Below are 121,896 nucleotides of genomic sequence, written 5' to 3'. Positions count from 1 at the left end.
GCAAGGGACAGCTACTCCACTACACTACTTGCTGCCTTGAGGTGCCAAATTATTTAAGTTAAGCTATTTATAGTGCATTTTGGGATTTTAAAAGCATGGTTTTTACTCTTGATGGAGGACGCCTATTGGATTTTGATGCTTTGACATTGTTTATGAAGTTAATGACAACATTTTTTGGAATGTCTTTCCTTATTTTTAACTCTGAGATTTACAGTTAAAGATATTGGGTTTTGGTGTAAGTCCCATAGAAAGGATCATCATTCCTGTGATTTTATGGGGTTTGTTTACGATGAGTGACATAGAGATTCATACCTCCTTTTGTCCCAGATATTCTGAGTAAGGGGAAAAATAAGTCAGAAATATCGAAAGTTTTAAATAAAAATGTCTTTATTTTTAAAATAAATGCATTTTTTACAGACAGAAAACAGAGCAGCAGGACATGCACTGCTGCTCCTGACACCGAAGGCAAACAAAAACAGAGAAAATAAAAAAAGACTCGGCTTGTTTTTTTCTCATCTTAGTTCACTTTTGTGGTTCGTCTCAAACTCCAGGGTCTAAAAATGGTGGCCCCCCTTATATAGACAACATCAAATGGCACACTTTGATTATGACAAAACCAGACAAATAAGTGAAGTATTTCGCCAGGCAAGGAGCAAATTAAATTTGCTCTTGAGTAGCGCACTGAGTATCGCTGTCAGTCTAAAGATTGAGTTAAAAGCACAAAGCAGTGGCACAAATGGACAATTGTAATCTTCAAGCGGTAGAACAGAGAGAAGAAAAACAATAAAATGAAGTAGAAATGCCAGAAAGACGAGCACATTGAAAATACATGTCTGTACTTAAAAAAAAATAGATGTTCTCCACAAATATCTTAATCTATATCAAACCTGGAGTTTGAGACTAGTGTTATCTTCATATATATTCATATATATCTTCATCTGAAAACTCAGTAAGACCACAACATAAGCAAGCACAAATCTGAATACTACACATGTTGACAGATGGCTCCCCCCCCCCCTTTCATCTGTAAGGAAAACTTCCAACCCTCCCTTGTCCGCCCACCTACCCCCCCACGTAAAGCAGAGACAAAAACTGTACAATTCTATAAAACGTTTGTGTTTTTACATTAGTTACAAAAAATAATACTTCATTTACTGATCCTTCATACTGAGGACAGACAAAAAAAACTTGCATATTCATTCTTCAAACTTGGTGACCTTTTTTGCTGGTGTGTAATGATAAAAGTGATAATAATTATAATACTATACGGTGTGAGGAACAGAATGGAAAGTTAGGTGAAGACGGAAAAAGGGAGTAACAATCCCTCCTGTAGTGTTCGTGTACATGCAATGAGATGTCAGGGGTGTCAAATCTCTGGATGGAGTTTCAAACATGCTGTGGAGATTTTCTAAGACGTTAGCAGCCATTAACAGACATGTTGGGGTAAATGTGAACGCACTGTGGCACTTCTGAATGCCCACTTCCAGGTCAGAAGCTTCAGACGCCTTTTCTTCAGCTTTAAGATACGGAAAAGAAAATGTCATGTGGCTTCGTGTGAAGTATTCAAACGTTATTTAAAAAATGGTTCATTTCAAATACACATAATCTTGTATATTTACTGACATTTGAATCCACCCCAGTAGAGATCTTTATAAGATGAGAAAGATGACCGTATTTTTTGCTGTGAGGATATTTTTATCAGTTGGATCAAGTTTTCAAACCCACAGGTCTCTCATCCCCGTGCACTGAGCTGTAGAGTGTTTCCATGAAGTGTTTGCGGTATGCAGTCTGTTACAAAGAAAAAAACTCAGGCTCTCATGTCGCACCTGTTAGCTAATACATTTAAATACAGAGAGCTCCAAAACAAAGACAACAGACATCAGAAGCAGAAGAAAAACAACAACAACAGCTTATTCAAAGAGAGGACTATATCGTGTAGAAGTGCTTACATGTGACTTCAAAGAGATTTAACCCTTCATGGAGCGGATAGAATGGACATGTAGAGCTGTAATCAGTGGACACTGCTGTTTACACCCTTTCAATTCAACTCTTAGATGAAACGCTTTCTAGGATAAATAATAAGATTAGAGTCAGTTTTTAAGTTTTAGAAGAAGGGAAAATGACAAAGAGAGGAAGAAAAGAGAATCTTTGGGATTAAACGAGGTGTTCGATTGGTTTTAAAAGGTTGTCGGGGATGTTACGTTGATGGCTGTCAGTCCAGGATGATAGGACGCAGGTGGGCGTAGGAAAACAGAAAAAAAAAACGTCCCCCCTGTTCAGGCTTTTTGTAACGCTTCTGTTCACCCACAAGAGTTTAAGATCCAATCTTCATCTGGACTGTCATCGCCACAATTTTAGTGTTGTAACAAATGATTTGTCAGCATCAATGAAAATAAAAACACTATGATGATTAAAACTGTGTCAGCCATGGCAATAGTAGTGCTGTTCTGGGCTCACAGCTCCAAACAATAAAAACACTGAGAGATAATAGAATAACATAAACCCCCATAAACCCGTCCCACCCAGACGCTATTCCCGGGCCTCGACGGATCAGCGTTAGCCCTGGTTGTTGCTTTAGTGCAGCTCAGACCCAGCCGCTAGTCAGCTTATAGAACATCTCCTCGTCTAGAGACTCGTTCTGGTCCTTGGCACGTGTGGACAGGAAGATGTATCCGCCGATGAACTCGTGGACCACCTTACAGTCCACCTCGGCACAGACGAAAGACAGAGTGGGCTCGTCTGCGAATTCCACCGTCACCTGAGCGCATGGAGAGAAGCATGTCAGTCATGCCTCAATTAAAAACATTGAATCATAGAATCAAAATCAGTTTACAAACTTTGACTACAGACTAAGTGGACCTGATGACAACCTATCCCATTCAAAGGCGGTTTTCAAAACCGCCTGCTAGATACTACCTACGAATGCAGCACGTACTGCATACTGCATACTGCATACTGCATACTGCATACTGCATACTGCATACTGCATACTGCGTCTGAATTTAGTATGTAGTATGACTGTTCTGTTGGATCTGTTCTGCGGTATGCTGGGTTAGGCGTTGACAGATTTCTGGTTTTGGAAAGCGGAAGTAAATAACAGGAAAGGTGATAGCAAAACCGCCTATTTAGCATCAACTCATGAGTGAAAATGTTAGGAAGCGGTTTACATAGAATTTGATGATTTTCATACCATCTAAAAACGGAGGGCCTGCCGTCTTATACGTAAAAAAGAAGAAGTGTAAAGTTAGTGCTGTGCATTATGGGAAAAAGTATGCGAGGGAGACTGGACCGCTGCATACTGAGAAATTTTCCTGAATCAGTACAACATCTGGGTCCTTTTGGCATACTGCAGATTTGGCTCTTGTTCACATGCTGCCTACTGCATACTGAATTTTGGCCAAATCAGTACGTACTGCTAGTATAGTAGGTGGTTTTGAAAACAGCCCATGTTTCATGCTTAGAGGGTTCCTCACCATCTTGATCTCCCAGTTGACGTTCCACTGTTTCATGTTGCTGAAGCGCCAGGTCTTGATGGCATCTCCAGTGCCAGCGTCCATCCTGATCAAACGGTTGTAAGTGATGCCCATCAACTCTTCCCGCTTTACACCCTGAAACCTGTGAAGGAAGGACAACATCCAGTTTGATCGAACAACATGGGTCACTGCTAGCAAAGAAAACTGAAACGGTCGCTATTTTGGACAATCAGAGAATTTTTCAGCTGTTCAGAGATAATTATGTTTGAACCTACTTGGCAAGGAAATGAGTGATTCCAAACTCAGGCAGGGACTGCCACGCCTGGATGAAGCGCATCTTTGCCTCGATGAGACTCATCTGGGCCACATTCTGGTGGGCTTCAAGGATCCGGGCTGAAATCTGACAAATAGACAATCACACATTTAAAACATGACTTTTTTGTACGCCCCCACTATTTAAGTTGTGACAAACACTAATACACTTCTCACTGATAACACAAAACATCCCATAACCACACTAAAACTATCCGATGCACCAAAAACCAAACAGTCAGGATGCAGTCTACAGTAAATGATCTCCGGGAAGCTTTAAACCTGAGTGAACTTGAATGTGTACCCTTTGGAAGACTGGCATTTTCTGAAGTAAATAATAAATCTGAACCTGACATTCTTAATCTTTCAAGTCAGCTACTGACTCATTCTTGAGAGTTTTATAATCTCCTTTGAAAGACAAACAAAACAATAAACTGTTTGTGCTTCAGTGATTAAAATAAATGAGGTCGATGATTTCATAGCTGTTTTGGAGGTTGGCACTCTCTAGAGAGCTTTAAGGCATGTCTCCGCTTCTCTTTAGCTCTAGGGAACAACAATGAAAAGTGATTGATCAGTCTCTGTTTAATTTCATCTACCATTATATAACTCAAAATTCCCTCAGCGGGTTTGTTGTGTCTGTATTTGTTGTTTTATACAGAAAGAAAAGTAAAAAATATTATTCTAAAACATCTAAAAAGATATAAAACCTTGTTTTTCTTGTTTCGAAGTAGATGGAACTACTTGTTAAATGTTTTTTACCCGGCTGTTAAATACTTGATTCTGATTGATTAAAACGCCACAATCACTGTGATTAATTCTCCTAGCCAAACCAAATCAATCCATTTAAAGAGTCCAGCACATTTCACCTCTGCTTGTTGACACGGAGGTAGAAAAGTATGTTTCTGTAAGTATTCTAAATATGTTAGTTTCCACCTTAGGCTGGTCTTAGGAGTCGGGGAATAATGATAGAGGGCAGAGATGATAGAGCAACCCAAGGAGCTGGGCCCTAAACATCCTTGATAGGCAAAAAGGGGAACAAGATCCTGTCTTACAATCCACGCAACAGAGCTGGTGAGTGCATCCCTAAGTTGCTGATCCCTATAAAGCAACTTAAACCATAAGCAGTAGTGATAGAAGCAACAGTATTAGAAGAAGTGACACTGGCTTCATTTATGTTTAAAGGTGTGTCAACTACAAAGCTGTGAGGGAGAGCTGCACATGTCAACATACATGTTCCTGCAGAAGTCTTGTTCGCCTTGTCTTATGTTAGCTTCAATGAAAATGTTCAGTATAATCTTAATTATTATAACAAATAAACAAGCTAATGTTTTAACTTCACCATGGATTGAATTATTCAGATTAATGTTGATTTGCACCACATGAAGAAAGATAAGAATCTGTTGCCTTTTGGAGCGTAACGGACCATAAAATATGACTTTTTTTTTCAGCTGTCTAGATAAAGTATTTTTAAATCAATATAAGTGTCTTAATATGTATATTTTGTGTGAATGTGTTTATGTCTTCAGTTAGTAGCACAGTAATAAGCAGGACGATGTAAACTGAACAGGTGGTCATGCAAATTAGAACCATTGCGTTAGGGTCTTGCTCACCCTGTCAGAACTTACTTTTATATTAACACCTGATCACTTTTCATTATATCTTACTTATTACCCAGCTGTCTAACTGATCTTCCAGTTGTGTAGGATGCTTGATTCCGATTGGTCCAAACCCCTTGACAACAGTTAATAACTTTCACAAACACGTCATGTCAAATCAATCCGCGGGAAAGAGTTCCGGCACATTTTGCTTCTGCTTGTTGACAAAATAGACCGTAAGGTGAGGTGAGGTAAAACCGTTAGCTTCCGCTAGCATCGTATTGGTAAACAATGTCGCTAAAACGTTAGCTTCATTAGCATGCTAAATCGACAGGCCACGGATGTTTACATATTGGATCCTGTCCAGCAATATCAGCAACGGCAGTGGAGCAGGTGAGAGCCACTTTACGTTACAGGTCTCCAGAAAGAAACTTAAACCATGAGCGGTGGTGATGATAGCAGCAGGGTTCACAGTTGTGACAATTGTTAAAGGTGTGTGATCCACAGAGCTCAGAGAAGGAGAGCTAGATGAGGACAGTTTTATGTTAAATCGACCGCAACAGGCAGATAAGAGTCCAACGCAATGGAACACTAATGGCAGTGGAATCACTGGGACTATTTTTTTTTAAAACTGCAAACATAAATCACTTTAAAATAATAAAATAATGTTTTCATCAATGTTTTTTGACAACGTGTTTGTGTTCTAAGTTAGTAGATGGGTAATAATAAAAAGAACCCTTTCAGGGTGGTAAAGACCCCTCCACTTCGCGTCTCACCCTGTCAGGATTATTTTTCCCATAACAATCTGCTAACCATACATTATCCCTTACTAGGGATGTAACGATACAATCAACCCACGATTCGATTGGAATCCCGATTTTTGGTTCACGATACGATTCACTCACGATTCTCTAACCATTTTCAAGAAAACTGGATTGAACTCAAAATTTAACTATTGTTTTATTTCAATTCTCAGATATGGACAGTGGCAATATATATTTTTTCTCTTATATTTATTTGTAAACAAAGTCATCCTTTTTCATTTTTAAGGTGTGTTGTAACTCAAATAAAACAACTGCCCTCTTTTTTTCAGCACCTTGCAAAAAAAACTAAAATGAACTTACAAAAATACCTTGCTGGAAAATTTCAGAACAATTGTAGAGAAATGGAAAGTGAGCGATTCCCAAATAAAAGTATTTAATATTAAAACAAATAAGGTAAATCTCTTTAAATTAGGGATGTAAATTCTTAGTATTCTCCTTGATCGATCTTTGGAAATGTTAACGATCAATTATCGTTCAATCATTACAAAAAACTTGGACGTATTCCATGTCAAAAATAATGCCAAATACGTACCTAAATTAAATTTTCCTTCACGACACAATGTATATTACTGACGGTATTAAACAGCTACGGATCATATTGAGGTGTTCAATGTTAACATGCTGAATATCAACATGTGGAGCAGGCTTATAAATCATCTCTGTGGACGCATGGTGATAGAGTGAAAACTGTGGAATTACTGTAACAGGACAACTGAACAGGATCATATTTTGGACTCACAGTGTCCAGTTTTCTGTCTGCTCGTTCTTACTGCGAAAAATAAGCAAATGAATGCAGTCATGTGTCAGCCGGGAGCGGAACCGGGTCATGATTAGTCTAGCAGCGGAGAAAAAAAGCACTCATGGAGACCTGTCACTCAGCCGCAGACCCCAGCTGAGCGTCTCCGCTGTGTGCAACACCTTGCATGCTTTAAACTTCAAACACCTCCACTCAGCGAGGGACGAGAGAGCAGCGCAAGATGATGAGCAAGTGGAGTATAATGCAGATAGCGCCTTCTACTGTTTAAAAATTATATCCCGATACAAATCATGTTGAATCGATTTTAATCAACCCTTATTTGTGTCAATTTTTTACTGATTTGCGATATATCCATACATCCCAATCCCTTACATATGAAACTTTAAAAAAAAAAATGGGATTAAACATGTAAAACACATCTGCATTCTTATACATTATTGGTAAAGTAATTTAGTCCATTCATTTTACTTCCCTTCTCATGGACTAAATACCTTTACCAATAATTTATAAGAAAATACAGTCAACACTGATGCTTAAATGTTGTATTAAAGAATTATGTGTAATTTGCAAGATGATGAGTAACATAAAAACTAACAACAGAGATTCTATCTATTCTACTGAGACTGTTTGCCACTATGACATGTTTACTGTTGCACTACAGTTGGTTAGGAGAGTGTTCAGAGTTAAGACAGTCATGCACATACACGTATCTAAGGTTTAAAAGGCACCCAGTGAACACATAACTGGACTTACCAAGTCCCTGATAGAGCCTGGCTGAAGGTGGGAGGAGGGGATGAGGGGATGAGAGAAGGGCACAGAGGAGTGAAGGTGGTGCATACAGGAAGAGAAGAAAGAAAGATTGGACAAAGAGAACAAGCAGGTAACGTCAATGTTGAGGGAGGAAAGGTTTAAAACAACAAAAGCAGGATATCAAGAGGAGTGCTGGGTCTTAGAATCATGCAGATTTTCAGCCACAAGAGGGAGAGAGAGAGCGGCAGTGGTCAGATACTATCATATTTAGAAGAAAGGAGGAAACTTGTAATACATTTAGTGGGGCTTTAACACAGGGAGGTGGGCGCTGGGATAATCTGGGAATATTTATAAAAGACTTAATCAAAAGGTGTTTAAAATTCTCACACATCTTTTCTGTAATGCTCCTTTAATCCACAAGAGGGCAGTGTGTACTATACAAACACTTTCTAATAGTGCCATGTCTACCAATCTCCAGGGGGTCATTTCTGTGCCTTTCATGTTTGTTTTCTTGTACGTTCATGTATAGATTTACCCAGAGACCAAACTGCTCCCTGTTATCAAAGAATTCTTCTGTGTGTGTGTGTCCGTGTCCGATGGGAGCTGCAGCACGGAAGTCTCCTCGGACCAGTTTGCAACAGGATGTCCAGTTTAAGGGAGTTGGGGAGGGGTCGCAGCTGAGCTGACTGAGAGCAAACAGGCTTTTCCCAGACAGTTTTTCCCGCGCAGCATTTCCAGGCACGGCTCATTTCCTCAAGCCCTCCACGCCCACTATGTGTGTACTCATGTGTAAGTGCACACACAGACATACTGTACATAAGCTGCTGCTCTTTCATGTCACGCCTGGGGACACCCTCTGTGTGAGGCAGGGGACTATGGGAAGTTGAATGCGCATCTGTCGGGGAGCATGGTGCTCTTTTGGACTCACTCACTGTTCCAGGATAATTTCTAGGTCGGTATGTTTAACATTTGAGCAGCTCAATATCTGAAGCTGTGAAGGAGGTTCTGATTGGCTGCAAGCTGTAGTAGTAGCTTTTTGGTGATGGATCCGTCAAGGGAACTTCCAAATCATAAGTTCACTTTCGTGAAATAAAAGCGCTCTTATTATAAAGTACAGTGGGAGAAATGCTGACAGTGGTGGAACAACAAAGAAGCAGAATAGGACTTCCCCAAATCTATCACTCAGGGATTTCCTGAGCAGTCTCATTGGTGAGAATCTGAGACTTTTAGGGAATGTGTGAACTGAAACTGTTCTTTCTACATGAGTAATTTGTCTAATTTGAGATGTGGTATTAGTGGAAGAGTGACGTCAGGTTATTTATGGGTTCGTAGAAACCCTCATGACGAACATTTCCTTTGTTACAGGATGATCAAAGATATGAGGTTTGTACTGTGGTTCATTAGAAGACCTCTCTACTTCTTTTTCTAGACTCTTGGTATGTTTCAGGCTCCGGCTCAGACTATTTCTGAGTCATCACTTACTGTACAACACCAACACCCTCACATCCTGTTAACCCCTTAGCAACATTTAATGTTTCTAATACGACTTAAACAAAACCAGATTGAGTGAGTCAGCGATGGAGAAGCAACCCCCCCTCCAAAACCCTTCCACCCAATCACCCATCCCCGACTAACACAGCCATGGCAGCCGTGTGCTCAGCTGTTCCACTCTACACACACGCGCGCCTGTTGCTTACATGCAAATCTGCTGAGTACACATCAGACTTTTTAAAAAAATGCTTAAATGTTAAGCTTGGTTGTTCAAATCCTTAAAGTTGAGAATGAACCCCTTTATAATGTCTGTTATATTTTATATTTTTTGTTCCCACAGCTACAGCACTTAAAGTTCCACTGACTGAGACCCCGTTTGTCTGTGAGCACAAAAGAAGAGACGAGAGAAAGTATCCATTATAGTAAGTCATGAGCGACTCTACTGTACACATGTGGAGGGGTTTGGAAGTCTGCTGTCCTGGTTTCCCCTCGGACCGCCATAAGAGGAGAGGGAGGTGGGGAGGAGAAACAGAGGGAAGAGGAGGGGAGTGAAGACAGAAGGGGGGAGCAGAGGGAGGGTACATTCCAGTGCAAGAGAAGCCTGATGCCAGGAGGCGCCCATCTGGGACGCATCAAACCCTGGTCCATCTAAGTCCACATCAGACTAATCAAACAAGTAAACAGCCTTCCATGTTAGATACAGAGTGTCTAACACACATCAGACCAGAGAGGACTTACCTGCTTGTTCTTGTACTTCTTCAGATAGCGCGGGGACACCAAGCACTCCGGGTTGATGTCAGTTGTGATGGGCTCAATGAATTGAGGGTCAGGGTTCATGTGTTGCATCTTAAGGAAGGACAGGATGTTCTGGACCTCCAGGTTGTAAGAGCTGTCAGCCATGGTCTTCCCTTTGGAGGCCAAGCGACAGGCAGCCATCCAGTGGGCGTACTGCTTCTCCTGGAGAAGCAGGTCAAATGTTGATAGTTAAAATCCACTCAAAAAACGATGAGTCATTGTGAATGGTTGTGTTATAATCTGTTTTTTACCATGTCACACCGAAGCCAGATCTCATTCATGCCATCAGCCACAGGGATTAGCAGCTTGATGTTGAATTTCTGACCTGAGATGTTAACATCTGGAGTTACCTCACAACCTACACATGGAAGCCAAAGTGCAGAATGGAAAAAGAGGGCAAAGGTCATATCCATTCTTTGACACAGCACCGAAAAAAACGTAAAGATAACATATTGGACATTACATCCTTGCACGGGCATGAAGTGACATATTTTCATGTGTTTGCACCTCTAAGATTCATTTGGAGAGCAGGCGTCCCGTGTGATTCCTCTTTACTCTTGTAACAGGAAATTGTGATATCCTTGAATGTGCACCAGTACTGCTTATAACCCTTCAGTGTCAGTTTCTTGGGTCTGGAAAATAAATAAAGAGAGAGAGAGATGTCAGAGCTCAGATGGAAAAAACAAAACCATTTTCTTTATTAGTGGTCAAGAGGGGGATTGGGGGAGGAGATAACTTTAGCGAGTGCAGAGAAAGAGGAGAAAAAGAGTGAGTTTCTCTCATGCTAAGTCAGCAAGGTGAAGAGGAAAGTGGCCAGCACTGGAGGTGGACATTAATGGAAAATCATTAAAGTGGAAAGCCTCTTGATATCATTTCCCTCCCTCTGGTTTTTACATTTTATGAGACAACCACCGCAGGGGCCACCTGCCTGTCAGCGAAGGCATAAAGCCAAAAGTGAGTATGATGTGAAATGTGCTTCATCCAACTGTAATCACTCCTGACTGAATAGTTAAGACTGCAAATGTTCTCAGGGAAATCATGCTGAGCCTTTAACACTGATGCAAAGCAGATAACAGCCTTAAATAAGTTCCCCCCTGGATCTCTGGTGGGCTCAAAACCTCTGCACAGAAAGAGTATGTGGTCTTACTTGAAGACTTTAACGTAGTCTGCTAGCTCTGGAATAGATGTGATGTCACCCTGAGAAAAAAAGGAAAAAAAAACATTGTTAGAATAAAACCTGGAGGATTTTAATTAAATATAAAAACAGAACAATGACCTCAGGCTCAACTTTGTACATTTTCAGTATCATTGCTCAGTAGAGTGTGCTAAAAGCAACACTTCTTATGTAATCCAGTTTCCCTCTGATAAGCTGTATAAACTTAAGTTCATGAGGTGGGGCTGCTGAGCTGAAAGCATGGACGACACAACTACTGTGTAACGTAGTGAGCTTATTGGATTTGTTGCATATGTGTGAAATAATGTGCTCTCAGTGAGATTCATTGTAATTTCTTTTCCTCTGGGTCAGTATGTAGTGTGATCTATACGCAGGTAACCATTCCTGTGTAATACAACTCATGACTAGACTCCGACAAAGGATCAAACACAACAAGGCTGATACAACTGAGATTATACATTCACATAGAGGTTTGACAATCTGATACATGTACTTTGCATCGCCCATATCTTTACTGTTTTGTTGTTGCAGTACTGTTTTCATACCAGTGTGTTGGACGTCTTCCCTCCCTCCAAAGTTATCTCCAGGTCTGACAGGGCTGCATCCACCTCATCCACCTCCTTCTCGCTGTTGTTCATGTGGTTGTCTGATGACATGATTGACAGCTTGTTGATGTGGTACTGAAAGAAAAAAACAGACAGTTACAGTTAGGCCCATTGTTTTTTAAGCGCTTCATTTTCCATCTGTTTTGAGTTTAGCTATTATATAGCCTAGTTTTCATCAACTACTAACATCTCTATAGGATTTCCTTTGTGTAAGTCAGCTGTAGAAAGTGGCTTCTCCTCTTTGTTTGCTTTTTAACATTTTTACCAATTAATTTGATTTAATTAATTTATTGTATTTTATATTGTTTGATTTTTCATTTATCATTTTAATGCTCTTGATCTATCCGTTTCTATTTTCTCTGATGTGATACATTCTTCTTCTTAAATCAATCAATCAATCGATAGATTTATTTATATTGCACCTTTGATACAAATCAAATGCAATTCAAAGTGCTTTACAGCGATTGAAAACAAAAAAGAAGCAGAAGAAAAATAATGGCAAGACATCCTGCATCTTAAAAAACAAAAATGGATCTAAAATAGAGACTATGGATTTTAAAATAGACTAATGGTCACCAACAATAAAATATGTGTAATTAAAATAAGTTAGAGCATCAAATTAACATTAAGAATTGAAATAGTTAAAAAAAATAAATGGGTAAGGATAAGAGTTTAAGATAAAATAAAGGCTAAAAATAGTAATAATACTGAGTAGATAAATACTAAGAAACAGATAGTTAAAATTACTAAACCAATAAAACAACATTAAAACCTTTGTTATAGAGGGGGGAAAGCATTAAAGGACAATACAAAGATATCTTGGTCTTCTAATTCATAACTTTATTCTGTTTAGCTTGCATTTATTATTGATAACCTTTAGCATAGTATTTTGTTTTTGGCATTATTGTAATTTTCTACACTTCTCTCTATGCTATTTTTGTTGAAGCACATTGTAAACACTTGTTTTTAAAGGTGTTACATGAATAAAGTTATTACTATTGTTATTTACTGATTTTAAGAATGCCTGATAATCCCACTTTTATTAATGTCTTTAACACAAGACCTACACACATCACAGTACGGTAAGACAAAGCAGATCCACAGTTCTAAGTATGGAAAGATGAGTTCTGTTGTATTATGATTCACTTTATTTAAACACCGAAACAAGAAGGAATGAAATGAATCATCTTTGCTGAAAGTTTTACTCACAGTGGATACAGTGGGTATCTGTTCTAACGCCTTCATCAACAGTTTTGCAGTTTTTCTATTAAGTTTTCTTGCTACGTTTGCTCCCCGTGCATTAACGCTCCAGCTTTGCCCCGTAAACATAAACGTGTCTGTGATAATTGGCACGTAAATAGTTTAAGATGTGTTGGTATTTATATGAGCAGGTGCTGCCAGTGTGCGCCGAAAAGTTTAGCTGTGAACAAAACAAGGACTTTTATCTTCGCAGGAGACGAGGATGAGGAAACTATAGTTTCAGGAAAAGAAAAGGACGAAGCAGATTGTGATGATGATTCACAGAGAACAATAAGTGGTGCGGTTTGGACGACGTGTTCCCAGTACACTTTGAACTGTAACAGGCAATATGTTTTACTAGGAACATATGTGAGACAGAGCCAATGAGAGAGCGGCTGTTCTTTTATACTGGAAACAACGATTAACCAGGATGGGGCCATTACTGAAAACCTGACTGCGTTTCCCTTGTAGTGTGAGGCACGGACACTAAATACAACTTGTTGACAAATGGTATTTATAATGTCAACCAATCACCAACCCCCCACCAATGTATGAATGAGCAGCTGTCGAGAGAGTGGGAAATGCAGAGGCAGAGTCTGAGAGAGATATGTGAGGCTTTAGCCAGCTAAGGTTACAGAATGTGGGACAAAGGGCTCGCAATGACACTCTCATTCCTCCTCTTCTTCAACTCTGTCAGTCTGTTTTAAAAACTGCAATAACGGAGGGGGTCAGGGGCGGGGTGTTTCCTGTTTGTGTGTAGTATGCCTGAGAGCGTGGTGTGTTTATCTGCTGTGGTACAAAGTACAACCTGTGCTCTATGTTAATACTTTAACTGGGTCACTGCTCATCACTCCTCCTCATCACATTTCTATGTCAAACATCCAGGTGTTGTCACGCTAAAAAGCAGCCAGTAACATTCTGGATGTGTACAATCATTGCTCTTTATTTAGAGTGAGTGTATCTCTCCAGTGAAACCTCAGCCAAAAAACCCTGAGCTCATACTACCCAGCTGAAATATAGTAGTAGCTACCCAAGTGCTAACAGACAGGTAGTGACAGTGCAGCCGCCAGTCTAAACACCCGGCTCAGATTAGCATCATTCTCAGGAAGAGTAACAAGAAACCAGTTAAGTGTAATTACAACCGGGGCCGATGAAACACACCAAACACCTCAGAGTGTAAGGGTGCGTCAGAGGAATGCGAGCAGGTCTAAGATGATGATGGTGACAGTGTCTTTTTGGGGTGGGTGGTCCGAGCAGAGGTACCGGGCCCTATGGCCCAAGACACTCTATAATTACCCCTGGGGTGAGGACAGGGTGGCGTCCTCAGGTCTTGGCACCCACAGTTTATGAGGGTCAGAAATAGCTGGGGCACCACCCCCAGACTACAGGGGGCGACCTGAGGGGACTAAAGGGGTTTACATCTGTACATGACTTCCACAACTTCCTGTTTCACATCCTCTTGATCTTCTATTGAACTTGTATACATACACCGGTAAATAAAAATAACAGCCTTGGCCAAATAAGTCTCAGTCGCAGGCCGGCTTGTTGTACATAAAGTTTCTAAAAGTAGTATGGGAGGTCGAGCCTTCAGTTATCAGGCCCTTCTCCTTTGAAATTATCTACCAGTCAGAGTCCGGGGGACAGACACCCTCTCTACTTTTAGGAGTAGGCTTCAAACTTTCCTTTTTGATGAAGCTTATTATAGTTAGAACTGGCTCAGGTTTGGGCCAGCTCTTAGTTATGCTGCTATAGGCTTAGACTGCTGGGGGAACTGACACACTCACTGAGATCCTGTCTTTCTCTCTCTCTCTCTCTCTCTCTCTCTCTCTCTCTCTCTCCTCTGTCTGCCTGTCACTTATTTTAAGTCTTCCCTGTCCCATTTAAGTTACTAACCATAGAACGATCTGAGAGTCCCTGAGCCCCCTTGTCTCGTAGGTTCCCCTTGATCACTGCTGTGGATGTCCTGCTGCTGTGGACGTGCCAGACTCCAGGTGCTACAACTACTACTATCTGTCTCACCACTATCATCTCTCTCTTTCTCCCTCTACCCCTCTTTCCAACCCCACCACAGCAGAGGCAGATGCCTGTCCAACATGAGTGTGGTTCTGCTTGAGGTTTCTGCCTGTGAAAGCAAGGTTTTCTTTGCCACTGTAACTTGCTAAATGTTCTGCTCATGGTGGATTAAGATGAGATAAGACAGAGTCCTGCGTGTAAGATGGAACTGGATGTTGGGTCCTGTCTTGATGTTGGGTCTTTGTTAATAATATAACAGAGTAAAAGTTACATTTGTTGTGATTTGGCGCTTTATAATTAAAGATTGATTGATTGATATAAAACATGACGTAAGTCCTGTATTATTCTCAGACTCGCCAAATTCTGTTTTAAAGAATATGATGGGAATTAAATGATTCATACATACCTAAAAATTCATGTTAAAAGACAATCATGACTCTTGTCGAGACTCATTTTCATGATTTCCAGGCAACCAAAGTCACATCTACCCCATTTAATGAAACAGACCAAAGCGCATTTTAATCAATACTTTCAAGTTAATTGTAATTAATATTCATAAGACGTTTTTAGTTCAAAAGCCTGATGACTCCGTTTTATCGATGATGAGTCACCAACAGAGAAAACTTATGGATGGTGAAGCATATTAAGAAGCCCAAAGGGAATATATGTGATAATGCCCCCATTAACTTCTGCTGCATCAGTGTACAACAGCCAGGTTTTAGTATGCGTGCTGCAGCAGAACTGACAGCCATATGGCTGAGCTCTGGGCTGGAAGCCCATCCAATTCATTAGCCTGTGGTCTAAAAGGCAATGAGGCCAATGTCCAATGAAAAGAGGGCTGCAGGTCTTCCAACTGTAACTCGGCAAAACAATGCTGAACCAGGGAAAATGGGAGCAGACAAACACGCATACAAACACACAGCCTCTTTACCTGCAGGGCAGCAAACATCATCATTTCCTCTTCTGTGCACTCAATTTCCTCCAGCAGGATGGCCCACTTGGCCTGTTCAAAGAGCTGGTTCACTCGGATCGCATCATACTGTGGAGAGGTTTGTCACAGAGGTTAACATGCAAACAGACTCTTATGCTCTGATACACAAAGGACATGATGAGATTTAGGTCAAGCTCTAGATGTTTGCTGTTAATAGCATGTCATGACTGCAGAATATTGACTTAAACATAAGATTCTTAGAGGGTCACTGCACCTATGATGCATTGCACATCTAAAACACTGTTGTACTAACAATGATGAACTTTTTTCAGGGAAGGGAAGAAAACGAATGCATCACACCTTGTGCTGTTACTTTCTCACTATATGCATTCTTCTTCCTTGTAAAACCTCACACCTGTTGTCATACAGTGCAATAATCAATGCTGCTTTTGTTCACTCAGGACACTTGGCAGAGATCACAACTATCGACGATTGATGCAGACTGAATGATCAGTTGCTTCTAGTAAACAAGTGTCTTTAGGGCATTTCGAAGTGTACTGCATTGTCTGTAGGATGTACCTTTGGGTTGAGGTCAAAGAAACTGTGGTATTTGAACCTCAACAGCAGCACCTCATTCTCCTTTACATCCTGCTCCATCAGAGACCTGGAGGAATCCAACCACCTGTGCAGACAGAGACAATAACATCTAATTAAACAAGCTTTTTACAGCCTTTTAGAACAGTTTTAAACTAAATGAAACATCAATCTCACCCCTGGTTGATTTTGGCTTTGTCCAGTAGGGACTGGGGCTTGTAGAGTTTGACCAGGATGTCAGGTGAGGCGATTGGCTGACTGACAGCGAGAATGCTGGGATTTCCCTCAGAGAGGGGGCTGTCCCCGAACCAGGCAGTGGTGGGTGACAGTGGGCTGCCGTCTCTGGAGTCGTAGGTCGGGGTCATCGTTTTGCTGTACAAGCCTGGGCTGGAGTAGATGCTCCCTGGAAACACACAGCAATCAGTTAGTCCCTTAAATTGAACTGAAGTCAAGAAAGAACATGGTCACACTGAGTAAAAGACTATTTAAACACAATGTTTACATGATTGCCCACACTGATACTTCAAAGCAAGATTCACAAATACTGTACATCAACAAAACAACACCTGTGAGAAAAACAGGTGAACTGTTTTTTAAAAGCACACGCACACACTTGCAGCTTAGCCGGGCCAGCTAGCGGTCAACAACACCATGTGACTACCAGCCCACACTTTGCAGATGAGTGGCTTCAACACTGGTCTCCTGCTCTTGGTGGGATTGATGTGGATCAGCATGCAGATATTGCAGAACATGATCAGGAGGTCACCCGCTTACTCACAGTCAAAAAAACTGCAGGAATGCACTGCACACAGCAAACTATGGCACAAGTGGTCACACAGAGGAGAGAGGAAGGGTGATGATTTGGGGGATGATACTTTTGAGCAAAACAAAAACATAAGGTTTGAAAATATTTATATTTTTTAATCTTTACGAATAAAAGGTCCAAATATTTTGATTAAAAACATGTCTGTATTTTGTCTTTGTTTTTCTAATTAGTCTAAATTTCAGTTGCAACAACAAGAAAAGAGCAAAACAGAATCTGCTTGACTTCCTGTTGGCAGGCCTTGTGGGAGTATCTTTGGCCCCTCACCCCCTCCCCATTCCCTCTCTCCCTATGCAGGACACAGGTCAAGAAGCAACACTAGCTAAACCACTAAATCCCTTCTGAAATCAGGAAGTTGGCTTGGTTTGTGTTTGCGAGTGTGCACGTGTGTGTTTGTGTTTGCAAGCTGAGGTCATGAGAACAGGGTGCAGGCTATGGCCACCCATCCCTTTTTGTGGGGGAAGGAGTTCTTCACTTGGTTCTTTCAAGGTTTTTTTCCCCAAATGCTGAGTTCATCGGGTCAGGGAGAGTACTCCCATCTCCCATAGGGGTCTCCTGAGGAATCCCAAAAATCCAGAGAGACCGTGTAGAAGGTGGAAGCTGGCAGCCAATAAAAAACAGCACTAGGCCTCCTCCATCCTGTTTACTGACTCTCAAATCGAGGCGAAAAAGGCTTAAAGAATGTTAACATGACTTGACTCCCTAATGCTCCCACACACTGGGGATTCTTAGAGGCTTAGATGGATGGAGCTGGACCACCATGGGCTTTTCACGCTTGGAGCAAACCATGAAAGTGTTGTCAATACATCAAAGTGACTCTAGATTAATTGATTTTTGTTGTTGTTTGTGTACGATTATTGAGCAAACACATATCACTTGTCTGATTCCTGACCTTCTTTTAAAAGTGAAAGCACTAAATGTTCTAATTACAATATGATCATCTCAGAAACTTCCACTTTTGATGTCTAACGCTTAGCAAGCACAGTGAGCGGGCCTGGAGTAGCAGTAAGAAAAAGTGAGCTAATTTCTAATAAGAGGCAAAGCTTGTATCATGTGACCCTCCTCCTGAATCAGCTGACTTCCTCTGTAGGAACAGTCAGGTGTACCGGCTGCTTGTCCCAAAGGTTACTGATGCCATGTGACCTCGACACTCCAGCTGTGAATGTGGGGAGGTGGAGGGTAAGGAAGGAAGGGGGGGAAGCGAGGGTGAGGAAGCAGTGCTGAAGAGTAAAGGACAGAGGAAGAAGGAAAGCTTACCTTTGACAGGTCCGATGTATATTATCTCAGAGGCTAGGATGAAAGGAAAACGAGTGAGAAGGACAGAAAGACAGGAAAGAGGTGGAGGGAAGAAGCGAAACGGGAACAAACAACGTCAAGTGGACAGGTTTAAGATACTGAAAAACTCTGCAAGGACAGGGGAGGGAACAAAGAGAGAGAAAAGAAGTCAAGAAATACAAGAATTGGTATTTTGGTGGCATTTCCAGGGGCACTGCCAACATGAAGCCTCAATTTGAATGACTCAGATTTCCCTCTTCACAGAGGGAGATCACTCTAGAATGACTAGTGGGCTTCAGTCGTTTCCATCCACCCATTCATAACAATACAACACAGCGTGACTGATTAAAAACACAGACAAGGCGTTGGTCAACGTGACCCAGCCCTGCTTGTACACACTGCAGCACAAATAGAAAGTAGCGGCTGCCTCAGGGATGTCATTCTCCACGCTGACAGAAAGGATAATTAGACACAACGGGGACCGTCAAGATGTGGCGGGCCCAGAGGGACAGGATGGACAGGCATTAAGGCCAAGATCGTGGCTCTCAGTCTGAGTCATGACAACAGGCGATGATTAGTAACGTGGTTTTTTTTAAATAAGAAAATGACCAATCAGGTTGGCACTTGACATGAGTGTGCAGACAGACATGGTGCACAGAGTTTCCTTGAAGATACATTTAAAGGGAGGGGTTGCGGTTTTGGAAGGACTGATAGTCTTTAAGTAGAAATAATTGGTCATGAAATACTTATGGTGTTAGTGTTCACCACTCATGTCATTTCCTTCTGTGGTCAGTGTGAACTACACATTCTCTGTGATGTTTGATCCTAGCTTCTATATTAGGAGGTGTTTTTTCCCCCCAAATTGAGCATAGTGTTTGTTCAGGCAGGCCACGAAGTCAAGCTCAGACCACATAACACCAGTTCCTATCAGCTGATTAAATCTAAGCATCCAATCGGCGAATAGCAAAATGGGCGTTCTATTTAAACAACCTCAGTCTGCCTTCTCTTGCTGCTTCCCCTGCAAACCACTTTGCAACCCAGCTCCACCCCAGCACCTCCTTTCCTGCTGTCTGATTTCACCACTGTCATATGTACTGACACTGATGCTCGCTCTGCTCTGTATTCACGGGGTCTTTGCTGCTGCTCTCCCTGCCTGGGCATTTCATGTTTGCAGATGAAAGAGAAGGGGAGGTGTGCTCTCCCTACTTCAGGCATTCCACGTAGGCACATGGAAGGGCAAGGAGCTCCCAAATCAGAGTCATAACCCAAAACTTCACTTCTGCATGCAAATATTTAACTCTTTTGACGAGATTGGTCTTGATTGAAATAGTTTTACTAGCATGAAAACACAAGATATATGGTGAGAAAGGGCCAAAAACTACATGGGAACTAAGATGGGTTTGGTAGACCAACGATTATTACAGACCTATCAAGGCAATTTCTGAATCTGTTGATAAAATTAGCCCTTAAATGGACAGAAAGTTGGGAACTTACCTCAAGTTCCCAAAATCCAAGGAGATGTTTTCAATTGTATTGTTTTCTTCAACCAATAATTGAAACCCCAAAGGGCGCCAGTTGAAGGAGACAGAGACAGTCTGATGATGTTCATATTTTAGAAGCTAAATTCAAAGAACTTCTGCAATTTCTTGTTTTAGGAATGACTTCCTGACTAAAAGATTAACAAACAAGTCTCTCATTTATGGTCTGTTGATGTAAACGCTGCAGGTTTAAATGGGATAAGGGAGTTTCTGAGAGAACTTTCTTCACTCAGTTAGGTCAAAACAAGTGAGCTGCAGCTATCCCTCCTGAAGTTAATCTCCAGGTTGGCGTTAAGCATACAGGAGCAGTTAGCTGTATAAGAGGAGGCTGTGTATCTGACTGAATCGCCTTGTGATTCCTATCAGGAGACCTGAGGTGGGAGGTCCGCCCATCTAATAGGGACAAAATAACAGCTTACAACTTGGCCATGAAACATATTCTGACTGTAGCATGTGATCTAATAGGGAGGACACAGGAAGTGAGTGTGTGTGGGTGTGTATTTGCACTCCGGCACACAGGAGGGAGAGTGGTGACAGTAAACAGATTCTGCACATTCCTATTTCAACTCTGTTTTTCTGCACCACCTAATAGGGCGCCTCATCCTATCACACCCCTTGAATGAAATGATGCAACTTTGGGTGTGATCATGGGCTGAACCTAAAAATGGAAATATGATATATATATATATATATATGATAGAGAACGAATAGATGCATAATTTGCTGTTAGCTTTAAAGTAAATCAAATTAAAAGATCTTAAGTTGTCTTTTTCTTTCTGCAGAAATTTAGAAAGTACATCAAGCTTCTCTCTCACAGGAGTGTGTATACACATGTTGAGATGAGTCTGAGGAGCCAGAGGACAGAGGCCAGGAGAGGAGAGACTCCAAGCACACAAAGAGCCTCATTCACCCTGTCTCGCTCTGTTAGCACTTTTGCTTAATGCTAACTCTTGTGACAGCAGCACAGCCTGTTTTGTTCTGCTCCTCCCTGCTCACATGGTTGTAACTCTCCCATCACTGACAGCAGGAGGGTGGAGGAGGAGGAGGGCCCGTATATAACTGCAGTCGTGTAGCCTGGTTTGGGTTTAAAATGGCAGCGTGACCAACTATGTGTGGAATCTCAACCATTCTTCGTCCTCCCTGCCAAGGAATTGGGAGCCGAGGCTGAAGATCTAATGCAGGCCTCGGATCCGCACATTCATATTTGGTCACTAGAGGCAGGGTGCAGTAATCTGGACTTTTCTTAGCGGTTTTGATAATGGGAGATGTTCCACGGCAGCCTGTGCAACCTGCTATTCAACCTGCTGTTTGAGGGACACCAGATGTTTACTTTTCACAATGAAGCACAAAAATAGAACCCAATACTCCACAATTACTTCAGAGAAACCAAGAGTATTTTAACTTGATGCAATTGTTTTGGAAAGTAAGAAACTGTCTTTTCTCTGTCTTTTTGGGGCGATGAGCTTTTTTAATCTCAATGAAATTCTTCTCTCCATCAGCTCACCTGATCCAGGGGTTAACAGAGGACCCTCCAGCTCCAGATCGTCCTCCTCTGCCTCCTCCAGCTTTTTCTTTTTCTTCTTGGGATCGCGGGGCTTACGCAGTAGAGAAAGCTCCTCTGGGTGGCGGATATCTGGATAGAGAGAGAGAGAGAGAGCAAGAAAGTTCATTTGATGCCGTATAAACACAACCTTGCCTCACACGAGTCGCTTAGTCACAGAAAACAGAAAGTAATTTGCGCTGCTTCAACTACAGGCTTCAAATAAACCACGTCACCTCTTGCTAAGCTTGCAGACAATGTGTTGAACCTCTAATAAAGGTGTAAACAGTGGTGTTAAGGCAGCTTGGAATGAAAGAAGTTGAGGACAAAAAAGGAAAGAAAGAGGCTGAGGAGACAGGGAAGAATTGTAGACAGCTGTGTGCATGAGGGGTGGAAAATTGCAAATCCCTTTTCTCAGGGCCCCGACAAATCTTGCTTTAACTGTAATCCCTGACTGAGACAGGGCAGACACAACCTCCATCTCCCTCTTACCCTCCTCTCTCTGACTTTTCCTCTCACACACATAAAAACACCTTCAGTTTTTTCAGCTAAGCGTTCAGAAGAACACTGAAGTACAGAAATAAAGGATCCTAACTGTGTCCGGGCAAAATGCAAGATCCCTTTCAGACAGAAAGGACACCATACTGCGTTTAATGTCTAAAGCAGATCAACCTCTCTCCTTTTTTTCCCCTCCCTCCTTCCCACAGGCTTGGAGGCCAGGGATCCATCACTCAGCAGCAGCAGCAGCAGCAGAGATTTTTCAAGATGAGCTCAGGATGGCTCTGATGGAGCGGTGAGACGGCCAGAGTGTGCAAGGACTAGAATGCGCACGTCAAAATGTAAACACATCTGGATCTTTTTCAGAATTTTGTATTGATTGAGAAATGAGATTTAATGAAGGGTCTTTTGTAGCTCTTTTTTTGCTGTTGATTTTCTCACAACCACTGATATAAATCTCTCTCAACGTACAGATAAAAGATTTGGATGGTGTTGCAGACTGATTGAAGAGGTTCCTGAGGGTGTTGAGGAGAGCCCAGGCAGGACAGGGGGAGAGAGAGCGCACGTCTTGGCCTGGTGAGAAAGCTTGTTTGGTTTGTGTAACTAAAGCAAAAGCATTCCAGGAGTTTTAAGAACTACCAGATGGAAGCTCACCCTCCTCCTTCGTTCTCGCTCCGCTGCAGCGATGAAGCACAATCCCTGTGCCCTTATACAGCCATGTGAGTTGCAGGCGTGCTGCCGAGCTTTAGCCCCACTGAGCTGTGTGAGGAGGCCAACACATACACAGTTACGTGTGTGTGTACGTGGATGGGACTGTGTGTACTGGTGAGGCAGCGCAGAGGCATGTGCTTCAATACGGGGTCATTTGCAGTGTTCATTCTTTTATTCTTGTGATCTCATTGTCACACCTAGAAACACCTTAATAGTTCACATCTACTAAGCAAGAGTACCTCATATACATCCAAACATTAACTATAAGTAACAATCAAAGAACCATGAGCCAAAAGCCCCCTAGTATTAGCCTAGCTTGTTTCTTCGTTGGCATTTTCGGGGCATTTTTGCTTTTATTGATAGAACAGTTGAAGAGAGAGAGACAGGAAAAGTGGGGAGCAGAGCAAGGCAAAGGGTCGAACCAGCGATCATTGCGACTAGGACCATAGCCTCTGTACCATAGGCTGTATAAATAATGGACGTAGTATCTGTGACGTCACCCATCTGTTTCTGAAGTGCTTTTTTGAGGCCAATCGTCGGCAGCAGCCATATTGCTACTGTTGAGCGATTGTGACGTAAAGAGGCGGGCTTTGAGCCTCCTAGCCAACAGCTACAGTGTTCCCGCCTGTCAATCAAGTCAGCTGTGCCTCTCATTGGAAGACTCATAATCTCAATATCTTCGAAATTGCTGCGTTAGAAAAAAATTAACCCCCGGTACAATCGAGAAATTAGCTATCCAGACTACACTCCTCTTTTGTACCAGGCTGTAAACATGTTTATTTCTGCTGTAAAGACCAGCTTGATTCTGGTACTCTCGGAGCCAGCCTCAAGCGGATCCTCGAACTGCAGTTTTTAGCACTTCTGCATTGGACTCATATTTTTAGACCCGAGATTGCAGCTTGCTCTGTACATTGGGCGCATGCTTAAACCGCTAGGCTAATGGCGCCCCCGTCATACTTTTTATTTGAGAGCAAAGTTATCAGCAGAGGTCTTCTGCTCTCCAAAACAACCAAACCTTGTTCTGGTAACTGGTAAAACTTTTGAGTTTAGTCTTTTCACATTAAAAGTCTGTGTTTTTCCAAAGCTCTTTTGCTAATATTAGCAAATTAGATGAGTTACAGACTTCTTCATTTAACGCAACAGCTCTTCAGGAATATCTAAATATATATATATATATATTTTTAAAGTTATATTTTTGGGGCTTTTAAACCTTTATTCATAGAGGAGAGGACAGTGGATAGTGTAGGAAACTGGGAGAGAATGGGGGAATGACATGTGGGAAACAGGTCGCAGGCTGGATTTGGACCCAGCCCGCCAACTACATGGGTTGCGCAACTTAACCATTATACCAAGTCCGCGCCCATATTTAAATATTTTTGCAATCAACTTGTCTCATATTGATGCTGTGTCAGCTGATATCGGTGTTCAGGTACCAAAAATTGGTACAATACCCAACAAATATTGTGACATCAGAATTTGCATCACACCATAACTCAACTGGATTTTTTGGGACTGGTTTAGGATACATGATCAGGAGAAAAAACAAAACAAAAGCTTCTGCAAGAGTAAGATTTTATCCACTTATATCAAGTAGTGGATACTAAGTGGGGGGGGGGTCAAATATTTTGACAGACCAGCATTTTTCAACACTCCCATGAAGGGTGTAGAAGTGTAGTTGTTATGATGGAGATTCAAAGTCGGCAAACTTTGAATAGTGCCAAAAATACAGAGATAAAAATGGCGGAATCTGGCCAAAGGGGAAAACACTGGCCAGCAGTACAGTTGATTTCTGCTGACATAGTCATTCGAGTGTTGAATTGTATGTTTACAATGAGAATTTCAGGATCCTGCTCTGGTGGGAAAGCCCGCTCCTACGCTCACCACATACTTGTGGCTGCTGTCAGGAGAAGGAGGAGAAGGAGGAGGAGGAGGAAGCGTGAGTGATGGTTGGACTCGCTCACAAAAGCTTGGTTGATTTCCATTAGCAGAAATGACACCTAAAGACAATACAACTCCAAACTTCCATCCTGCTGGCTTGTGGCAGTAGCTGGGCCTGGAGCCAGAGGGAGAGGGGTTGACCGAGAGCCAGCTGGGCCTTGCAAGATCGACTCCTTTCCTTGGAAGACATGATTCACTGCAGTGAGTAAGGCCAGCCACAGAAGAATCACAAACACCGTCAGAGTCTAATTTTACAGCAACTGAAATTTACCGTACAAACAGTTTAAGACCCTAAATGGAGGGAAAAAAAAGGAAGATGAGATTTCAAATTCTCTTTTTCCCCTGTATACCTCCCAGTGTTTGGCTGCTTGGCTGACTGATCAATACTCAGGAGCAATAAATCAAGTTTTTCTTCCAGGAAAGACAAAATAAAAGCAGGGGGTAAATGATCACTCACGTATGCTCTCACTTGATTTGGAAACTATGAATAAGTACGCACATACTGTGAGTAATTTATGTTTCAAGGATTAATATGACAGGTAAAGTAAAGTTCAATTTGAGCATTTGGCATTGTGAGATGAAATAGAGCCTTTGTGTAATTGGTTCTCTTATTTCAAAGAGGAAAAGCTGACCTCAGCGGTTTCATTGAAGAGTGTCAGATGTTCTCTTCAGTCATCAAAATGGTGACTCCAAACGGCGCTGAAAGGTAACTCAAAAGGACAGTATTGCACTTTAACGTAGGGCTCTGGGGTTAGGTCACACAGCACTCCTCCTGTGTTATGACAACAGGACCAGCACACTCGGGCATGTGGAGCAGACCGCAGGCTGGTGGGCGCTGAATCTGCTGGACTAAAACGATGAAGCGAGAGTCCCACACAGATCTAAAAAGGTTCTTGAGGACAACGCACTTGACCAAACACTTCAATGTCAACGTCCCTCTGCAAACTTGACATGCATCCACAGAAATCAACCTTTTGGCTGCCCTTCTTAACTGATTCATCTGACTCATTTTACACATTCAAAACAGTGCTGACAAGTTTCTAGAAATCTTGCTGCCTCTTGTGTTTTCCAGAGTGTGCTTTTGTGTGTCAGCTTCCCCACATATGGTAGCTAAAGAGTGCACACTGAAAAACCCCACAGTGCTTAAGTGGAGCAGCCTGACTCTTGTTACTGTGAAGTGGAGCTTTGCTGAGAGAAGCAGTCTAATTTTTGTCCCACCTCAGGCTTCCAGGTCCACAGTCATGTGTTAGTCAGTTTTGAGGAGTACATTTTGTCCGCTAGCTCAGTTAAACAGCCTCCTGTCAGAGGGAGGAGGAGGAGGTGGTGTATGTGTGAGTGTGAATGTGAGTACGTGTGCGTGTGTGTGTGTTTAATGTGTTGGAAGTAAATCCAGATTGTCTAGACGGGACACACTTGTGTTTGACTGTGACTCTTGACTGAGCAAATTAACCTTTAAAGAAGCCACAGAAGCCAGATGACTGACAGTTTTTTTTCGTCCTGACTACAGACAAAACTCTTTACAGTTTTAAATGTCATTAAGAATTTAAGAGCTGGAATAATCTAGTAATAATTGGTTTGACTGTTTTCACTTAGAAGAATTTATATAATCTTTAATCGTGTAAAACATCTGTCTATAAAAACAGCTGAATGCTTGTTGTTTACAACTTAATAAATGTATGACTCAGTTTCTGTCTGTTTCAAATTCTGTATTTTAGGGTTGTTCATTTCTGATCGGGCTTAATCTCTAATAACAGATTATACATAAACATGTAGAGACCGTACACTTTGTGGGGGTCTGGATCTTCAACAAGAGAAGTGATCTGGTGTCCGTTTGTAGCACCTATGAAGTTCAAGTAATCTTGAATAATCACCTTCCAGCAGGCTTCAGTGTAAACAGGAAAAACAGACAGTGTGGAGAGCAAAAGCAGGCAGTCCGCACATTATTGACCGCAAAACAACTGAATGCTTGTTGTTTACAACTTCACAAATGTAAGACTCAGTTTACGTCTGTGTTTAAAATTCAGTTTTTTAGGGTTACTCATTTTTGATTGGTCTTAATCGCTAGTGATAGATTCTACACAAAAATGTAGAGCCCGTACACTTTGTGGGGGTCTGGATCTTCAACCCAGGAAGTGATATGGTTTCTGTTTGTAGCCCATGTAGTCTAAGTAGTCTTGACTAATCACTTTTCAGCAGGCTTCGGTGTATGCAGGAAGCCTGCATACACCGGTGTGGAGTGTGGAGAGCAAAAGCAGGCTGTACGCACATTATTGTAAAGACATCCCAGCTTCTATCAGCAGTAAATCTGATGACCATTTATTGATCTCTATACCCAGATATCCTCATGAAGGTGCAGCTAACAATCTGTTCTTGATTAAATATTTCAAACTGAGTGAAAAGTCTGTTCAAGGCCGAGTTGTGAGAGCCAATCAGATTACCAGTCTACCTGGAATGCATCAGAAATTACTGATCTGACCTCTGTTCAACTAACTCATTCAAAAACTGTTTTCTTTTCCTCTTGAGGACAGACCTGGCCAGACAAAGATTGTGTTTTTCATTTTGAAAATCTGCATCATGATGTTGTTATTTCTGCAGACTTGAGACCAATTTCTGCAGAGTGAAGCATCTACTGTTGAACTGAGACCTTTCGGTACTTGAAACAGATGCAGAGACGCTATCCTAGGGAACGTAATGGGCCAAGAAATGACAGCGTTTACATTGCAGATGTATACAAGCCATAGAAAATGAAATCTTGGCTGGAAGTCATTTTTTTGTAACCCCTGGCTACACTAGAATTACGGAAAAGTTTAGATGTGTTCCTGGAAGCACTTACTGCCTATCTTTGCAAGACAATGATAGACGATTATTGCTGATGGGTTCCAAAGCTGAATTGGACAAACGTCGTTTTTGTAATAACAGTATTCCTCAATTTTTTTGACATCTCTGAAAAGAGAACACAGCTTAATCAAAAAAGGAATTTGTAGCAGCCCAAAACAGAATCTACACAGTTTCAACTGGCCCAAAAACACAACACATACAAGAGCTGAGCCATTCTATAGACCTCAAAAAGCTCACAAACTTAGGTTCAGAGTACTCTCAAAATTGTTGACATAGTTCAAAAATGTTATCTTGCAACTACAAATGATAAAATCCCTTTGCTTGACAATAAAGCACACAGCATAGTACAGGAAGTAAGAGCTGCCAAATGGAATCAGAGGTCAAAATAGGGGGTAATTTCAATGTATTACAGTACATCAACCTTTTGCTGAGTCCTCTCCATTCCCAGTCAGACCAGATGGACCGTGTCTGTGTCAGGACACAGCTGTCATGGACATGGGAAAAATACAGCGGTGATAATTCATTTTATGCTTTTAACTATGAGTGTTGTGTTGATTTTCTATGCTCTACCACTTTTAGGGGCTTTTGCTGCAAGAGTTTGAGTTGTGCTAGAGAGACTGGAAAGCAACCTAAAACAGGAACTGAGACATGAATACATTGTAAGCTAGTTTTTAAATAAAAGATGCAATGATGAAAGCATGGTATCTTTTTAAATGTAGTGATGTGAAAAACAAACTACTGAAGGAGTGGGGTTAAAAACAGCCTGAAACTTCACTGGAGGACTGAATTGGGAACTTGTTTTGGAACAGGAAATAGCTTCTGTGAAACCAATTGACCGGACACGCCAGAGCAAAAATACCCCCAAAATAAGTAAGTATGAGAAAAAAAGAATGGAGCTGTTAGTGAGTTGTTCACTGCAGGAAATCTCCACTGACTTCCACCATCAATTCTCCAGTATCACTGTCCCTCCCTTTCTGCTGTCAAGAGCTCCTCTTGCTGTCCCCTCTGACTGTCTGTGCTGGGCCAGTCACAGGGACAGGGAGAAAATATGCACAGGAAATTGTCTGATATAAAAAAAAAAAATGAAACTCTTCCAGAGCAGATCAGCTGCAAGTCAAATAAGTCAGCCGTCATACACAAATATCATAAAGAAAAAGTAATTTCCCTGCTTCCTGTTATCATAATGTCTGCTTATAGTATTCAGTAATGCACAGTGATACATAAACAACAGTAGAACAGGTCCCACGGAGGGGCCTGTTAGTGCTACCGTGCTACATTGCACTGAATCCTTACACAGGCAATGTCAGCCAAAAGCAATTTGTCCTGAATTTGTGCGAAGAGAAAACAGATTTATTACAGCAGACACATTCCTAACAAGGCTGAGAGGAAGGCAGTCCTTCTTCTCCCTGCATCCTGCACAAGTTTTTAAAAGCAGCATTTTAACATTTACACTGAATCAACATGCTATTTGTTTCATAGAATTGCTCTGCTAAGTTTCCGTTCTTCTGAAAGCTGCCAGTGGAGCCCCTGATCCTGCATCCTGAACACAGGCTATTAGAAAAGGCACAACAGGTGTGCTATGAGACGGTCTAACAGAAGGACTTATATTTGTCAAGGCTACTGCAAAACCTGCAACCTCTGCTGGAGACAGTGACTAAGAGGCAGGGGCAAAGGGCAAGGTCTGAGGCGAGGAAAAGTGGGCGTTAGCAGGTCAGAGATCACAGGGGTCCGGTTTGTGACCTCTTTGACGTCTACGAGAGGACAGGGTGGAGCCAGAGATGGAAGATATTGATAGTGTGTCTATGTCACGCCATGGGGGACTCAAGATTTGTGTAGAAGACACAAGCAAGCAAGAGCACAAGTATTTCATGAATTTGTTCCTCAGTGTATGCAAAGCGTAAGCCAGATTGATAATCTCTGTTTACTAAACATTCCTGTGAGACCAATGGAGCCCAGGTTTCAAGGACACAACTCTTTTTAATGGTGGCATACCAGTGATGAGACGTGACTCTGGCCTGCAGAGCTCAGAGTGAGTTGAATAAACACAACAAATTACCAGAGATCAAAACAAAGAGAGGAAGGACATGATTAACTAAGTCTGATGCAGAACATTTTCAAAAATATTCCTAAAGGGACATTTTGTTTGGTGCCTTTTTGCCAATCTGTCATACCTAATCCTGACTTTTTCTGTGCCTGTTTTCTCTAAACAAATCAATCGTTCCACTTACTGAAAGTTTTGCAGATGTCGGACACGGCCTTGAAGACGCGGTCTGAGAAGTTGACTTTGACCTTCATGTGCTTCATGTTGGGCAGCTGGAGGCGCAGGAGCTTGTGCTGCGGCGTGAAAAGCAGCCTGGCGTCTGCTTGGATGCCGTACTTGTCCAATGTCCAGTGGGTTTTCAACAGCCATGTCTTCTTCTTCTCCCACCACAAAGCGTGGTCTGACCAGTCCTTCTTTACATCTACAAAGGGGGGAGGAAAGAGAAGAATAGATGAGTCTTAGTTACAGCTGCAAAGATTAATAAACTAAATAAGGAAACATCAAAAATCTGAGGTGTGGTGTATTTTTTCTGTTGCTGTTGATTTTTCATATTTAAAAGGCAAGATGAAAATATTGTTTGCATGTTTAGCTAGAGGGTTCAGTCTGTGTCAGTCACACTGTACTGACCTGAACCTGCCAAATATGTCCCCCCTGGGCAAAGGGTCACATTTGGGGTGAGAGTGGGGCAAAGAAAGGTTTGCACGGGGGGCGGTGAAGTCAAAGTGAGAGGGAGGAGACAGCTGAGTGTGTGAAAGACGTGGCTGTTTGTGTGACACTGCCAGGATATCAGGTTCATACCTCCCTCTTTGTTCCCCGAGTCGCACCGTGATCCCTCTAAAAGCACACACAAGCCACCCAAAACCCCACCTGGCTCCCAGGCTTTCGCTCGACAGGGGCTCGGTACAATGGGGACAAACCTGAGGTCTCATGGTGTTTGTGTCTGACTTCAAGGGGAAGGTGAAAACCGCAGGGATTTCAGGGAATTCAAAGCAGCTGTTTTGTGGATCAAGTTGATCTAGTTTTTAGACAAGGAACACGGGGATGGTGCTGAAGCTGATAATCGCCTCAAAGTGGAAGGCAAACAATACAGAGGTAGCGTGTTGAAAGTGCAAAGAGAGAGTGAAAATTCCTTTGCAGTGATTTCTTATCCGTTTTTCACCTTAATAGGATATATTCGCGAAATACTCAAGTGTTTCTAGCAGGTCAACATGACTGGAGAACTTGAGTTTCTTCACCTTTAAGAATGTAAAATATATTCCAGGGGCCAGTGATCTTGTGTTATGGTCATCCCAGTCTTTCCTGATGGAGTTCATGGAGTGTTTAGTCTATTGTACTTTCAGATGTCCCCCCCTAAGCAGTGATGTCATTACTTCGGCATTAGTCCAGGAAGGCACTTCCCAAAGCGGTGTCTCATTTCCTCCACCCACACACGCCATCATCGCTTCTCCAGCCTATCCTCTGTCTCACTGTGAGTCTCTCTCTCTCTCCTCTTAGAGTCACTGAGTCCAGTCACAGCACAAAGTCTGCTAAGTCATCCTGGAATCAAAAGCAGTCGATCTGAGCTGGTTCAATGAGTTTACTGTTGTGTTTGCAAAAGAGGGTCTAAACTGAGACAAGTGTCTGGATTTAGAGTGAGGCGTTGCCAAGGACAGCCGCATCCTGACAAGGTCGATAAATATGCTGCAACACCGCAGAATTCATAACAATATAGGGAAAGTTATAACAGTTAAGACACTGCTTAAGAGACATATATCTCAATAAATCACTAAATATATCTCTAAATCTTTTTTTTTTAATCAGTGTTATAGAAAGACTGCAACTCATGTTCAATCATTCTGTTTCAATGTAATGATGACAGTTATAATAGAGGCATACAGGCATCAAAAGTATGGAGAGCACCATGTATCACGTGAGTTTCTTGTTGTGTTTAAACAATCCACAACTGGAACATTCTCCATGTACAATAGGGGTAAAAGTGACACCAATCTGCACATTTGAGATGCTTAATCCAGCAAATGTTTTGTACTTAACCTGATAAAAGACTTAAAATAAAGCATTGATACTCATCAACTGTTCGACCACTAACAGAGTTTCGATCCACCAACAAATGAATCTTAACGAATTTAATACCATTAATAAAATACTATTGAAGCAATTGATAAAGAAAAAAATTAAATTGGTTCTGAAATCCATTAGTGTGTGAATCCATTCAGTGTTTCTCTGAAGTTAAAGGTACAGTGCAGACAAATCAGAATATTAAGTGATATCTAACAGTCAGATTCTGAATTGAAACGCTCCCCTGCCTCACCCTTCTCATTGGTGGAGGGATGATGACTTTTGAGGACAAGAAGCTCCTGTGATGCATGATTAGTATGATCTAGGGATGAGCAAAGATTTTCTAATATTCAAATGTTTGTTCACTTAGTAAAATTAAGGTATTCCCGCCGCTTCTTGAAGCTGTTTGTAACCGCGTTAAGTAACCAAAGAAGAAGAAAACATTAGCGACAGTTGCGGCAATTTACTCCGTTTTTGAATCTCACACTACTACACACGTTTTTTCCAGGGACTGAGCATGGCTGTAAAATGTAAACATACACGCCACGTCACAGAAACACCAACATGAAGATCGAGAAAGACGCTGTCAGTGCCCGCTTCTAGTAGCACCTCGTCCTGTTGCTGGTTAACGTGACTGCCACATAAACGGGCTGTTAACGGGACAGGTCTGTGTGTCTGTGTGTGTGTGTGTGTGTGTGTGTGTGTGTCTGTGTGTGTGTGTGTGTGTGTGTGTGTGTGTGTGTGTGGTGGGGGGGATTATTTGAATAATCGTTGAATATATGCCAATGATAATCGAATAGTATTTTGGCTTGAAATGCCCATCCCTAGTATGATCCTGTATTTGTCAAGGTTTCACCATTTAAAAACAACCTCTCTTCTTCTTTGTTTTCACTAAATACAAAAATGTGTATATTACTAGTTTGTCCATTCTGTGCTACAGTAGAAACACAGCAGGGCAAGATGGCCACCACCCTGGAAGGGGACCAGCTCCTGTGTAGATATAAAGGCTTATTGTAAGTTCACAAAAACTAAACTTTTATACTCAGGTGATTTTACCCTTATTTAAACACATAAGAAAATGTAATTCAATTTCTACCTAGCTGTTAAGCTAATGTTGCTAATTGCTTCACAGTGCACCTTTAAAACAGAAACTAGCATTAGGGATGCACAGATAATTCGGCCACCGAAATGTTTTAGCCAAAAATGGCCCAGAAGTGCATTTTCGTTTTTCGGCCAAACGACTTTTATTACCACAACAACACAGATGAAACAGAATGTTGTGATGATGCAAGCAAAAACCGCGGCCAGAATGCGTTTGTCTGGTAAAGGACCAACATGTCTGCATCCGTTCTTCCTTTAATTGCAGCACTAAAGCGTCTTCTAAGCAAAGAGGTTGAGAAACAATGAAAAGTACACTCAGTCTGTCAGCACATGTTTCACTGAGATCTATTTGGATCCTCTGCACTTCATCGCGACTGTACTTGATCTGCGTTATAAAGATTATTACTTGGATGTGGGAATAAAGCAACGCACGAGAAATGATACAGGCCGCGATGGATGCAGAGAACCCGCTTGGAGACGGTGAACCAGATGAGGGGCATGCTCCCTCATTGTCTGATATGTTCAGTGAGATCCTTGATTTTAGTGAGGTTAGTACACAGTCAGAGCAATAAATGCAATGGTAGGGGAGACCGGGGACAGTTGTAACATTTTTGACATTTCTGTCTATAACTTTGAGCTCTTTTAACCCAGTGTGTTCAAACTGCTATAAAATCTAGCTTCAACTAAACTGAGCATGTGCAGAGTGAATCAGGTGATTCCTAACTTGTTCCTGATTGAAGCAAGTGCAAGTGTTACAATGTTGGTTTCCTTATTTTTGGTTTTTGGCCAAGTATTTTCATTTCGGTAAATCCCAAATTAGCAGCATTTTGATGCTCATTAAAAAATGCTCTGCTTTGTTTTGCAAGGCTGGGGATGTGCAAAACAATCCATATATACTTGCACGGGAGGCCGTAGTGACTAATGGAAAAACCAGCGCCATAATGATGATAATGCATGTTGCTCTTTTTTAGTTTGATCATGGAAACACTGATAAAAAGCAGGTTAACTATCTTGGATGTTTCCCTCCATCTGTCAAACAGCTTGGTGCCATGGTAACTTAAGCCTTGAGTGGCCTTCTGCTTCCATGTGCTGCTATTGTTTCACCTGACCTCAACTTTACACAGGGGCACCCGTTTGCATTGTTGACCCTCTCCTTCTGATCTCGATCTAAGAGCTGAAGGATCGGGATTAGCGGGTGAGTAGGTGAAACAACAGATCTGACTGCTTAGGAGAACCCAGGAAACAAGACTGCTGTGATGTGAGAAAGGCAAAGTGGAATGAGGAAGAGATTTGCTGGTGATGTCGATGTGGAGGAGAGTTTCAAAGAGTGGGCCACCAGCATCTTAATGTGAAAGCTTGGGACTGTGTGAATTGATTTGGGGGAGGGGGTTGTTTGTCAAGCTGTTGGGTTTTATACTGTTTACTCCGGGGGAAACACTTAGTACTCAAGTGAAAACATTCCAGGCTTTCTTTCTGGGACCCTCTGTGAGTTTCTCAAGCAGCATGGGGTCTAGCTGTCAACGCTCCACTCTGATGCCTCAGCTGTGCCCATCACAACTTCATTGCTACTTTCAGAGAAACTGCTCCCTGAAGAGCATGGCTGCTATTAGCAGCAGAAATAATGAGAGGGAGCCGAGAGGGAAAAAATGGAAATAAACCTGAGTGTATTTTCTTAACTCTGCACACAGTTTTTCCTCTTACAACCTTGTCATTTATTGTGTCTGGGAGAAATTTAGAAGAGCTAGCATTAAGGTTTGGCTCCCAGGTCTTCACCTCAGACCACAATCTGAAGAAACGTCCTCATACTCAGCATGCATGACCACCATGCAGTCTGAATGGTTGCTTAACATGCTCCGACTGCCCCATGCGCAACTATTATTTGTTACCACCCACTATTAAAACCTTAATGGACATAGGTTTTCCTTATGCTCGCTTTTGTCGTTACGCAGTGGTTCCATGTGTTGTGATTGGATGAGGGGCAGCTCGGGTAGGTGTCCATTGGGCTCTTTTAGCAACAGGGTGGTAACTCAATCCACGGAGAGGGAGGGAGAGAGGGCCAATGGCCTCTCCAAGCTAAAAATACAGCCTGCCAAACCTGACGTAATGCAGCAGCCAGAGAAGCGAAGGCCTAAGTAATTGGGTGCATTAAATGTGGACCCACGGCCCCGCAGTAGAGTGATATGTGTGGGGGGGTGTGTGCAGACAAGGAGGGCTTGAAAGACAAGGGGAGGGGAAACAGAATGGGAAAACCATGTTTTATGACCTCTGCAGGACGTGAAAGATGATACAGAGATGGGGTGTGTGTGCTGCTTCGGGGATTTGTAGATGGCTGGGTGTTCTTATCCATCCATTACCTACATTAGCCGGGTGTGTGTCGGTCGTGTGTGTGCTTTAACAAGCCAAATTAATCCATAAATTCTGTCAAATAGAATTATTTTAATTCACCACCATCACCACGACAGCTCTCCACTGAGACCACATCCCCTGCTTTGTGCACCAGATACAAAAGTAAGACTACTGCTTTTATGCATTCATGAGCAGAGTGATGTTGTGTTTCAAATGCTGCAAAAGAAGCACAAAAGTACACACTTTGCAGAGCTTTCACTGGTATAATAAAGGAAACTGATTTGCCACTGCTCCCATCACTCTTTGCTCTCTCCATCCCTCCCCTCCTCGTCAGAGTGTCTTTGGTGTTTACATTAGGAGGCAGCTATGTTTATGGAGGCCAGTCTGTGAGGGGGAAGGGGACAGGGCGACAGAGGAGAGGATGAGAAAGGAGTAAAAGGAGTGATGAGGAGGATGAGCGGAGGACAAGGGAGGAGCTCTTGACTGGGGACATGACAATGAGAGACAGAGCAAGAAAAAAGCAAGCTTGAGGAAGCGGAAAGTCAAAATGAAAGACTACCAGTCGAAATTAAAACATGTATAAATAGAATCTTCAAATTATCCATACACTATAAATAACATGCTGCTTTTACGTCTGTGAGATACAACAGACGGCAGAGATTTGAGTAGCTGATGTGAAAACTTGTTGCTTACACATACACAGTGAAGGTTCACAGCTCTGTTAGCCATTCAACATGTTTCTATCTTTGCTGAACGATATAACTCAGTGTGACTTTCAATAAATACAACATGGAGATGTTAGTGTTGAATTCAGTCCAATTAGACTCTTACACTGTGACTCATAAGTTGACTTTCTGATCAGTTGAAATGTTTATAACAGATGCTAAATGAGGAATAAATGCTGTACATTTCAGATTTATTTTCATAGTCTTGTGACTACATATCTGAGGCGGTTGCTTTTACTTGTTTTTCATTCGTTCATTCCTTCTCTTTTAAATGTTCCTCATGTGTGTCTCACAAGTGCCGGGCAGAGAGCTTTCTGTTTTTATGCCTCTAAACTATGGAGCTCTCTGCCTCTGGACATTAACACAGCGAGCTGTCTGGGTGTTTTTAAATGTAAACTAAAGACGCATCTTTCTTTTTTTTAAAGTTATATTTTGGGTCTTTTTCAGGACAGCTGTAGAGAGACAGGAAATGTGGGGAGTAGAGAGCAGGGGAAGACATGCAGGAAATGGTCACGGCCGGGAATCGTACCGGCGACCGCTGTGACGAGGACTGTAGCTTCTGATTGTGGGGCGCTTAGACCGCAAGGTCACCAGCGCCCCAAGACTAACCTTTTTAATCTAACTTGGAATAATTTCTTTTAAAGACCTGGACTAAATTATAACCATTATTACCTTTTGTTAATTTTAATTTTCTGATATTCATCTGATATTATATTATTGATTTAATTACATTTTTCTGATATTTCTGTTTTTATTTTATTGTAATGTTTTATTGAATTTTTCTAATATTCATCTGTTTTTATTTAATTGGAATTATTTGATTAGATTTTTCTGACATATCTCTGATTTTATTTTATTGATTTTACTGTAATGATTTATTTGATTTTTCTGACATTTATCTATTTAAATGTAATGATTTTTTTCATACATGCATCTGTTTATATTTTATTGGAATTCTTTTTTTCCTATTATTTATCTGATTTTGTTTTATGGATTTTATTGTAATGATTTGTTTTATTTTTCTGTTATTTATCTGGTTTTATTTTATTGATTTTATTCTTTATCTTTTAATTATTTCATATTACTTTCTAATGTCTTGTATCATCTTACCTATTGCTGTTGTTTTCTATCTCTCTGTTCTTTTGTGAAGCACTTTGGGCTGCATGCTTGAATGTATGAAAGGTGCTATACGAAGAAAGATGAGTTGAGTTGAGAATGTGTTATCATCCTCTGATCTAACTGATTTATCACTTGGTCTACAATGCCTCACAACAGTGAAAACAGTCCACCATACTTTCCTTAAATAGTCCAAAATCAAAACACATTGAATCTATTTTCATCATAAAACAGCTTAAACAGCAGCAAATCCTCACACAGTAAAATCCTGTTTAACATTTGAGCACTAAGAATGATAAATGATAGCGATCACATTTCCATCTTCTGACCCCTCAGGATGTCACATCGGGCTCTTTGGCTTGAAGAAAAAAAGGCCTTGCAGTTGGATGTGCACTCATATTTAATTGGCTTTAACAAGCAAAGCAACAGTCAGCTGATGCTTCAAGGAAAAAAGATCCAGCCTCATCTGTGGCATCATTGATGGAGGTGATTTAAAAGTGGACGCATTCACAAGTCGAGGCTTTGTTGCTTCAGTGTGTAAAGATAGATTTTCTCTGAAAGCGGTTTTCCATGCGCTCTCAAGAGCCAGGATGTTTGCTGTCAGCGTTAGCCAAGGCCATGCAGTGCTTTGTCAGTTTGAGGCATCAGCTGATAAAAACATTACAGCTGGGTGAGGCTGGTCATGCCGTTTCCTTGGTGACTCGCGACTGACGCCGCAGGGGCAGTGGTGCGAGGCGACGACTTGTTTTCATTCACAACAAAGAAAGCTGCAGGTTTGTAAATATTGCTCTCACACACACACACACTCAGACTCACACACACACACACATATTGTGTCTCCTCTTTTACTACAAGATCACCACTGTCTTCTAAATATATAACGCTCTTCTGTGGAAGGCTGAAGGTCGATATTGACGAGCGAAGATACAGGAAGCAACTGTTCTGCTGCTGACCTTAAATTAGATCTACTGTTAATGGCCTTGCGTGTGTAGTCAGGCTAGATAGCATTAAAATCAGATACCTAACATGTGTACAACAAGCCTGATAAAGACAGGTGATGACAGTATCTGCATGGTAGACACAAGATAGTGAGTCACATACGATCACAGTGAAAGATTGAGGTGATACAGAAAATACAACAAAAGCTGAGGCTGAGTCTGAAGACAATGCACACAGCACTGAGGAGCTGTCATTGCTTATTTCAGGAACAGAGGAGGCAGAAAAGGCGGATGAACTTGTTTCTGGACTTCCGGTGGATGATCAACAGATTATCCTGAGTGAAGAAGTCATGAGTGCCATGCATGGTCAGCAATAGAGGATGTGTAATAGTGGAAACACGTCACTTTGCCTGACTCTGACACCTGTAGGTCAAATAGTTGATCAATCTAAGTTGTGTCCCCAAACTTTTTACAAGCAATCCATCATATTTACATTAGGGATGCACCGAAATGAAAATTTTTGGAAAATGAGGAAACAAAGGCCGAAAACCAAAAATTGACACACCGAAATAAATTATTGTGCCAATTATTAGTAGGGAGCCAGGGGACAGTTGTGATATTTCACTCCTTGGATTTGAGATTAAGCCGTGCATTATCTGTTTGTGTTGCACAGACATTTTCTAGGCCATTTATTAGCAGACACTTGGAGCTAGTTTGTATAGTAGTTTGAACACACTGGGTTAAAAGAGCTCAGTTATAGACAGAAATGTCAAAAATGTTACAACTGTCCCCGGTCTCCCCTACCATTGCATTTATGGCTCTGACTGTACTAACCTCACTAAAACCAAGGATCTCATTGAACATATCAGACAACGAGGGAACATGCCCCTCATCTGGTTCAGAGAGACCAGTCCATTTTCACTTTTCCGTCTCCATCGTGGCCTAGATCATTTCTCGCGCTGCTTTATTCCCACATCCAAGTAATGATCTTTATAATGTGGATCAAGTACAGTTGCGATGAAGTGCAGAGGATCCGAATAGATCTCAGTGAAACATGTGCTGACAGACTCTAAAGGCTGATTTATACTTCTGTGTCTCCCCTACGCAGCAGGGGCTGACGCGGACATGAGCCCCACATACTTGTGCGTCGGTGTGTCCGTGTCGCGCAGCTATTCTCCGCCGAAACGCCTGAGGGCAGTGCGGTCTCTCTGATAGCCGGCCGCCTGCTTCCGGTCCCGCCACGATCTCTGTTTACTTTTCCACAGAGTTTCAGAGCATGTTATGTTAATCTACAGCTGATACATGTTGCTGTTTATCATACAGACATGATTACATGAAGTATAGAGAGGAGGAGATGAAATACACGGCCGATGTGTGGCCGATGTCCAGGATCTCGGAAGTGTTGTAAATGCGGGAAAGACAAAGCCGCCGAACGGACCAATCACAGAGCTTGCGGTCCGCGGCGGCTCTACGGGGAGTTACATTTTGGAGGAGGTGCACGTCAGCTATGTGCGTAGGCCTCGGCGTAGGTACGGGAGCTACGCGGACCCCCGGCGTAGGGTACGCCGTTGATTCAACGCAGAAGTATATAATTTCATTGTTTTCACTCCGTGGTCCGTCTCAACCTCTTTGCTTAGAAGACGCTTTAGCGCTGCAATTAAAGGAATAATGGATGCAGACATAATAATAATAATAATAATAATAATAATAATAATAATAATAATAAATTGTATTTGTAACGCACTTTTCTTTTCCAGAAATCTCAAAGTGCTACAAGGACACACACAGTTAAAACAAACTTGAACATTTACATGAACATGTTGGCCCTTATCCAGACAAGCGCGTACTGGCCGTGGTTTTTGCTTGCGTCCTCATAACATTCTGTTTCGGCCGTGTTGCTTCGGTCTTTCGGCCGAAAACGAAAATGTACTTTTGGGCCATTTTCGTCCGATATTTTACAGTGCATCACTAATGCTAACAATATATTTTTTGCCTAACTGTATCCTGTTGGTATCAAAGATGTTGTTTAGACTTGAAAAGCTGCCGGATGTCCTTCCACATTTTTAAAAATTCACTTCAGTTGCTGATAAAACTGGAAGCAGAAATATGATTAAGATTTTTCAGTTCCCCACGTTTATACAATTTCCAAACCTGGAGCGCAGCAGCACAACATTATGACAGCATCATGACGCTTCCAATCACCAGAGGAGCACAGCTGCCACATGAGTAAAGTGAATTCATTGAAGAGTTTTCCATTAACAACCTTAATCGAGGGCGGTTAGGTGAGCTTATTTTAGACAGTTATTTTACATCAGCTCGGCTTCCTGTCGATAATCAATCGCACAGATCGTTCATCACGGGCATTAAATATGCAGTACACAGCTTTTTTTTTCTGGCAGCTTTCGCTTGAACACTTTCAGGCAGTCGAAGTAACCTGACAAATCATTCAGACAGACAAAGGGACTCCTAGTGTGGCCTTTCAAGCTTTTAACATTGCAGAATTAAGACGCAAGAGTTCATCAAGGTTGTGCCCAGTGTCAGTGATACACAGCTCACTTAAGAGGGAGATCCATTAAGGTCATTGCTGGACTTAAAAGGAGTCAGGGGACTCTGAGAGATATTGATCTCAGTCAGTGTTGTACTGGCACTGCGTCTTCCAGAGTCCAAGTCCAACTTTTCAAGATGCTATCTGATCATCTATCTATAGCCTGAAGAATAAAGAATGAGCTTAGTTTATGCTTCGGGACAATCAATGTGCATCCCTCTCTGACTGAAGAGTATCACAGCTTAGGTAGATGTTTTACTGAAATGTAAGTCCATGGGGGGAATATTTAGAGGCTCGGTACAAGACAGAAAGAACATGACCTCAGTGTGGAGTGAGTTTGAAATCTTAACAGGAAATTAAGAAGCATCCTGGCAGCCTGTTGCAGCGAGAAGATAGAGCAACAGTGCTGGCTTGGATGCATTAGGAGAGGCCAGGAGGGCTTTTAGAGGAAACCTCCTTAGAGACGGATAGTTTGTATCCATTTGTGTCATTTTCAAAACAAAGCAAAACATCGGGGGTACTCCCGCTCCACCCTGACACAGCCTGATACAATTAAGTGCTCAGGACTCGGCGGAATAATGACATTACAAAAGAGACTCCTGGACTAGGATCAATGATGCAGATAGACTATATTCATCTGTGCTTCTATCCATGCATGCTTCCTGCCAGATCTCCCTTCAGGACGATGCAGTGGCCTCTGTTGCTCCGTAAGTTTGAGCTACGGTTCTCTAGAAACCCTGAAGAGGACTTGGACAGAAAAGTGAAACTTCTGAATGCAAGAAATATTCTGAGCAACATTTTTTCTCTTGTTGATACTGACTCTTAACTTGATTATTGGCTTACAAACAGAGGGGGATTGGATTTTCAGACATGCATCTACTGTGGAGCAACTACAGATATCATCACATTTTAATCATCTATAAACTTCACAGATTCCTGAGCTGTAATGAAGATATTCTCTCAGTCAAAACAGCCCATACAAAGCCTCATTCCTCAGTTATGGAACCCAACACCTCTCTTTCCTCTTGTGCTCTCTAAAAAAGGGAGAGTCCAGAGACAGACTGAGAGGCGGGGCCGACTTTAAGTGAATGAAATGTGGGCTGAGAACCTCAACAACAAAAAAAACCTCCAGATCAGCTTACTCCATTGACCTACAGGTGTGTGGTGTTACAACAACAATGTGCTGCTCCTACATTTCCTGCCACTGGATCTACTGCGCGGGCCGGCCTGCAACTACAGGAAGGCGAGAGGGACAAAAAGCAACAAGCGTGGGATTCCCAGAGGAGACATGAAAGTTCGTTCCGCTGCATGTTTGAGATGCCAAACATGAGTAATTAAATCATCCTCAACAAGCACAGTAGCCCTCCCATGGTAATGGTCAGGGAGGGAAAATGAGGCATTTCAATTTTGGCGATTTGATTATGCTGTGATTGAAATCTTGTATTAAGTCTTGTATACTTTAACATCTGACATTTGGGGCATTAAAAGGCTGATGCTGCTTTGACATGACCCTTCATGGAAACTAATTGTCAATGTCAGCTTTTTTCAAGCTCGACAGAATACTTCTGGTTGAGCGATCCACTTGGTAGTATAGCAGGGGTTCCCAAACTTTTCATCCTGCCACCCCCAAAATACAAGTGCCAAAGACTTGCGACCCCCACTGTCCCTCAAAGTGTTTTAATGTGGCTTCATTTAGCTGGTCTGCAGAAAATGAACCTACCTATATGAAAATGTCATATAGGCATCTTTTAGACAGATGACTGTCATGCAGTCATCTGGCAAAAAGAATGGCAGAAAACTCATCACATTTTCTATTTTCAAGGTTTTATTTCAAGGTTAACTAATATTAAATATTTAATGTACTATTTTAGATAAATAAAAAAATAAACATTCTAGAAAACATCTCACGACCCCCCATTTATGTCTCACGACCCCCCAGGGGGTCCCGACCCCCACTTTGGGAACCCCTGTAGTATATCACGGATTTACTGAGCTGGTTTCATTCCTTAAAAAGAAGCATCAATCAAGGACTGATCATAAGGAGGACATTATTCCAGCTATATGACACCACATGTGACACTATGACAAACGTGTTATTTAACCCATCGGCCAAACAGAATACACAAAGGAAGAAATTATTCACCTTTAAAAAAAAAAAAGTATCTGTGCTGCCAAAATGACCTGCTACATCTAGAAACATATGTATGTATGCAGGCCTATATGTGGGCACAGAACAGCACAATCACTGCAGCATCTTGCAAGTGAAACAGGAAAGCTCTGGCCTGGGCAGGACCGCTACTTAGACTAACTACTTCCTGTCAGAGAGATTAGCAAGCAGGACGATCACAGCGGCTGCCAGGCTATTTCTCACTTTGTAACGGCAGACATTTCGGATGGCTCCTCAACCCCCGATCAATGAGACTCATTACATTCTGTGATATATGACCTCTGTGTCACCTATATAAAATGAATCCTCCTCTGTCCTTGTGTGTGATATTGGCTGTAAAGATGTGAGCGTTCACAGCTCATGAGGACAGATATGACTATATAATCTCAGCCCTTCATCTCACTATCTGCAGGGTCTTGTGACCCATCCTCTTCCTCAGTGAAGGGACACTGAGAGGGCAGGAAGGTGGGAATGCAAAGGAGGCACGAGGGAGAGGGCACACAAAAAGAGGGGAGAGGAAGTTCAGCATCCTGTGTTAAATCGCGTCTGTTTCCTAATGAAAGCTGCTCTGCATTGTCAAAACTGAAGCCATCTGCCTTTAGGTCAGCACTGAGCCCAGCAGAGAGCTTTTTGGCATTGCAAGAAGGACTTTGAGACAGCTGAAAAACTGGAGCATTACATCAGAAACTAAAAGGAGTCATCAAAGTCTGTGTCTGCTAATTTAATATTATAGATTTAACTGGTGTTTGCTCGCTGTTTAGCGTCTTCAAAAGAAGGATTAGATGATATAAGCAAAATCTGTAGTCAATTTGAAACCATTTCCTACATTGAAATCAATGTGGGTTGATGACATCCATCTAAAAGCTTGCGATTTGAATAAGTAGGTCATCACAAATACAAAACACACTCTTTTCTCTGACTTGCAGGGAAACTTCTCTGTTGGAGCAACAGCAGCCAAATAAACTGCAGGCCCCTCATTGGAAACCACTACACGAACAATCAGTCACACAAGGCCAATTAGTTCCTCAAGGTCTATTTTTGGAACATTTCAGAGTACATGAATGTGGATCTGAAACCAGGAGAAAGTGAACAATGTGTACTTTAACGTTTTCCTATCGATCACTGAGCCTCGCTATGTGTCTGGAGGAGTGTACAGAGACAAACCAGAAGACATTGCTGCTGCGACTTAAAATAGAGACACAATAACACAGATATTACCACAAAAATTATATTTAGAGAGCAAAAGAGGGAGTACGGAAAAGAGGGAGGGTTGACAGAGAGAGAGGGGGAGGTAGATGAAGCAGGCAGCAGAGGATCCAGCAATGACGGCAGCGACCAGAGAACAACATGCCAAACCCTAGAAGTCATTTCCTGCTTCATCGAAGACTTTTATGGAATTCTAGCAGCGTGGCTAACGTCATGACGAGAAGACAAACTCACTCCACACATCTCCCTCCCCCCACGCTCTTTCCCCTGCTGTTTTTTCTCAGTCTGGCCCCTCTTTCCTCAGGAGAGCCTGTACCACCAGTATTCCACCAGTGGTGTACTCCTTTCTCAGTGTTTGGCGGCTAATGCAACTCATTCCAAAGCTTGCCTTTTCAGATGTTTGGACAGTTAGCATGGATGTGTTGGATAGGCTGGATAGCCTTTATAGTTTGAGGCTATGTCTCCATTCAACTATTATCACCAAAAGATGATTTTGATACAGTAAAAGTAGCATTAAGCTAGTAAAATGCAGTGTCAGGAGTCAGCCAATAGCACTTATCTTATGCCTGGCACACATTACAGGCTTCTTCAAACCTTCACACATTTAGAGACCACACACTTAAAGATCAGAAGAGAGAGATCTTGTGCGATCTGTCTTTTGTTGTCATCAAGTGTGTGGTGTGCACTACGGAGCACATCACACACTAACCAATTCTTCGGCAGAGTATCAGATTCTTCACGCTCAATATTCCAAATCTTGCGTAATAAAACGTGACTTTGGTGTAAACAAACATGGCAGAGGAAAAGGAAGAGGCAATGATGATTGTTTTCGCCCTCTTACATTCCGAAAACACAAAAAAGAAAAACGATTATGGAAAAAGTCATGGAGACGGTGGGAATGTGGGCTGTATGCATTACAGCGGTGAGTTTTCATCGGCGCCATGTTTTTGTTTGTTTTTACTTCCTCTTCCGTCAGCCAGCTCGCGTCTTGATTGGCTTTTGCTCCGGTACACGTGACATTACACACTGTGCGTGCTCGGCTCCTCTCGGAGCATCCCACTCACTACAGGATTTCTAGTTGCCAATATTAAACATGTTCATTATTTACAATCTCTCCTTCTGAGGCCTTCCGAGCGTCTCCGACCGGACAAAATCACTCTTAACACACCCCACACAAAAATCAGACACAATGTCGTTTGCAAACATCAGAAAATCGGGCCTTTGCTGGCTTTGATCGTAAGGGGGAGATCGGGACAAAAATCAGCCCGATTATCATGTAGTGTGTACCCATCTTTAACTGGTGGCAGGTAAATTACCGTGTGATGCTAACTACAGCAATGTAGTACTAGCAATCACAGCTTACAGAATAGCCGCAATCAGTGTTTTTCCAATCATATTCTGCATAGTTTTTAATCCCATTTGTATCTGAGGAGAACTCTCATTGGCCAATACTCAAGCCTAACGAACAGAATTGGTATCAGGAGGGAAAACTTGTCACAGTTAGCTAAACGATTATGTCAGAAATGCTAATCTGGATTATATTGATTAGTTCGGCTTAAACTACTTAGACTTTATGATGGTATGGACCTATAGGTCACTCACTGTTTAGCCATGTAATCATTAGCTTGGAAATGCTTGTTAAGGCTGTAGCTTCTCTCTCAGTGCTCACTTCATCCCTCTGCTTTACTAACACGCAACTGGCCCTCCTGCCTGCTTTAATGGTGGTGCTTTTCTGCACTTATAGTCACTCATAATTCATAATGAGATGGCGAGTGACAATTATTATTTTTTTTAACCACAAGTTGTGTTGTTTGGGTGACTATATTAAAATAACTGCTGATGACAGAGCAGACAGGGGTAAAGAAATAAAGGAGATGCGAAGAAGAGAACTGAAGGGAAGCAAATATAGGAGATTGATGTCTCTTTGGAATAAACATTAATCTTAAAGCTGCTGTTGGTAGGAATGGTGTGAAAAATGTTACTTTTTTCTGCTGGGTTTGGAGAAAAGGTCATAATGCCCATCGGTACTCATCTGTAAGTGGAGAAATTTGAGACTATTGATAAATCTCTGCGTGTTCCAATGCCTTTGTATCAAGCAATGTTATTATTCCCCTCGTCCCCGTTATGACGGACTAATCATGGCTAATCTCCAATCCTCTGTCCTGATTGGTTAAGGGGCGGCCCCCACTACGTTCTCCGATTGGTTATGAGTCCGGCACTATCATGACTGCACACGCCGATCTTTGTTGGGGGGCTAAGAGGAAATCTGGTTGGGAGGGATAGTGTTGACATTCAAAGTCCCTCTCTCTGAACAGATGTTTACTCTGTGACTACCAACAGCAGCTTTAATTGGAGAACATCATATATAACCTCATGTAAAATAAATAGGGTAATGCATTTCTTGGAATTATACTTTTAGTTAATTACCAGATACCTGTAGCGAGAGCATGCAGTTTAAGTGTGAAAATCACCATCAACCATCTTTCTTTGACAGTGGGAAGGCCACATTTTCTGAACACCAGCCTTTCATTTGTCTTCAAACATTGATGGCTTTAGGGCTTACCGTAAGACATGGTGTATCCTACCTGAATGGTTCATAACTTTGGTACAATCCCTTTAAATCCATAAACTCCTGACAGCTAATGTTGTTTGTGTAATATCTCTGTTCCCATCTGAATGGCACAATATTAGCTTTTAGAGAGGAGGGCTGCTGCACACTTTCGAAAACATCAACAAAGTCAGAGAAAGCTGCAGAGATGGTTAGCATTAGTAGGATAAAAAGGATTACAGGAGCCAGGGACCAGAGGGTGGTCAATCAGCTGGCTTTAAATACTGCTCTCCTGGAAGGTTGAAGGGGAAATGGAAGCAGAGTTTGCGGCTGTGATCAATAGCTGAGTGCCTTCCTGGCATTTGTCTATTTAATCCATTATCGAAGGCCGTCTGAGCCTGCAAACATGGACGAGAGCTGCAGGCTCACAAGAGGAGCTTGAAAGATGGAAGCAGGATGCATGTGGACGAGGCACACCCACCAACACTACCACACAACCAGCGCTCACGTGTAGGTACACATGCACAAATACTATTAATGAGAACACTGGCCATTGAGGAGAAGACAGCTGACCTCTGCATAATTTTACACTGAAATAACTGCTGCTGACAGCGACTGCTTAGCAAATTTGTGGTAAAATGCAGCAAATTGTTACGCCGAGCACTCTTGGCCTCATTGAAAGCAATTACTTAATTGAAAAAGGTCATTTAATACACAGCACAAGAGATGGAAAGACAGATAGAGGAAGGGATAAGACAGAGATAGACAGATTTGTCCGGGTGCCCTTCCAATGAGAGGCCAAGCAGTGTCTGCCAAAACTTTGTGGTATCTACGTGTCACTCCTCACAGCACCATGTGTACGTGTATGTACTTTTAAACATGTACAGTATCTATGTATAACCAAGACATCCAAGCTATCAGCAAGTCCAGCAGAGGATATTTAACAGCCCTCAGGAGGTGTTCAGTGAGAATGTTCAGCACTGGAGACGCCGAGAGGTGAAGAAATACAGGTTAGTGACAGGAAGAGAAAACAGAAAGATTTTTCCCACAGTTCAGGAACTTGCACTTGCTTGGTTTTGGAATTTAAGATGGTTTTTTTCTAACTAATTTATCTTGCCTGTCCAGATAAAGATCAATTTCTTGACAATCAGAATCATATCTTACTCAAAAAATTTGCCTCATGTTGAATAGTGCATGGTTTCCTGCAGTGTGTGGCCATGTGGAAAACTCAAGCTGTGTGCAGGTTAATGATTACAATCCAAAACAACCTGTTGACTCAGGGTTGGAGGGTGATGGCAAATGAAAAGTCCCCACACTCACTCACTCACTTTGTGAAACAAGTCAGGACAAACACTTAAAGAGCAGTTAAATATCGCCACAAGAATTCTGCTTCTATTGCTTTTCTGCATGCTTCGGTACCATGATCTTCTTTTCTGATGAGAATGTGACACAAACAAATACATACAGCCTGTTCTTTTTGTTTTTTACTTTGGTGCATCAACAACCAACGGTGAACTGCAATCAACAAATCAGAACCATTGTGAAGTGCGGGCGTTAAGACCTCAAGCCACCGGAATCTTGAGCAGATAGAAAAGGAGAGAGCAAAACAGATCCATCCTTAATAATAGCAAAACAGATCTGGGAGGAGGAAATCATTACATAATACTCATGATTGTGTGTCCTAACTTGATGGAAAAAATAAACAATATTCAACACAATTGTTTAACAATTATTATCTGTTACACAGTTATTACACTGTCGAACCCAAGCGGCAACCTCTGGTCTAAAAATATGAGTCCAATGTGGAAGTGTTAAAAACTGCAGTTCATCGAGAATCCGCTTGAAGCTGGCTCCGGAAGTACCGGAAACCACATACACACCAATTCAAAAAAGCTGATCTTTACAGCAGAAATAAACATGTTTACAGCCTGGAACAAAAGACGAGTGTAGTCTGGATAGCTCATTTCTCGATCAGCACACACTGTAGGGAGGTGAATTTTTTTCTAACTCAGCAATTTCGAAGATATTGAGATTACCAGTCTTCCAATGAGAGGCACAGCTGACTTGATTGACAGGCGGGAACACTGTAGCTGTTGGCTAGGAGGCTCAAAGCCCGCCTCTTTACGTCACAATCGCTCAACAGCAGGCCGATTGGCCTCAAAACAACTCTTCAGAAACAGATGGGTGACATCACGGATACTACGTCCATATTTTATACAGTCTATGGTTGAACCTCATATATTCAAACTAAAACAACCAGAACTACAAGTTTACCCACAATGCCCCCAGAAAAAGAAAAGCCCTACCCTCACACCAGATCTGCACAAAAAGCGCAAACACAACTCAAACAATGGATCAGGCCAGGTCTTGAGAGGACTTGGGGTGGGAGTACCAATGAATTCTTGACGTCAAACACGCGGCAGCAACACTGCACTCCTTCAGCATGGATGCTGCACAGCAGCACAGACGACCACAGAGAACAAAGACCTCAATTATGTGGAGCTCTAACAGGAGAGCTAAAAACAGGACCATGGGTAAGGAATAAAACCTTGGAGCGCTGCAGGAATGCCGAGCATTCAAGCACCATCGACACACAACACACTGTCACTCCCAAATGGCAGTGCCACGACCACTGAACTTTCTCCAGCAGCCTCCATGAAGCAGGGCAGTGTTCAAGTGGCGTTAACAGAGGACTCTTATTCTTACTTGCACCCAAACTTGTCAAGTGCAGAACTGCAGGAACAGAACAGTGGATAATACAGAGGGGGGAGGGAAGCTGTGTATGGTTTCTTTATACCTTGGGTTACTGACCCATATACACTGCAGGGTAACAAAGAAGGATATTAACCCCTGCAAGTCCACAAAACTGAGAGAGGACTCTTGAGCATGTTTCATGCAACTCAGGTCAAAGAAAGACAAATTCCCTTACTCCTTTTATCTCATCTCTGTGCCATGTTTCCAACAAAAGGTAAACTTTTGAGTTCCCAGGCTTGACAAATGTGTGCAATTAACTTTGACCAGTTATCAGAAACTTTTTGGTAGTTTCAATATTAAAGAAGTGAGTTTACTCAGCGGAATATCACGACTCAGTCCAGCAACATTGCCCAACTTCCAAAGACAGATAAAGAAAGTCAGCCATTAACACACGCAGCAGGATAATACAGGAATTAAGAGGTTTAAGAAAGCTTCCATTACTGCAAACCATACCCTCACTATCACTGCTGGAATGCATAATAAATCTGTGTAAACAAAAAAGATTGCTTTTATGTTTATCATGTGTCAAATGATCAATCAAGACACTGCTCATGTCTGTTTATTGCTCTTCAGATAAGCTGCTGCAGTGAACAGCTCTGGCACATCGAAGCAGTTTGCTTGCATACCTAGTTTTTCCACCAGCTTGAGCATGACTCCTCCAATGTGGATCTCTCCGGTGACCCTAAGCGACACGTCCCTGTGGAGGTCGGTGACATGCATCTTCAGTTCCCACGTCCCATCAGCGTAACAGCCATCGGGCATCCGGATCCCGTCCAGCGCCATCCTGCTAAAAACAGAGAAACCGTCAGGAGGCGAAAAAAAAGAGTGTAAGAGTTCAAACTCTGTCACAGTGGAGTGAAGAGAAACTTCTTGACCCTCTGGAGAGAGATAAATATGGAGCAAAGCTCATGCATGCAAATGCTTGAGAAAGAACTGTACCCTGTTACACATTCCTCAGTGGATTCACTTGATTACTGTTATCTAGCAAAGTTCATTCATACTGTATACACTCCAATGCATTTACAGAATATGAGACCTTTAGATGCAGGTTAAATAGATTAATATTTTCCTTTCAAAATATGTATAAAAAAGAAACAATGCTATTAAAAAAGATTTGCTTTAAAAAGGAACTTGGTAGGGCACTACCTAAACATGCTTCGGCTAATGGTCCTCATAAATTAATCACAGTGACGAAAGGACTGAGAGAATCAGTAATGTTGCCATACTGATATGCTATACTGTTGTAGCTATCTCTTTAAAAAGACAATAGATGCAACATATATCCTGTTGCTCTGGAAGAGATTTCCAGTCAGAAACACACAGGATTTAAAAAAACCCCAAATATATTCATTTAATTCCTCTGTCCAACATGTCATTGATTGATTTTACATTCATATGATGAAAAAAATCATGAAATATGAAAGGAGGAAGGATTTACTTCACAAATTATCCAATCCTTTCTGCTTATGTCCTTCAATTTGAGCACAAGTTATCTTTTTATAACAGAATTTAAACTCATTTAAGTGTGTTTCTTCTGTTCTACTTAACTCAACTCATTTGTATGTACAGTTGTGCTCATAAGTTTACATACCCTGGCAGAATTTATGATTTCTTGGGTAGGTTCTGTTGTCATTATGATATAAAAAGAGTAAACACAGTTGTTTGACAATGAATCGCTCCACCCAACCTCTAACTATGAGTGAAAAATAAGTTTTTCTCTTATCATTCATATTCTCTGAAAAATGGCCCAAAAAAATATCACAAATTCTGCCAGGGTATGTAAACTTATGAGCACAACTGTATATAGTACCTTTCATACATTCAAGCAGGCAGCCACAAAGTGCTTCACAAGAGAACTGAGACAGAAAGCGACAACAACAGATATAATGATACAAGGTTCAAACAAGATAGAGGAATATTATATGAAATACTCAAAAAATACCAATAAAATAAAATAATTAAAAAGAAGAAGATAGAATAAAAATAAAATAATTAACTAAGACAATGGTCATAAAAGTATGCAGTGACGGGCATAGTTAAAGGGCAGATTAAAAAGGTTAGTCTTGAGTTTACTTTTAAAAACACCTATAGCTTCTTTTTCTTGAACTAAAGGGGGTAATGTCAGACAGATCTTTCAGCATGATCTCACTGTTATGGGAATGCTACAATGAAAACCTATCTGATGATGTGATTCAGCTAAATAATGGACATTAGCCCCTCAGGGATGAAGAAAATCAGAGGAAAATATCTACTGTTTGACATCTCTGAGAGTCTCCTCGTGCTCCTTGCTGGGAACAAGTCGCGCCCAGTTGTGAGAACTCACTGCCAAAAAGTTGCATTACAGTCAATCTGTCAATTCTTTGATGCGAGGTTGTCCAGTACTACAGAGTGGCCTGGCGATCAGAACAGCCGTCTGATCAATAAACGGCAGAACAAAGGCTAAAAGGCCCGCGGGTACAAGTTCAACAAGGACCTTTCTCTGCTTTCTCTCCCTGAAAGAGCCTCACCTGTTCAGAATAACGGTAAAGACACTCTTACAAATAGGCACAGGGTTCATTATGTAAGGCTGTTCAACAGCTTCCCGGCTGCATTCATACTCGTTCAGTCGGTCGTTAAAGGAGTTAGGTAACTGAAAAGTACCACAAGAGGCAGAAAAGCACTTTAAATGAGCAGAAGTGTTGTTAAATAAAGCTTTGGTAGAAGTCGAAGGAGAGGCGCCACCAGAAAAAGCCTTTTCATATTCCATAGCGGCGAACAAGCCAAGCTTTAAGGACGAACATTAAAATGTGTTTACTCACCTTCACAAAGACGAAACACACTAAAACAGTTGACTACACGGTACAGAACAAGTTCCCCCTCTTTAAATCATGTATGAGGAGTTTTTAAGACGATTAAAACAGAAAGAAATCCCCGAAGAACTCGCTCAAGTAGTGAAGTATCCCAAACAGTTTTCCCGCAGGCTTCGGCTTAATGGAGTCCAGCCGTCCCTCTTCCTCCCTCCCTCTTTCCAGCGGATCACGTCACTGCTCCAATCCCACTTTTCCTTTCATACTGGGAGCTCTGCTGGTCGCCTACTGGTCCCCCCTGACACCTCACACATTTACACACATTTACACGCGTTTATAGAACATGTGAGGGTGTATTTGTGGTCAGAATATTAGTTAAATATCAGTAAAAGAGCCACTTTGTCCAAATGCGAGTAACACTTGGGTCATTATTTATGCTAGGCAGTGATTTAATAGTCTGATATTTATCCTTAACACATTTTTAAACTGACAATGTGACATATTTTCCACGTTCAATACCACGTTGGCAAGAAAAACAAGCACAAAAATCGTTTGAAACATTGTTTTTGTTATTTGATTTGTTTAAATATCTCAATTATTCCAAAGAAAGACTACTAAATACTAAATATATTACAGTGTTACCATACAGAGTGGAGGTTTAGTGAGTATAGATACAGACAACGAAGTACAATATATTGGCTAGCTATAAAATAGTTATTATGAAAGTTATTTAAGTGTATTTCAGTGTTATTTTTCCTTAACTGAGATGGAATCAAAAAATTCAATTTATATCACTTTAAGCTATAGAGCATTTGAAAGATATCAAAAAACAGCAGCATTTTGTTTTAATATGTGTTTCCTTATAGATGTGTTCAACCCTCCACAGTCAAAAATTCAGTAGTTTGTATCAGGGGTAATGGACTTGCAGTTCTCAGGCTGCCTTTTATGGCAATAGTACTGCTGAGCCTTAAAGCAGCATCCAGGGACCCGTGGGCCTGGTGCTCCAGGAGTATGAGCACAAAATAACATCTCTTTCTTCGGTGACTTTTACAACTTAAGTATCTCCCTTTGAAAATCTCTCAACTAAACGCCACATTGGAAAACTGTGAAATGTAGAAATGAGCCAACATATACAGCTATCTGCTTTTATTCTTGACACATTACATATATTAAAGGACTGTTTTATTATTCAGTTGTGTTTAGGACATTTGGAGGGATGTCAAATGACTTGATGTCCTCTTTGAGGGACTGAAATAATAAAATGTGTTATAATTCATGATTTTATCTAACATGTAATCATATTCTGGAGGGTGGAAAGTATGCACAGCTGCATACAGGCGATAAAAATATGCAGTATTAACCTCTCACATGTGCTATTATGGAATTGAAAATATAACGTTCATACCTTGAGAAAAGAGAGGAAGGTACCACTGCTCCCAAGTGGCAAAGTCTAAATAGATTTATTATGTTATTTCACGTATCTTTACTTTTTCTCCTACATGTACAAACTGTTATTTTCTCACATTACTCAATGTGAGAAGCAGAAAGTAACAGAAACTCAATAACTTTGACTTGCAAATAGCATCTAAAACGGTCAACAAAACTCCCCCTATAACAATGAGGTCATCATCACCTGTTTTTCCAATGCAACAAACTCAAAATTGTCATGAGGCATTGCTGTCAGTATTTCTTGGTTTTAATGTGAGAAGATTGCTTTCTGCAGCATAATCTGCAGAAAGCAAGATAATACTGCGTGCAGGTTGCTGCTTATGTCTCTCCAGCTGCAGATAAATAACAGAAGTTTAATATGTGCATTCAATCAAACATTCACACAAATGACAAAGGTTAAGAAAGTCTGCATTCTCTTTTCTCCACCAAAGACCCATGAATCATCAGTATTCCTGGCTCTCTCAGCTCTGGAATCTGGGCCTTCAGACTCTGCAGTCTGCATCAAAGCGATATATAAACTCTCCCTGCAGCTCTGACCCCCCCCTCGCCAGTGTGTCTGGCATTCAAACCTGTTGCCTTTTATAGGCTGTGTTTTAATTGCGGAGTAAACATTGGAGTCAGTCAGATGTAGAGCAGGAGAGGCAGATAGGGAGCAGGCCAGCTTCTGATGATGTGGATGCATGAGGGGAGGGGTTGGATACACTTGTAAGGGAGGGTGTCAAGGGTTAACATTGTCTGGAGAAGCCATGTTTGGGGAGAACATTTCGGTATTTGAATTGTGTGCCTTGTGATATCTGCAGCAAGGTGTTTTAATATATGTTGAGATAACTTGCAGCATCAAAAAACCTGAAAACAAAACTGAGGGTCATGCAATTAGAAATAAAAAAGCCTTAACACATGTCACAATAGCTCAATTAGTTCAGGGCAATACATAGAAGCAGGAAAGGAGAAAGGGTACAGACAACAGATGGTGAATGGGGGTCTTTGTTCCAGCATTACCTATAGATGACTGACCTCTTCTGGTCAAACACAGAACAGCAGGCCCAAATGCATTATTTATGAGTTACCTCTGTTATAAGCACTCCCATCTGTGGGCCTCTGCCTTTGCAGATGTTGCTTAACTGCATTAAAGCTCATAACTCATGTGGAAGCCATGCCTGCTTGTGGATAACAATGCAGCCTATTCAAGATCTATAAGTCAGCTTTGTTATTCACATCAGGGGGGCTGCTGCCATGGAAAGAATCTCCCAGTTTCAGATGAACAAACAGCTCCATTGTCCAACAAAATCAGTCGGGGAATGAGCAATGAGATTGTCTTCTGGAAATATCAACCTCCTCCTTCTCCTACGCAGTAGCACAAACAGAATCCAAGTTCAATATTTGTTCCCCTTCTATTATATGTGGGATACGACTGATGAAAAAGAAGCACTCACTGTGTCCAAAAAAAAGAAAATGCTTTAATAAAAGGAAATAAATACAGTGCTTTGGATGGCAGTTAGAATCCATTACAGGCATGGGTTATTGCACAGCTCTAAGGACAGACAAACACACTTCTCCAGACGTCCATTCAAAGTTAGAGTAACGGTGGTTTCTAACACAAATGTTACAAATTTCATTCAACACATCCCAAATTAATGTCATTTTGTTCTCTTTCTCACCCAGTGGCTGATAACGTGGCTGCAGGATTGTTCTTATTAACCAAAGAACATTTTAAAGTCTTAATTTCTTTACTCAACAATGGCTTCAAACTAGTGTCAACAACAGAGTTGAATCTACAAAACATGTAACAGTAGACGTTTCCCTGATGCTTGTGGTGCCTTTGTCAAGAAAAATATACTGTCATCATTCAAAAATGCTGTGCATTAAATGCTCATAGACTACAATGAGTCTTAAAAGTCCTGTTCAGTAGCTTGTTCTTATTTTTTAATAGCAGGTGGGGTGGATTCAGTCGAAAATCTGTGCTTGAATCAGAGTAGCTTGAATGGAAAATGTACAAATTTTGTATACATTTTGGAAACACAGTGCAAGATCACAAACACTGGCAAAGGGGTCCATCCATAGTATTTCAGTCGGTATTTGCTGTGTCAGAACCTGCACTGTGTGACTCTAAAATGCAGAGGCAACAGTTGAACTTTGTGATTTGCATTACATGTCTTAGGTCTCCAAGGCAAATTGCATGCTTTCTGCCAAAGTTAAAAAATGTAACATGCTCAGTCAGCAACAGCGAAGAAATAAAATAAGAATGGGCTTTTTCTTCATCATTTCTGTGCAATTCAAAGCTGATAAAATATTTCACATTCCTCTTCCTTATTTGTCCCTGCTTCCATTTGAACCTCAAGATCACCCAGATGGTCACCTGAGAGGCAGCCAGGTTTCAGTCAGTAAGTCATTGCATATTTCACACGTACAGTAAATACCAATAATGGTTTCTTTAAGCAACAGCCCTTGACTGTGTGACACAGTAATGCAGCTGCTTGCACCATAGCAATACAAATAAGCTCTTTGATAACATTATTACAAGCAGAACGCAAAGACTGATTGACTCTGATTGGAATCGAGTCTGCCACATGTAAATAACCCCTTAAACATTAAGCTGAGGGTTACTCCATGACTCCATCATTACATAAGTCTTCAAATAGTTCTCTTGTTCCATTTGCTATTTAAAACGACGCCATGCAACAGGAGTAAGTTTTGTATCATCTGCATACTTGTTACTGGGTGTGCCTTTAAAAGAACCACATCTGACAGGCATATGATTCATCATTACCGAAGTAGTTTTCTTTTCTTAGCTGCTGTGACAAACCGAAGGCAACAGTCATGATGAGCAGCAAAAGTCAGTTATAGAAAACAAAAATCATGATTTGCTGTCTCCACTTGTTCATATTTCCAGTTCATTTGCAAGTTAGGTAACAGACCATGTTTAGAGACCATGGAAAGTTCACTTTTTTAAGACTAATGAAGTTAAAAAGTAAAAGAAAAAGACATGCCGACGTATCCTTTTCTCCATCAGGGAAAATATTAATTTGTTACAAAAAAGGCAAACAAGATAAAGTTCGTTTCCGTGTGCAATGTATCATAAAAACCTCCAAATAAAACAAGCTACTTGTATCCAGTTATTTCAGTCTGAGTTAACATTAGCAGTGCTAAGGTCAAGCAGCTAACAAGCACAAGACTTAAACTTACCAAAATGTAATTTGGCCGCAAGTTTGATTCCCCTACTCCCTAATATGAGATCCGGGTTTCTATTCACAAGAGCCTGAAAGCTTTCCCTAGGAAAAATATTTATTTTTTATGATTTTTTTTAAGACAAAATACATCTTTTTGACTAATTTCTTCTGGATATGAAAATAAAGATTTAGCACAGAAATAAAGTCTCTCTGTAACTCATCCTTAACTAAGAAGCATGGCAATCAGTTTGAATGAATTAAGGTGAGACTTCTCGCCTCATAAATGACATCATCAAGAGATTTTTAAAACGTAAATGGACGTTAAGAAAACTAAATATACATGACATGTCCAGCTTCTCCGTGGTCGTAAATTGATGTATGCAAATTCCACGCTAATGGTCCTTTAGATTCAGCTTAACTGTTGTTGTAGACAATGTGTTCTGGTGCTTCAACAAAAACTGTGCAATCAATTAAGATGCACAAATGTATTTTTGGGTTTCTATGTAGGATAACAAAGTGGAGCTTATTTGGTACATATCTATCTCAAGAGTTAAACAATGCTAAAAGAGTTCAACATAAAAATAAGATTTAAAAAAAATAGAGAATGTTTCATTCTTCATTCTTCAAAAATATTTCTTAAAGGGATAATGCCCTAATTTAAAAAAAAAAACAACTAAACAAAGATTATGTGTGAGTTTGGCTGTTTCTGAAAGGCAATGCAGTTGCTTGTCAGCAAGTTTGACATGTACATAGTCATTAAATGAATGATGTAAAGATAAAACTATTTTGGACAACTGTAATTCTCTCTCCCTTGTGTAGACAAAAATAAAAAATGAAAGCACAGATAGAACAGTGACCGACAGTGACTGAGGATCAGGCCAGTGTGTCACCAGGTTCCAGACTGAGCCAGACAGGAGGCTTGATTAACAATGAATAACAGGAAGTGTGTGGACACTTGATCAACTTAGGGATGATCTCTCTTTCTCTCAGCGCATCAGACTCATTCATTTCATCTTCCAGGTCCAAATGGGTCATACTGGCAAAGAGTGCACCTCCTTAGGGGTTCCTGGTTCAACACTATCACCCTTAGAGTTCACAATTGTGTCCTGACGACACACACACACACACGCACACGCACACGCACACAATTACACACACACACACACACACACACACACACACACACACACACACACACACACACACACACACACACACACACACACACACACACACACACACACACACACACGCGCGCACACGCGCACACACACGCGCACACACGCACACTCACACCTACACAAGCACGCTCACACACAAGAGAAAAATACTCGTCATGGAATGAAGTGTTAGTAATGATTCCCAACTGATAAAGGAGCTGAATCACAGAGAGATATAGGAAAAATAGAGATGCCTAGTTACTTGAGCAGTTTGTGTGCAAATAAAAATGAAAGAGGTTTATTTTCGTGTCTCGCCAAGAAGGTGACCTCCCCGTTTAGAGGTCGTAAGACACCTTTCAAGTGTGTTTGTGTTGTGACAAATGTGCTGCCTCAGTCTGGATCCAGAGCGTCCTCTGCTGCTTCCGACAGCGTCGTCTTCGGCTTGTAAATGAAGGTCAACAGGAAGAGTGCAATGTCATGTGAGCACCAGTAGCCTGTGTGTGACGTCACTGCCGACCAATAGCGACTCTCCACCAGACCTTCTCTGAGCTCAAAGTCGACGCGCCGCTCCAGTTCCACTGTAAGACATATGAAGACGCATTTTAACATTTTCACAACAATTATTTTCACCTCTGTGTTTAACAGTGTCAGGGAAAGAGAACTCACGTGATGTGTCAGCTGTGGGTGAGGTGGGCCGAATCAGAGTAGAGAGGCCATATGCCGACTGGCTTTCTGTCCGCTTTTGCTCCTCTTCCTCAGGGTTAGCACTTCCTTCAAGGCCTAAAGACACAGAGGGCTGGCTGTTGGAGCGGGAGAAACGGGAGAAGAGGATGCCTCCGATGCCCTTCCCTATGCTCGCCGCTCCTGTGATGAGTGTGGAGGGAGAAGAGAAAGAAAGGAGATGTGTTAGTTGAGGAAAAAAAAAACAAAACAAACAATTGTAATGCTATCTTTCTGTTAACTTTTCTCTGATTCAACTGATTTCAGGAGACAGGAAGCCAAGTGGATGAGTCAATTCTCCATATCGCCACATGATGGCACTGTTGATTTGGCTATACAGTCAAAGAGAGCATCTGTTATTTCAAATATTGAACCTCATGGGAGTGAAGTGATTTTACCTCTGCACCATGAGATATCTCAAGAGTGGATTTTAATGAGCTCAGCTCTTTCCCTAAGCTTCTCTTCGCTGTCTGTACTCAGTTTAATTCCCTGTGTAAGCTTGAAAAAATAATGTCGAAAAGTGCAAGCTTAAAAAAAAAAAGAAAGTGACTCACCCAGTATGCTGGCCTTGCCCAGATTGGTGATGGACTCTCCATAGTGTCTGCGTGCAAGGACGGGAGATGTGCTTGGGCTGGGGATGCTCTCAGTGTCAGATGTGGGGTCTTTGATAGGGTTCAGGAAGGTCGGTCTGATCTCATCATAGGACGTGGGGTTAGTGGCACTACACCTAATGGAGAACATAAACCATGTAAATATTGTGTGCCAACAAAGGATAACATCAAATGTTGTTATGATGATGCTCTTACCAGTGTATCTGAATAGGTGCAACATTGCTGTAATGTTTAAGGATGAGGGGCTCGAGTCTGTATGCCTAAAGAGAGCAATGCAACTTAAGTTAGCTTACAGTACAGAGAAGCTTCAAGCACACATTTATAACTGAAACATCTGAGTGCAACAAAGATCTAGTTTCTTTTAGCAGAGTGCAGTGGAAAAAGGCAAGTCCAGTTTTTCTCTAATATCACACCCTTCATGTGCGTGGGCTTCTTCAAACAGAGTCAAGAAAACAATACAAGAAGTCTCTTTTGCCATATCCCCATGTGTAAGACAGAGGGAGGGCATCTGTATGGACCAGGGCAAACAAGGTAGACTGACCACAGGGTCCGTGGGATGAAAGACGTTGAAGAGCCTGTTGCAGATGGCAGTGGGCAGGATGTGGTCCTGGCGGCAGCTGGTACCAGGGCGGATTCCTCTCAGGGCCAAGAACACGGCCAGAGGAGAACCCATGCAGAAGAAGTTTTCCACCTGAGAGACACAAAGTGAGAAGATGATAGAGTATTTGGTTTGGACATAGCAGGTGATCAAAGAAAAGTAGCGGTACACAGGCAGTATGTTCACATGAAGGAGGATCATACCTTAAATCTGAGGGCTGGTGGTGCGGAGGGTTTAGAGGCCTCGAGTGTTTGGAGCTGATTTTCCAGCTCTCTTAACCTGTTAGAGGAAAGGAAATAAAGCAGACAAAGTATTTCAATTCTTTAAAACCGTGGCTTGAAAATCAGATCAAGTACACTCCTTTTGATATTGTAACAACACTTCTTCCTCCTGCTTCTTGTTTTGCAAAGATAATGGAGTGCACACTAGAAGATACTGAGAACTGAGATATGATGGGTGGGGCACATCAGAAATATTAAGAGCCTCTTCCCCTCCATTTGTTTGCCCAAACGGGAAATACAACTTGCGAACTAATCATAAGTGATTCCAAATCAATGATCAGTGACTGAACTCTTGAGTCTTGCAGACGTACACCAGGACAAGCCAGGAGGGACTAAAATTCCACACTACCTGTTTCTCGTGTGCCTCAGCTGCTCTAAAAGGTGCCTCTCCTCATAAGACATCCAGCGCAGGTCCAGTTGCTCCTCTACAGCGTGATGCTCCTGCAGACAGAAGCGCACAGGATCCCACCCTGTCATGATGTCATATGTTATGACGCAGCCCAGGGAATGGGACACGATGGACACTTTGCCTCCTCGCTCCTCAAACTCAGGGTTTCGGGAGCAGAAAAGTGAGTAGAGTCTGTTTAGCTCTAGTGTTAGGCCTTTAGTAATCTGGGAAAAGAAGGAAAGGAGGAGGGAAGTTAAAATGTGTTGCAAAGAAGTTCATTTTCTGGTTTTATAAAATATTGTGACTCTGACCTCGTCCCGGTAAAGGGGGCTGTTATAGTACATGATGTCCATGGCACTGCTGTTAAGTAGATCTCTCAGTCCTCTTACTTTGTCTGGTGTTATTGAGTCCACCGTATCTTCAAAACAAAGAAGAGATATTAACATCATGAAAGAGTTTGTATGCTCCATGAATATGCCTTTATTTACACACTCGGCTCCCACTTTAGCTCCTATAAAATATGTTCCTTACCACTACAATTTCTTGGACACAGACAAACAAAAATGACCCCAAGGCACTCTTCAATACAGTTAAAAAAAACTTGAATGTAACTCTAGTTCATAATAGAACAGACACAATCGCACAAGAAGTTTCAGCCACACACACAGGCCTAATCAGTCTATTGCAGCGCACTACAATAAACATATTTGTTGTTATCTGTTCCATTCAATTGCATCTATTGTGAGGAAAATACAAAAGCAAAAACAGCCTGTTTCAAGACTCTAAAAAATTGACATCTTTGCTTGCTTGTGACAGTAAAATTCATATTTTTGGGTTCTAGAAAAAACCAAGATATCAACCCAAAACAAATCATTTACTAAAGAGATTAAAGCACAGTTAAATAGACAAAGAACATCATTATTTGTAGCAGCAGTACTGAACTAACAAAACATCTTATCAAACATTTAGTGTTTACATACAAGTCTGAAACCTCATGTAGTCTCATCTCATCCTTCCATCTTTTATATGTAATTCTGCATCTTAAGTTACATCTGAATAAGTTCTGGCATGACATAAGGTTACTTTAAGCTTCTGTCCACATGAATATGAAGTTCTGTTTTACAGGACTCCTGGTTTATTAAGGTCGCCACATAAGAAATAGTTAAAGACATCCACTCTGTAATGAGTTAACAGCAAAGCCATGAAAACATACTCAAAAAACACACACTGACCTCCATCCAGTGAAAGTTTGGAGCGCCACTCGACGGGCAGGAACTCCACATGCTCGTCGTTGTGCTCTGAAAAGTGCTTCTCCTCCATCTTCCTCACACCCTCCCTCAGCCTGCAATGACACATCAAGGAAAAGGACAATACAGCATGTGAGGACAACGTTGCATGCTTTCCTTTTTTACTCAGGAGGATATTTGGATGCACGGTGGCTGATCTGCCAAAACTTGCAGCTGCTATAGTCGGTAAAAATGCTGAGTCTTCATCACATCTTGTCAGACTAAAGGGTTTTGAACATCCTCTGTGTACCCAAATGAAGACTCTCTTTTGATAGTCTAGGTTGGCACTTGTTTTCTCTTTGACTTTTCAGACTCTCTGGAAGAAAAGAATGACATCTACTTTGCTGCTCACTGATGCAGCAGCCTCACTAATGCAGCACTCACACACACGCAATGGTTGCAAAGGTACTGCTCCTATATGGGGCAGCATTAGCTCCCCGGATGCACTAAATACACAAAGAGAGAGAGGGTGAGGTCGGGTGTTGGTATGGGTTAATGGATGGCTGGGAGAGGCTTTTAGGTGGCTGGTCTAACATTGGATGAAGAAACTAATGCAGGTTTTGACACGAATATCTGCAGGTGAGTGCGTCTGCAGGAGAACTTGAACGCCCAGAGGGTGGTGCAGAGTATTTAAGAGCTTTCTAGGCTGCATCTAGATGGATCAGCAAGCTTTTTGCTGGCATGAAACGGCAGAGGTTTGACATAGTAGTTAAGACCCAAATCCAAGAGCTGCATAACGCCCTAACCTCATTCATTTCTGTCTTTCACACCTTCTGATGACATTTTTAAAAGGCATAGAGCTAAAATTACCTCATGTTCTAATAAAATCAAAAAACAAAGACCTGGCTAGACTTGTGAGCTTTATCTTTTCCTCCTGGCTAAGAAAAGCATATACAGTGTGTTGTAATCCACTAGGAGTGAAGCTTAAAGGTGCTCAGCAGCTTGTCGTGGTCTACTTTACCTGCTTAGTTGTGCTAAGCTCCTGGCAGTGGCCAGACACCAACTTTGTGACACAGAGACACACATGGCTCAGGTCCACTACTGCCAGTAATATTCATAGTCCAGGGCCAGTGGAGCGGTGTCATTTAGGATCGGATAATGACTTTACACGGTCCGGCACACGAACACAGAAACGGAAAGAGCTGAGTTTAGCCACAGTGATAACTAAACCTGGTGATGATTCACTTCATTGAACGCTGTGATAATTTGCGTTATCATGTGTCATAAGGAAGAAGATATTGTTCTAACTTTCCCACAAATATCTGCTTACAAGTTCCTCTTAGCTTTCTGCAGACAAAGAGAAAAGGTAGTGGGTTTATTGTACAGTAAGCTGATTCACTTTGATACTATGCAAAAAGGCTGTGTGCTATACTGTTGTGCCAGCAGCACCGTTTTAAAATGAGAGGACATTACATTTTATTAGGCTTGCTTAGAACTTCTCTGACTTAGATTTGGCACATATAGAAGTACAGGCATGAAATGCTGGGTTACACTCTCAATGCACTGTTTCTGTGGTTGCTTGTGCATCAGAGCCTCACTAAAGGCTCCCTTGTGTTTTCTCAGGTTTCGGTGCATTCTGCTTTCTTGGCCACTGAACTGCAGGCAATTTAATAACGCTAAGTATGAAGTAAAAGAACAGCAGGAAAAGGCAAAGAGTGAGGAATATGTAGATTGGAAGGGAGAGGAGCAAATGCAGTGTCATAATGAGAAACACATAAAAGAGCTTTGAAAACAGTGATTCCTGATATAGTTTAAGAGATCTGCAACTTGTTTTCAATATTGTTCTGTAGGACAGGGGTTCCTAAAGTGTGGGTCAGGACCCCCTGGGGGTCGTGAGATGTCTTCCAGAATGATTTTATTTTTTAAATTATCTAAAAATAGTACATTTTACACATTATATTAAAAAAATATCAACAAAAATAGTAGCTAAACTTGAAATAACCTTGAAAATAGAAACTGTAATGAGTTTTCTGCCTTTTTGTTTTGCCAGATGACTCCTAAGTTTAGGGTTAGTGAACAGTTAATTATCAATAGCATCAGTAGCAGTAGGTTATTCATAATGGCATAAGAAACACAGCCACATGCTCATATAGGTAGGCTCATTTTCTGCAGACCAGCTAAATGAAGCTACATTAAATCACTTTGAGGGACATTGGGGGTTGTGAGTCTTTGGCACCAATATTTTGGTGTCACCGGCTGAAAAGTTTGGGAACCCTTGCTGTAGGACTGTAGTTACGCATAGTACAAAAAAATAAACTCTGAATTCATCCTGAACAACGACAAAAAAAGCTACGAGGAATCAAGAGGACCTGCTGGACAGGTTTATATCAGAAATCTCTCAATAGCCCCAAAGAAAACCCAACATGCAAGTTCAACTTAGTCAGAAGAACAGGAAGAAGAAGAAAATACAATACCACGATTCATACAAAGTAAGAGGAACAAGGCATAATTACTTCTTCGTGCCTGTGTCATGACAGAGATATGACATAAACAGATTTGAGGACAAGCTGAAAGCTGTGAAAGACAGATTGTGTTCGGAAAGAAGAGACAAGCAACGGACAACTGACAAACCTCATGCATGCACTCCATGGACATCATCCATGGGACTTGATTTGGTTAGAGAGATGTAGGGGGTTTATTATGCGCAGGACAATTCTTCATAATTAATTTTAAACTGGGAAACAAACGGCCATCAGAAACGTTGGCCTTCTCTAGCCTGCTCTGACACATTCTGCCAAGCAGTCTGTCATGTGTCTTTGCAGAGTTATGGGAAGAATTTCCGACTTTATAATAGTCTAATCTGACACAGTGATCATCCTTGCAGACGAAAAATATCATGCAGTCTGAACCCAGCATTACTGGTCAGATCCGATCAGATCCGATCAGAAATACTTTATTTATCCCGGGGGGAAATTCAGTCATTAAAGTTGCTCCTATACACAAGAATATCAAATAATATTAATAGAATAAGTAATTAATAAGCTATAAATACAAATACAATGAAAATAATTATAACAAAAGTACAGAAGACAGAATAAGCTATGTCGAAAATAAATGGTTGAAGTCCCCGGAGATTAGGAAAAGGGCACTCTGGTGGTCTGTGTAATAATACAAAATATATACAAGCAAATGACTCACATCCCAGTGTTTTTGATAATGCGACCCTGGTCCATCTTCTGTCCAATCCCATGAACCACAAAGACAATGTGCGTAGTCTGAGGCGGCCTGTCCTCAGGAGAGGCCTCCTCAACGTAACCCCTATGGAGCCGTGTTCCACTGCTGGAGGCTGTAACAGGAAAGAGTACAGGGTTGAGCTTCAGTGGCTAGCTGGTAAGAGGACATATGTGAGGAGGTTTCACAGTATTTTCTATATGACAATGCCAATTACACACAAGGCCAGTGAGTTCATCAGAGCTAAAAATATCTAAATGATGGTATTTACAGTAAGTACGCACTGATCTGAGGCCAAAGAGGCCAACAGGTGAGACACAAGTCTCACTGACTCACAAGTCTCACTGACTCACTCACTGGCAGCACACGCATAGTGCCTGAAGGGTTAAGTTCACCAGACTATAGATTCTATGTCGGGACACACAGTCATGTGCAGTGCAGCCAGTAGATAGGAGCCAATGGCATTGCAGTGTAGATAGCACTAAGTAGATTTACTCTAGTGGAGAGTGTTGTTTGTTTGTCGAGGAAAACTGAGATAACCAATGCCAACTCCTTCTGGCCATCCTCAATGGACATTTAGACCGATCAAAATCTAACTGCAGATAATCAGCAGTTTTATCACGCTATGTTCCTGAACGCAGCACGTATATTTTTTGATTTTCCATGCTGATCCAGATTAATTGAAAACAGTGAAAGGCAACAAAAATATTATTGTTTTATGAAAAGTATTTGCTCATTTCAGGTTTGATGTCACACTTTTAAAAAAGTTGGGACGAAGACAGGTTACAAGTTAGTAGCATGATTGGGTACAGAAAGGGCGTTCCAGAGAGGCTGAGTTTGTCAGAAGTAAAGTTGGTTTGGTTTCTAAGAGACTGCCTGACTTAATAGTTCAAAAATCTCAGAATAATGTTCCTCAGCGTTAAACTGCTAAGAATTTGGAGATTTCATCATCTGCAGCACATAATAACATAAGAACATAATAACATTAAAGATTTGGAGAATTTGGAGAAATCTTTGTGCACAATGGACAAGCCAGAAATGCCAGCAACTTCCCTGAGCCTGAGACCTTTTATGGTGGACTGAGGCGAAGTGGAAAACAGCCCTGAGGTTTAAGCAGTCAAAATTTGACATTCTTTTTGGAAACCATGGATGGTGCGTTCCGTGTAAAGAGAAGAGGGGCAAAGCCAGCCTCCATGACGGTATTGGGATGTTTAATAAGTACCCATGGCATTGGTTCTTACACACTGGGATGGCACTATTAAAGCTGAACCATATTTAAGGGGTTTGGAGCAACATACAAAGCCATCCAGACAATGCCTTTTTCAGGGAAGACCTTACATATTTATAAACTTGTCTCCTTGATTCCCAGAGTGTTGGTAAAAGAAGAGCGGGTCCAACACAATGGCAATCATGCTCCTGTCCCAAGTTTTTTGAAACATGTTGCTGTCATCAAATTGAAAATGAGCATATACTTTTGATAAAACAATAACATTTTCAGTTGCCACATTTGAGATGTTATCTTTACGCAACTTTTAGTTAAATACGAGGTTTAAAAGATGTGAAAAAATTATATTATTTGTATTACTTTTAAATGACTTAATGATGACTTGTACAACTATTGATGTGTCTATCTTATACTATCACTTTGTCTTATATTTGCATATAAGGCATAATGTCTTCAAAACTAAAGACCCTCTCATTAGACTTAACTGTACTGCTAATTTTGAACTGTTAGCAACTACAATTTTGAAAATAGTAATTTTTATCTTCTAAACAGCTACATGTCATTGTGTACATGATAGCATGATGAGGTTAACATAAAACCTGATCATTACTCTTATAAACTAAGCGTATACTCTAGTGTGGATGTAGTATCTTAATCATGTTTTACATAAGGTCAAGTGTCAGAGAAACTGTGTAAAAAGCACAACAAATTGTTTCAAAGTAAGAAAGTCAAACCTTGAAAAATATGTATTTTCTTTACTTAATGATCAACTTGTTACAGGTGCACTGATACCAGTTTCTTAATCCATAGATCTGTAGTTAAAGAAAAGCTAGTCATTGAGTTGCTAGCAGTTAGAGTAAAACACTTTCTGCAAATTATTTGAACTATTAAATATTCTAATTGTGTATTTTAAATTGATACAACACTCATACATTCAAACACATATGTAAAGCATAACCCTTGTTTAATGGAAGGACAATCACAGTGTGTACATAACAGACCTTTGGAGAAGCCCAGTTTCTGCGTGACTGTGCGTGCAATTTTGGATGTGGTGGCGTCACTGTAGAGGTACACCTCATCCACGCTGTGCCAGTCCACATGGGTCCGACTCAGCTTCAGACTGTGAATGGCTGTAGGGGAGGGCAGTGAGAGAGAAGTGAGTGAATGAATGAATGGACAGAGGAACGAGAGGAAGCATTGGCAGATGGTGTGGGAAATAGAGCAAAAAAAAAGGGGGGAAGGGGGATCCAGGGGAAAAAGGTGAAGGAAAAGGTTCACGGATTCAAAGGGTTGTGATTACAGATTTCAGAGGATGGACATGGGGACAGAGATTGAAAACACCATAATAGTTACACACAGTTGTGATCATCTAGGCAGCACAAAAAACACTAAAGCTATCAGCAATCTATTCACACAGCTCAATCAAACTCACTTTGGAGCATTGATCTGCAGTTGGAAAGAAAAACATCAATCTATCACAACATGATGGCATATTTCAGCTCTTGCTTGACCGTCCTGCTTGTGTTTTATCAGTCTGAAGAAGTTTTATAGGCTGATAAATAGATTCAGTTCAAAGTGAAATGCAGTGACTGGAGCAAGCAAGAGCAGAGGTATGGTTTGAGAGGAGCCGCCATTTGCTACAGAAGCTAGGAGCGATAAATGAAAGGGATTGGCTTGAGGAAATTATTTATGTCTCTGCAGCATGTCCTTAAAAACGTCCTGTGCAGTCAAGTTCATGTTGATGAAATAGGCGGAAGACTTTGGAGCAGGTCCAGTGCACAGTCATGGCTCCTTGTGTTGGTCTGAATCAATCTGGGGATTAAGCCTGAAGAACGTAAAGAACTTGGGAGAATGAAATGTTCAAAATGACCTTTTTGCAATCTTAGGATCTGTAGCAATAAAGTCATGCAACAGTGCAAAACACTATACTATGAGAAGTGTTATTGTTGAATTACTTTGTAGCTCAGAACCTGAAACTTACTTTAAGTGTTTAGTACAAATTTTATGTAACTCAATAAAGGAGGGAGGAGAAACTGTCAGGGGATCACTTTTGTTCAAACTTGACTTCCTGTCTTATTTTTCAGACAGAATTCTATAATAGGCATTCATTAGTAGAGCTCTATAGAGAGGAATAAGACATTTGTCAAGACAGACAAAGGCTGCTGTATTTCTTTTAACTTCTAAATCATTTCAACAAAATGTATAGGCACCAGGTCTTGTGAGTGTCACATGGTGGACTTAAGCTGGCCCTCTATTGCCTGGCAGGCTAATTTCTTCATCGGACCAGCATTAACAGTGGGTGATGTGAGGCCAAGCAGTGACTGCCTCGTCTCTAAGACCTGTTCACTCTGAAGGTCAACCAGTGTGAAAAGAGATGGCTGCCTCTCATTTGTTAAGGGCATTGGCTAAATTTAGAATCACAGAGAGAAGGACATTGTGGGGTTTTTATTTGTTTGGCCACATAACACAATAAAGCTAACGTCCTGTGGGATGCGATGTGGAAATTCAGTTGCAAACACTTACTTTTGTCACACATTTCCACTTGACTCTGCAGATCTTTAAATTAATCCACTCCACAGCAAACGCAATCATATGCTTCCCTAAATCACCACACAGAGCGCTAATAAACCCCTCTTAGACAGCAGCAGCAGTAAAGGGAAACAACCAACTGTCTGAAGGACACCATCTGTATTGGCTGCAACTCAAACAGTTTAAAGCGGCCTCATTTCCTCCTTTACCTCATGAACTTACAGGTGAGGACAAAGGAGAAAAAGACAGTAGTAGGTGTCACATGACCTCCATACTGTAATCACAGGGAGGTGGGTGAAGCCACTTCAGACTGTTGAGCATCAACTGTAGCAAAGAGTACTGTAAAACAGGAGGTGTGTGTCCAGCTAGATTTGAGACTTGGCTGAACTCATCACTCATCATAGAACAAATTTGAGTGAAATTGGATCTCTCAGAGGAGATATAGCACGTATAATGAAGTGATGCTTTAAGGACACTTCCTGTTTTACAATGTAAGGCAATGCATTGTGAAAGAAGAGGGAGAGAATGGGTATCAAAGTGGACTGAGGAGTTGGCTGTCAACCAAGAATATTAAAGAGTTTACTGAGGGGCTTCACGAACACAACTTAAGTGAATCACTGTGGGGCACAGGGGGGGATAGGGTCCGACATCAGGAACATAAGGGATTGAGGACAAATAACGTGAAAGACTGAGGTGGTAAGGAACTAGGTTTTTTGAGGTACAAGGGAAACAAGGAAGTTGTGTGCTGGAGAGTTTGGGGTATATGCAAGATGCCGGACTGGAACTGTTAACGTAAACGTTTGTAGCTAAAGCCTTGTCTCGGCTTTGGAATGGCATGTCTTGTAGAGGCTCAAGTGTAATGTGCAATGTTAAAGTTAATCAGGGCCGTGCTTCATTCAGAACGGGCCGAAGCATTGTTACTGTTTTCTATAGGCTCTAACTGTCAGCCAAGGATTCAGATATTTCACGCTACAGTCAGCTGTAGCTCTGCTAATGAGGCCCCACAGAAGAGCATGGGAGCGTCACCAATTTAAAAGGTGTTATCTTTCTAACCCATGACTTTTTAACAGTTTTAATCACCAGTGTCGAAGGAGAGCTCAGCTGTAAAAAACTTATGAGTGATGAGGGTTCATTTGAAACTCTCTGATGCCTGCCATGCTGTTGCTCCTCCATTGCTCTTTGTAAAACAATACAGGGAAATTAAAGCACAGATTTTCAACAACAAAAACAAAAATGTAGCTTGATTCTGGTTCCCCTTGATTTGTGATTTGAATCATGGACTTGTAATACAGCCGTATATTTATACCGTTTGTTAGGTAGGAAAATCTTAAGTCTCTTCGGAGGTCATCTTCTGACAGATCAACATCAGCTTGGGCTTACTAAGAAAGGGGGCAACAGCGGCTAAGACCTCTTTGTTGTGCACTTATCATCAAGGGTCAATACACTCAGAACTAGGACAGTGATAGACCGCTTAACAACATGTTAGGGGGCTATAGTAAAGAGCCACAAAGGCTGCTCTGTTCAGCTCATCACTTGTGCCTGGCTCTCAACAGAGAGCTTTGTTCATTGCCCTCAGAGCCAGAGCTGGAGTTGGTAGTTTATTAATGATGGTCATACTGCCAGGAGGGATGAGAGAGAGCAGTAAGAGAGAAAGTGGGAGACATGGCTGGAGAGATGAAAAAAAAAAAAGGTAAAAGGAAGAGAGGCTTTTTGAGGACCAGCTTAGTTATCCTCCAGTTTAAGGGGTCTTTCCCTAGAAGTTTAGTCAACCATGTTGTTGGCTCACTATCTCAGCAAGAAGATAAGAGATAGATACAAATGTTTCCTCAAAAAGCAGCAACAGCACTACCAAACTCTGGGTCACAGCACAAAAGGGAAAGTTCTAGAAACTAGGCCCAGTTAAGGCTGCAATGGAGAACTGGGAGAGCAGCCGAAATCCATTTTAACACAACCATTTCTAACTGAGCCTAGGTCTAGCTCTAAATAGCAGATTGAACAGGTCTGCACCACAACAAGGAGGATGATCTAGTCCCATAAGGACCTAGGATCTACGAGGAGAGAGGGTACAGGCTAGCAGATCTAGTACAGCAGAGAAAAAAAAGAGAGATAAAAACTTGGTATTTCACAGTACCTTGGCAGCGTTTGCGCTTGTGACATGTAGTTTTAGCACTCGTCTGATATCCGCTCCATTTGAACAGAAAAGGGAGGTAGAAAGGGGGCAGGCGGGAGAGAACTAACAACCAGAGAGAGTGAGTAATTGCCATTACCCTTGTGTCAATCACAGGCTACCGCCGTCATCATTTCTGAGCAGGGCAATATATCAAGTAGCGCTGCTATCAGGTTCAAGGCTCTGTGTACAGAGCTCAAACTGATTTATGACAGAGCCAGCTGGCTGCAGGTAGATATTATGAAAATAAACTTAAACACTGTCCTGGTAGTAGGATGGGGTATGCAAAAGCCTTCAGCTCATGATGCAGCGCTGCTCAACATTTGCCTTAGATGACTGAGGTAGGATGTGTTTTACAAAGTGTACACCTTTTCCTTTAAAACCTTGAAACTTTCAGCTGTGAGTGTAATCATTGTTACTCAAAAAGACAAAGGTGGAAGGTTTTTCATTGTTTTCAGTTATGTATAGTGTATAAATGACCACTGTAAAGTGGAACAAAGACCACAAGCTAGCAATGATTTCAAACCCTTTAAAATAAAAGCATCAAGCAGTCCTTTTTTAATGTTTGGGTGAATACATAGCTGTATTTACCAATACAGAAATGTCTAAAGGGACCCAACAAACCAACTGCAAACCTCTAAATAGAGCTTTTAAAGTATGATATAAATCTTCCTTTGAACTGGACATGTGAAGTGAAATGAATGTGGAGTCCAGTACAATCTTTCTGTAAAGAAAACAATAAACAGATTGCAGCAGTTTGGGAGGAAAAGAAGTTACCTTGCTTAGACCCTCCCGTTGGTTAACCCAAAAGTTTATCCTGAATAATACTGAAAGGTTGACGTCTGTCTGATAAACCCCTGTGCTTTAATGTTCCTCTGACAGGAGAACTGGTTTAAGAAGTTGTTCACAAATCTGAATGACTTCTGATTGTTTAGTAACCAAATTACTATTCATTCAGTGAGAATGCTTTCTTTCAGTGATTCAACTCCTATACTGACAAGAGGCAGTGAAAACAACTATCTTATAGTGGTGTAATCCCTGACTACGTTGAAAGTTGATGTCGTGATCAGACATTTAAAAAGCCCCTCCCCCATTTGCTATTCAAATCAACAAAGTGCACAAGACTCCCATCTGACTGAATCATTCATTCAGTAAAAACAGAGACATCAGACTTGCAAATGTCAGCAGTGTGTCCTTCAGCAGAGGTGAAAGGCTGCAGAGGAGGACGACACAGAGGAGACCTGCTGAGTACACAGGAAGTTTCTTTGCTGTAAAAGCCATTAGCACAGTCCATTTGGGCATTACAGCCCTGATGGAGCCGTACATAAATAGGTGTTCCCTAATGACTGGAATATCTACTATGCATAAAATCCTCATGCGGATATACTTTGAGTCAGTGTGGAAGTTTGTAATGAAGGATCATGTTTGGGCTTCTGGCATGAATTTAAAAAGAAATATAAAAGACAGTCATTGGATTAGTTATTTCCACTCTTTTAAAGCAGTCATTAGTCATACAGTGTGTTGCCAGCCTCATCTGCCGGTTAAATAAATATGCAGCTGAATATGTAGCGTACACAAAACAAACAAGTGGACCTTGCCTACCTTAAAAATAACAAAAGTGTTATGCTGACAGATGACTGTGCCCAGCCAGCTGGATATATATTTCCCTGACGTCTGAGAGGCCAGACAGACTGGGACACACCCTGAAGTTTTAACCATACTCACTGCACTACGCCCACGCCCACACACACACACACACACACACACACACACACACACACACACACACACACACACACACACACACACACACACACACACACACACACACACACCAGAGAAGCCTAAAGTGAATGGGTCGTATTCCAATGAATTTCTTTCACTTTTCAGATTTTCCTGATTTGGTTGATAATATAGCTCCAGAATAAGTTTGCTGATCAAACTGCAGTAGCACTCTTTCTTTTTACATAAAAACAAACACGGTAAAATTAATGAGTAATTTAAAAAAAAAACGTTTACATTGATTAAATTCAATTCTATAAATCAATCATTCTAGTGCTTTTTGAAGCCTGCATATTAATCCTTCCTCCTTTATTCTAATGTTGTGAAAAACCTACCATGAAAACAACGACTGTTTGTTTACTTCAGCACTTAAACCTGTTAATACCCTATAAGGCATTTCACTGTTTACCTCCCTTCAATCAAGAGTCAGCAGAAAAGTACATGTGCATCACAAGAGAACAGAACATCCATGGACCTAATGTACCCAGAAGCAGTCCTTCCCACATGATGATAATGTTATGCCTGCATAGCATGTTGGTATGCCTACCTTATGACTTGTGCTTCGCTAACCTTTAGTCTTAGACACAAGGAGAAGAGAGTTGCGATAGGACAGGGGAAGAGATAGCAGGAGAAGTGTATGTACTGCAGTTATATCAAAGCACGGCTCTCCGGCTCTATGGTCCATTTATCAAAAGCAATGCAGTTCACGGCAGCCGTCTTATGGCTCCTGTGTCTCCAGATTATTAGTTATTAGATAGGATACTCTGCTGTAAAGGCTCCCTGGAACTGAGATGCAAAAACACAAACAACGTGATGCTCATTAACAGGATCTATCATTCGCTTTGCTTTAACACTCTGCTAAATATAGACATGGGAAACAATCTGCCAACAAAAGGCAGCAGGAGGGTTCACAACAGATGCTCAGTGTTTCACCTTCCATGTATTAGAGGAGATGATTAAAACATGTAAAAATGCAGCAGGCCACATATACTGTGCAGAGGGAACTGTGAATATGCTGCACTGTTCAGCCTTGCAGCAATACAGCTCATTGACTGGACAAGCTAAGGTCATCTGATCTGTGTACTATGTGGTGAGAGGGGAGGGGGCTCTAAGTGTCACACAACCCATTTGTGTGCCCTTGGCTTGTGCTGTATTTCACATATATGGCTTTCACTTAATCTTGTCAATGATCTATTGTCCTCTGTGAATGTTTATGCGCCTGTTTCCATCCACAGATTTTTCAACGACTATGTTTACGTCTAAACTAATGCTTACAGAGCAGCAGTGACCTTCCCTTTTCGTCCTAAAAAAGTTCTCTGATTCAGTTTAGGGGAGTGCCGGTGGTTATGAGTACATCACACAGAGACGAATCTACTGTGCTCACTTTTCCTCTGCTCTGGTCATGTCTTAATTTATAGGCCTTAATTTATGCTGAAGGGGGTTACATGTCTGGACATGTCAGCGGCAGAGCAGTGGGACAAAGCAGACACACGGCAGGACTCAGGCTCTGTCTGATTAAGGACTATTTAATAGTGATTATTTAGTCATTATGCAGTTAGAATAGAATAGAATAGAATATATTTATTGTCATTAGGGATGCACCGAAATGAAAATTCTTGGCCGAAACCGAAAGCTGAAAATGAGGAAACCAAGGCCGAAAACTGAAACACCAAACTAAATTATTATGCCAATTATCAGTAGGGAGTAGGCCATGTATTTTCTGTTTGTGTTGCACAGGCATTTTCTAGGCCACTTACTAGCAGACACTTAAAGCTAGTTTGTATAGCAGTTTGAACACACTGGGTTAAAAGAGCTCAGTTATAGACAGAAATGTCAAAAATGTTACAACTGTCCCCGGTCTCCCCTACCATTGCATTTATGGCTATGACTGTACTAACCTCACTAAAATCAAGGATCTCATTGAACATATCAGACAACGAGAGTGCATGCCCCTCATCTGGTTCAGAGACAAGTCCTTTTTTCTGCGCTCTGTTCTCCTTCCTGCACTTCTCCGTCTCCAAGCGGGTTCTCCACATCCATCGTGGCCTAGATCATCTCTCACACTGCTTTATTCCCACATCCAAGTAATGACCTTTATAACGTGGATTAAGTACAGTCGTGATGAAGTGCAGAGGATCCGAATAGATCTCAGTGAAACATGTGCTGACAGACTCTAAAAGTGTACTTTTCATTGTTTTCACTCCGTGGTCCATCTCAATCTCTTTGCTTAGAAGACGCTTTAGTGCTGCAATTAAAGGAGGAACGGATGCAGACACGTTGGCCCTTATCCAGACAAGTGTGTACTGGCCACGTTTTTTGCTTGCGTCATCACAACGTTCTGTTTTGACCGTGTTGTTTTGGTGATAAAAGTATTTTGGCCTGAAAATTTTCGGTGCATCCTTAATTGTCATAGTCATAGGTACAACGAAATTAAATGCAATTGTACTTCAGTGCAAAATGGATAATAAAAAATATGTGCAATAAAAAATGTGTTATTATTATTCAAATGTGACTGATTTGATGGTTAACTGCTACTCATTGATTTAGGCTGAAAATTGTATTCCTTGCATAAATGTTCCAGATTACCCTGGTGGTGTTTTAAAGCATGTTCCAGTCTGTCATGCATATTTCTCTGTTTTTATAATGCAAACGAAAACATTTCACACTCTCTTCAGCAGTTGCTGCATCTCTCCCTCTCTTCTTTTCTCTCTATTTATCCGCCACTTTCACACACCCACACACATTCATCAGCAGTGAAGGTCCCGTAGATCTGACTGCCTTAAGGAGACTGCTGAATCAAAGGACCTCTTTCTTATTGCTTGTCACAGCTTAAAGCCTGCTACATTTTGCCTGAGCCAGCTCTGCCGGAGAGGGTTTGTGCCAGAATGTACGAGCTGCACCTGCTTTACATTGGGAGCATGACGTGACAAAATCGACGCACACATGAATGGAGACACCTGCTCCATTCATTTCTCTCGGCTGTGGATCAATACTGGAGCAGGCAAGGCTGTCAAATCTTTCTCCGTTTATGACTCACATCGCCTGTCTTCAGGCTGTGTTATGAACTCACTTTTTCATTGTAAAGGTATTTCTTACAAAGGAGTATTCGTTACCTCATTGTTCTAACACAGACTCACATGGGTGCTTTTTATAAGGCACTGCCTGACTGTAAGAATAACACTGCATGGTGAGTGAAAGCAGAAGTATGGAAGTATGCAATTTTGTGACATGGCCTTTTGTTTTGACCCCTAACTACACTCTGATTCCATGACAACACATTAATTCACTCAGTCATTATTTAGCAGAATTCAGTATCTTGTTTTTGTTTCTAAAACATCAGACACAGCTTGCCACATATGCACCATATTTACATGACAGATTTCCCTCTGATGTCACGCTCAAGGTGGAAAACTCAGATGCTGTCGGTACCGCAGTACAACATGTTGTTCTCACAGCTGGACCATGACACTAGGGTTTAAATGCTGTCATGTGAATAAGGTGAATTCCTATATAAACACCATCTTTTCCGTGAGCTACTACTCCTCCCCTTCCCTTCCCTTTCCATTCTCTCACCATCTTTGCTATCGACGGTCTTGACCACCAAATCCGTCTCGAAGGTGTCCTGCATTTGTTGTCCACGAAAATGATTAAGATGCTCCTGCTCGATGAGGTCACTTTCCTCCTCCTCTAACGGGAGCCAGGTGCCGTCAATGAACCACTGGCCTCTCATGACTGGAATGTGGTCTTGTTCTGTAAAAAATAAGAAGGGTTTAGATACAAAATAAAGGCTTAATTGTATGGATGGACATTTTGGAGACATAGAAAATCCCTTGCAGGGTTATAAATACATTGTTGTTACATTTCAAAAGCCACTCCTAAGAAAAATCTGCCTCTCTAACTGTGCTACTACACTATCTGTGGAGAAACTGGGTACTTTTCCTGAGACGTTACCTAATTTCTATTCAACTCAAGAAGTCTGGGAAATCCAGGAGGGCCAAGTCTCAGTGGCTTATGGAGTGAGGCCAGTTTTGATTACAGTCTAGAACAGAGGCTCTGGTTGTGAATAACGAAGAGTGTACAGGTAGTTCTGCATGTTCAAATAGGGACTGCACATCTCCACAAATATATAAGACACACAAGACCCACCACAAAGCTAAATATAATGATAGACACACATGAGTTACACACTGATAGAGGCGCCAAGTGGAGACTTTTGCTTGTTTGTTAAGGGGGTTCATGTCTGGTTAGAGAAGATAAGTCTGTTTGCTTCAAATAACATGATGTTTCCAGTTATTGCAACATTAAAAGTCACCTTTCTTGTTTTTTTGAAATGTTACAACACAAAGTGAGCACAGATTATTGACAGAATACTCTCTATGACTGCCCAGTGAATGTGCACTTTTAATAAAATAGTGTCTTGTCATTTCCGTATCAAATGTTACACATCAGGGTCTACAATATTAACTTGACACTGTGTTGGAGATGTTTTACACTCAATACTGACACTGTGAGTGTCTGAGCGGCTTACATCCCTATAGCACAAACATTCAGGATAATAACTACTCCTCTAAATGTCACTCTGTGTTAACGCTCAAAGAGTCAGCTAGCCATGAGCCCTTTCATCATGGTCAGGTTTAGCGAAGCTCATACAGTAGCTGCCTGCATTTGCTCTCTGGCTTTTCCCGGAAATATCCATGAATTAGTTAGCACAGATAAGCTGCATCCAATTGACTGACTTCTTGAGTTGTTGAGATGTTCTGGGAAGACTGGGAGAAGTGATTACTTATTCAAAAGATAACTGCAAGAGCAAAATGATGCAGGACCCTGGAGGGTTTGCAAAATGTATACAGGAGAAGCAATGGATGCTTGAACTGACTTGTAAGTGGCTGTAGGTCAATAATGTTGTGTGCTGTCAGCCATTATGCTGCTGAAGTATGAATGCACTTGAGTAACTGACAGTTTTTATTCTCAGAAACACTGAATCAACTTTAAAATGGAAACTTAGCATGGCAAGATTTCTGTAGTTACATATATAACAGACTGCACACACAGAGTAGTGAGTGTATGTTTGATATTGTAAGTGTTTAGTATGATAAAAAGAAGTTCTTATTGTGTTTTTTTTTTTAAATATCAACAGTGCACTCTGTGCCATAAGGAGCAATATGTGAGACTGATGTGGTGGCCTTCAGACACTTTGATCATATGATGTTTGCAATACTCACGCTTCCAGTAAACAGGATTGCATTCTCTGTCCTTAACGTCCACCTCATACAGCCCTCCCCGGACACAAACAGGTTCCACGTTGATTTCAATGCTATCAGGGTCTCTCTCCTCCGAGGACACTGTGGATGTGTCCATGGACCCCCGGCCTCCGTGCACACTGCTGGTCCTGGTCTCCACAGGCACTGCACCGTTCAGCGCCCTGCTCTCCACTCCGTTATTCCCACACTCTTCCTCACCAACGATGACCTGGGAGCCTGCTGCTCCAGGGTTCATCTCACAGTATTTCCGAAACGCGAGTTCAATTTTGAGCGAATCATGCCCAACAAAAGCTTTCCACGTTTTCTTGTCCTCCTTGTAAAACCACCGAACCTCCTCCGGCCCGAGCTCCGTGACCACCTCGTTGAAGCGGTGTCTGGAGCTGTTGGATCTCGACCTCTTCCTCCTTTCGAACAACGGACCCGCGTTGTTCCCGTCGCTGTCGCTGTACTCCAGTGAGCCGCTGTCGAGGTAGCCTGCCGGGGAGCTCAGGTCCAACAGCAGCCCATCCTGGGTGCTGTGGTGTCCGGGGTGCAGAAGGGGCAGGTGTCCGTCCAGACCAGACTGCACCGAGGACATCCCTGCCTGCATTGTGTCGCTCATCGGACTCATCTCATAACAGCACGAAAACACATCGCGACCAGAATCCCACTCCTTGTTATTGTTGATGGCGTCGACGCTGATCGGTGGACCTTTACTTTCAGTGCCCGCAGAAGGGCTAAATTCTGAGGTTTTAGCTGTAATGCTGAAACTGCTCATAACTAGAAGAGCCACCCAATCTCACTGCCTCTCCGTCTGCTGTCCCCCCTCCACAAACTCTGTCCCAGCAGATTTCAAAAGATGTTATAAAAGTCAGAGACAGAATGAAAATGTAACAATATTAGAGACCTCCTGAAAAGCTCCCACCGCATTTCCTTGACTGAACCGCAGCTATGTAGCTCGCTAGCTAGCTGAGCTAATGAAGCCGGTTGAACTCCGACGCTAGCTTATTAGCAACACTGCAACGTTGCAACTGAGGAACCTGTTAAGGTTCTCCCTCTTCCCCTCTCCTTTCCCTAACAGGAACCTATTTCAAACCAATGTATTGGTACTGAGTCGCTTTAGTCAAGCTTAATAGCAGTAGTATTGTAGTCACCATACTTTCAGTGTTCCGGGTCTCTGTGGAATTTCCGAATCGTTGTCCAAACAAATCTTGCATAGAGACAGCATCGTCGCGTGCGTGTTTGGCTTGACAGCTGACGCATAGATCACAGGATTCGGTCGGGAGCGCGCACGTAGAAAATGCGCGAACATGACGACATGCCATTTGAGCTTTCCCCCTTTCTCCTCCTCCATTCATGAGATGCATTCTTCTTATCGTGCACTAGATGGAGACGTATATTCATTTAAGCCAGGGGTGTCAAACTAATTTCAGTTCAGGGGCCACATACAGCCCAAGTTGATCTGAACTGGGCCGAACCAGTAAAATCATAACATAATAACCTATAAATAACGACAACTCTAATCATTTCCCTTTGTTTTAGCGCAAAAAAGTACATTCTGAAAATGTGCACATTTAATGAACTATCTTTCTACAAAAATGAGATGAGGCTGAATATTTTACTCTTTAAGCACCGAGACCTGCTGCAAACACACTGAGCACTAGTGCTGGGCGATACCACACTTTTATGATTCGATACGATACCGATTACTTTTTTGGCAATTTATTCGATACCAATACTGGTACTTTCAGTGATTTATTTTTTTTAATAAAATGCAACCCTTGTAAGACAAGTCCCATGATAAATACTGTTAATTTAAAAACTTTAATATGCAAATCCTTTGCTGGCCTATCTAAACAATAACATAAATTTAGAAAAACACACAAATGATAAATAATCAACATCTTCTAATTAAATTCTCTGAGTGGAAAGCTTAAAACAGCCTCTTCAACATGAGTACTGTCAAATGACACTGTGACCATGATGTCTTCGAATTTGTCGGTACAAAACTTTGGAGTAAGTTACTCTAAAAGAATCAGAAGTGACACATGTGCTTTTATTTCGCATTTATTAATTAGTATCGGTATTTTATTAGAGTAATCGATACTCAAATGAGTAGCGTGTAAATATCAATATATCAGTACCAAAGAATCGATACGCCCACCACTACCAAGCACACAGGTTACCCATTCACCTTACACAGAGTGAAATGTTTACTGCAAAAGAACAGAGATCATAATAATGAAGAAGGTAAACTTGACTATTGTGGACCCCTCAGCTTAAGCATGAACAGTTTGCTTGCAGGACAGTGTTGTATGCAGGGGTGTCGTGTTAGTGTTAGTGTTAGTAGTGACTGAGCGCACCTGTAATGCATGCATATGTATGGAAAGCACATGTACAATATGTGGCTCCTTTCGAAGAATGTGGATCCACCATCCCTACTGTGACAAGTTGACATATATGTAAACTTTAGTGCTCATTGGATTATCTTATAGTGCTCTAAAAAGTCTTTATGAATCTCAACCGGATTATGCAAACAGCAAGTCATCTATTTTCTCACTTTGAGAAAAAAAGTCCAGGAGCGCCGTTCAGGTGCACTTCGTCAGCACTATGATTGCAGAGGACAAATTTGAAATAGCAGTTACTTTTATTGAAAATTTGCAGTTAATGTCTTTTTTCACTTTGCAAAGTCATTCCGCAGGCCGGATTGGAACCTCTGGCAGGCCAGTTTTAGCCCACGGTCCGCATGTTTGACACCCCTGACTTAAGCTGATCGCCCTAAGTTTACTTTTGTGCTCTTCAGTATGTAGTTTCTACTGTTTTATGTCGTTTGATATGCAAAATGTTTTATCTCGTGCAGTGCTTACATTTTCAAATCATTGCATTCAAATATAAGTGCTCTTATTTTTATGCAAAACCAATATGATCATAGTTATGCTTTGATTTTTTATATGACTTTGCTCTTCTGCTTTACAAAGCTGAATGTATAACCACGACTCTTGAGATCAGCTTTAGAAAAATAATCACTAACCAATACTGTTTGGAAATAGATAGCCCTGCTTTCATCCACACACAAAAAAGCCTGTCTTAACTTTTTACCAGCTTAGATTTCATGATGTCAAATGTACAGTGGTGGACAAAGTACACAGCTTCATTATGTAATTCAAAGTATAGATACTCCAGGTCAAATATTACTCCAATACAAGTGAAAGTTGTTCAGTCAGATTATTACTTGAGTTAAAGTACTGAAGTACTTCCTTTTAAAAATACCGAAGTATTCAAAGTACTTCTTAAAAAATCTCAAAACATTGTATTTTCAAAAAGCATGAGTGCAGTCATAGGAGTACATTCTGTTACATTATGTTTATATAGAAACCATTACTTGAAATCTCTAAAAACTATACGATGGAATAAAAACAGACACTAAGTTACTCCTAGCACAGACAACTTAGTTTGAAATGTTCATCTGGAATGAAACAAATGTTACGTTGCTCAACACACTTTCTCAGGTTGGACAGTGAATGTTTGTATGTTTGGGCAGAGTGGGAAACAGGGAGAACATTTAACGATATGTATCATTCCTCATTTCAAAAACCTCTAACACGGGCTGAAGATATGGCCATGGGTGCTCAGGTGGAGAATAATAGCCATCATTACCACCTCTACATGAAATGCCTGATCTGAAAGAAATTTGCTCTGTGTTTGCTCCACGTTCAACCGGGAGATGCACGATATACAGGTAAACCACTGAGACAAACAGAGCTACACAAACACATTTTACTGTCTTAGGGATCAGATTTCAAAAAAGAGAAGGAAATTCATGAGCTGACTTCAAAGCTAAAGTAGTGAGTAACTAAAGCATTCATGGAAATGTAGTGGAGTACAAGTACAATAATTGTCTTTTAAATGTAGTGAAGTAAAAGTGATAAGTTTCCCCAAAAAATAATACTCAAGTAAAGTACAGATACTCAAAAAATGTACTTAAGTACTGTACTCAAGTAAATTTACTCAGTTACTGTCAACCACTGCAAATGTATTTATGCTACTATTTAGGTGGCAACGACCTAATCATTGACACATAAACTGCACTATAATAAGGTGGTTTGGATGTGTTGCAGCCTTTAACTTGTTATTTTAGTGTTTTGCTGCAAGAGTGAGAGGTGTTCAAGTGCTGAGAACTGTGAAAAACGTGTCAAAACCGGTCAAAACCACTACATATAATATGCTATGCTTTAAGTTGCCACTAGAGGGCAGCAAAAACTAACTCATTTTACAACACAATCCTACATCCCAGCTGGCCTCCTTCTTTTGCAAGAATTTAAATGAGTTGACCTTCTAAAAGTGCTTTTACAATCTAGTGCATCATTGGTGGGGAAAGGGTGGACACAATAACAGCAATGGGCCATCAGCATCACTTAAAACCTTTAAAAGAGCAGACCAGGCACCTATTAAAGACAGTCTGAATAAAAACGCATTTTTATGGACCATCTTCCAAAATATTCTTGATAAAGATAACGCATGACTGACAGGCTTGTTCAGTACCAATCTGAATACATACACTCATCTCCATGTAATGGAAATCAAGTGCCACCAAGTAAATGTCTCCCAGTTTAAGTTCAGTACACAAGTCATTGGTGTCACAGGACTCTTCACAGAAACCTATTTGGGATCCTTCAATGTGTTTACAACTGTGTGTGTGAGTGCATGAGTCGAGCGTGCAGTTTCTGTTTGTATCATGGTGTTGCATGCATGTGCTGGTATGTTTGTTTATGCAAGTGCTTGTGTTTGCATAATGTGTGTTTTGTGTAGCCCCGCTTTTGTATGTGTGTTTGTTCACTGCTGGTCCAGGTGATCCTGGGGTTCTTGGTGTGGTCTGTGGGGAGAGAAGGAGAGGGATAGCAGAGAGGCCCAGGCAGCTGTATTTGGGATAAACAGACATTACCCTGCTGTGTTCTAATTTACTGCAGAGTGGGAATTAAACTTTAAACTCGTCCCGCCCCTCTGCAGTCCAAAACTCCATGCTTCTGGCCATCAACAACCACTTGCACAATGTGCGTTATTTAAGTGTTACTCCACCCAAAATCAATCTTTTAAGTATCAAATTTGCACCCCCTGCAGGCTTGAAAAGTGGTTGTAAAAATGTGGTCTTTGACATAGAAGACATAGCTTTGGGAGCAGCTTTGGATTATGAAGACAAGAGTGCAATATGGAAGCATTAAATGTAGCTCTGTCTTTGCTAAACAGCATTTTTTTAATAAATGAGATTGATGCATGGACAGCACATACTTAGACCATTCTCCACTGGTTCTTCCATGTATTTTTTTGCACAACATAAAATCACCTTTTGAAACCCATGTAACTGATTACATTCATGCTCTAAATAAGGGCTGTTCATTGTTAACAAGAAAATGTTTAACAGGCACCTTTCTACACCTGGAGGGTGAGCGTCTGTAACCCAAATACAGATTAAAAGCGGTGCTCACAAACTCAATACTTAATCCTGTCCTTATAAAATAAGAACAGAACAGTCTGATACCATAACCAAGATGTTACATTTAATCATTTTTGCTACTTTTCTTGTCTAGTTATCAGTTACATGTGGAGAATGTTACGCAATACCATTCAACTCATCATGCATTTTGTGATATTTGTAGATGCCAGATGATGGTCATAAAAAATCCTTATTTGTTGTGCAATTATGAGTCCAAGACTAATTCCCATTGATGTAATATCTTATTTGTGAGAGCAGAATAATTACTGGGTTAAATAGGCAGCAAGATCTTGCCAAGAACTTTCTCTCAGTGCAGGTTTACACTTGAGGGTGACATGTGGCTTTCATATACGAATTAGTCAAATTCTTTGGCAGTCAAAGTCAAACAGGTTGGTCTCTCTCTCCCTCTTCCTCTCTCTCTCTCTCTGCTCTGATGTTTTGCAACCAGCGGGCCCACCACCTGGATGAGTGGACGACAAACAAACTGCAAATTTTCCTTCCAGTAACTGACCAAATAGATATTTATAACCAGCTGGTCACCTCCCCCCATCCCCTAAACCCCCCAGGGCCCCCCGCTCCCCCCAGCCACGGCTGTGAGAGCTCCCTTTAAAGACCAGTTGTGTCACTTCTGGCTTTGTTCTTAAACAAAGAGAACTGCCCCTCATCTGCCCGTAATTGGGCCGACTCTTGGAATGTGCTTGATGTCTCCGCACGGGCCATTGCTGCTCCAACAGACAGGCAATGGCTGCTGGGACATGGGAGATGAATGAGCGGAGGTCCATCCAAACATCTCCTTTCTGTTTCCTTTTTTTAATGTCTTCATTTTTCCTCCCTTCCTTCTGTCTTTCCTTTTACCTGTATTTCACCTCGTCTTGAACACCAATTTTCTCAGGATGGAGGATCTTGCCACTGAAATAAAGAAATCCCACTCTGTAAGTGAAACAAGCTGCCGATTGACTTCAGCAGGTCTGTTTGGTCTCTCCGAGCTGCACCACCTCACCAAGGTGGGGTAGTTGGACGCACTACAAGGCCAATCCGCGGCACATGTCACTAGCACTTATTGAGGTGATGTTGACCATGGGCAGATGGTTGAGAGGGGATTGGAGGGTGTTTACGGCATTGTTACCAAAGGGAAGCAATTTAGAGAGTTCAAATTCCACTTGCAAGGAAGGAAAAAATGTTGAAACAGTAGTTGGCAGGCTACCAAAAAGCCTGAGCCCCTAATTGTTTTCATTAATAGCAAATAATCTGAAAGTGCTTACTCTGTATTCTGGGAAACATTATGGGGTTATGTTCAAGACGTGTACATCTGGGAAACCTCTGAGGATTAGTTTAGAAATTTGTCTGCAGCAATCACATGAACACCAGGTGAAAAGGTTTAGGACTTCAACGCTCCAACGGCAGATATGTTAGTGTTTTTGTGGAGGTGTTGTGTTCCTTTTGGTGTTTAAGCAACCTTGTCCCCCTGAATCCAACCCTTTGGTTTTGGTCATGACTCATTTACTCCTGAATCCTTCACCTTTCACCCCGGGCTCTACTCTCCATGTCACTCACTGGCTACCCTGGATAAGTAAATACATGATGTAATGTGTGGTTTTCGCCTCCACCCCCACCAGCCTCCACCCACATCCAGGGGTGATTAAACTGGAGCACACCAGTTTTAGGTGGGGATAGATTGGGTGTGGTCAAAAGGGTCCCGAAAAGGAGAAGTTTGGGATTTAACAAGGCTGGTTTTGGGTAGATATATGATGAAAGGAGGGGCGCAAAAGCAGGTCACAAACAGGGTGGGACCTAAAGCAGAGTCACATCACAGACATGGTGGATGTGTCTGGGCTGGGGGCTCGTCCGTCCCTGCAGCTTGTAGCCGGGGTCAGGCAAGCGGCTCCACCTCCTCCCCCCTGGGCTGTCTGGGCTCCAGGTTCCAGGTGGGTGATTGGGGCTGTTGACTGTAGCACACGGCAGCCGTTTGCTGGTCCCACTGCCCGTAACGATCTCCTCCAGGGCTACCAGACCCATTGTCATTCAGACTCCCCAATTCACAAGTCTGATGTCCCTCTGGAGCCTGGCCTGGGATGGGTTGCCTGTCTGCTGTACCCATGTTTGTTTGTGTGAGGGAGTTTGAGCCTGTCAAGACTAATAGGCCTTTATATGTGGTGATCATTTCATTACAATGTGTTCTAACATGAGAGATCTATTAAAAGGCAGGTCTCTTGTTTGTTTTGTGCATATGTGGCTGTCCTTTTTGCTGAAGGACCTTACCAACATGCAAAAATAGGTTAGTTTTTTATTCTGAAAAAGCTTCAATGCACACAAGCAAAGTTGATCACATTTTCTCTGCAATATTTTAATGGTAGGATTAAACCTACTCTGCGACAACACCTTCTGTTTTAAACTGGGACTATGATAATGTTAGCATAGCTTAGTATGAATAATGGAAAACAGAAGACACAGTCCACCTGGCTCTAGCTAAAGGTTAAATAGTCCACTTACCTACACCTCTGCAGCTCAATGATTAACGTGCTGTATCTTGATTTTTCAATCTGCTGCAAAACAAGAGCTAAAATGACAAGTTCCAAGACTACTTCCTTATGTGTTTCTGCAGGTTATATGGAGCCCTCATAATACAGACTTATTGAACTATCAGTAAGAAACACCATATTTGACAATCTACCAAACAATTGTTTTTCTAAGTTTTATTTAAAGAACAAAAAAAGATGGAGGACCTTTTTTCGTGAGATGAACAAGCGCAAGCCTGCTTTAAATATACAACTGTAAGAGGTCTTACAAGCAAGGTATAAGGGACATTTTTTACAGCTTTTTTCAGAGAATAGATTGGAAGATCGATACAACCCTTGTTTCCAGAGGTGCATCAACTGACTGTTGAATGCAGTCAGCTGATTTTCAGCCTGTTCTGCTGTGATAGCTGATCGCCCAGTCCTCTCAAATATATCAACTTCTGTGCCGGTATTGGATTACACGCAAGACACACATGTGCACAGCAACACAAACACTGATGCAACAGCTACACACAAGCTAACATTTCTATGTCTGAAAGTGATGTGCTGATCAGTACAGGAAAAAAAAAGGATTGATCTACTGAGGAAAGACTCTTTCTTGGCACAATAATCTGGTCCAGGCATGAAAACATCATAGTTGTTGCAATTTATTGACAACAGAGAGATATAAAAAGCTCCAACGCTCTCTCTTTGGCTCACATTGTATGTTCAAATATTATGTAATACTCTTTGGTTATGGTGGGACTCTGAAAGGATAAAAAGTTTTTATCATATTGATAATTAACAGATCAAAAACAAGACACTCTTTGCAGCTGCAAATACCATTCAATGTGGCAGAAAGGGAGAGAGAGGCAGCCAGGTAAGGGTCAACAAGCAATAGTGACCAATTGGGGTTATTCGTAAGGTAATTCATGGCTCCTTTAAAAGTCTGGGAAGATGTAGTGGAAGAGAGTAAGGCAGTAAACTTTTCTGTTTCTCCAGTTTGATATGCAATATATTGAACTCATAAGGAATAAAGACAGCGTACATTTATATAATAATGCAGAAAAGAGTATTTGTGTATTAACTTAATACACAAATACACTTCCACCTTTAATTATGGCATCAAATACAAAAGAGAACAAGAAATAAAGGGTTTGACACTAAATATTAGTTAGGGAGAAAAGTCAATGTTTTATTATGAACAAACGTATATTTTCATTTGGGAAACTTGTTTTTACTGTCAATTATATTTCTGTAAAGAAAGAAGAAATGGGGATGTGCCAAAATCAGAATCATCAGACCTTAAAAAAAGCAGACACTAGAAGAAACTTCAATTCAGGCAACGCACTGTGTATTCAAGTAAAAAGGTGGGACCAAGCTGTGGTTGCTTAGCTTTGCATAGGACTGAAAATCAGCAAAAAAGCTAGTCTGTCCTGTCCAATAGTTTGAAAACTCACTTGATTGCACTTCAATGCAACAATCAATGATTAACATGATGGGTTTGTTTGTTTAATCTCCAGTAAAGCAAAGCGATTAATTGACATGTTGTAGTTTTGAGAGTAATTTCTTTGCCAGAAACAGTTACTTCATGGAGTTACTGTGTCTTCTCTAAGATCATAATTAATTTCTGTAATCGAGTAAGCATATTTAAAACACAACAGACTAATGTTTCCTTTAAATATTTGTTAGTCGAACAAAAGGACATGCTGGGTTTTTTCATTAGGTGGACAAGTGCCACCTTGCCTGCCTGGTTTGTGTCTACAGACAGAAGTCTTTCGCTTGAGTGAAAAAAAAGAGATGGTGTGAGTGAGTCAGAGCACTTCAAGATGGCCATTTTTAGACAATGAAACTAATCTTGTAAACTTAGGAACTGTACATGTAAGTTTTGATGTGCTCTCTTCAGCATGTCATAATAGACCAATCTCACTCCCTAACATGACAGCCAGGAGGGGAGAGTGTGTCCAAACTTATTAGGAATTCCATTTTAAGAGACGAGAGCACTGCAGACGGCATGCCAGAGTTCAGAAAATAGGACAGGGGGTAAATTACAAACTGTGTAAATTATAACTTGTGGGTGACATTGAACATTTTGCATTTCAGGTCAGCCGTTTGGGTATCAGTCACTTTCACCTCCATGTAAAAGTAAACTTGCTGGTAAAACAGACAGCTGTGGAGTGGAAAGTGCCAGGAAGATTAATGAGGTGTGTCTTTCCTCTCTTTCACACCATCCCTCTCTTCATCCCTCTGTTTGTCTGAGCGGGCTGTGGGACGATGTGTGTGGGGATCCAAGTGAGGTGGTAAACACGTCGAGGAGACAGCAGGGTGATGTTGCTCTCACTTATACAAATCAAACAGGGAGCTAGTGTTACCTTGTTTGGACAAACACCTTCTCCAGCTCATTTTCTCCCAATGCTAGCCTCGTCAATCTGCACACTCAGCTATCATTCTTCTTTAACAGCTAAACTCCTACAAACACATGATTACAGTTTGACTCTTTGGGAAACATTCTGAATGTAATTATTCCTAAGAAGAAATTAAGATTGGATACAAGGGGGTGAGGCTATGTCCTGGATAGCAGCGTTAGCTTGTCAGCATTAGCTTGTCAGCATTAGCTCTGCGGCGTAAGCGCATCAGTGTTAGCTTGTCAGTGTTAGTTTAACCTAACAAAATTGTTAAGTCTGTCTTTCACATTTGCAACCTCTGTTAAATACTATAAAATGTTGTAGTGTGGTCCAGGCTTTAGGTATCTTACTTTTTCAAGCCATATTTCCAGACACTTTTGATCCTAACATTGGTTAGTATGTGAATATGGTTACTGTTAGAGATGCAGGCCCGGAGTTTTCATGTTTTAAGCTTAAAGTCAAGTTATATGATTAATTGAAATATACAGGAATGGCACAGTTCTACCTTTTACTTTCTTCCAGGAAGGAAAGACAATCCTATAGAAGCACAAAGGTGATGTCTGATAAACTGTCCCTGAGTAAATTTACTCTTTAAGATCTCCTTGTCATTTACAAGGTTAGTGCTCTGCCCTTAGGACCTCTGTGGCCCCATATGGAGACCTACATGTGTTGAGCCGATCCTCCGTGTTTTCAAGATGATGTTTCACACTGTCAGGGTTGACTTATCGGAGTGGGAAAAAGTTCCCAGGGAATAGACATGTCCCGCAGACAGCTCTGGAATGTTTTTACAGAATGGTCCAGGGACCCTCAAAGACGGGTTTGCTCCATATTCTGTAGAACTACTGCTGTGGTAACAAGGGCAAGATGTATGTGTACTGCATTTGTCTATTACTTTATTGCCTACTTAGGTAATGAGTGTTTTTTCCTGGTGCAAGAAATTCAATTACCTTTGTTGTCAGCCACTTTAACTGATATCATCCTTTAGAAATGGGGTCATGCAGTGTTAATCTTGTATCGTATCTACAACAGGTGTGCTGCAGGTACAAATTTTCCCTGCCCCGCCCCCTATGCATCTTTCTCATTTAATTTCTTTCACAATTTAGTGACAAAGTCAAAACTTTCTATCTAATAACATCAGTTCATTATTCGATATCTGACGTTTTTTTTTGCTTTAATGGTCTCAGCACAGCTTTTATCCTAGTTTGTGGTTTGTTAGACAGCATATTTAGTAAGATGTTACATCAACTCCAAGTCATCACAAGTAACTAGCACTAAATGTAAACTAGCTGCCAAATGAAAACTGTTTTCCACCACCCTTCCTATTTAGGCTTTGACCTGTGTCCTGAAAATTCAGTGCCTTAATGCATTGTCATGTTGATTGAATACAAGAAATACGTTTTTGAAGAACTCTAAATGGGAGTCAAACTGCTAAAAATTAAGTAACCGTCAATATTTTTGATATTGTAATAGCTGAATTATAAATATCTTGTCATATGATCATGATTAAACAGAGTATGCATAATGTTCAAGATGTTTGGTGCCCATCTGGAGGAGAAAAAAGAAGAATATCCCCTTTTTCATTCCTGATACCTCCCCCTTTCCTTTCGTTCTTTTCTAGGAGAGGAACTGAGAGATGGGACCGCAAGTCCCCTCAGAGGCTTGGTCCTCCATCAGTGTCCTTAATGGATGTCAGATGTGTGTGAGAGGAGGCCTTAGCGTGAGTGTGTTTCATGTTAGTTCTCAGCGTGATGAGCAGGGAAGCAGCTGGAGATGAACAGAAACCGCCCGGGCCTCCCTTACAATACCTCCATTTTTTATTCTCTCCTTCCAAGTAATGCTCTCCTGCTTTTCCCCCAGCATAATATATTGGTATTAATAAAGGCAAACAAAGGCAAACATTCTGTAATGGGAGAGGAGAGGAAGATGTTTTGGTTTCCTGGAGAACCAGACTGCAGCCCCTTTACTTCTTCTCACTATAAATCTCATGGCAGCTTGAATGGTTGGATGGCCGTGCCTTGTGTTAACGTTTCCCTGAGTTGATTACAAAGGAGTTCAAGGCAAGCTGCTCTGTTATTGCTTACAGCCATGGTATCTAATAGCATGCTACAGCGCTGTCATACAATATCAATTTGGACCTCTAAAGGAATTTGTTATTCATCAAAGCATCTGCTGCATGGAGATGGTTCTTTACTGTAAGTGGCAGCTGAGTGAAGGCCGTCCCCTTCTGGCAACGCAGCTCACATCCCGGTTGCTTAATAGGAATTCAAGTTTCCCACAAACGTCTTTGTTGGAACGGCATCCTTTCACCACAAGCATTAAACACTGCTGCTCATATTTCGTTCTCCTTCTCAGGAACACTTTATTTGCATTACTTGAAGTTTTTTTTTTCTAAATTGCTCCTTTGGGAGAGCTCGATATGAGGACAGCACTGGGTCACTAAGCTCAATGAGTGAATTATACAGCATGATGGTGTACAGAACGATGTTGATTGCTTTTTATAAGGTGAAAATAAACAACTCCAGGTGTTTTGTGAGGGAGACTTAGTCTGATGCATGAGTCACAATGAGTATTTCCCCCTCATCAACAAACAGAAGTGCTTACAGTCAGTGAGTTAAGGCTGATGTGTGGGCCAGGCCACTTAGTGGAGCGAGGGGATTTGGAAAGTGTTTGTATCTGAGGCTATTCTCCAAGAGCAGCATTTATGTGTCAGAACGATGTGCATCCAGACTAGAGTTTGAAGGTTTTAGGAATATACCTATCTGCGTTATACTAAAACATAAAAAATGAGTAGAAACTCCACTTCCTGATCCTTATTCATCTGGGAGACTTAGTAGAATTGGAAAAATATGGATAAAGTTGAAAGGGTCATAGAGAACAACCAAGCAGTAACCACCTGGAGTTCTTTGGATGTCCACTTGGGCTGGCTCTAATGGCCAAGGAACCCTAATCAGAGCACATATAAAAATGTCTGACAATTTTATAATTTGTCTGATTTGATCATATTTAGGTCAAGAGTTGTGTATAATCATGGGGCACAGCTTATCTGACTGGCAGGTGGGCACATTGAAGCTGTTTGCCAAGCAATGATGCTGTGGTCTCAACTCTTTGCCGGTGTCTAGTGATAGGTTGAAGTCAGTATTTCCACTATGGTGACCACCATCTTTGGGTTTTTTTCAGAAACTAATGGGTGGCATTGCTGACACTATATAAAGTTTTAACACACACACATTCATTCAACCATCTGTTCATCCATCCATCCATCCATCCATCCATCCATCCATCCATCCATCCATCCATCCATCCATCCATCCATCCATCCATCCATCCATCCATCCATCCATCCATTCACCCACCCATCTATCCATCCATCCATCCATCCATCCATCCATCCATCCATCCATCCATCCATCCATCCATTCACCCACCCATCTATCCATCCATCCATCCATCCATCCATCCATCCATCCATCCATCCATCCATCCATCCGCTCATCCACCCATCCACCCATCCAACCATCCATCCATCCATCCACCCATCCACCCATCCATCCATCCATCCATCCATTCTTACATCTTTCAATCCATCCATTTATTTTCCTCCATTTATCGGAGGTAGGTCTGACTGCTTGTATTTGCCACCTTCTTTCCCCCTTGTCAATTCTCAAAGCTCATAACCATAGATGAGAGTTGGAATGTCGATCAGCTGGTAAATTGAAAACTTTGCCTTCCTGTTCAGCACCCTCTTCACCAAAACAGTCTGATACAACACTTGCACATCAGGTGAGGCAGCGCCAACCCTGTTGTCAATCTCATGATCCATTTAATCCTAATTTGTGAATACTGGAACATGTTCACATTGGGGCAAAGACTCAATCCCCATCTGGTGAGTGAAATCTTCTGTTTTATGGACTTGGAGGTGCTGATCCTCATTTCAGCTGCAAGCCACCACAATGCCTGTTGAAGGCCCCAGCCAGGAGACACCAATAGAACTGCATCATCTGCAAAAAGCAGAAATTCTGAGACCTTCAAACCAGAAACCCTCCCTCCTGCTGCAGCTTAAGCCCTGTTCAATAAGATCACCAACAGAATCTGGGATAAGGGGAAGCATCACAAACAGGAAAAAGTTCCCAGTTAGAAAACGAGATCAAAGAGAGGATCAGAGCTGACAAAGCAGTTTTCACACAGCACTTGGTCATGTCCGCCCACATAAAGCACTTAACTGGTGTCTGTTTTTCCCATCAATTTGTGTTTCCCTCTACCTTAACCTGAGCCCAAATATATCCCTAACACCAACCAGTAATTTTCTATGGTGCGTAACCTCATCCCAACCCTATCCTGACTCCAACCAGTTATCTTTGCAATGCCTAACCATAACCTAACCCGTAGTCTTACCCAAACCCATGAAGAAGCACATTTTAAAACTATTTTTGAGAATTTTGGTGCACACAGAAGGCTCAAACTGATGGAAAGATGACAATTTAAATTTAAACCATTTGCAACACACCCACGGATTCATGAATAAAGAAAAACAGAAAAAACATGGAGACAATCAGGTTGTGTATATTTCAGGGAGAAAGGGTTACCAGGGTTAAAGCAGGTTGGCTGATCATTTAAGATTTTGGATAGGCTGTGCGTTGGTAGGCTTCCCTTTGCCTTTCAGGATGCCGGTTGAGGCCCTCATTATATCTCTCTCCATGCTTGGCCCTCACGTCCGTCTCCTCAACGCCCGCTCTGTTTGTTTAGAGAGCGGCAGCCTTTTTGAGCTAAGTTTGGCCTAATGAGCCCATTATCTGTCAATGATCCACAAAGAGGCCCTCCTCTGTCCTACACCCGCTCCCTCCACCTCCCTGTGTAGTAGCTTCCCCATTGCCTCTCTTGCTCTTCTCTTTCGCTCTCTTTCATCTCACTTCCATTACTTATTTTTCCTTGCACAAAAACTCACAGTACACACTACCCCTTTTCTGACCGCTTTGTCTACCTGTTTCTCCCTCCACCAAACCTGCCCCACTCTGCTCTTTCTTCTCCCCCAAGATAGCAATCCCTTTTAAAAAACACCTGCACGCACCACCTCTGATGCAGTATTTTTTATGTCCATTCTGGGAACTACTTTGGTCTGGTATTAACTGCCTCTCACCTGCAGGAAATGTTGCCTCTCTTCATCACAGCTGAGAATATGAGTCGACAGCAGCAACAGAGTGCAGTCATCTTCAGGGGGTGCTGGGAAAGATTTGCGAGAACCTTGTTTGGCGCATGATACCTACAGGATACTCACCCTCACCCTGGGATAACAACTATGTGTCTGGGTGCATTTTTATGAAGTCTCATATATCCATGAGTCTTATTGCAGGTGTTACAGGTGTGCATTTGGGGATATATGAATGCGGGACCCCTTCCCCTTTATTTCCAGCAGCAGTCGCTGTGAGTGGGTGCAGATCAGCTCCCCGTTTGGAGTTAACACTGAGGACATAATTACGGTGATCTGGTAATAGCAGAGAAAATGGAAGGAATGCTATCCTCATGGCCATACTCACAGCAGGATCATCTGCACGAGCTGCACTCTCCAACCTCTCCCCTCTCACAGCTGCCCTCCAAAGAAGGAGGGTGTGAGGGGGGGGAGAAAGGAGAAGAAAAAAGACAAAGAAAATTAATCTGCTGGGTGCAGGATCTTAATTCGATTTAATGAAGGGAGCTTTAAGTCTGAGAGGTTTTGCGCTCACACACCTCTGCTGGCACGTACACATGCACACACACTCAGCCCACACTCATGTAGGTCCTATTGATCTGTTGGAACAAACCCTATTAAGGGCAATTATGTTTTTGCCAGCCATGCTAAATCCATTTTTTTGTGCTTTCATTACTCACTATTAAAAGGAAAAAGGAAATCTTGAACGTGATGCTTCCTGTTCAAGTGTGAGATCGGAAATCTTTGTTTCCGTCTCGCCATAATGCTTTTGTCTCACATCACTTTGAAGCTGAAGAAAGGCTTCAGAAGGAAAAGTCTACATTTTTTCCTTTGTTTCTTTCACCTTTTATTGACCCAGAAAGGATTAAGCTTTAAATATGACTTGTTATACTTCACTAGCCAAAGTGTGGTTTAATTTCCCCTTCTTACTTGAAATGCAAGTATTTGTGGTATTGGGTCAAACCTGCAGAGCTGAGAATCCGGCAGTGCACCAGAACCTATCCATGAAGCAAAAACAATCAGAAAAGAAGGGCTCTCTTTGCACCCCTTATTGCCCCTTTCCCCTCCCATAAAAAAAGAACAAGCAAAAGCAGTCTCTCCATCTCTCCACCAGTGCAGGAGAAGCCCATTACTATGTTCATCCTCTCAACGTTTGACAGGTGGAAGTAGAACTTTGGGGTTTATGTTTTAATTATAAAGAATTCCAGATGTGGAGGAGGGCTCATAAATTAGAAGCAGAGCTACTCAAATGTCTTTTTTCAAAGGGACCAAGCGGGTCAGCATCTGCTTCTCATTGTAGCCAATGTTATTAAGGGCCCTGACTACAGAAAGGCCCGAGTCCCCCGTCTGGCCCCACAATAATTGACACTATTAAATGTGCCTAAACAGATTTAGAGCGTCCAGAAAAGTTACATTTGTCTTGCAGAATGACTCTAATCATCTATTTTAGATTGAAGGGACCTTAAGAGGAGGAACCAACCACCTAATGTGCTCTGGGATGGACAAGGAGCGAGGAAAGACAGCAGGCAAAGTGGGGAAAGCTGGAAAAAAATGCACAAACACAAACAAATTAGGCCAGAATGGTTCAGTGTAGGAATGTCAGGGAGGGCGGGAGAGAACGACAGAGAGGAGGAGAGAGGTCTGAACTGTATTATCACACTACAAACCATGCTGCTAAGGCTGGAGCGGGTTGAGCTGAATGCACATGGATGGGTTTACAAAAGCACCAGTCATGAAGAACCATCTGCTCTATTCCCCTAGTGATCTTTAAACCCAAAGTATTGCCATTTCTCCTCTTCATTGGATGGTGTGATACATTGAATAGTTTTTTTCTTTTCCCTGAGGCATACTTGATTATGTTAAGAGTTTCAGCTTGACACAGGGAATCATTTCATCATTTCCTTATTGTTATGCAACTTAGAAAGATATCAGATTTTGAAATCATGGAGGGACATGAGACCAAATTTCAAGTTAGATCCAAGTATTTGATAACCCATTTGCCACAGTCAGAAAACAGCTTATGTTAGCATTCAGCTCATTACTTGCTAATATCACTGTTACTTAAGCAGTGTCTGTATGCTAAGTTAACCTTTTGTCAAGGACTATACCCACTTTGTCCACCACCAAGACTAGCAGCTCTAATTTCACATGACCCTAATCAAACCACATGCTTCTACTAAGCTATAGTTGCCAGAGAGCCTGGCCCTGCAAACACCAGTGACCCAGGTGCAGCTAACATTAGCGCTGCAGACCAAGGAGAAGCCTCTCCATTCAAACAGTTAAGGCTTGATTTTACATCACCACCAGCTCAGAAATCTGTTAGACAGGAAGGAATTAATGGACCAATTGTAAAGCCTGTTGGTGAAGACATGCTTCCCATATCATCTATTGAGTCATGGCAAAATTAATGCAATTGGGGAAGCTACTGAATACTTATATTAGCTGATATTGACAAACAGGTCTTAACGCCTTTCCTATCATCCAGTAAAAAGATTTAAAGGTGTTGATACATGATGTTGGGTGAACAGTAATTTCTTCCAGGGTTATGGTAGTATAAAGAAGTGGCTGGATGCTAACTTTGCCTTTTAATTGTCTTGTAGAATACGATATGACAAATGCAGCCTACGTTTCTAGCTAGGTAGTGGTTTAATGCTAAAATTAGCTGTGGTCTTAGAGTAGCTGACAGGTTATCACATGTGATTTTAAAAACTAAAGGTTAGCATTTAGAAACTTTCAGGCTAAGGTCAATATTTTCAAGGAAGTGGCTGAATGCTTGTACTAGCTGTTTTATGGTAATTCATTAGCAAACAAGTTGTTTTTATTCACAATATTGCCACATGTCGGTCTGGATTTTAACTATCCATTGTTCATTAAGTTACTTATCAGTCTGAAAGTGTTAGAACTGATAAGGATTTTCTGATTTCCTACATAACACAGCAGGGAGGGTAAAAGGTTGTATTGGAGTGGTGTTAAGGTGAAATGTTTCTCTACAGTGCAGTGCTAAGAAAATAGAAAAGGATAAAAAAAGAAACAACCTCTTCATCCAAAAAGTGAGGCCCAAATGGCAGAAGTAAAGTGGGGCAGGAACTCTCAGGGGTGTGATTGAAAGGGTGAGAAGTTAATTTGGCAGCTTTTCTTCCTCGCTTTGCTAATGTTTCCTCTCAGGACTAAACACCCTCGGCACCCCCTCCACCACCTCACCTCTCCAAACTCTCTAACCCCAAGACACCCCTCTACCCCACCACACACTCATCCAACTTCCACTTTTTGACACACATACACACACATACACACACATACACGCACGCACGCACGCACGCACGCACGCACGCACGCACGCACGCACGCACGCACGCACGCACGCACACACACACACACACACACACACACACACACACACACAAACTCCTGCCAACCTTCCTATGCCAGGGTTCGCTTCTTCAAACATTCACATGCCTTCTTTCCATTTCCCACTCATTCCCCCTCCTCTTCTTGGTTTTTCCTCCATCACCTCACCATAAGCTGACCGCCCCCCTCCTACACCCTCGTGAAACAGCACCCTCCATCGCAGCAGTGCACGCTGACCCGAGACGAAACCTTTTCTCCCCAGGAAACATCCTGCTCTGAAACACTTTGGCTCAAGTGTGTTTTCTCCTGGGACGTGGAGTGGGGGGCAGGTGGGGGGTGGGGGTTCTGAGCTGACGGTGGTGCGGTACTTGAGCTAAATGGAGACCATGTTGGTGTATCTTCACGGCCTGTCAATCAGAAGCCTGCTGATGTGTAGGGGCGCTCTGCTACAGCTCAGGAGAGGATGAAGGGTCATGTGGGGCAGCTGCAGAGGTGGTGCTGCTGGGTAATGGGATCAGTGTGTACATGAATGTGTGTATGTGCATGCGGTGTGTGTCTTACACAGGAGAGAACCACATGGTGTCCTTGCTCTGCTCACTCACCACATGCAGGATCACTCCCATCAACAGGAGAGTGTTGGAGGGGAGGGGGGTGTTGCTGGTTTCAGGGAGGGAGGGGAGAAGGGAGTGAAGGAGTACGGTCATGTTTGCAGTTAAAATGCATCTTTTAATCTTTGTTTTGGCTCCAAGAACTACATTTGGAGCAGAGTGCAGAGTTGATATATTAAATAGTTTTCTGAAAGTATTTCTTAAATCAGCAAAGTAATAAAACCCTGATCGCTTGCCCACATCTCTCTCCGTAATGGTACCCTATATTGCGCCAATACTACTGATACCCCAGCCAATAAATGTGATGTTCAAATTTTTTTTCCTGCCATTTTTCTTTTTGACGCCTCGCCAAAGCGAAAACTCCAGAAGTAGAAACGCCAGAAACTTGGGAAAAATGTAGCTTAGGTTTTGCACAAGAAGCTGACATCATGACAGACAAGATACAAGGATAGCTAAATAAATAAGTGCAATTTGATTTTGTTTTATGGGTTTATGTTACATATCTTCTCTGTACCTGAATTAATGAACAGTGTGCTTCTTTCTGCATTGTCAGTTCAAGTCCAGATACAGAAAGTGGCAGCAGGTGCATTTCTGTGAAACCACTCAGCAAAGGAGACCAGTTGGTATACATGACACTTTAGAGCAGAATCTCTATTTAATATTTTAATTTTAAGCCTTGAATGTACTGTATGTTACTCAGTCTGAACATGGCAATAGAAAAGGGTCACAGGCGTTAAACACAGTCCGGTACAAACAGTTACATCCTCCCTTGCGTAACCCCACGTAGCTCAGAAAACAGAACAGATTTACCTTCAGTTTAAACAAAACATCTGTCTCAGCTTTTGGTCAGATTGACAATAATATATAAAAGTATGATAGCACCTGTTTAATTCTTAGGTTTAAAACATACTTGTCTCCTATCATAAAGAGCTACAGGCCTATAGCATGCAGGGTGGAGTTTTTCTGTAGGGATCCAATAGGACTGACATCACTTTGTTGCTGTAACTCATTTCGCTGCAGTGGACACTGCTGCATGTAGTGCAACACTAATCAAACATACTTGTCGGCTGAGGCTAGTGGCTCGCACATACGCCCATGATGTCAGTACATGTACCTTTAGCCACACATGTGCACACTTACACACAATCTAAAACACCACAGAGCATGATCTCACACATGCACATACACTCGCATGCTCATAGGCAACGTCCCGTAAATTTCTAGACGCCTCCGTGCCCGTGAGTACCGCAGAGGTCCCCATGGCGTGAGCAGTCCTTTTTAGCTGTATTATTTCTCGACATTCCCAGACAATGTCCACGGAGGGATTGCAGGAATCTCACCATGATGTAATCAGATGTGACACGCTAGCTGTGAGCGTGCAAGGTGTTGTTATCATTGTCTGTTACCAAAGCTAATATCAAAGATTAAGTGAGGACGTGTGTTTTGTGATGATTGATTATTTCAGTTTCTTATTGTGTCATGCATATAATATTCCCTGCCCTGAAATAGGCTTATAGTAATCAATTAGAGACAGAAATAAACCATCTGACATTTCTTTTTGAAAAACAGAGGCCAACTTGTTAGAATTAAAATGAAAAAAGGTTTAATCTGTTTTTCTCAACTATTTAACTAAATAGACGTTGACTCCTGAACACGTTTAGTACATTAATGTGCTGGACTCAAATATATAATTTGATCATATTGCTTATGAAGCTTTAAAATGAGTGATGCCACAGAGGAATTTTTTCTACATATATGTTTATATTCAATTTATGATTAGCACTTGTCTCTATAGCCCTTGGAGTTTTGCAGGAATAACTCTTAAGAAACTTCTTCTTATTGACTGAATTCTACAACACAAGCCTTGGTTCACACATGCTCTGCATCCTGAAAATGTTCGAATATTATCTGGGAAGGGTACATGTGTGAACCCTAATGACTGAATCTGTTCACTCAGCTTCAAGAGTACACCACGCAAAATTCATGACAAGCATATGGGAGAGGTGATGCTATTGTTTGTGTGGGCATAGTGTTGTAGTGTTACTATTAAAAAAGACTCCAACTACTCTTTTACAACCTACATCAAATCCCCCTTTCCTCCCCTCCCCAAACTCATCGAAATGTCAGGAGTTAAAGGAGCTTTATCAAGTAATAGATTCCAGTCTTATCATTTCCTCTGTGTACCTACAATATGTAATTAATGTATGGACTGAACTTTAGGGGGAAAAAAACAATTGTTAAGATCTACAGATCCAAGCATACTAGGATTATTAATATGAGATCATACAAGGATGTGACTGTCTTCAGTTTTGTGCACGTGTCTGCCCTGTGTGTGTTTACATGTATGTGTGCATACGCTCTGTCCGCCTGAGGCCAGCCGTGGGTGCCGGATAGCAGCACACGCGGCTAACACACCGCAGGTTGGCGTGTGAGACAGGCCAGGTCGGCTGGTGACAGTGTGCAGCCCCTCTCCTGCCTCATTTATCTGCTATGGCAGCGGACAGAATGCAATTTCCTGCGAGGGGGAGGCCGGGGGGATGGAGTGGTGGGATGCAAAGAACATCAAAGAGCCCCTGAAAGCTATCAGGAACTTGAGTACTGCCAGCGCTGCGTGCCAACTCACCAGCCCCTCGCTCACCCTGCGGTGCACCCGGACGTCAGCTACCACTACACACACCATTCATGTAGTTTGCTAATATGTGAGTGTGTGTGTGTGGGATAAAAATACCCCTCCATTTAGAGGCGCAGACACCTTGAGCTGGAGCACTCAGAGCGGCCATTAGGCATGTTGCAGTATGAGGAGAAGGTCACAGTTTATCACCCCTGCCACCCTACCTCTCCAACACAAACACCCGCGTGCCGTCCCTCCCTCCTCTGCCTCCTCCTGCTGCTATCAGCAAGGGAGGTTCGATTAGGACCATTTGGTGGTGTGCACGCTCTGCAATGGAACTCTTAAATGAGAAACAGCTTATTATGCTGCGTGTTTGTGTGTGTTAACATACATGTGTTTAGCTTCTGCGCTGCTCATGCTGCCTCTCGTCTCACTGCGTTTTCGGTTTTTATCCTCTTTCCACTATCCACTAAGTGCTGACAAGATGGTTCAAAAAGTTATCCTATTCAGCCCTGAATAGCTGTAAGTATATGCAATTAAAATATGCACACTACGATACATACTCTAAAGAGATACCAAGTGAAATAAATGCACACACATAGAGACACATACTGTACATAAATAGTGCCTTTTACACGCGCGCACACACACACACACACACACACACACACACACACACACACACACACACACACACACACACACACACACACACACACACACACCTTTATATTTATAACTGTGTGAGCTCCAGTGTGGAACTTTTGGCTTCTGTTCATTTTGGCGCCCCCTCTGGACAAAGTAGTACCTCTTCTTTCTTGGCTACTTTTGTACTGCACATGCGTTTTTTAACAAAAAAATAATTTTATTCTCCTTAACAGTCCAACATATTTGCTGTGGAAAATGTAAGAAACATAGCTCTATCAGTTACCTATCCCCCTGCCAACAATTTTAGCCATTTTGAATTACAAAAAGGAAATAATCAATCTTGTCAATTTTGGTCTTATTTGCTTCTGTAGGTTATAAAGATGCATTAATATCAGTTTCATAGCCGTCTAAAAACTCCTTACGGGAGCTTTAAATTTCCACTATGTGAGGGCCTGTGGACAAAAATGAGCTTTAGGCTAACTCTGGTACAAACACTCAATGGTAACATTAGTGTTTAATGTAGATTGTGCCTTCACATGTAGGAAAAAAATACATAAACACTAATAAGAAATGCATTAATGCCTCTTAAATTCCTGTCCCTGCTGTATGTTTACATAGTACAGTTTGCTAGCAGCTGGCAGCTGATTAAACAGTGAGCAGTGCTGACCTCTGTACATCCCACTGTTTGCATCCATAAGACCACGGCTGGGCCTCAGACAAACACAACAACCCCTGAATCCAGCAGCCAGCTGTGTGCCGTAGAGTCCCCTGTAGACCCTATCTAGAGCCTATCACTAACAGGATGGCTGGTATTGCACAGGAATGCTTTTGTCCTGTGCATTACTGTGTGTGGGAGGTCATTTAAGTGACCTCCACTCGTTCCCTTTCCGCTTTCACTCAGTCTGCTACATTTGAGCATTTCAGCAAGAGACCACCTTACTCCATCTTTCAGTACCAGCTCTTGGAGGATGGTTAACCTGGTTACTTGAAAAGGCTGGGGATGGAGGTCTGGCCGGGGGCTAGATGGGCTGGACACCGGGGGTGGGATATCTTATCACAGCCATCAGAAATGCCTTGTCGGCAGCCATTCATTGGGCTTGGGGAAAATAAACCAAACAGCCCCCCCCCCCCAAATGACTGAGTTAGACAGATAACAGCAGACCAAGGGGGTCCCCTCTCGCCTTTCCCCACCCGTCTATCACTCCAACTCCCCCGTCTCTCTCTCACTCTCTCTCTCTCTCTCTCTCTCTCTCCTGCTCTCTGGCTGGTTTTATTGGAGAGGAAACAGAAAACAGAAAGCCTCAGTGTGGGAAGCCACTTGTTATCTGAGAGTCTTGGGAATCGAGGCCTAGGCAGAGGCTTCACTCAGCGCGCTAATGAAAGCAGGACGATTTGGCCGCTTTCGTTCCCAACGTAGTTAGACCCCCATCCCCGCTTCAGCACAGGTACTTCTTCTACCTCCATGTGCCTCCCATTTCCAGCTTCCTTGCCCATCTCCCACTGATGGGAGACCACCTGCTGCTGGACAAGCTTCACTGTTGCAATCATTATTAGTCATATTAATTCATTATCACAAGGTCTCAGTGCTTTGTTGATGGATTTCTAGACGTAGGATTTAATTGCCCTTCTGAGATTACAAAAAGGTGCCTGAATCCATCTATCCCATTATCTTGGCTTGGTCGGTTGCAGCAGATAGCTGTCCACCACTGACTCTGGTTCTGTTCAAGGTTTCTGCATGTTAAAAGGCAGGATGCATTACTGTTGCAGAATAACTGCTCCTTAGTGGATCAATATTGTTTCTATAAATAATCTACTGTGAAGAACGGCTCTTTGTCCTGAGATACATTTAGTTGGAATTTGACGCTAAAGAAATATAATTCGATTGATTGATGGATTGACTTATTCTACACCTTGAGTTCTAGGTTATCTTTGATGGTAGAATGGTGCAGTAATCCTGCAAATGTAAGCCACTTAGCCCACAACAGTTTTGATAACATGTGAGATGAGCAGGTTCTCCCTCAAAACAAGTAGTAAAACAAGTAGACTCTTTTAGAACAGATCCAAGGATTTTTTGTGCACATGTAAGGCCTACACCTATAGAAAGCATGATGGACAGGTTTTTAAAAGTCACACATGGCCCCTTGAACCAAAGAAAATCCTCTCTATTCAACAGTTCATTAAGGCAAGAAGATTTAAGTTTCCCTGACTAAACAATGCTGCAGAGATCCACTAAGTTCACCTTTGTCTGCCACATAGCTGAGGTTTACCATCCCCAGGTGAGCGGCTGAGAGCTCCTCTCTGTTCTGACTCCCTCTGTGCCTCCCCAGCTCTCCCAGCGGAGCCTGATCAGGGAGGCAGCAGGGCCATGTGAACACTGGGTAGTAAGGTAAAACTTGGCCGCCGGGCATCCGGAGAGAAGGCTCAGCTCCCTTTTGTGGTGGCTCCCTGACAGGTTAGGGCGAAGCACAGACCTGCCCCTCCCATCCACTTTCACCTGTGATATTGTCCCAGGTGGAGGGGGTGGAGGGGTTGCAGAAGAGGCACTGTGATGTCCCCATAGGGCACGGCTTCTGTGTAGCACGATATCCCAGTGGGCTTTGCCTGCCTCCAGAGAGAGGTTAAATGAAGCCAGGGCTGTCTGATGGACAAAGGCCGCAGGTCAGCACCCGGCCCTTTGATCCAGTCCTGCCCTCTTCAGACCACAGAGCCAGACCTTTTTGTTTCACCTTGCTTTTCTTTCCCTTGGGCTAGTCCCCTTTTTTCCTCTCAATCTGGCCCCGACAATGGAGTCACTTACAAAGCTCTGAGCGCTGTATGGTCTGCCAGTCACCAGAAGGGAGAGGTTTCAAAGGGAAGCTAGTGGGGCTCAGTGTCTCCCAGATCCCTGGTGAGGGGAAAGATACTGGCTCTTTCAGTACCCAGAGCCGGGCCACAACCCCACAGCTGCATCCAACGCTTTAGAGGCCAACAAAGACACAGAGAGGGAAGATCATTTATGGGGGTAAACAGTGGAATAGGGAGCAGGGAAATTCGTTGACATGCTTGACTCCACCTCACACCTTCCTGTGAGAGGTTCTGTAATTTTTGACTTTTTAAAAAACTTTAGAGAAGGATAATGACAAGCAGACCCAGGGCAAACACACTCAAGTATTCAGAGGGTTGTAACTTTGCAGTTTCAGTGCCAAAAACAGGCTGCTGAAATATGACTTTCAGTTTTCATTTCTCTCTAATGGTCAAAAAGGGGGGAGGAGAGGATTTATCTTGGAGCTGCACATTTTCTTCACAGATGTAGAAAGACAGAGCAGAGAGCATGCTTTTAGTTCTTCTGCGGCCAAAACACTCAGAGACTCAGTTGTATGAAAGCCCAGAAGTACCTGACTCCTCCTCCTCCTCCTCCTCCTCCTCCTCCTCCTCCTCAGCTTGTCTTAGCTGTGTTCACACATCCACAACACTCCTGAAATCTGACTGAAAATGTCATGGCCGTGTGAACTTAACTGCTCAGATTTTCACCTGGACATTATTTCTGCCAGCCCCGGAGTAACATTTTGGTGAAGTCAAAGTGAGCTTTTGTGAGATGGCACTAGGGAATATTCCACAAAATATACTGTGAGCAAGTGCAGGGGATGATGAAGTTTATCATGCAAGTAGAGTAGGGAGAATAATTTTGAAGATGAGAACAAGATGTCTCCACATCTGTCTGTTTGCATAAAAATTCAAAAACTGTCATCAAAACATAGGTCTCTGTTGCTTCATATTTTAAATGCACTAGCCTCTTACACAGCAATTCTGCAACAGGGCTGTAACCGCAGTCGTATCAGGCCTTTTACTTTTACATTGAATTCAGCTACAATGTCATATTTGTGTCCCAGAGTATGATTTTAAGTTGTATAATTGTGTTGCAGAAGCGAGAGACACGGTGTGTAAAAAAAATAGCAGGGGCGTTAACACATCACACACTCAGGAATGCATATATATCCATACAGTTTATCTACCGCAATGTTCTGCTATGGTGCCTCTGACGCTACACAAAACCACCATTTTCACCCACTATGCCTTGGTTACTACCTCCAACAGCTTTTGATGCTCACCCCAGCCCCTGGCCACCATCCCCTCATCCAGCTTCACACCATGAGGTACATGTATGAACAAGCAACTTTGGAAAATCTCAGAGGCTGAGCTCCAGCAAATTTCAGGAGTGGGTATATGGAGGAAACTTTAATGTGCTTTAAGACGCCAAAACGTCAGGACAGCAGTGCCTCATTGAAATGACTAACTTGTATTTGCAAAGTCCTGCACAAAATAAGAGTGAAGAATAATATTACTTGAGGAAAATAAAGTTCTATACAGCCTCTTTGATTCAAGCTGTGGTAAACTACTTTGTGTTTACCTATTTTTGGATGGGCAAAGCACTTAATTTCCGCCTCATTTTAAGTTGATTGTGAGTGCTTCTACATCATGTAGAGACCATATATGTGTGCATTTTTGTATATATCCTTTAAGTTGAATTCAATGAAACATTAACAACAATGAGAAGTCAATATGTTGTATATGTTTTTTTGGAAAACAACCTTAAAAGTTTGATCTGAAAGTATAGCAAGTGTTTGATTATTCTATTAGTTCACCTCCAGGCACACTGATGACCAAGACATTATGATAATGCATTTTATGCTAATTACTTATCATATTCATGTTGGTTATTGACCAGGCCTTCGCTAACACTGTATTAGCGCTTGTGTTATTGTAAAGCATTAGCGTTATTTTGGTGTCTCCCATCAATAGGTGTGTGTGACGGGGTTTGTGTGTGGCGGGGGGCCCTGACTGAGGGCCACAGGGGCAGGAATGTAAAGGCTGCCCTGGGGGGCCTCTGTGGTGCTAATGGATTAACAGGCCAGCTTGGCATGCTAATGGAGATTGTCTGTGATGTAATGAGCTTCTAATTAGGTCACCTCTGAGCTTGACCCTCTTGTAATGAGGAGGGCAGAAGGGAGAGGTGGGGGGCGAGGGGAGAGGAGGGGGCGCTGGTGATAGCACCCTGACCTGCAGGTGTGAACCGGCCCGGGCTGTAAACAGGGCTGGACATTCCTGGCATTCTCAGCTCAGCATCCCCTCCCGAAAACTCCCCTCCTCCTGCCTGCCAATAACCCTGCTGTAGCGCTCTGGGTGGATACACACACAGAGAAACAATTGGAGCCACATTTCATGCTCCAAGGTGCTTCCCGGTTCGGCTGAAAGAAAGAAAAAAGTTCCCTTGAGTTCAGCCATTCTTTGATTGTCTGACACTGTTTTCTCTTTATGATATCCCTTTCACAGGGGTGGCACAGGATTATGGCGTGACCTGAATTCAAATGCTAAAGGGATCCACAAGTGGGGAACTATCTAATTAAATGTTTAAGATTCTGATCATTCTCTCTCTCATCGCAGCGTCTCATCCCTCCCCTGCCTGCCTTCTGTTTGCAGGACTGTCATAAATGATACACTTTTCAAAAACCTTGCCTTCTTTTCACTTTCTTTTTCTCTGCCTTGGCACAAAGTGGCGCACTGATACCACTCCAAAGCCCCTCTCTGACAGAACAAAATGCCTCTTTATTTCAGAGGGGGTGAATAACACCCAGTGTGACACTGAGAAAGCGAGGAGTAAGAGAGACAGATCCATGTGCAGTTATTAGAAATGCCCTGTGAAAGGATTCCAGGACTTCTGCCAGTACTTTTATTGGACTATTTATGGGCATTGTACTATTATAAGTCTGACAGGGAGTTTACTATGTGCACTCCAGGATAGTGTGGGATAGAGTGAGAATGAGGAGAGTTTTGTGTTATATATTATTGAATAAATCAACACATCTCAATAAGGAGAACTATATTGATTATTGTTGAGATTATAGCAGCAAGTGGTTTGTGAATGTGTGTGTTTGTGCATTTAAACACAGTACTTAACACAGAGGGGTAAGCATGCACTTGCACATGCACATGAAGGTGTGCGTTTGGGGTGACTTTAAAAGTGTCAAGATGTAGCGGTTGTGGCTCTCACTGAGACAGATAGCATCAGTGTGGTTTATCAGTCGTGGAGGGCGGTGACCAGGATGCACGGAGCTGGAGGGGGGAGTGGCATGACGAATGGCCTTTAGGAGGCCATCACTCTGTTTGCACTGTAGGACTTATCAGATGATGACGGCCTGTGCAGACAATTGGTTTTGGCCTCAGAGGCAAAAAAGTGTGAGTTGTCTTGCCTACACTTTGGTGAATGATCAGCCGGGAGAACAGCAGAAGAAAGAAAGTGTTAAATTAGATGAACATTTGTTATAAGAGAGCAGTGTTCACATAAGTGGAACATTTATCCTTCTTCTTAATCGTATTACAGGTCAGGAGGAGGTCTGAGTGCATTCCAGCACACTTTAGGGTAAAACGGAAGCACAGCAGACAGATTTCCACACTCGAACACTTATGACATGAATCCTCACGACCTTTGCTCCTTCAAAATAAGAGACTATAATTGAGTGCACACTCACAGGAAAAGACATCACCTTGAGAAAAATCTGATCTAAAGATCAGCATTGTTTTTGTAAATGTAACTTCTAACTAATTACTTTTCTTTAGCCAACCTTTTACTTGTGTTTAACAAAATTAACAGGTGTAAATAATAAAAAGAAGCACTTTCGGGAACAGTACACACTGCTGTAACACTATGATTATGAGATTGAAGCACACAGAATGACAGTATAAATTAATGAGCTGCTAATATATATTCTACTTAACCCTTACCTACTCCTTCTCACAGAAGAGGAAGGTTAAGGAGATCTCCTTCCCAAAGTAAATCAGAACAACTATAAATCAAATGTAATACAAAAGAAAGATTGAATATTGCGTAGCAGATCTGAGTACTTCCAAACTATTTCAAAACCTACCCTGACTCCCCTGATTCGTCTTGGCTACCTCAGATAAAATCTATATTGATCAGTGATTCCAAAAATCTAAAGCAGCAATCAATGCTGATTAAAAAAAGGCAGATTAATATTATTATAAATTCTGGAGAGGAGTGGATCTTGAAACCAAGTTAATCAGAAATGAGTTTTGTGACTGCTACTGCCTGACTTGACCTCCTTGCGTGGTAGGTTGTTTTTGCATCAGACCTCTGAGGGCAGGGAGGTGCAGAAACAGGAACCCCAAAGAAGTAAGTGGACACTCTCTTTATCAGTCCCTCGTTCCCTCTCTTCTTTTAGTGGCCTGGACTCATTAAGCCATCTATAAATGGTCAGCTCTTAATGAGGAGGCTTTTTATAGGGCTCTCCCTGGGCCTTGGGGGGATAATCAGACTCCAGTAGGAAGTCGTCTGTTTTGATATTCTGCCCCTTTTCTCAGCGGTGGTCCAGCCATGCCTGAGCCCCAACTCGGCATACAGTCGCACCACCCAAACTACCTGCCCCTCAGTTATTTCCTTCCTTCTTTACATCGGTCACTTGTTCCATCTTCACCATAGCGCCTCTGTAGTTGTTCCACGACACGATAAAAGTCAGCTGGTTCCCAGAGCTCAGGCCACTTGCAGGTCTTTTAATTGCCCCCTTCCTCCTCCCTCGGACCAGCCGGCTGCGGCTCTTTTATGAGACCCAGGCCCCGGACCCACCGACTGCTGCTCACCCTTTCAAGGATCTTCCTTTTCACCCAAGGGGTGTCCGTCTTTCTGCTGAAGTAAAGACTCCTGTTGTCTCTATTGTCAGATGAGCGGTACAAAAAGGGAGCCGCATTTTGTTGGGGGAGATTGAGAACAGACAGAGCGCTAATTTCTGATGTGGTTAGAAGTGATTCAGTGGAGTTAGTCCTGAATAAATAAGTTCGACACCCTTCACCCCATACTGATTTGATATTTAAGACTCAGAGCTTAAATACTTTGTGTAAACCCTGATGGATTATAGACTTAATCACAAGCTTGAAATGTCCGTTTTGTTTGTGTCAATAAAGCTTGCTTGTACAGCTTTACTTGTGGCTCTGCAACTCACAAGGCAGCAGTGTTTACTTATCGCTTAAGTAGATAATGAAGATTCATTTTATGTGTTGCTTTTGGTGATTAAAAGCGTATTCATCAATGCCATGTCAGGCGGTGCTCGAGCGCGGGTGAAAGCCTATCCTTGCGCAGATGTTTACCACAAAGGTCAGAGAGCATGCTGTGTTTACATCAGTGGGTTTAGGACGGACATGTTTGGAATTGGAAATGCTGCTGTAGGCTATGACTTTAATCAAATTACCTTTTTTTTCCTGTCCCCTTCACTCTTAACGTTCTTTTTGTCTTCGAAGATTCAAAACAACTGCTGCCGAGCGTCACAGAGCGTATGTCACTTCCTGCCTCAGGGTGAACATGGCCTCTCCACTTCCTCCCTTATTCATTCCAGAGGAGAGCTCTCAAACACTGCTCCATCCAAGCGAGCAGAAGGCCTTGTCTCAGCCTGGAGGCTCTCTAAAAGGCATGCATTTTGTGATTTTGGAATAAGATATGTAAATGTAGAAAGGCCTGTAGTGTGTTTTCTAAGAGGAAAGTTACTCAGCAGCTGCTTTTTGTAACTGTGTCTAAAGTCATTCCTTTTAATTCTTGGCAGGAGATACAAAGCGGGGCTGAGAGGAGAGAAAGGGAGAGGCATGGCTTATGGGAAATGGAATGATAGTTCAGACCAAAACAAATTGTTTCTGGTTTCACTTGGGCCCGACCCTATTATCAGGCTGAGTGTCAGATCAGACAACTGCTGGAGCGGAGACAGTCCAGATGGAAGAGAGAAAAAAGCTGACCTCTTGAAAGCAGTTTGCCCTTGTATGAGTAGAAATGTAGTCTCAGATTTGAAATTTAAATTTGTAGTCTGTGTGTGTTTGTGTTTGTTTACTGTGGAGGGCCAGTAGGTTGAAGGTCAGGTCTAAGGCCACAGTCCTAGCTATGGGGGAAGGCTGAGTTTACCTCTGAGCTGCGGACATGAGGGAAAAGTGAAATCCACTCTCAGATCCTAATGATGTTTTCTTTTGGGGTGAAAAATCTAAACATGTCCATCGCTCAGTAATGTGACCCCGTGTGGGGTCGCAGTCTGGTCACTGCAGGAAAGGCTTGTGTTTCAATCACCGACGCTTGAAACAACACATATGCAGGGCTAAACTACAAAAGAGAGTACATGCATGTGTGAGGGCAAAGAAGCAAAACCAAAGACCTTTGTTCAAGAGAAGGGAGACCTAATCATTTTCAGTTCAGAGGTTATAGTGCTTCTGTTAAAAATTACTTCTGATGCCATTTTTCATTCTTATTGCTAATTCAGAGACCCGAATCAGCTGGTATCTAGTAACGATCCCATTCTAGTATGAGATTTAGAGAATAAGAAATGTTTTCTATTTACCCCGAATGGTTGTGATTGGACTGCTACAAATGTTGTTGCCAAGCTCAGAGAAGATGTGAAAAAGTTTCTCAAAGGGATTGAGGAATACTAACCTTAAAATAAGTAGAGTGCTTACAAACAAGCTATGGTAGTGTTTGCGTGGAACATGTACTCCCATGCTACCATGTTATTTGGTATGTCAGTCATGCTGAAATTATCACACTACATATCTTTAACTGTTATGTTAGTTTGACCTTGCTACCAGATTTTATTATGTTCTGTAAGCGCCACTAAGCCGCTTCAGAATCTTGTTCCAAGTAGTTGTACAGTCTCTGTTGTTGTGATCACTCGCCCACTCAGGTAGGGACTTTAAAATTTTGTCTGCACTGGAGTTAGAGCGTTCCACAGACTGTGTAATTGCTGTGTATGCGATCTTCAGCAGAAAACAAAGATAAAAGGTACATCCAGTATCAAACGTAATCCTAGATATCTGACTGTCCACCTTTAGATGAGGCTAACTTTAGCAGCAAGGTAACATTCGCAACAGCAAGACTTGCTAAGAGAACCACCAATTTTTTAATGTAAAGCTACTAATTGAGTGTTTTTATCTTTTTTGATTGCTCAAACAATGGGTTTTTGACTGAGGAGGTATCTGTGTTTAATTTAATATGTTAAAAACATAAAAAGTTAACTAACTACAGAAGAATAGCTACCTTATGCAAGCAGTGTGTGTGTACAAGCTTAGCTAACTGCTATTTCCAATGAAACATCTAAGAAACAGATTTTTAAAATAACTTGGCTTTTTTTTTTTTTTTTACTTCTTTTTTTTTTTTTACTCCTCGGTAAGTTTGTTTTTGAGAAGAGGGGGAATCTGATTTGAATTCTACACTCATTAAAACCCAGGAATTAATAAACAATAGAGAAATGATAACCTCAATCACACGAGTCCCTACTAACAATCCAAGGTAATGTAAGCAACAGCTAGGTTTGCATCTCCACTAAAACTGTCTCCACCTACGAGTCAAAAACAGTTCATTTTTATGTGAAGCAGCTTAATTCATTGTTTGTATCCATTTTCATGACTAGTTCAGTGTGTTCCAGCAGAGTGACCACAGACAAGCTGGGCTAACTGCTGTTTTTGCCAAAGTGTCAGAGAAAAATTACTCAGCTTTTTTCAGTGTTCTTGACACTGTACTTCTGGGCTAGTTTGTTTTGGAGTAAAGAAGGGATCACATTAAAAACCCTGGGAACAAATAAAGATAGAGGAATGCTAACCTTTAAACAAGCACAGCACCTAAAAACCCACTTAGGTAATGTTAGCAGCAGCTAGGTTTTCATCTCCCCAAAATTGCTGTCAACCCAAGAGTTAGAGGTACAACCTTCTTAAAAGGAGGTGCTGATTTATTCATTCTAGCTCTGACTTTAGCAATATTTCCTATTTGTGCTGTTGTTAGCAAGTGTAACATAATACATGGCGGGAAACCAGTTCTCTAAAACAGGTGTAACCAAGAGCAGCCATAATACTTCTATGATGTTGCCTTTCTCTGTAAGCATTGAAAACATTTCTGGTAAAAAGTGGGTTTCTTCATGATTTATGAATTAAGGTATTATTTATAAGCTGTACACCATTATCCATGGTTAGACTAGCAAGAGCTCCAGAACCATATATCACATATTTTTGGAGTACTACAGCAGTTCAAATATTGGTATCTGTATTGCACTAAGTCTTTGTACTACCGCATACATCCAAGTTCTGTTCCTTAAATTCATTGAAAAGAGGTGTTGTGTGTAAACGAGGATGAGTGGGGCAACAAGTCTCATCAGGAAGCAGCCAATAATAATAATGTATTTCATTATAACTGAATGAGTGTGTGGGATCCCTCTCACGTTTGAAAGTGATACTTACGCCAGAAATAACAAACCACTCGCAATTTTCTTGCCAGTCTTTTCAACTCTCTGTTCCTCCCCTCTCTTGTTTTAAGTCCTCTAATTGCATCATCTCACCATATCTTCACTTCCTTCTTCTTGGCCCTCTAGTGACACCTCCTCCTGACTCATGGTGATACCTAGGTGGTGTTATTATGGCTACCGAGTGGAGCATTTTGGGTGAGGCCCGCTCTTTGTTGTTGACAGGATAGCAGTGATTAACGTGCCTTCTCCTGACCCCAGTTGTAGCCTGCTCCCTGGGCCCTCCCTCCACGGTCCCTGCTGCTCCTGATGCCTCAACCTGCAGCCCTGGAGACACCCTCCCTCCAGCGCGAGTGTGTGTTTGTGAGCACATGTGCACCTCTTTGTATGTTTGGGAGGCAGTAATGATGTGTAAGAACGGTGGGGGGGTTTGTTTAGGTTGCTTAATTATCAGCTAATCGCTTCCTATAACTTTATAGTGTTTCCACTGTTTTATGGAGAACAGCTTCAGCCAATCCTTTTTTTCTTTCATATGGAATTTGCCTAAATGGTGTGATGTCACCCTTCCCCACCCCCATCCATCCAACCCGCCTCAGGGCACCATAGACAAGGAAAATTAGAGGGGAACTTTCACATAAAAGACGAAGGCTTGGCTGCTTTCAAACTGAGTCAGGTGATGTGAAGGAAAACAGGTATCCACCAGCCGGGTTCGTTTTCTGCCGCACAAAAGAGACAAATTCATTTTTAATTACAGTAAAAATATCCTGGAAGTTATTTTCCAGACAAGCGCTGTAATCAATTCCTCTTTAGCCCAGCTCGGTGGAATGGAAGTTGACCACAAAGCCTGCAAGTTAGCAAACCGCATTAAAGTGGCTCTGTTGAAGGGATGTTGGATTAAAGAACAGGCCTTTAGGGAGCCCTGAAACCACCCACTGTTTCTTGTGTGGTTCAACTGTTTGTGGGTGGAGATGTGCATGAAGGTGTGTGGATGCAGACGTGTCTTAACATTGAGAGGCTATGTCTGTGTACACACGCTTTAGCAGCCTTGAATGACGCTTTTAACTCGCCACAGAAAGCTGCTCGCCTGCTCGCTTTTCCTTCAGCCCCTGACACAACCTGAGCTTCATTTCACGACAGAAAACAGAAATTAAGAGCACTGCTTTCTGCTTTTACCTTGGCTACTGTGTATCTGCCTGCCTCTCGCTCGCTCCCTTCTGTTCCTTCACGTCCCAGATATAATTATAGCTGTCCGAGGGATGATTATATGTTTACTCTGGAAGCTGGCCGACTGCCTGTCCCCAGTCCCCGAGGAGCTGCCTCTCAAAGGGGTTCCTCTTGAAAAGCACCACAAAAAGTGATGGCTTGAGCAGCACTCAAACGCATACAGGAGCACATATAAAGAGTCATGACAAATAGAGAGAGAAAGTGGGTGTGTTTTTCATCTTATAATATCAGCTTAAACTGCATTATCCTCCTCACTTGGGTCCCTCATTTTCCCTCAAACAGGGCTGGTTAGATGAATCTGGCAAAGGAGCGGCAGGCTTGGCAAAAGCTGGAATGGAGGTTTTGGGAGTCGCAAAATGAATGCCTTTAAGAGAAGACAATACATTTATATTCACAGACAACAATCAGTCGAACATGTTTCAAAGATATATGATATTGTTGCTATGAGGCTGAGTTAGAGAACAATGAACAAAGCACAAATAGCCTCTGTTATCTTTGCACTGTTTAGCATGTAGCAACTTTTTAGGCTGCAAATTGGTCACTAAGAAGCCACGGACAGCGGTTGTATGACACTTATTTTGAGAAGCCTAGCATTAGCAGAATTAATATAGATAATTTAATGGGTTAAATCATAGCCTTGCAGTCCACGCTTTGACGCAGAGTGTAGTTTAGGTGTCGGCATGGCCAAATGAAGTGTTTTTAATGACTGGAGGCAGAATTTGCAGACCACTCGTTCACGTTGCCTAGCAATACCTATTAATCTCTCCATGGCTGCTATGCATAAAGGTCTCTTTAGGCCTGGCAAAGGTCATCATTCCACACCTAATTAACACTCAGCACTCCACTACTCATTTACAACCAAATGCATTTTCTGGGCGTAAAATCATCTGGCAGCATGTTTGAGGGTACAGTAGAATGTAAAACCAGACCCAAACATGTGCTTATGTCATGCTTTGACTTGCTTACAGTTTAGGTATTTCTGCAGGCAGGCAGACCTGACCTGTAACTGTTAGTTGACTAGTAATCCTTGGGAGTTTGCAACAGCTAATCACCTCATAACATGCTCAGAACTGTGGGCCAGTTTGACAGGAATGAGAGCAAAAGAAGTTGCACACAAAGAAGCAAAAGCAGGAAACTCAGAGTCCGCTATCGGATCTTTTTTCCAACATTGTATAAACAAATTGAATAGTTTGTTGCAGAGCGCAGGGAGGGCGGAAGGACAAGCCAATAGCTGACTTTGCAACATTATTTTTGTTGAACTGTGATCATGAACATAATGTTTGCCTGAGGGGTCCACAGAGTACATGTTGGCCCCAGAAAGGTTAAAAAGTTGGATGCACACAGCTTGTATATTTGTGGATGTTTGGTTGTAAACTGCTCTTGGTTTTCAGTTACCTAATTTCCTGAATGAGAACAAATAAATAAATACACACTCACATAAAGAGATTGTAGACGCACACTGGGTTTACTGCCATAATTCTACCTTGCTACATTTTTTTTAACACAAATCAGTTCTCAGAAAAGCACACACACACACACACACACACACACACACACACACACACACACACACACACACACACACACACACACACAGATACTTCTTTTAGCTGCAGACATACCGAAGCCCACGCATCCAGGCTCGCCTCACTGCTGTCCTTGTAATGGGTGGTATCAGTGCTCCCTGAGCCCAGGAAGGACGATAAAAGCCAGGATAGCACGGTTTTATCTGCTCTGCTGAAAGTCAGCCATTGACACCATGCACTTTAGAGGAAGTATCACTCAGTAGGAGGACCCTTCTGTCCTCTCGTCTCCACAGTGACAGTTGGTCCTTCTTTCTAGGGTAAGATCAGAAACAGACACATAAAGACAGAGTCGGTTGAACAGCGACAGCTATTAAATCTTTCAGTATTGCTGCAAAATTCTATGTTCAGTGTCAGATTTGATTATAGGCTCTTTGAGTTGATCAGGAACTTGTGTCTGTTGGATATTTGGACATTTTGGTACTAAAAGTGCTGTAAAATGTGACTCTGGGCGATCATCTTCTTTTTGAGTTCTTCTGGATGAAGCGTGGAAGATTTAAATGCTGTCGCTCTGTTGTGTTACTTCATTAAGTGAAAAATGTTCACAGAAATGTAACATCTGTATGATATTTGAATGTTGGCAGTCAGATTAGATATAATAACTAGGGATAGACAGGGTAAAGAAATCGTAATCATTTGCGTGTATGTACATATTTCATGCCACCCCTGCATAAGTTGATGCCATAGACTGTATAAAATATGGACGTAGTATTCGTGACGTCACCCATCTGTTTCTGAAGCGCTGTTTTGAGGCCAATCATCGGTGGGAGCCATATTTCTGCTGTCGAGCAGAACTCCGCCGACGTAAAGAGGCGGAGTTTGATCCACCTATCGAGAGTGTGCCGATCGAGAAATGAGCTATCCAGACTACACTCGTCATTTGTACCAGGCTGTAAACAAGTTTATTTCTGCTGTAAAGATCGTCTTCTCTGAATTGGTGTGTATGTGGTTTCCGGTGCTTCCGGAGCCGCTTGGTTGATGCCCCAGGTGGGCCACCCCAGTCAAAAAAATCTGGACACGCCCCTGTTCACAGTGGGATGAGCTCAACGGAGGTTCTTTTTGACAGGGAAAATGAAAATGACAGGAGATGAGGTGAGTTTTAATCCCTTGTTTTAAAGAAGAGTGTGTGATATCAGGGTCAGGTCTTCTTTACTGTACTGTGTCCACATTGGCTCACCTCTAGCTAACAATGACTCAGTGTCTCCCTCTCAGCCTCTTTATCCGTCCTAACTGGTTGTTTTCTGTCAGCATTGTAGTGAATTTAATTCTTTTGCAATCACCCACTTCACCAACGGCAACCCCAACAAAACAGTCAATCACAGGCAGTGCCTACTTTTTACCACCAGACAAAAGGAACAAAACCAAAGTCGGTGGGTTCGTCCGCTATAATTTGATTGCTGACAAGTGAGGGGAAAAAGGTCTGTCAGCTTAGCGACGATACCCAACAAAGGGCAATCTCATTGTAAACGTTGTAGCACTCAATTGCTGGATGATGGGGTGCTGGACAATGGAACAGCAGGCGGCGCTGGGCACGGTGAGGAGCCTCCCTGTGGTTCTCCACCAGAGTAATGACAGCCTAAGTGCCAACAGCAGGTGTCTCCCATTCAACCGAGGGCAGGTTAATAAAGTTTCTCCCTGAAAGTCAATAAACAAGAGCTTGTTCACACACTGGCTAATTGTACGCTCTCTCGCTCTCTCAGTCTCTAACTCCCTCGCTCTCTCAGTCTCTAACTCCCTCTTAGTCTCTATCTCTATCAACCTCTCGTCCTCTCTCACGTCTGAAGTTTGGGTGGAGAGGGAAGAAATGATAGAAAATAACAGAGAACAGCACAGACTTCTAAAGTTTCAAGCAGAAGTAGGAAAATCCAGGTTAACAAGAAGTGTTACAACATAATCTTGCTCAACTGTATGATACGTGGTTTAATCCAGCTGCTTCATTTGTCTAGACAGGGATGGTAATTTTTTCAAAAAGAGACAGAATATTATCACTATGTAATTTTTCTGTTTTAGCAACCTTTACCAAACATAGTTTTGCACAAGATTGTTGCAGGTTTGACATCAAAAGCTTAGACAGAAGCCTGCCAAATTCAGCTTCATCTTTGTATCAGGAATAGTTTTTATGCCCATTTGAACTAACAGGGTTTGCTAGCTGGGGAGAGTCTGGTGCTGAATTTGAGTGAGGATGCAGAAAGTTGTGTCCAATTTGAGTCTCTGTGTGAAAATAAAAGTCACTGGCATAGTCGGCATATGAATTCAAAGGACCAGAAGTTCTTTCACAACTTTTCAGTTGTCTTAATTTGACCTTATTGTAACCAAGCCACATAAAGTAGTTATCACATGCAGATGCAAGAGATATTTCTTAAAAGCTTGGCATTGGAAGGTGCCAAATCTGCAGAGAGAACAGCTCCAGATCTGAAGTACTGTTGTTAAAAGAAAGCATATGTGTTGCAGATAAAGATGTACTGGCTGAAGCTGTTAGAAGATTCTCCATAGAGTTTAGTTAACCTCATGAATATTTGTAGCTTTTATGGAAAGACAGGTAAAAACAGACAGTCAACATCAGGATGGAGGACTGCAGTTCTCTAATTTATGTCTGAGACCTAAAGCCAAAGTTTGAGTGTTCTTCTTATTACCAACATAAGCAGGGCTAACATTGTACGCTTATGGTTTATACCACTTATGTATTTTGCTTAAGTAGCACAACAAAATACCTTTGTCAATAAGCAGTGTTTTTAGAGGTTGTTTACACAGGAACATATTCAATAGAAAACAGTAAACTATTGTTGTGATTTTTTCCCACTCTTTTATATGAAAATAGCATCTTGAGCGGCTGAAAAATGTTACCCCTTCTTTTGCTGTGTAACCCCTGTAAAAATGGTGACATCACAGCCTCATTTGTACATGCATATTATATCCCTTGTCAAATCACATGTACAAGTAGGAGGACAGTATCAACAACTGTGGACTGCCAAGCTGTGTTTGTGCTGCTGACTCTGCTGAGTTTATTAACACTTCTAATGATCTTCTTCCTGTTTGTTTGCTCATAGTGTTCTTCAGTGGTGTTTCGTTACAAAGTTATTCTGCCCACTACTGGTCTGGAATGCATACTACAGGGGTTTTTGCAGACCTGTGGATCGTTTTCACAATTCTGTCACAGAAACGTGAAAGTCTTTTGAATACGCAAAGGAAAGACTTTTCTGTTTTTAACGTTGCTGTTCTTGTCTAAACAAACACTTCGTATTTTGGGACGTCATGCTTGAGCTTTATTCACACAAAAATCATTAAAATCTCCAGAATTTTTCTTGGTGGGCTGCATGTGTGAACACCCACCGCCAAAATTTTCACCCTGACTTCACATGGGCCTTCTACTGCCAGGCCACTGGTAAAATTTCTGTGTCAGAGTGAGACCATGTGAGAATGCAATAGGAAATATTCAAGAAATTTTGCCACTGGCGAGCAGGTGGGGTGATGGAATTTATATCACGCAGAGCCAGACGAGCAACACGAAACAGAACTAATTAAAGCATTTAAGGTTAAAGAAAGTGAATCATGTACTCACATCTGTTGGTTTGCACATAACATTGATACAAATGCAAAAACTGTCATCAGAGCTTAGGTCTCTGTTGCTTTGTCTGCCTTTATGTTGTAAACATTACATTGTGGCTTTCACAGAGTGATTACGATGCTATGTCCCACCCTTTCACCCAACTAAGAAAACTTCCCACTGTGAGGGTCATATTTAAACTAGTGACCTTGAAATATCCAGAAGTGCATATGTGAAAGAGGCCTTACATTGATTCAGACTGCACCCTTTTGACTGAATAACCAGGCCTGAATTTGCTGAGTTTTCTCATTTTGTTAAGTAAGTAAGTAAGTAAGTAAGTAAGTAAGTAAGTAAGTAAGTAAGTAAGTAAGTAAGTAAGTAAGTAAGTAAGTAAGTAAGTCAGTCAGTCAGTCAGTCAGTCAGTAAGTAAATTTTATTTAGTATAGCACCTTTCATAAAATAAAATCACTAAGTCATAAATCATAAAATAAAACATTAAAATGAAATCATAAAATAAAACATTAAAATGAAATCATAAAACAGTTGTTGAATTTCATCATCTGTAATGACCACTTCCAAGCACAGCCAGGTGAGGAACAGCTTGTGATGGTCCCCAGGGACTCAATAGAAAGCTTGTAAAACCAAAAGAATACTGCAAGTGCAACAGCTTTCAACAGAAGATCAAATTCTCCATCAACTTTTTCAGTAACATGATAAAGATACAGAGATGTTGTGGCATGGTATGAAGGTCAAATGTGCTACATGCTCAGTTAAAAGCACACTGGAAGAACGCACACTCAACCTCCTTAGTTGCACAGGATGCCAATTAAATCATGAGGTGTGCATCACCCAACATGTGTTTTCAATTGGATGCTAAGTTGTCCCTTCATGATTTTTCTGCTATTTAGAAACAAGATGATACACACATGTTCAAATATTATATGGGAGTGCAAGTTTTAAACAACTTGAAGTTTTAAAAATAGACTTCCCCCGAATCTTTCCTCTGATGTGGAACCACTCAAGTCCTCTTTGTTATGGATATCTGTCACCTTTATAGTCCCAGTTTTTCTCTGCATCAGTCTAACATATTTAAATCTCTGTGGCATGTGTTCTATCTTCAACAAGAACTGAGTAAACAACTCCTTATGTCAAAGAAGAAAGAGGGATCACAGTGGCCAGGAAAGCTGGTGGAAAAGCTTTCACAGAAAAAAAGAGAGAGAAAAAGAGGAGGGATGGAAGAAGAAGAAAAAAAAACTCCTACACCACAACCATGCAGCAAATGAGTTCAGTGCAGTGAACCTGTGCTCTGTGTTCTGTGTTTGGGCAGGCAATGAGCTAAACAGGGGAACATGAAATGATATCTCAGCGCATTTATCTTGATAAGGGCAGAGGATGTTAAGGCGTAATAGGAACAACATGGCTGGTAATGAGAGGAACACGGCATGATGGAGGAGTTGACATGGATTACCAGCATTCCTCTTGATGGGGTTTTATGGAGGGGGAAAAAAAGAATAGAGCTCCCTCGTTTATTTGATTTTAGAGGTTGTGGTTGTGGAGGAAAAAAAAATAAAGCTAGATAAATGCATGTTTCATCAGGGCTAAATATTTCCACCCCGTGAAAAAATGCCGGAAAGCAAACACAAGCCAGATTGTGGACTAGTGGTAGGACGATTGTGGGTATTTGTTTACATGTTGCTCCATGTGTGTGTGCGTGTGTGCCTTAGCAAATAAATACCCAGTCTAACCGCTCTCCATGGCATAGCAGGTGCTTCCGAAACAATGCTAGCTCAATGTGACTGTTTACCTAAGCTGCTCCCTGTGCTTTTATTTTGAAGAGTTTCACAAATAACAGAGCAGAGGGATGAGGCAGAAGATTGATGAGAGAGGATGGATTATTGTGCCTGAGTTGAACACATTCCTCGCTGACAGGTTACTAAAAGGTGCCTAACAAAGTGACACATTTCCTCGTAAATTCTTTGTGTGCGAAAAATTCAGAAGTTCTGTCTTCTATTTTCTCTTTTCATGACTTCATATCCAAAATGTAACTTCTGAGTTCTTTCAAATCTCCTACTTTCCCATTACTCTCGCATCAGGTGTGCTCTAAAAAAAGAAGTGTGTGTGTGAGGTCAGACTCACACACAGTGATACAGCTCAGCAGTGTGTTCACACTTCTCGGTGTCAAATCTTAGTCAGTCTCCTGTTGCATCCACGCGTCCAGCAGCTCCCTCGCATTTCTGGAATCACTCACATTTCTTCTTCTCCTCTTTTTAATCATTTCACATCTCCTTTTCTGCTCCAAATTCAAGATTTAACCCCCCCGCTTTTCCTTCCCTTCCTCCCTCCTGACTCATCCTGTCTTCTGTGTCACTGTCGGAAACTGAAGTGAGATCAAGAGAAAGCGCGGCAGGAAGATTCTCCTGTTTCACGCATCTGGTCTCCATTTTGTTTCCCTTAGATGTTATCTTTTTGTCACAGCGCTTTGCAATAAAACAATAAAGATGAAGTAAAGAAAGCCTGTTATGCGAGTGGATTAAAGTGTTTAAAATAAACAGGATTTGTAATGTGAGAGTAAGGTTAAGTTTCTCAACGCTACATCACCAGTGCCTGGTCTTTATTTCATAAACAGGATTAGATAGCAGTCGATGTCATCACTGATACATGTTTTTCCCATGCTCCCTGACAGCAGCGCTGGTTTACAAAAACAGATTCATGTCCAGAAAGAGGAGGGATGAGATTTTAGCCTTCTGCCTGTCTGAGAACAGAAGCTGTCAGCGAAGTTAGATTTGTGACTTGAGGAAAAAAGGGACCTTAAGAGTTGGTCTAACTGCAAAATTTCTTTCATCTGTAAAGTTAATTTTGGAGCTTCTTAATGCATGAAATGCAACTTGTCTATTAAACTTTAAAACTATTAGTTTGCCATTCATGAAAAGTCTGAAAGTTGCTTCGCACATGCACAAAACTCCCAAGTTTTAGTAATTTCCAGAAATTAGCTGCATGTGTGAACATTAACAGCTAATATTTTCACTCTGACTTTCCCTGGAATTTTTCATGCCTAGAAAAATGTTCACGTGAAATGTGAAAACACAGCAAGAAATATTCAAGGAAAAAAAATGTATGTGAGCTACAGTCTTAATATCATGCAAACCCATATGAGTAACACATAATAGGGTGGATAAAAACATCCAAGTCTTACTCTGGGTCTGGATCCCAAAAACCTTAAAACTGAGGCAACTAAAGTTTCAAGCCAAATCTCACTTCTTTGGTTTTGGTGATGATTATTGAACATCTGGACACATGGCAACATCCCTGGTGATAAAAGAAAAGAAAGAACCAAAGATCAAAAACAGGTGTAAACAGGTTAGCATGTTCACGCTGGTTATTCAAATGTTTGTTTTACTTGACACAGACTTGGAGCAAAATTTGAAGCAGAGCTCCAACCAGCACACCTGCAAAACGGTCAAAAATAACTGTCAAGGCTGATCTCAGTCATGCCAGATTTGATCAATAATATTTTGGATCTATGAAACATTGAATCCAACAAGAATGTCTACTAGACACAGGCGTTTTCAGGTGCGTAGAGAAAGACAGTGTGCATTTGTCCTCTTTTTTTCTCTGCCACTTTTTATGCAGAACTGAGCCTCACACTATGAAACCCTTTGACATAAGAAAGTCCAAACCTTTTGAGTGTTTGG

At 41.8% G+C, this 121,896-nt stretch overlaps 2 protein-coding genes and 1 long non-coding RNA gene across 5 annotated transcripts; 1 reads left to right on the top strand and 2 right to left on the bottom strand.

The window, feature by feature from the left end:
• Positions 1-367: 367 nt before the first annotated feature.
• fermt2 (fermitin family member 2) lies at positions 368-52,393 on the bottom strand. Of its 3 annotated transcripts, none has more exons than XM_034674852.1 (16): positions 52,055-52,261; positions 49,883-50,043; positions 29,943-30,176; positions 21,694-21,822; positions 16,731-16,956; positions 16,539-16,641; positions 15,960-16,067; positions 11,717-11,851; positions 11,145-11,194; positions 10,505-10,629; positions 10,249-10,355; positions 9,941-10,159; positions 7,715-7,735; positions 3,749-3,873; positions 3,474-3,615; positions 368-2,758 (listed from the first exon to the last, which is right to left on the bottom strand). In XM_034674852.1, exons 2-16 carry the CDS (start codon positions 50,037-50,039, stop codon positions 2,585-2,587), a joined length of 2,055 nt encoding a protein of 684 aa, XP_034530743.1. In that variant the 5' UTR covers positions 50,040-50,043; positions 52,055-52,261; the 3' UTR covers positions 368-2,584. The 3 variants fall into 3 exon arrangements, with proteins under 3 accessions (XP_034530743.1, XP_034530744.1, XP_034530745.1); XM_034674853.1 differs by having other exon boundaries at positions 49,883-50,040; XM_034674854.1 differs by lacking the exon at positions 7,715-7,735 and having other exon boundaries at positions 373-2,758; positions 49,883-50,040; positions 52,055-52,393.
• LOC117806140 lies at positions 41,120-42,079 on the top strand. The gene is made up of 2 exons (XR_004629611.1): positions 41,120-41,288; positions 41,514-42,079. It is a non-coding gene; the product is annotated as an uncharacterized LOC117806140 (long non-coding RNA).
• Positions 52,394-54,928: 2,535 nt separating the features above from the next.
• ddhd1a (DDHD domain containing 1a) lies at positions 54,929-79,081 on the bottom strand. The gene is made up of 13 exons (XM_034675175.1): positions 77,799-79,081; positions 76,150-76,326; positions 67,100-67,228; positions 64,841-64,988; positions 61,649-61,758; positions 60,728-60,834; positions 60,378-60,640; positions 59,951-60,026; positions 59,691-59,840; positions 59,345-59,409; positions 59,093-59,265; positions 58,485-58,682; positions 54,929-58,396 (listed from the first exon to the last, which is right to left on the bottom strand). Exons 1-13 carry the CDS (start codon positions 78,592-78,594, stop codon positions 58,209-58,211), a joined length of 2,580 nt encoding a protein of 859 aa, XP_034531066.1. The 5' UTR covers positions 78,595-79,081; the 3' UTR covers positions 54,929-58,208.
• Positions 79,082-121,896: the final 42,815 nt, after the last annotated feature.

The sequence above is a fragment of the Notolabrus celidotus genome, chromosome 22 (assembly GCF_009762535.1).
Source record: "Notolabrus celidotus isolate fNotCel1 chromosome 22, fNotCel1.pri, whole genome shotgun sequence".
In the NCBI taxonomy this organism is placed as follows: Eukaryota; Metazoa; Chordata; class Actinopteri; order Labriformes; family Labridae; genus Notolabrus; species Notolabrus celidotus.
This window is presented reverse-complemented; position numbering and strand designations above follow the sequence as displayed.

Excerpts from the sequence above, each read along its gene's own strand:
- fermt2 (XM_034674852.1), bottom strand. The coding sequence starts at position 50,039 with ATGGCGCTGGACGGGATCCGGATGCCCGATGGCTGTTACGCTGATGGG. Across the intron at positions 11,852-15,959 it reads TGATGTTTGCTGCCCTGCAG|TACCACATCAACAAGCTGTC; the intron begins GTAAAGAGGCTG and ends TTTTTCTTTCAG. Across the intron at positions 7,736-9,940 it reads AGAAGTACAAGAACAAGCAG|CCAGGCTCTATCAGGGACTT; the intron begins GTAAGTCCTCTC and ends TCCCACCTTCAG.
- ddhd1a (XM_034675175.1), bottom strand. The coding sequence starts at position 78,594 with ATGAGCAGTTTCAGCATTACAGCTAAAACCTCAGAATTTAGCCCTTCT. Across the intron at positions 60,641-60,727 it reads GCCCCCTTTACCGGGACGAG|ATTACTAAAGGCCTAACACT; the intron begins GTCAGAGTCACA and ends TTCTTTTCCCAG. Across the intron at positions 59,266-59,344 it reads GCACCTATTCAGATACACTG|GTGTAGTGCCACTAACCCCA; the intron begins GTAAGAGCATCA and ends GTTCTCCATTAG.